Genomic DNA, 139117 nt, shown 5'->3' with positions numbered 1-139117 from the left:
AGCACATAGATCAGAGGGGAATGTTTGCTATTGCTGTGGGAAAAGAGAAAGCTCACCTATTCCTCCAAAATAGAGTTCCTTCAGCTGAACTCTGAAGCCCTCATAAACTATCAGCCCATGGGCATCTGCTGGCCCTCAGTACTGTAGCAAGCTTCAACAACCTATGACAGAAAACCCAGGATGAATATAGCATCTAGAAACGGCTTTAGTAGTGCGGAAAGACAGTGTTTGTGTGACTGCTGATATGAGCTGTGTGCTGGAGGCAAAGCAGATGGCTTCAGCTGGACTCAGGAGAGCTCGAGGTGATGCTGTGCAGAAAATGGTCCCCACCTTCCCTGGAGGGATGGAGCCAACGCAACCCATGGGATCTGCCCAACCCGCAAGTGATGCAACCCTTCTGGCAGCCCTGAGCGTACCTGGAACACAATCATCTCAACGACTTGGTGAAATACCTTCCTGTTGGAGAAAAACCCATAAAAAAAGGGGCAAATGAAGCCTGGAGTGAGCTACAGTTTAAAAAAAAAAAAGTGTAAAGTTCCTACACCAAGCAGAGCTTTTACTGACAGAAAGTTTTGGAAACTCCATTAAATCACGTCAGGACTCGGCTATTTATCTTTCACAGTAACCTGCTCAGAGAATGCGGCAGTGGATGGCAGCACAAAAGCCTCACAAGGCGAGTTTCTGCCAGGCTGGTTTCAGTGTGTTAAAGTGCACCGAGCTATTGCTGACTTCCAAAGAGAGAAACTGCTCAGCACAGGTATAAATGAAAAGGAGGTAAAGGCCTGCTAGAAATACTACTCTTGTCTTTTTGAAGTATTAAATGCCTCCTTTTCCAGGCCCGGTTGTGAGGAACACAAAATGACAGTGTGGGAAAAAAATTAAAAAGTGGTGGCCTGTGTCCAGCACAGCCAACAGGCAAATAAATCGTGTTCACGCCATTAATCTCTTAATAATATGGTTGATCTTTGTGCTGTTCAAAATAGTTGTTTAAAAAAGGCTTCAAACTTAATATATTAGTTACAATATATTCTTAATGCTTTATTTTTGGGGGGAGAAATAGCATTAGAGGCTGGCTCAGAGGCTTAAACCCTGTCCTTGCTGTCCTGTTGGTGCTGGCGCTGCCAGCAGGCTGACCACTCATCCTCGGCCGTGCTTTCCCCTTTAAAGCAGTAAAATGATACAGTCCTGTACGGGCTGAGAAGGGGCTGGTTTGTTTTTTGTTTTCTTTAAAAAGAAAAATAGTTGGCAGGGACATGAGCAAAACTGAAAGTGTTTTCATCTGTTTTGTTTTGTAATGTTTAATTTTTTTTTTCTTTTTTTCTACTTTACAAATTATCCAAAACACTCAAAGCAAAGGTATCCCGTTCTGGAAAGGGAAAAAAATCTACAGGCAGACTGATATGGCTAATCAGAATTGGTCAAATACGAATAATGAAAATATACTGAAAAATACTATATCTATTTTTTCTTAGGAAGAAAAAATTAGAAAATTCAACTTCTAATCAAGAGTGGTTTGCAAAATAGTTCTGGGCTGGGAAAAATAACCAGCTCTTGCACAAAAATATTTTTGTGATTTATTTTTATTCTGTTAATGGTAATTTGGATTTTAGAACTTAATTGTGGTATCCAAATGAATCTTGTTTTCTAAGTGCAAAGTACCCATCCTAACTTTTAAACTTTTGTGCACCCTTATTTTAAGAAAGGCTACAGAAAAGAACTGACCAAAAAGACAATTTAGAAGCAGATTTTTAAAAATGTGTTGGTAGTTGGGGGAGAGAACAGATGGGAAATGAGTCTCTTCTTGCTTCCTCTTTTTAACAAGTATTTTTAAGAGATAATACCTTATAATTACTTATTTTTAGAAGCGGTGAGAAGCCTCAGCCGGGACCCAGGGGCCAGAGTGGCTCAGTGCTGTACAAGCAAAGACAGTTTATCACCAGCCAAAATAATTTACAATCCCAGTTTCAAGGACGAGACAGCAGGAAGCTACAAAACTCAGGCAGGACTTGCCACCATCTGAACCAGCATGAAAGGCAAAAACGCCCCGGTTAGTGATGGTGAGGGTTTATTCAGCTGAGCTGAATGAAACCACTCTGAATATCACAATTTCATTCCAGGCAGGGGCTGGCATATTCAGTGAGAGGAGCCCTCGTGTTTGTGGGTCTCTAAGCCACCACCAGGCTGCTTTTCACTCGAGCTGCCTTTCTGCTTGGGTATCCTGCAAAGCACGGGCAGGAGGCAGAGGTCTTGCTTCAGGTGAGGGACAGTGGTGCTGAGAAAGCTGCCTGGGAAAGTCCTTAATCAGAGGTTCCCCCCCCCTCCCCCTCCTTTTTTTTTTTTTTTTTTCTTTTTTTTTTCTTTTTTTTTTTCTTTTTCTCCCAACTGGAAAGTTTTGCTTTGTCATGAAGGTTGGTTAAACTTTTAATAGGTATACAGGACGTAGCCTCAGCAAGTTGGGAGGAGGCAGCAGGACTGACAGCCCTGGGCTGCAGAACAGCCAAAAACTGCTACAAGGGCAGCCGGGACATGGCAGACTCAATGCGTGTGGCCATCTTGTGTGAGAATCAAACCAGGGACGTGCAGATGAATTTCTGTCAGCCCAGGTGAGCAGCCCTAAGCCCAGCGATACGGCCGTTCTGGAGTCGGTATTTCCCATTTAATGAAAAATGTGACAAAGCAGCCCTGAATCCCAGATCTTCGCTTCAGTGGGGAGATGAGTGCCAAAAATGTATAATGAAATCTCTCAAAAGCTGTTAAGAAAAATAATATTTACCAATGCTCAAAACAAGGGAGGTTTTCCCAGACAGATGCCTGCCTCCTTCCCCACCAGAATTTCTCTCCGCCCCGGTGCCGCCTGCCCGGCCGACCTCGGCGTGGTGCTGACAGCGCTCGGATCCTGCCCGCTTTGATGGCTGCGTCCTAAAATTTGTCAGGACTTGCTCTATTTTTTCTATGGCATCCAAACAAGCTCAGTTAGGTGCTTTGAATGGAATCCTCGGTGTTTCCCCTGTAGTTGTGGGAGCTTTGTTTCTCAGTTATGTAAATCCTAGATATTGAGGAAATGTTTGATGAAGTTTTCCCTTGTTTTAGTGGCCCAGAAGGGCTTTCAGTTGCTGACTGTTTGTCACCACAGAGGCGATCTGTGCAGACCCAAATGCATCCCTCCTGCACACCTAGTGATTACTGCATTAAATCCTGCTTTCTGATAAAACTACGTAATTATAGCAATACATTTTCTGGCTAAATATTTAAATTGGTAATTAGCAGACATCTTCAGGATAGGAAAATAGTTGTTTTCCATAGTTTCATTGGCTTTATGTGAGAAAAGAACTCCTGTTGTTTGGAAAGCAGAGTCTTAAGTATGTGTATTTTTATCTAAATATTTTGTAATTCTGCTTATGAGGTAGTAGCTCGGCTCTCTATATGCCTGCTGTCATAAATAAACAAGCAGGGATTTACGGACATTCCTCTGGAGTCCTATGGGATGCACTGGCACCAGGGACCCTCCTCGGGGCTTTAACCACGCCGTGCAACCCGTCCCAGGAGCGTAATCCTCGGGGGGCTGCGGGCAGCACAAGAAGCCTGCAGGCAGGCTGTGATCTTTTACATTTCCAACCCCAAACCCGCATGTTACCTGACCCTATTTTCCAGCGGTTTGCTTGGGCTGTTTCTCCTGCTTTTGCCAACTGCGGAGAGCCGGATTTCCAGGGCAGGAGGCTGAGGCCAGACCGTGTCAGCCCGTCCCGAGCCGGGGCAGCCCGAGGTGGGCGAGGAGGGGGCTGCCACCAACACCCGCTGCCCCCCAAGGACGGCGCCCGGCTGGAGCCCGGCACGACCCGGCACCGTGCGACCCCAGCCCCCCATCCATTCACAGCCTCGTGTCCCCATGTGAAACGGGAAACCCTGAAAAAGTAGAAGTGTGGCTGTAATTAGGATTAATCTATTTTTAGCAAGTCTGTCTGCTGCCCTGTCCATGCTCCAGCTGCGATGTTTAATTCTGCCCAGCTTGACTTTCTGCAGTTGCACCCGGGACTGATACGAAAGAAATCTTTTAAATTTGAGTTTGTGGGGTTTTGTTGTTTTTTGTTGTTGTTGTTTTGTCCTGGTTTGGGTTGGGTATGGTGTTTTTTACAAAACAGATTTTTTTTTTCTTTTTTAATTCCATATACAAAGGCTGGGAAAACCCAGCACTAAAGCAACACAAAGATTGCCGCATAAAAACAGTTGTACAACTTTTACTATCGTTATTATTCATTTTACTATGCAGTTTGGAATCCTAGTCATAGATCAGGAATGTGTTGTACCCAGAGCTGCACAAACAGCACGAAAGGAAAATCGCCTCTTACAAACTATATTGAGGAAAAACACGAAGTGGTATCGCCACGGTTTGTCCTGAGCAGCACCGGGACACGACGGTAAAGGTGTGTGTGAGCCGCCAGCCCAGCACCTGGTCATTTACCAGTCCTGTATTTAAATACCTGCCGTTCGTGTGTTTAACCATTTATCAGGTATTTGTAAAGGGAACTTTAAGTGAGATTAGCAATTGGGAAAACACAATGAAACACAGCTGGACCGAGATCACTCGATTCCCCCGCCCCGCCACCCCTTCCCCGGTAATGTTTGGCTTTTGCAAATATTCGAGAACCACCGAGAGACGGAGCCCGGGCACGGGGCTGAGACCTGGGGGGGACACACAGGGCTAGGGCCAGGCTGCCCCTTGGGTGGGCTCGTGCTGGACATCTGCTGGGGCAGGAGGATGCCCTCCTTGGTCAGAAATGCTGCTCTCCCCCCAAAAAAAACAGCGTTCAGCCCAGGGGCATGTTCTGCTCCGCATGTACGGGCCGGGGGTAATTTCCTCTCCCCCCTGCCTGTCCCCCCACCATGTATTTTGGTGACTCACGCAGCTTCAGAGTGCTGAGCGTGGAGAGCGGCTATTTCTGGGCTTCCACCGCCATCCCTGCTACCTCCAACTGTGCTGTCAGTGCACCTCAGCCATGCACAGCACCCCCGCGGGCTCTATTCTTAGCAGCTAATAGCTGAAATAATTACTTTTGTCTCAGCTCCTTCGCTTTGGAACCGAGCACAACCTGCAGCTCAGGAGCCTGCCCGCTCGCCCCTGCCCGGACCTCAGCAGCCTCCCTTCCCCGGGAGGGCTACAAGGCAGAGCTGGCGTCAGGATGCCAAATTCCTTGAACCCAGCTTCAGCGTGGGGCACACGCTCTGCTTGGAAGCAGCTTGCACGCTGACACGGTGCCACCCCTCTGAAAAGGAGCTCGGTTCTTCCAGCTGGGATTTTCTTAGACTTCGCAGGGAAAATGCCAGGACTGCAGCTCTCCGGAGGGGCAGCCAGGTTTTTCACCTGCAGGTTTCCATTTCGGTGCCTGCTTTTTGTGTGGGCTGGATTGCTACAGAGCATGCAAGTATTTTATGCAAATCCGACTACTCAACACCGGTACATCCCTGACGGTTGTTGGGAACTAATCCACGCCTCTCGTTTTTGATCTCAGTGCCAGCTCCTTCCCCTGGGCCACCCCTGGGGACTGGGCACCCACCCCAGCAGCTGAACGGCCCCGCAGCAGGGGGAGAGCAGAGGGAACTTGTGAGCAGTCAGCTGGGCGCACCTGAGCAGGTCAGAACCAAGTTTAAAACTGCTCCAGAAAGGGGTTTTATTGCCATTTTTATGCCTGCCCGTTCTTCCTCCTGCTGGCAGGGACCACAGCGAGAGGATCAGCACGTGCATGTGCTGGGCTGGCAGAGGTGTGTGAGGGTGTTCGAGCCTCTCAAAGCGAGGAGTTACTGAAACTACCGCAGAAGCCATTTTTCTGGCATTACTAATGAAACTTGTCTGGGTAACAATAAACCTTTCAGGAAAAAAAAAATACACACACTGAACTTAAATGTTTGTTGTGACTCAGTAGCTTTTCTATTATTGTCACAGCATAAAACAATGCACTGTGCATGTGGAGAATATTCCCTCGCAAACTTTGGTGGCTGTGTTAGCAGAAATCACCCCTGTTAGGGAGCTGCACGCTGCCAGCTTCCCAAAATCCTGCAAGTTTTGGGGCTCACTGGGACGGCGCTGCAGGACTGCAGCTTGTCTGTCGGCGTCAAAGATGTATTTCTGCTTTTCTTCCAGAAACTAAGGAAGTACCTCCTCTAAATAATTGTTTCCTACCAATTTCCTCCCAAAGCCACGCTGCTCCGGCAGCTCCTCTTTCAGATGGCGATTAAGTCTCGCTAATTGACTGGGGGCCTTCTGGGCAATAAGGAGTGTAATTAAGCAAGAGGCACAGCTTGAGTAAAATCTGGGAGCAAGGAACTCCCGAATTTCTGTACCAGCTTTATTCCACGTACAATCTGGGTCAAATTATTAAGCCTGTACTTAATTCAGCCTTCCCATATGCAAAATTGTATTGATTTTAAATAAGCAAACATTAAAAACTTGCCAGTTTCCCTAGGCTAACAACTACCATTACTTCACTTGCAGTTAACTTAGAGAATTGTTTTACTACAGCAAAGAATTAAGTAGTTTTGTCGTTGCTGATGATTTTAAGGCTGATTTACAACAAGCAGATTAAAAGAATTTTAATGAATCACCCTCTGGTTGGTGAAGGTTAGGGGAAGCAGTCCCAGCAGATCAGCTATCATGGTATTGTTTAAGGGGGTATTTCTTGAATCAAGCTGGCTGGGAATTCTGTGCTGAAATAGACTTTTGTTGGAAAACATCTTGCTGAGGGTTTAGCATTTTGAGAAGAAGCAGCAGCTTTGACAAATTTCACATTTGGAAAAAAAGCTTTTGAAGTAGCCAGGATCCCGTGTAGGTATATGAAAAACGTTACCGGTTTGCTTTCAGTACAATGGTTGGTAAACTGAAGACCTTTGTGCTAAGTGATACTAGTCAGTAAATTTGGCATTTACCTGTCCACATTTGCCTGAGTCTTTGCGTCATCAGCTTATAACCAGCTGCTCCCCAGGGTGACACGCCGAGATGTCACTTACACGATCGAGGTCGGGGCGTTACACAGATCCACAGCTGTGCAGACTTGCAAAGTCCTGGGCAGGAATTCGTTTGGCATTGCCGAGGCCTTTGGCTTATTTGATCTCAGCCTTTTAGTTAAACAGGAACATGCCCTGATTTTAACAATCGCAGTTTCCTGCAGTCGGGAGGAAGGTGTGGCTGATGGCATTTAAACCGGAGCCGGAGCCAAGACTTCACCAGCAGGAAGCCGAGAAGGCCGTGTAGTACCACCGGGGCTTCATTCGTCACTAAAAACACCAAGGAGATTCCTCTGTGGCCAGCCAGAGTTATTTTATCACCCACAATACCACAAGGCATTAGATGACGTTCGTGAGTGTTAGATTTTCATAACTCCAGACTCGGTATGTTATCCCTATTAAGGTCATTGTAGCATGACAGCAGAGAATAACACGGTAGGTGCCAGGGAACCGGGGATGCACATTTATGTACTGCTTGCATACAAGCAACAGCAAGCCTGCGCTCCTCCGTTCACTGACGAGTTGCTTCCTGACCCTTTCATGCTGCTGGGGTCCCCACACACCCACCCCGCTTTAGAGTGGACACTGACACAACCGTGTGCGTGCAGAGACTCCTCTCCCCTACCTCCCATCACCCCTGCGGACTATTTCCATCTCCCAGGCTTGCTTGCTACCCTGGGACTTTGCTTATTTCTTTTTCTTCCAAAACCAAAGTTCTGCCTCCTGCTTGGGGAGGGGGAAAAAGAAAGGAAATAGTGAAGAAAAAAACAAACAAACAAAAAACCACAAACAAACAAACAAACAACAAAAAACAAACAAACAAAACAAAACAAAACAAACAAAAAAAAAAAACAGTAACAAAATACGTACACAGGCTCCACTTAAACCAGGAGCATTGATTTCTACCACGGAATCATAGTTTGTATTTCAGCCCTTTGCTTGCTTCAGCTCAGAGACCATGCCAAATTCTAACCAAAGGTTAACAAATTCAACTACGTGAGCAGATGACTTTATTTTTTCTGGGCCCCACTGTTCGGTTCCGACTGATGAAGCTTTCCCTTATGTTCTGTTTTTTTCCGTTACGTCCCTGAGTGCTTCCCAGGGCAGCGTGGCTTTGATTCTTCTTGGGAGCTTAAGTGCTGCCATAAAGTAAATACTTATGATCAGGTAAAGACAGCTGGTAAATTTGGCTGGTAATTTCCAAACAAAAGTAAACCATAAAACAAACGCTGCCTTTCCCCTGAAAACACCCCAAAGTACAGTGTTTTAAACAAATCAAAGCTCTGTTTTACTTTCTTCATATACCCTGGGACTGACACAGCCGCTGGGCGCTGACAGCACCAGCCGCGTGTCCCACTTCCGAGGCTCCTCGTCTTTCAGCCCGCTGCCAGCGCAGCTCACGGCCGCCCTCGGTGCTCTGCTGGGTCCAGCCGTGTGGCCGCTGCCCTGCCTCTGTCCTGCCTCTGTCCCCTGGTGAAAGCAGCAGCACGCGAGGGGCACACGGGGAACGGGGAAAATCCGCTCCGATGCCGCGTGGTGGTGGAGCCTCTGAGATAACCGAGGGGTAACTGAAACCAGCAGGCTGCGTAACAGCACCCAAACCCTGGCCTACTTTAGAGCATCGCTGCCGAGTGACTCATTTAAGTAGCCGTGGCACTCTCACAGTTTTACCTTCGTTAACTGAAAGAGTTAATGCTTGCGGCTTTGGCTGCAGAACATGTATGTGAGGCTCGAAGTCCCATGTGCTTGGTTGCATAAGGAACCCTGTCTTGTGGCACCGAGTCGATCGAGCACTGCTTCTCTTGGTCACACAGAGGTCTGATTTCCTCTTGCATCAGACAGAACAAACCGTTTACATTTCTTCTATCCGTGTCTGACTGCTCAATGCACAAGGGTCAGCCTCTTCACCCCCGCTGAGAGCCTGCGCTGCTCTCCCACATCCCTGGCTCATACGATTTATTTTTTTTCTTTTCGGTAGAATCCGATCTGAGAAACCGGGAGCCTGCAATTCTCCTCATTTGTGCCTGCGTGTAACAGGTGTCATTTTCAGTGTAGTACAGACAAATCCCAAAATAGCTCAGGCTCTTCAGACGCTGTGAAGAGAAAAAAAATAGTGGTTACTTCAGCTTTGGTTGTAGTGAAACACCCGAAGCTCCCAGCCAGCTCCGGAGTCCAGAATTAAAATGGCAGATGCGTCCGTGGAGCAGCGATCCCTCTCCTGATGCTGTCCCTCGGATGGCCTGCTGGCTCTCTCGCTGTGCTGTATGTGCAGGCTGACGCATGAACTCCCTCGTACAGCGCCGGCTTTCCATTAGCTGCGCTTTGAGTCCCAGCTGCTCCATCTACCACCGATCCTCCTCCACATTTTCCGGTTTCGAGGCTCCGGGAGCTTCCCCTGCCTCGTGCTGCAGGTGCCTGCCCCGGATCGATGCGAGGGATTGTCCTGCGGGGCAAGGGCAGGCGGAGGGGGCTCAGTGGCATCGTCTGTGTGCCTGGCTCTGCTGCACTGAAATACGGAGCTGCTGGGGAACTTTCTGTGGCAGAGATGACTGGATTCTGGTGACTCCCAGAACGCAGCTATTAGTTCCCCTGCCTACACTGAGCGTTTTGAATCTGTGTGTGTGATAACACTTATTAATACCGTCCAGATTAAGAGGAGCCTATACCTTTCCAGCACTTTCAGTGCCTTATCTGACACAATGCATCTGCCCAGCGGCTGAACCACATTCTGATCAATGTCTTGTGGCCAGCAGAGCAGGGGCGTGTGGATCCCACAGCAGTTTCGTGCTTTTAGGTCCAGAAAAGCGTGTCCTGGTGCGAGCAGCTCCTTTTAAGTCGCGTGGTGCTACCAGGCAACTGCCGGCCGAGTACCTGCAGGACGTGGGCCTAGATCACTTTATTTTAGGAGGTGAGGCAGTGGTTCCTGTCACCGAAACAGTTAATTGCGAAGCACTAACTCTCTACTGGAACGTGTGTGTGTGTGTGTGTGTGTTTTTGTTTTTTAGAGCCAAGATGATTTGCTTTGGGTTTTTTAAAGCAGAAACCACCACAAAGTTGGCTGTGGTTTCAGCTGCGCTTGTTCGAGATTTGTCCTGCTGACTACCAATCCTAAAAGAGTTAACCTAGCGAGCGTGACTCAGAAACAGAGAAGGAGATGCGAGGCTGAGCGGCTCGGAAGGCAGCACAGAAGCAGAGGTGAGGAACATAATAATTACCAAAAAAAAAGGTGCAGAGTCCAGGAGCGACGCTCCCCTCGGTGTGCCTGGCCCTGGCACTGCTGGCACGGGCTCCCTGGAAGGCTGCAGTTCCGCTGTTATAACACAGGGAGCAGGCTGGAGAATTTAGAGCTGCGTCACAGAGCTCAGCGAGAGAGCGAGAGAGCAAGCTCCGTCGATAGGTCTACCAGCAACAGCCCTGCTGCAGCAAGAGGGGAGAGAGGCAGCCAGAGAGGGAGAAAGGGCTCAAGAAAGAGAAGTAACACCAACACCAGGGACTGGGCTCCTGTCACCATCCGGAGTCATTTAGAAAGCATATTTGGGCTCGGTTGGCGTAGGAGGCTTCGCCCGTTGACGATGCTGGAGACCCGGCGCGCTTAATCCCACGGGGAGGGAGAGTGGGCAGACACCGAAAGGGTTAACGGAAAGGAAATTTCTGGAACCTTCTATTCTGCGGCGCTACACAGCAAGCGGAGGGCTGAAGACTGCGCAGATGGTGCACGGGCAGAGCTCTTCGGTCCGGTTCGTCTTTCCCACGTACGTACCCTTTGATCAGGATGGGGCTCGAGCTGCATCTGCGTTTTGTGATTGTTTGCTGGGTGTCCCCTTCCCCCCTCGTCCCTCACTTCGGCTCCCCGAGTGCCTTTATTATTATTTTGGCTGGGTACGACTGCTCTGCTCTGCGTCAGAGCTGTTTTCTCAATGGAGCGACGGCGCAGGTTGTACTAACGCCACTCTCGCCGGCATTGCCGTAATGCAGAGGAGGGAAGTAGTCGTGGGGGAAGAGATGACAACTTTGCAAAGACTGCTAGCTTCCCTGCGCTGCTCGGGCTTTTTATTCCCTCCCGTCTCCCCGAGGGCTGGCGTGCCGGCGAGGATTTGGCGCGGGGGTTAACAGCCGCCCTGCGCTCCCCAGCTCGCAGCTCTGTCACTGCGCAGCTCGCCGAGCGGGGAGCGCTGACGCAGTGAGCATTGCAGGGCACGCCGGGCGGCTTCCCCCAGCCCCCGGGGGGGGGGCACACAGGTAGGCGCTGCCTTCCAGACGCTTCCACGCCGGCCGAAAGGGGTTAAGGGGCCGAGTCGAGCCGGGAAGGCAGCGCTCGGGGATTGAATGTCATCATTTTGGCGTTGGGGAGTTGTTTACCTTGCTCGCGCCGTGTCTCCGTGCTGGCAGCCGCCCAGCTCGCATGTGATCGTCCTGCCCCGGACTGCTGCATCATGAACCGGGGGCCGGGGCCGGCTCCCCATTGGCCGGGGGAGGGCTCTGGGCGCCGAGGAGCCCCGCGATTGGCGGAGGGAAGGGCTGGCAGGTGAAAAGCCCTCGCGGATTGGACGGCGCCGGGGTGTCAAATCTGAATGTTGGCTGCGAGGCTGCGAGCGGGGCTGCCGGCTGCGGGGAGGGGGGGGGCAGGGGGAGGGCATAGGGGAGGGTATAGGGGCAGGTATAGGGGCAGGTAGGGGTGCGAGTATGGGTGTGGGTATAGGTGCGGGTATAGGTGCGGGTATAGGTCTGGGTATAGGTCCAAGTATAGGTGCGGGTATGGGGGAGAATCTAAGTGCAACTATGGGTGTGGGTACGGGTGAGAGTATGGGTGAGGGTATAGGTGCAGGTATAGGTGTGAGTATAGGTGCGGGTATGGGGGAGGTTATGGGTGCAGGTATAGGTCCAAGTATAGGTGTGGGTATGGGTGCAAGTACGGCTGCAGGAATGGGTGCGGGTATAGGTGCGGAATGGGTGTGGGTCTGGGTACGGGTACAGGGTACAGGTATAGATCCGGGTACGGGTGCAGGTATAGGTGGAGGGATAGGTGCGGGTATAGGTGCAGGGATAGGTGCTGGTATGGGTGCAGGTATGGGGCCAGGCACAGGGCCCTGCCCGCCCACGCGCCCCGCGTCACCCCGTGCCGGTGCCGGTGTGGTTTCGCTTTGCTGCGCGGCTGTGGCGATGACGTGTCAGAGCTGCCAACCTCGGCCAGGGGAACTTGCTCGGGTTTGGGGCTTTTGTTTTTCTCCTTTCTCTCCTGTTTTCTCTCTTCTGTCGGTGGGAGTTGAGTGCTGGTCGCGCTGTGAGCCGCTCGGGGCAGGGACCGAATGTGGCAATCGCGTGGCGGGATTAACGAAGCGGAGAAGGCTCCTGCCCAAACGCCGTCATGCTGCCCGGGCAGGAGTTGGTTGATGTGGGCGAGGCGAGGGAGCGCTGCCGGCAGCCCCGAGCCGGGGCTCTGCAAGGTCTGCAAAAGGAACCAGAGCGTTAGGAAGAAGGCAGGCAGAAAGGACGATTGGGACAGGCTGGGGAAGGAGGGATGGGAGACCGTAGACAGACAGCGGCTCCGGCAAGGATGAGGAAATGAAGATGAGGAGGAGGATGTTTTTCTCTCTTAACCATTTACTATACTATTTTTTCCACCTCTCTTCTTAAGTGACCAACAATGAAGATGGGCAACTGTGCCTGGAAGTTCTGAGGACACAACCAGCTTTGAGCTTGGTCCCTCTGGCTGAGGAAGTCGCCCGGTTATGCAGTGGAGTGGTAACTTTGCTTTCTCATATAGCAGGGAACATTATTCCACAGCCTTTCATCATACCAAGGCTTAAACAAGTTTAAGGCCGTGCTAGCATAAGCATTTAATCTATATTACTCACTCACTGACATCGCAGGCGTCAGGTCTGGTTGTTTAGCAACAACCACTGGGTTTAGAACCAGCTCAAACGAACTGCGGGTGTCTCGGTTACTCCGGCAGGAGCCTGTCCTCTGAACGGCAGGCGGAGAGGGGAGAGAGGCCGTGTTGACACACGGACACCCGCCCCGACCGAATTTTGGCTGCTATAAAGGCCGTACGCGTTGCAGTTTTATCCCCGACCGTTTCTTTGCGCAGTAACCCAGAGGGGAGGATACCGTTTCCAACGGCAGTGCGGTGGCAGGAACAGGGAGGGAAGAAGCAAACAGACAGTAGGTGCCACTCCCCAGATCTTTCCTCTTTCCCATCTCTACCTTCCTTGCTTCCCCTCCTTTCCTGCCGGATTCCGCGGGGAGTTTCAGGCTCTTGCTGCAGTCGTCACAACCCCTACTGACTCAGAGCCCTCGCTGGCTGTAGCTGGCTCCCTCGGAGCATCCTCGCCTCCTGCAGCGCCAGTTCCGCAGAGCAGGGGAACAACGGGAACAGCAGCAACAGCGGTGGTCCCTGCAGCAAGACGGACAGGCAGAAAGACACAGTTACACAGGAGCAGTGCAAGGCAGCCGCGGAGGTCAGTGTGCACGGCCAGGAGCTGGCCTAAGAAACGATGCTTGCTTTTCCCGGGAGAGCGGAGGGTTAAGTGGGTCCGAGCGGACAGCCCTTTGCATTCCTCCCCACCACAGCTGCGTGGTGGAGGCCCCGTTAGTTTGCAAAGGTAGCGCTGCGTAATGGCAGTTCTCAGCCCTTTGGATGTAGGTGCAACTGGCAGCCAGGCACACGCATAATTTGAGTATCAGCGTTCGGTGTAGGGATGTGTTTATTTTTGCTCCTTTCGCTACCATCTTTTGGCCACGGTGATAGTTTAATTGTGACTAAGCACAGGCAGGAAAAGGAGACCGAGAGACGAGAGGTATTTCAATGTTAAACTTTAGCTGTAAATGTCATTATTCAGGAATTGAGGTTACTGTCAGCAGGTAAATCTGGGGGACTTGCAAGAAACAAGGCTAAGAAGGGGACACGGCATATTTCTGTAGGACAGAAGCGATTTTGTGCATGTGATACTGTATGTGAGGTCTACGTGGCAAACTGTTCCGTAATGTTTTTCTGTGTATTGCCTCGAAAGGACTTGGAAAAGCTATGATTTCTTACTCCCTCTGACACTCGTGTGTGTGATATTGTGTAAGCTGATTCATTTCTCAGTATTTTGGTTCCCTTCCTTTGTACAGTAGGGTTTATTCTATCTCCCAGCCTTGGTGCGGCATTGTGACGCAGTGATCGTTAGTGCTTTGGGTCTGCTGGCAAAATACGTGCAATTTTCCTGGGAGTTTAGACTGTTCGAGGATGCAAAATTTGGTAAAGTTAAGAATTGCAAATGCTCGGGACATAAATTTAAAAGCAGGAAAGCATTACCAGCTTATTCTTCTGCGATACTGAGAGAAAGCTGTCGGAGCGATGAGACAGCCATGATATCTTTCTGCACTTGTTTTGCCGATGGTCATGTTACAGCTGTGACGCAGTCCGTTTTTGCTGCTCGTTCCTGTCTCTGCTCTGTGGAGTTGAGCTGATCAGGGCACAGGCAAGAAGACGGTTAGAAACATTAATTTAATACCGATGTTAAAGTTTGCAGCCCTACCTGACGTGGCAGGGATTTCGGCATCCACCTATTTTACCACCCACGATCGGTGAAGGAATTCAGATGAACGCGACAGCACCCCTAGCCATTTTGTTGCACGCAGAGTAGACTCTAAGCCTGCAGTGCTGCTGCTGCTGTTAATTTCCATGTCATACAAATACAGCGCTGGGCTCTGTGTCAGGAGCTTTACTGATGCTGTGAAAAGCTTGCAGTCTATGAGGAAACGTTTCTCTTTTCTTATTTGGGAAAATTCGCTAGAACGTCCAGATGCCAAGTATTGCATCCTCACTCCTCTTACAAATCACTTCCAGACCTACTCAGAAAATTCACGGCTGCCTTGCATGTTTTCTAAAACTTGTTCATGGCATTTTCTTACAGTTTAATAAGGGTGTGGCTGGGGGGGAGGCTGAGCTTTAAGCTGCATCAGTTCAGTATCAGTATTACCGATGCTAATGGAGAGTTGTATACAAGAGCTAGCCGAACTGCCCATATCCTCCATAGACCTGCACATAGATCCAGAGAGTCCCAAGCCCAGGTGACAAAGCTGCCCTTGTTATAGCACAGGAAGGAATACCCTACCCTGTTCTCACGCACTCAAAAGTTTTGGTGCAAAGCCGGCATAGAAATGGCCAACCTGGGAATCTCACAAAATGGTTTCAGCAGCGCTGGGAGGCACGCGCCGTTTATACTGGCACGGCTCCGGGAGAGGGACAGGCTCGCTGCAAGGTCACTCCCCTGCCTCCTCGTCACTGACCACTTGGTCCTGGAACTCCAGCTCCCTGGTTCTTAAAACAGTGGCAGTACCGGAGCCCTGAACCTGGAAGTGAGGCTTGAAAATTAATGCTGCTGCGGGAGGGGGTACACCGGGTCTGAAAGTATAGATCCAGAACAATCCTGGATCTCAGAAGCATTTAAAGTTCAGATCTGTAATTTGCTTCTTGAGCAAACTACAGAAACTTGCTTGAAAAGGCTTCCTCTGGCCTGCTGGGAGTTGGGAGTAGCATATTTTTAAGGACTACGCATCAACTCACACCATGTTCCAGACGAGAAAAAAAAAAAAAAAGTCTCCGCATATATCCGAATTTCTGTTCCCGCAGTCTTTATCAGGTGGACTCCGCAGGCTGCTCGGAGCTCCCCAGTGTCTGTCTCTCCTGGGCTTTTAGTTTCAGGCACCACAGCTCCACGGCTGCCTTTTTCCCTGCCAGATTTCCCCATTTTCTCAGGGGTTTCTATCTGTCCACATCGCTAGCATTTTCAGTGGGCGCAGGGCAGCACCAGCCCTGGGTGTGCTGCGGGCAGCACCGCGCGGCCAACGCCTGGAGGATCTAGGGCAGAATAACTTTGTGCCACCTTTGCAGTAACAAAGTTCAGCTCAGGGGCACGTTCTCAGGTCCTGTTACAAGGAGAGGAACACGGGGCTCCAGTAGAGGCCCAGCAGGGCTGCAGGGGGACCCTTCCCCCTGGCAATTTTGCCGGCCCCCTCCCCAGAAATCCTGCCCCAACCGTGCTTACAGCCTGCTCCAGCCTCCGGTGGCATTATTCTCTAGTTTCTCTCTAGTTTCCAAAGGAAAAGAACCTGGCTGCTAATCCTGATGCCAGTGACGACTCTTCGCCTACAGGGAGGCATATGTGATAGCTTGTCTGCTAAAAACTGAGCCAACACAGTGTGATTCAGACCTTCAGCTTTCCAAGGAAGAGAGCTATTTCTGAGTTAAGCACATCTCTTCAGCTCCCCACACAAACAATCTCTACCCAGTGCAAATGGTGCACAGTGCGTGTCCACCAGCAGCCGAGGGGTTTGCGTTTGGCCGTACAGCCCAAACGCTTCCTGAACACCGAGGAGGGCTCCCAAACACAGCGAAGCTGCTGTGAGAGGAAGGATGATGGAAATTGTGGGAGCAGACACAAACCAAACAGCTCAGGTGCTGGGGGAGCCGGGTCCGTGCTTTTCTCCAGCTTTTTTTTGCCAGGGCCTTCTGCTGTGGGTACCGAGCACGCTTTCAAATGTCAGGTTTAAGGGCAGGTTACACTTCTGTAAACATCTGGCAGTATCCGTGTCCTTATGCTCCTCACTGGCACAGGACATTGTTTTCTCTTTTCAATGACAACGAGAAGCGTGACTTCCCTTGACATTACCTAGAACTGCAGTGGTGGGGAAACACCATGTTCCTGCACTGCCTATACAAATCACAACAATAACCTCCCCGTGACTTCGTTCGAGACCTGCAATCAATACTTTATATTCCGAGGTGATGCTTATGTACAGAAGTTAGGAACAGAAAATTACTTGCCTGGTTTCAGCTGCCTCGGTGGGGAATATTTTAAGGTAGTTAGTGCTGTAACGTGCTGCTCAAACAAGCTGTGTGTAGCTAAAGCTGATGAGCTCTCAGCGCTGCACTTTCCTACCGCTCTCCCATGACCCAGGTCACGGAGGTGCCAGCCTTCCCTTCCCTTGGGTGAGTTTGCCCAATTTCACCTCATCGTTCCTTGTGAGATCTGAAATCCTCAATAGCGCTCAGTGGTTCAGTACTTCCCGTGCCCTCCGAACAGGCTGTGGCTTTGCCTAGGAACTCTCATGAAAGCAAAGGTGGAAAAAAACTGCCTGGCTCCAGGCAAGTCGAAGCAATTTCAGATTTGCAGACAGGAAGCAGATTAGAAACTGTAGCCCTAATGGCTTGTGCTCCCAGAATGGTCACTGAGCTAGAGCAGTTCCTTTCAGTTAGCTTATGGCAAAGTAATTCCAAAGAATAGCAAGTACTACCTTTCACTTAACAGTCTGAAACAAAGTTCTGGGATTTTTAAAAAAAAAAAGTCTTGCAAGTAAATCCTAACTCTCTTAGTGGCATTGCACTGTTAAGAATCCACAAGATGTTCCAAGAGATCTGCAAATTAAAGGTTTCTTGCATTTTTTTAAGCTTACTTCATTAGACCGAAGCACAGAACAGCAGATCAGTAAGGCAGAAGCATGAAACGAAGGCTGGTACAGCCCACCCTGACAGCCGGAGTGCCTGGCTCAGCCCTCAAACTGAGATCAGCAGCAGCAAAGCACCAGGGCGATGCCCCACTGACCGCTCAGCACCATTTAGGAGAACCCAGGCTCTCCCCAAACCCTGCTGGGAGCCAGCTCCAAAGCTCACCCCAGCCACACACCAGCACATCCCAGCGAGGGCCCCTGCGAAGAGGAAGGGCAGTGGTGCACCCCTCGGGCCTGATCACAAACCACGCTTTGGCCATCACTGCTGCTGCTGTCAGCTGGCCTGCCCTAAATAACCTGGAAAAGAGCTACGTATGTCAAACAGGCAAGCATAAAAATGGTCTTTCCCTATCCCAAAGTCTCCAACACTCAGGCTGTTAAAAAAAAAAAAAAAAGGATCAGGACGATGGGCAGCTCGTTGTCCCTTCCGCAGTTAGACAAACGCAGCGAGCGCTCTGCCATCGCCGTTATGGGATTGGAAATCAGTGCCCCAAAGGCAGGCAGGGCTCACACAGCCTGTGCCCAAAGGCCCCACAGGCTCCTACCCCCAACACGCTGTAGTCCAGGGTCCAAACTGCTCTTTTCTGTTGGTGGTGGGGCACAGACAGCAGAAGGCTCATAGACCCAGAGGGCCTGGGTTTTCACTGTACCGTTTATACTGCAATTCTCCGGCTGCAGTAGCATTAATAGATTAAAGGAACAGACTACGTTCGCTCAGGAACGTCATCTGGAGGTTTTATTCTGTTTCTAATGACAGAGAAAAAGTCTCTGTTGTGCTCTAAGCTCCCAGGGGACGCGCGTGTTGGCGCTGGCCCGAACAGCAGTAGCATCTCCAGAGCCACCCTGCAGTCCCGAGCACCAAACCCAGGCAGCAGCAGCAGCAGCAGCGACCCTGCCTCTCCTCGGCCTCGGTCAGCGCTGCTGCAGCTCCAGAAAGCGCTGCTCAGCGATGAGCTCAGGCTGCAAGTCAGGGCACATTTGTCCATACCTGACCTACGCAATACCGCGCAGTAACAGAGCAGCACAACAAACAGATGCAGTTACACGCTCCCCCGAGCTGAGGAAGCTTTTTTTTTTTTTGAAACCTTAGAAGTTCACTCACTTCAATTCCCCTTACAGGTCACCACTTGCACTGTCACACCCCTCTGTCCTGCACCTGGCCCTGGTCTGACTCATTCCTCGACTGGGGGATGATGCATCGAGCCTCTCTGCCTCAGATCCGAATGCAAAATGGGAGCATTTCCTCCGGGGAGACCGGAGGCCGATGAACCACGAGTTTCATTCCGGCTTTTCAAAATGGAAGAAAAAATTTACGATGCACACAGGGTCATGCAGAGGGCTTAGCTCACTGTAGAAGCCCCAGAAAATGCCTTAATGTACAAGCTGTGGGCTCTGAAAACCAGGTCTGCAGCACCTGGGCTTGTCTGGTTCGTGCAGACTGGATTAAAGGTCGGCAGCCAGGGAGGAGGCTCCCTTTCATGGGGGAGGCAGGGATTTCTTCCCTTTTTTGACTTGTCTAGAGGGCATAAAGCAGTGTGAAGTCCATGAAAGGCTTTGAGATGCTCCTCAGAAAGAAGCTATAGAACTGTACTGCTGCTAAAATGTGTCTGAAAAGGAGAAAAAAACAGAGTGATAGGGCTGCACTTGCTCTGCTATTACTTACCAAAAACCCCAGGACACTTTGGCAAGGCCAGCTGTAGCTGACAGGATCTGCCTGTCTCTGCACACATGTGTGTCCCCACAGGTACATGTTCAACACACGCAGCAAATGCTTGAGACAAGCAGGTTTTTTTTTCCCCCCCTGCATGCACATTACCAGTCGAGCACTGCCTATCACGTGGTCCTGAACTGCTCTCTTTTTCTCCTTCCTTCTGCACGCTGCCTGCCCCGGCATGCCACTAGGTTTGGAAAGAAGAGCATATGCTGTCAGGGATGTGTCCCTCGTGAGAGGTGGATCTGCAGTTCAGCAGCAAGGGCTGACACCTTCTGGCTGCTGGGAGGGCAGGGGAGCTTGCTAAGGCAGAGCAGGATCTGCAGGTAGCCTGCAGGAGGGGCAGCATCATCATCTTAATCACGCTGAAAGGAAATCTGTTTTTAATCAAACTATAAATAATGAATGAGCCGCTGGTCTTCAACTGCTGCACGATATTTCTGGAAAGATTGCTGTGCTCTGGAGGGTGGAGGGGAAGGTGCTCAGACCCAGCTCCTCAGAGGCACTCGGGCGCTCTCCAGGCCTTGCACCTCCAGGGCAGCTTGCATTTTCCGCAGCACAAACACACCTGACATTCCCAGCAACTTCCTTGAAAACCTTATATAAAGATTCCTGTTTACTGTTCAGGCATGTGCTTAATACTGAGAAGAAGAAGAAAAAATACAAAGCAACCCTCACTTGGAGCCTGTTTCCAAAGGATGCTGCTGGGGTACTTCATCTGTGCCACAACGAACCTCTAGCCAGCAGTAACTCTCAGTCCGGCTTTTCAGTAGTAAATCTTTATGCTGATAATATAGGATGCCTCATAAATAACCGTGCCAGCAAGATGAACACTGGGGAGGGAACCTGCTTTCCACTTCTCTTTCACCCTGCTGCCCTAGTTAATGGATTTAGAAACTCCAGTAAATACCCAGACAGCAATCTAGTGCAGTTCTCCCCCCGCCCCTTCTTGGAAGGACGCGCTGTGTTCCCTGAGCTTTCCTCTGCTGTCCGTGGGTGTGCATTAGATGTAGGCACTGAAGCAGATTCTTGGATCCGGTTACAAAACCGATGCAAGGAGTTGCCAAAAACCCAGGGCATCGATAAGTAAAAGCTCACAACTCCGCTCCTGCCCAACTTCATTCCGTGTCGCAGCAGCTTCTGCATCAGCACAGGTCACACACGGCGGCCAGGCTCTGATAGCCCCCAAATGACCCGTGTGTAGTTGTTCACAGGCCTGAAGACACCCCGTATGCTCCCACGCACTCGCTGCAGGTTAACCACCACGGCTGCGCCGTGCTACGGTGCTGCTCACACCTATTCCCTTCCCAATAACCGTCAGCCGCTCATTTTCACACTCTCCTACCTCCCTGGCAACTTTTGTTGAACCAGTTGCGGTTATATTTGCAACTGCTCCCTTTTTAGGCTTCGTTCTGGCCCACAGCTCAAAGTTGTTTCCATGTCATTTATTTTCATTAAATGTTATTTTGTGCTCGCAGGATTTAGAACTCCTCACAAAAATCTGCATCTCCTTGCTAATTAAAAGCATGCTTCTTAAGAGCCACGGGATAAAGCTGACAAAGTGCCACAGTGACAGTCAATTTCCTTTCCCTATCACAAAAGCACCCAACTTCTCTTCATCTAACCGTCCTCTCTGATGGCACGGAGGTTATAGCCTGGCTGTGACTGCAATAACATCAAACATTGCTCCTGTACAACACAAACTTTTTATTCCTCCTCCCAAACCAGTAGCATTCTCTACGCTACAAAGTCAGCCCTTTTTTTGCCCCTAGCTGCTAAGAGCTTTGCTTTACCTGGCTACCAGAGGAAATTGCACTCACTGCTACAGCAGTAGGCTCCTTCATCACGTCTCATTGCTCCTATATCAGCCTCAACTAATGCCAAAAAATGTGTCAATAAAATACCTATCCTGAAGTTCACTGTCTCACTTTCTAATAAAATGAAATCAATTAATTTTTCTCTAGGTACGCTGGAGATGGAGGATTTGCTCTTTCAACCTGCAGCCATGCACAAGATCTGTCTTCCTCTGGAAGCTGGTTTCACATGGTGGCTTAGATTTTCCCACTTTGTATCTAGCACCATTTGAAATCAGTGTTCTAGGAGCAAGAATTACAGCGTGGGAGGAGATCAAGCAGCTGCTAACTTCACTGACAGCCTTTACTCCTTAAAACAGCACTTTTCCAATCATTAATTGTTCGACACCCATCCATTTTGTAACATCACCTGACTTCTAGACACTATGCAATCACTGTACGCACCCTCTCAAGCTAGGGCCACAGCAGCAAAGTCTTCCTTCAAATGTATTTTACTTAATAAACAATGGCTGTGAGTTAAAGTTGTCCAGAGTAAAGTCATCCGAAGGTTGCATGGAAACCAACGCAGCGCTTCTTGCCTGTGGAGAGGCAAGGAGCACATCCCCTTCCTGTACAGTCGCTAGGACCCCACCATGTAAGTTACTCTGACAGTTTGATCTCAGCAGTTAACAAACCAAACGTGACTTCAGTAATTGTGCTGGTCACACCAATGCACACACAATCCACTCCTTTCCCTAAATTTTTTTTGAAGTTTACTGTTGTTGCCTTCCAGTAACGTTTTGTTAGACTTCTATACCTTTGCATCCTAACCACTAAACTGAAGCTGAACTATTTTTGCCTGACCTCACCCGCACAAACATGCTCACATACACAAAAGGATGCTCGCTGTGTGGATGAAGCACTTGATCAGACCACTGAATAGTCTTCTTTAAAGAATGCGTAGATGTCATCTGCAAGAGGATTCTTCTCTGAGCCAGGAAAATGTCTCTTACACAGGCTGACCGATTTCTCTTGGTGTTCAGAGTCTCAGTTTTTGTCTAGCACCATTTGAAATCGGTTATGATGTAGGGGGAAAAGCAACAATAACGGAAAACTTCATTCCCCCCGCCCCCAGAGTCCTTATAAATAAACGCCATCCGAAGGCTGCTCGTGCTTCACAAACACGACTGTTATGCTCTTCTGTTCTCTGACCTGAAGTTACACCTCCAGGCCGAACCACCCGCACAACAGGAGGACAGTCAGCATCCCGTTCAACTGGGACGGGTGCTTAAAGAGAAAGCCAAGCATCTGTTCAAACACCTAACAAAGATTCTTCAACTCAAGCAAGCCAGGGCCCTTGCGACCAGCGATATTCCTTGTGCTATGTTTGCCTTAACCTGTTATTTACTCAGACTTCTTTTCTTTTAAATAAACTTGTGTGCTACTTGGTATTGGGCTCTGTCTCAGGTAGACAGATTACGTGCTTCCCTGCTGGACGAGATCCAGTTGCTTCACGTATTTCAGTCCCCAGGTTCACACCCAGCACACTGCACGAACCACGCTCAGAGGCGAGCATTGACACCGATTCTGTAGCCCCGAGAAGCCTCCCAACCACCACGCAGAGCTGCATTTACCAGCAGATGGCAACACGAGGGCTTGTTACACCCGGCCTGTTTGTTAGCACAAAGTTCACGTGCTCACAGTGCAACGTGCCTTGCTATTGCCAGTTCAATTCTAAAACAAATCACATTTTAGAAAGTGATAGAGAATTCATGATAATCAGGACAAAATCACTTCTAGTATTGATGTCAAATTGCCCAGTAGCTGCCTATCCTCCTACCCCTGCTCACAGGAATCCCCAAACTTTATATAGAGCTTCTAAAGCTGTATAGTCTACACACTGTCATTGCTTGCAGTCCGTACCAACTGGAGAAGCACAAATTAAAAGATAGAGCAAATCATTTTTCTAGCCCATCCTCTGCAAGTTTGTGCCTTTACAAGGCAGCTGACTACACATTTCTTTGCAAAGAAAATAAAGTTCATTTCAAGCGTGAACCTCACAAAGCTAAAAATAATCACATTCTACTTAATATTTTACTTAAAAACACCCAAGCAATATTTCCCTAAAGATTACAGCTATCACCCCCTGGACAGAAGTGCCAGGGCCCTCCACAGGCTTTGCTCCTGACGCAGGGTTACATCAGAACAGCCACACAATAAGCTGCCTCTTCTCCATCAAGTTTGGTAAAAATTGAGGTTCACGAGTGAACACTTCGGTTTTGGAGGTTCTAGGAAACCCTCTGCTCTTCCAAAAGAGGATAAAAAGATCACAAACTGCTCAGGAAATTAACGCACATTCTCTATACTATGCATCCAGGTGTTTTAAGTAGTTTTCCATACAAAGTGCAAACTTCCATCTCAACAGTTACCACCTACTGCAAATTTGGTACATGAAAAATTATCTTCCAGAAAAATGGAAAGCAGCTGTGTACCACACGATGAATGAAAGACAAACACGGCTAAAAATACATTTTTTTTTTATTTGCAATATTACAAACCATCACTAGTCTTTACATTGGGGAAAATATAAAAATAAAGCCACCTTTTACAGTTATTTCACTTTAGCGATAAGTGCATTTCAGCGTATTTTAATATTGGAGATGCCACACAGAAGCTGGCTAACAACCGGCACGCTCAATTCCCAATATATTATAATATCAGAGTAATTACAAACAATTATCAAGCTAGGTATCAGCTATTCAAACGACTACAAACAAGTGCAGCCAAAAGCCCTCTTTAAATAACCCGACACTGTTACAAACTCTAGCAATACAACTGCTGGGATCGACCCAAAGAGCCTAAGAAGCCCTAAATAGTTTGATGATGTTCAGACAATCCGTTCACCACCGGGGACAGCAGCGTCAATCTACCACAGCCGAGAACAGTTTAATGCTGCCTCGGCCATCTGCAGTGAGGCAATTTTTTTTTTATTTTTTTTTTCCCTGGGAAAACTGGTTCTTTTTCCCACAGATTCACAAAGCCAAAACCTGCCCTAATTTAGCTTTTGATTTTCATAATGATCTGAAATAGCCAGTAGGCATTTAAAGTAACAGCCAGCAGTGCGTGTCTGAGCCTCGGTTCAAGGCAAATTCTGTGATGGGAGCTCCTGGAGTCACCATCTCGACCAAACCCTTTCATAGCATGGCTGGCTACCTAAAGACAGAGCACGTCTTCCCACATCACCAACATACCCGTTCCTTCGCTCCTGCAACTAAGGTGGCTTGGTCTTCCCTTACCGTGAAAAGGGAAGGGAGCCAGACAGGGACAGGCTCGTGTCTCAACAGATATCCACACCACCTGCATTACAGAGCTCGACTCAGCATAGTAGTCTGTCTACAGGGATTTGAAATGCTGTTATATGGAATATATGATTATAAATAGTAATTAAAAAAAAACAAAAAACAAAAAACAACAAGGAAGCTAAACCCACACGGCACCCTTTCTATCCTAAGAAACAACATAATTATCTCAGAAACAGATCAAAAAAATAAAAATTAAAAAAAAAAATCAAGCATCGCAATGATCTTAGAGGATGGCTACCACAGATTTCAAAGCAGTTTATGGTTAGGCACCTTCTGTCAACAGGCCAACGAATTCAAAATCAGGGGATGCTCCGCTATGGAATTCAAGTTTCCTTCAGTTTCCCATTGCAACAAGTCCATTATGGTGTTTCTGGGACTAAGCCAAGGAGCCAGGAATACAAATGGCTTTTTTCCTTCTTAAAAGGCAATAGAAAAGCTATAAAACCGATTCAAAGGCACATTTTAATCCATTAGATATACAGAAACGACCTTGGGCAAACAAAAAAAAAATAGCATATACAAGATCTAAACTGATCATTTCAAGCGGACAGAGCCTTAAATGGTACTTATCTCTTCAGGAAATAATTAAAACATTTCAGAATACAATAATCATCATTTATACCCCCCTTGACCGTGAAAATGAATGAGAAGCACATGAGAATTTTAGCGAGCAGAACTAACATTGCATAGTCTTCCGTACGGAAAGAGGAGCACTGCAGGCGGCGGGCAGCAGCAGCCGGTACTGTGACAGTCCTGCTCGCAGCACTCCCGCCGACACAGACACTGGTGCATGCTACATGAGGTGCCTTTAAGTCCATTTCACATGCACAGAAAAGATGATAGGAGTGACCCACAAAGGACAGCAAGAATGGATATTCTGATTTTTTTTTTTTTTTTTTTTAAATCCTATTAATGATCTCCTACTACAGTTAATCAGTAGTATATAACAGTACAAGAGAGATTTATCTGCAGGAAGTTAACGCACTCATTTTCCATTTCTGATAGGCACATTCAACTGCAAGTTCCCCTCCCACCCTCAGAAAGGGTCATTCATGCTTTACAGCTCGTATATTTGGCAGTACATGCAGTGCTGTCACTCTTCCTACAAACAAAAAAACAAGGCAAATCAGAGAGTTTACATGTAAATAGTTCTTACATTTATTCTGAAAGCACAGCCTTAGTTTTATTAAATCAGCACGTAAAATCATGAAACTAAATCATTTGTCCTCTTTTTACTCAGCAACCGACAAACTATGAGATTTTTGCTTCATTTTCAGCCACTAGGCTACTAAGAATGACCTGAATGAAAAGCATTTGATCCAATTGGATCATTTGAAGCGATGAAGAGACCATGCCCGAGTATTATCAGGAGCTTAGAACAGGTACAGGATTCCTAACTCATTTGGAAGCTGCGCCACGTGCAACCCTTATACTATTTTATGCACAGTATGATGGTTAGTACTTATTTTATAACCAGAAGCCAAGTATTAGTGAGAATTTTGATTCTGTAGCCTGCTAACAGCAAATATACAATCTTTAAACATGAGGATTAAAATTTATAGTCACATCCACAACTAGTTATACCCATATGCGTGTATTTTCACATTCTTGAGTAACTCATCTCTTCTTTTACAGAAAAAAAAAGAACAACAAAACTCAACCAAAAGCAACAAACCTCTGCACTATCGCTTGAGGTCTCCAAGGAGTTGTAGATACAGGAAGAAAAACTTGGGAGCTAACAGCGTGTACACATACCAGCTGGTATGGCAGAACATTAATTTCTCCTATTGCCATGAACAAAAGGGAAGACCAGAAATAAGAACTTGATTCCTTTTTTCTCTCTACAAAAAGAAGGCCGACTAACCCAGAAAACTAATCTCATCTCTATTACGTACATCTTATTTCATAGGTAAATATAGTATTTATTCGTGTGCACCATCTCAAACTTATGACAAATACTCAAAAGTCACTTGGTCTTTAAAAAAATAATTTAAAAAGGCCATTCATTTGAGAAGACCTTCACATTAAAACAGACATTTTTTCAATCATTACCTTCTCAGAATTTGTGCAATGGAAAAAAATCAACACAAATACACAAGTTTATAAAACCATTTGTAGAGCAAATTCTAGCCATTAATATAGTAATGACAACATGCCAATAAATACCAGTCAAATTAATCTCTCCTGTCTTAAATCTGTCCTACTGCAACAAGGTTTAAAGAGTCAGATTTTTAAAAGAGCTCGTTTGGACTCCAGACAAGTGCAATTCCAGCCATCGTCAAATGCACCTGACTACAAGACTAAGTGCTAGTTTAAAACATGAGAGAAAACTCAACTCCAAACAAGCGACTGTATTTTGGCACTTTTCAGGCCCACAGAACTCTAAATTTGAAAAGAGAAACTGCCTTTTTATAAAAGGTCTAAAAAGATCGTTTGCACTTTTTGTAATGCACTGTTGTAGCCCATTTCATGTTACTGAAAGAGGCACAATGTTCCACTGAGTCCGTACGTGGCTTCAATCACAGAGAAAAACATTACTAATTCTTTGAAGCCAACCCAAAATTAAGATTTGTGATATGCGATCAGCGGAAGCTACCATTTATGGCACTGAATGACAGTTCTTCCGGTAACACGTCCTGTTCTCACAAAATGAACAAAGTATAACCTTTCCTATAGGAAACTGAGGTGTACTGGATTCCATGCTTCCCCTGAAATTGAGTAAACTGTAAAAAAGACACTTAAGCTTAAAGCAAATGTCCAAATGAAACGGAAAGCATGTACCTTTTAAGATTCAATTAAGTCATTTGTGCAGTTTCTTCCATCTCAGCTGGCACATTAGTTTTTAAAATACATGTTTCCTTGCAATTCTCATCAACTGTATAGGAGCTGAACAGCAGAAGGGGAAAAAGGTCTAATTGAATATATCCTATAAAACTGACAGACTGGACATACAAGCGACAGAGGGTGAGAAAAGATTTGTGCTGCAGTTTGAAGACAAACCCAGTCAGTGTGAGGTACTAGAAGCACAATGGGTCAGAAAGGCTCGACCACGTCAGGAATCCAGGAAACTAAACAGTGAGATCTAGGCCTTAGTAAAAGGAGGTCAGGTTGGGCTTTCAGACAAGAATGCGATTTAATAGATGCTCACAGCGATGAAGCTTAAGGAAAGCACTAGGTGTAGTAGGATGTTTCACGGCGTGGGATTTTCAAGAATACAGCATTATTTCATTTTTGATCATCCCTTCTTCGTTCTCCACACTGAGAAGTCTCTCCACACATGAAGAACACAAAGTGCTGCCCTAACACTCTTAACTCCCCCTCGGACTATCCGGGTTGCAAATTATCCAAGCAATGGGTGGTGAAAAGCAATTACTCAAAAGCACCGCAGTGCTCAGCAGTGTGCAGGTACGCAGCCTCTGCCACTCTGCTTACAGGGCCACTGCGGCCCTTGTAAAGATGCCACATTGCCTACGTGGAAGACACTAAGGCTAAAACCTTGCTGGATGTCACCTGGCTTCAGGGGTCTCCCAGGTAGGACTGTGTGTACTGTACTATGAACACAAACTGCAGGAATATTTCCTCTGGTGGGCTTTATTATAAGAATCCCTTCCTTCATCTCACATACCCCAAAAATCTTTTAACAAGATCTGCTGGAATTTAAGTCAGTTCAGATGAGATGCATATAGTATGCGTACCACCCAACTTGCTCCGTATTTTCAGTATTTTGCCTGTTACAAACTATTCCTCCACTTTTTTTTGAAGAAGGTAAGATAAGAAATCACTACAAGAAGCAATGCACAGTGAGGCATTCAAATCTCCTGCCAACCCCCTATGAAAAAGCATACATTAACAACTACCCGCTTTGAAGATGAAATTTAAAATGCCCTGCGTTCCACTAAAAACAAAATACTACTATTTATGCATTTGATATTTTACAAGTCTGTAATGTAGGGATACCAATCACTGCTGCTGCAGAAGGAAAAACTGAAGTGGATCTACACATTATACATTCCAGTTGCAAAGCCAGCTATTTGCTTTTTCAAACAGTACAGGAGGACCATTTTAGGTCAATTTCATGTGCTTTTTTTTTTCATTGTAATTAAGCCTGTGTTATTTTAAGGTGTTTCTGATCCAAAACACAGTGGTTGTCCAGGTCCCCTCACTACCATTGATACATCTGTAGAAGCAAGGAAGCCCCTTAGCTCACCTCCAAGGCTTCCAAGCTCATTTCAACCCCTCTAGCTCTTAAAGCCTATGGAGACCTCTAGTGATGCCAGATGCTTACTCAGGCAAGAAAATAAAGCAGGTGAAGCCCACCCAAGCCAATACTACCACTGTTTTTAAGAGAAAGTGGCATGTTTTAAAGCAGATGCAAAATTACTTTCTTGGTAAGTGTACCTATGTTAAATATAAACCCAAGCACAGTTTTTCCTTCCCTAAAAATAGCACAAGCGTTAATTAGCAGCTTATTTGAATAAAAGATACAAAAACAAAGTCAAATATGTTGTTAGGCACTTTAGCTTCCCATCAGCTGCTAAGCTTACGTATAAACATTAGGCATTTGAAACAGAAAAGGCAGATAAAGCTCAAGAAACTTAAATATATGTTAGCATTGCTTTTGCTCAGTCACAGAAATTGGCAATAAAAAAAAAAAAAAAAAAAAAAGCAGGCTTACTCACCCTTCTTGTGAAAAGCATTTCTTATAGACCCAGAAGGCTGCCAGGAACACCAGAACTACTGTAATCACTTCAGGAAAAAAAAAAAAAAAAAAAAAAAAAAGCTTTAGAGTGACAGTCACTAACTCACAAAAAAAATACAGCCTCAAAAATTAGCACTGTCTTCACCCAGAGTCCTGTACAACTCCCTCTTCTTACAACACTTAAATTTTCATGGCTTATTTCACATGTGTTTGATGCTTTACTCAGGACTCTTCAAGGTAGATCTGCTCAAGAACAGTGATCATCAAGATGGCAAAATACCACCAGTTCAGGAACATTAAAACAGATGTCACAACAGCCTAACTCTACTTTTTAGAAATAGTTTACAAGGAATCAGTGGTAGAAAACCACATTTGTAAAAATGTGTTTGTTATCCACTTTTCTAAGCACAAGGACAGAAAGATGGAGTAAGCACTTCAGTTCACTGGCAGTTATTTATCTGTTCATGCTTTCAGTACACCCAAATGTTGAAGAGTTTATGAAAGTGACAAAGTCGTGGAACACTGCCTTTGAAATCTAATTACATATATGAAAAAACATTTTACAAAAAAAATGACTTATAATTGCTAAGTAACCTTAACTTTTTTTGAATTCTGCAACTTCAGTAGACATTTCTAAAATTTTAAACACTAAAATAATTTTAAAACAATCTAACCTGTAAAATCATTTAACATTACTCTAGTCAGAGATGAAGATGACAATATCAATTCCACAAAAAAAAATAAAATTCACATTGTGTATTGTTCAGGTTCTAAATGATACTTACCACAGATGATGGCGATAACATAGGCACCTAAAACAAAACAAAGGAGTGTTATGAGGAACACATCTTGTTGAAGATGTTACACAAATGTATCTTATACAAATACTCATTAGGGTATTTCAAACAGGTCAAGCATTTTTGCCAAGACAAGCCTTGCAGCAGGTCTGTTTACATGGCAACTTCTATTTATTTTAAAATATTCCTATTCTTGAATGGACTTTTACCGAAACCTTGTTTTCTTACGTCAAAATAAAGATGGAAGTTTGCATTAAATGACTTCTCCTGAATATAAAGGTATGTTCCCAAGAAGTAAGTTTTCTGTTACATATACTTTTATCCTGTGAGAAATTCTTGCAGTTCATACTTACTTAAGTGGCAAGTTGGGACTTCAGGACTCCATTTGCCTTCTCCCATATACACAATACGATCTGCACCGTGTAACGTGTAGCCTGCGTAACATTCAATTGTAATAGTATCCCCTACAGCATACTCAGGTTTTTGTCCATAAATTACTCTGCCATGACTAATGACTGGAGAGGAATCATGATGTACAGGCTTACCTGAAAAAAAAAAAAAATAATAAAAACAAAATTAAGAATAGAGCTGGTACATGGAACAGATCAATGATGTTGCCAACAAAAAGCCCGTGAAGCCCCTAGAGTTGTGTAAATATAAGAAGCTCAGTCACCCTCAAGACATTTTACATGGAAAGGCTGCCTGCTTCCTATAAGCCGTAGGTACTTTTGCTAATGGACATGTTTCAGACACATTAACAGAAATACACATCCCAACTCCATCAGGACAAGCTGCTGCATCCAAGTAAGAACCTCTCCGTTTATAGTATGAGTGATCACATGATGCAGAGTGAAATGAGCATAAAGTTTGTCATCAAAGGAAGAATCTTCAGAAAACACTCCCACTCCAGACCTTTCAAGCAGACTTTTGAATTTTGTCAATTTCTATACACAAAGCTAAGACTAAACTAGGACTCCAACCAGGCACAGAACTCTCCTCACCTGCTCAGATCACAGCCCAGGACACTCACCACCTATTAACAGAACCCAGCTGTGCCCAGCTGGGCACACTGACAGGTACCTGACTTTCAGGGGCTGCACACTGTTACGTCAGACATTTGGAACTTGTCCATCCTTGATTTTACTAATTATGAATTCTACTCACATGCACAGTTTTGTACAGAGCTCCATCTATTTTGTCCTTCACACGTTACTGTGATCTCTTCAGCACCATCAGGAAAAGCACAGTGAAGATCGCACCTTAACTGAACAGACTCTCCTTGTTTGTATTCGGATTGCAGTGGAATCACTTGTCCATGTGAGATCTTTGGGGCACCACAGCTATCTTCAGTAACTAATACAAGTATTAATTAGTAACTCATACTGAAATACACGCAGTAGCTAGCACTGAAATTTAAAAGCGTAGTGATAACACACTTTAAATGTTTTATAATTCATTAACTCACTCAGTATATATAAATTGCCATTGTATGAGAAAAAGAAATTAGTATACCTGAATTGCTAAAACTTCTAGCATACCTTCACAATTTTAAATGCAAATTTTTCCTTTAGAAGACTTAATGAAACATCACTGTAGGTATTTGTTAGGGTAGTATGATCATGATATAGCAGCTGAGAAATCTGTATCTGTTGGTTAATTATTTTCCTAAGAATCATCCCCAGATGCCTTGTCAGACCCATTCATTAAACAACACTCAAGCACACCTTTGCCAAAGTGGTTCTCGTTCTTGAGAGCTCATTACTAGAGTATACATGTAGGAAATCCTCTCACTGTACTCTGTGGCAACATTCCCCCTCTCTCTAGCACAGAGAAAGGAACAAAGTTGTAGAAAATCCTCTGCCATGTCCCATGCAAATGAGTCCTAAAAATAATTGCCTGTCAAAAATCTAACAACATACTGCACGCTATACAAGGTGCCTGGAAAGCAAGAGTTGAAGAGCTGGGTGAGAACACATTCAGACGTGATGATTTTGATTACTCTAGGATATTACGAACTCCCTCATTGTGCATAACCCTCATATTTTCCATCACGATTCAGAAACACACCTCTTCCTGTATTTCTGTATGAAATCACTTGAACAAATAGCGTGATGCTATAATGATGTGGTAGCATCACGGGTAAGTCCATGCTGCAACTTCTATAGGCAAATCTGCAATTCAACTCATTCTCACCCAAAAATTGTTAAGAACCACGTGAACACCTAAAACAGCGTCCATAGAGGAGGCTCAATGTCAACTTCCTCAGTTTATGATTTCCAACTACAGTATACTGACTTCAAATTTTAGCTAAGACTTACAGCACTCTCAACTTACAACAAAAGTTGGATTGCTATGTCTATGTAACAACTTACTTTTTTCACAAGTCGGTTTTGGCGGATGCCAGGTGTTATCTTCTTGACAGGTAATTACATCCCGTCCGATCATGAAATAGCCTGGATCACATTCAAACCTAACCGAGTACCCATAGCTGTACAGAGGTCCAAATCCAGTTACTTTTTTTCCATTTTGAACTTTTGGGTTTTCACATTTGACCACTGAAATAGGAAAGAGGAAAGCCAGTTCTGAAACATTTGTTAACAGTATCTTTACAAGTCACAGCTAGTCCTAACCTAGCTTCCCCATTCTTGCTCTTTACACATTCTTTTATCAGATACTCAGGCTTTATGGTCTGAGTTTCTTCACTTTATCCTTGTCACTTCTACAAATTGCATACAAACTGATGGGTTTGCCCTTTTTTAAAAAAAACAAAAACAAACAAAAAAATATCTTAAGTTCTAAGCCAATCTGTGTCATAATCAATCAATACCCACAATGTAGTTTATCTGACCTCCATCGGAACTACATCAATTTATAGCAGAAGATAGAAGTTCCTCCTTTTCTATAAGAAAAAACATTCACCTCCTCACTCAATTCCAAAAAAGGTCAGATACTGAAGCTTTGGAGTCAGACAGGCTACAATAAAGAAATATATTTTAGAGCTAACAACCTTTACATTGCGGAGGTGGTCCACTCCAAACTCCATTTAAGTCTCCATCAAGCGTGCAGAAAATAGAAGGTGTACCAACCAGCGAGTAGGGATCTTCACCTCTCTGTGCATCATTGCACCTATAGGTTACTGTTGTTTGATAAACATACTCAGGTGCTTCGGTGTAGTACCCGTTGGCTATACTTGGTGGTGGTTCACAAGGAACTCCTAGAAATAAATCACACATTTTAGCTGACAGAATTTTGTTACCTTGATCATCTATGTTACCATTATTTCCTATACATGAAAGTGTACTGCACAGGTGCTTTAAAATAAGCTATCACCATCTGAATACAAACTTAAATGTGGTCCTAATTTACTTACGTTCACAGAAAGGAACAACTCCATCCCAGTCAACAGCTTTATTTTTAACTACACAGGTAATTTCACTACTTCCACGTATTCTGAACCTAGACAGGTAAAAACATTTAAAAGAGGTAAAACATAAGAAACCTCATTTCTCAAGGAAGGAGCTAGAAACTTTGCTTGTGTAATTCCATAATTCTGACTGTGGGGATGTGACATACCACACTTCTGTTGTAACGAAAATGGTATCTTAAAAGAGTCTATTTTGCTAACAGTCTCCACTTTGAAAGTGAGAGAGAAGCAAATGAGATGTCACTACAGGAACGGATGGAAACCTTTCCATGTACCCTCTAATACTAATACCTTCAAGTTACTAACACTAAATAAATTGTAAAAGGAAAGGAAGAAGAAATCCTTGTAGGAGGTTAGCACTTTTGAGTTCATTTGCTATATGCAGACAGGTGGGTTGTTACTCAATAAAGCGCAATGAGTGGATGTTTGCTCCCTGTGCCACAGGAACATTAAAAAAGGTTGTTAGTGATTAACACTGTAGTATTTGCTAAAAACCTTAAGCCTCGGTTGATGCAAACAGCAAGTAAAGCCAGGGAATTAAGTTTAGATGTGATTTTATTTGCCCAAGGTATAAATCTGGAGATATTTCAAGTCAGAACTGGAATGAAACCTACATAAGAAAGTTCGGTTTTGGTTCAATCCTGGTCTAAACAGGGAATAAAAAAAAGAAATGAAAACTTCACCAAAACACTCACCCTGTGTGACAAGAAAAGGTAGCTTGTGAACCAAACGTAAGATCTGTCACATGAACAATACCGTTTTCCAGTTCTCCTGGATGAGTACATTTTCTCGCTGGGGAGAAAGGGGAAAAAAAAATAAGTCTACATCTTTGTAGTTATATACAACGACTAAGTCTTTGTCGTATGCTGTCCTTAAAATCACTAGTATTTTTCAAGCTTCCTTTTAAATTGTAAAAAACATTAATTCTCATTTGAAAACAACTGAAATCATCAAATCACAAAGAAGAAAAGCAAGAGTTTAAGCACATGTCACCTGTACAGAATTCCTCTGTTTGCGACCACCTTAAGTCTTCACCACACGTTCGATCTGGCGACTTCCCAGGGATTTTCATATACCCGGGGCGACACACGTATGTCACTGTGGTTCCAACGGGAAAGCTCTGCTTTGCGCTGGAACTCTCCGTCAGCTCCGCGTACTGCAGTCTTTCTGGAGGCATACACTCCTCTGCCAGAGCACAAGGGAAGAAAAAGCAACACTTAGATTTATCAACAAGGAAGGAGACAAGCTGAGGGCAGGCTAGTGTGGTAGGTTTAAGGATGCATCAAAAAATGAAAGCAACAACGTTCTTAAAAGCCAGAACTACTTATTTATTGAGATTTCAGGTTTTCAGTTCGTATTTAGAGCACACCCAATGCCCAACTCCACGCTAGCACCGGTTAATCCACCATTTGTTTGCTCGCCTTGCTCTTTAGCGTTCTGCCTAGGCAACGCGTTGCTTCCTAGCGGCTATTTTTTGTGTTTGCCTCATTCTTGCGGTTAGATACAGAAAACTTAACCCCCTGCGTGCTCACGGGGAGCACAACACCCGCGTGGCAGGCTGTGGGGAAACCGCAGGGGCGGAAAGCAGCAGGGTGGCAGCTGCCCTTCCCCTGGACAAAAGGCCGCTGCCGCAGCGCCTCGGACAAAACCCTTTGTGCTCCTTTGTACTCACCCACCGCGCTATAAAACAGCGTTAAACAATAAAACCACCGCCCCCCCACCCCGTGAGGTAACCCCCAGCCCTGGGGCTGAGCCAGCACCCACCGGCACCAAGGGGGCCCCACGCTGCGCTTGGCAGCGAGGTCTCGCCCCCCGCCCTCCCTCCCCTCAGCTCCCCTCGCCCTGTGAGGCGACGAACGACCCCCGGGACCCCCCCGAGACCTCCCCGGTTCCCCTCAGCGCCCCCCCGGCTCCCCTCAGCTCCCCCCTCCCGGTTCCCCTCAGCGCGGCCGCTCCCCCTCCATGGCGCCTCACGGAGAGGGCTGAGGGACAAAGCGCCCGTTCCTCACCCTCCGCCCGCGCCTCGCCGAGCAGCACCACGACCACCGTGACCAGCAGCAGCAGCAGCCCGAGGCCAGGCGGGCAGATCCCCGTCCCCGACCCCGTTCTCGTCCCCGTCCCCATGGCCGCAGCCCCGGCAGCGCCCGCTCCGCGCCTCTGCCTCAGGAGACGCAGCGCGGGGCTGGCGGCGCATGCGCCCTGCGCGGTCCCCGCAGCGCGGCGGGAGGGGGGCGGCCGCCATGGCGGGGCCCGGCCCGGCCCTCCCCGGGAAGGGCGGTGCCGCGGCCCGGCCTGAGGGGGCTCCGCTTCCCCCTCAGGAAAGGCTTCAAAGCGTGCTCAGTAACAAAGTGAAAATAAACGCTTCCGTGTGCGGATTTTTTTTTTTTTCCGTTAAAAATAAGCCGCGGGTGGGGCTTGTCTAAGAGAAGGGAACACTAATAAGCCGAGATCTGTTGAAATGGGGGGCGAAAGGAGGGACAAAACCTAAAGCATTTGTCTTTTGTTCACGTTTTTTTTTATTAGGTTAAGCGTTTGTAGAGGAACGCCACGCGTGAGCGTTCCTGGTGTAAATTATAGAGCAAACCATGCTGCAGGCATGGGCACGGCTACCGCTAACAAAGGAGATCTGCGGGCCAACACATCCTGACCGCATGCTGCAGGAACGCCTCTGTGGAGCCTGCTTAGCTCAGGGTTTGCGAATAGAGAAGGAAATAATCTTTGTGAGGTGCCATGTGGGAGAGAAGTCCCTCTAATGAGCTTCTGTACTGTGCGCAGCTTGAGCTTCGTTAGGCCCTTGGGGTGGTTAATGGGAGCAGGAGCAGCGTGAGCGTTGGTTCTGCAGTAAAGTGCCTTTTTCCACACAATTTCAGTCTCGACACGAGCAGTGCTTCCGTGCAACCCGCTGCTGCTTGAGGAAGAATGTCTCCCGTGCCTTACTAGAGGCAGCACAGGTCGCCAGTCTAGGAAGAAGACAACATAATGGTGTTAAAATTAGATTTTCCCTGCCTTTATACTAATGTCTAGAGATTATGTCATCACTCAGGAAAGGAGGAGGGCATACCCTTCTGGGTAATGCTTTGTTTGAAAGAGGAAATCATCGCAAACCAGCCTTCACAAAAGGAGAAGAAAAAAAAAAAAAAGGCACCTAAATTTACAGATGCCATTTTGTAGTCAAAATGATTGCATTCGGATTGCTACTAAGAGTGAATATTAATTATTATCTGCAATAGATTCAGCATGGAAAATAGACTCACCTGTAAATAAAACTGGCATCGCAGTAAATGCAAAAACAAGCCAAAATAAATAAACAAAAAAGAAAAAAGGCCCAGTTCAGAGTCCTTTCCTTACTCTAGTGCTGTTATAGCAGTTGTTTGGAGAGCAAACTTTCCTATAATTCTTACAAAGAAAAGCAAGTTTCTGCAAGACATAAGGCATAGCTTGAAAGCCTGACCAATGAACACCATTTATTTGGATTACAGACAGGAAATGCACACATCAAGGACAGTGTCTGGAACATTATCTGGATTTAGTTCTCCAGATTTCAAGGGAAATATGTGAAATTTAAGTTAAGTTTTACATGGTGTTAGCAAGAATAGCATGTTTAAAGAAACAGCATGTTTAAAACACTGTCTCTTTTATATATTCGGCAAAGGAAAGCATCTTACCAGAAGTCTGAGGGAAGAGAATTTTCTACTTGAATGATTATTCTGGGACAACCTAAATTTGCAACTGTAACTGATATTTTATATAATTAATAAAAATCCATACCTGCTATGCGAGACATGAGCATTTCTTTTCAGTTATCTGGTCCAGAGCGGTTTTGTAGTTGTAGTTTTCATATGTATGATAAAAGCTACATGAAAAAGAACAGGACACAGTAAACTCAGTCAGTTTGTAAAGACCACTCAGGTTTCCCCTAAGGAAGAGTTTTGGAAGTGAAACAACCACATGATTCCAGGTTGGTGTGCATTGAACAGTTTGCAACTCTGAGCTCAAGACACAAAATTAAAAGATTCAGTCACACTCTGGCACAAATTTTAAGCATTTTTACTGCATAGGAGTCACACCTGGGCAAGAAAGATCCAGCAGACTGCCTTACCCTTGCTTCTGCTTAGAAATAATTTTCCAGATAATGCCTGCACCCAGGAGAAGCAGGACTGCCGCAGCTGCGACTCCTGAGAGGGAAGAGCACGTATTATTTTCACTGTATGTTTTAAAACATATCAGCCCAACAGACATAACAAGGCATATCTTCAAGTACATAGAGGAAAATAGTGCCCCTGAGGCTAAAGATCTGGCCACAAAAATGTTTCCGAGCTGCTTACCTAGGCCTACTGAACCAGACTTGCGTGAAGCTGAAGGGAAGAGAGAAACATAAGTCAGTAAACTATTCTAAAATAAAAATAAAAGGCAATGTTTCTCAACTGTAGCTAACCACTTCATTAATACATGTATGGCTTTTGCTGCCAAGGCCTACAATACAGAATTTCTTAAAAAAAAAAAACACATACATTTATATACTTTTTTCATACAGAAGGACATTTGCATTTTTAAAAGGGAGATTGATGGTAATAACAATCTTACCCAGAAAAGAGGAGTGCAGAAAGACGGAGGAACAGAGTTTTGAAACTGCCCTGCTACAAATGGCTACTTACGGTTTTCTATTTCCCTGGTCAAATCGGCTTTAAACAGACCTAAGAGGCCCTGGGAGCAGGTCGCACAGACAGTTAGGGTAGAAGAATGACACCGCTGTTAGAAATCATCTTTCTGTTGTTAGGGGGGATCTAAAGCTCATGGAATTTCCTTCTATTCTCACCTGAAGGGTTCATGAACACACTGCAAAAAATGAATTGATCTAGACCTTGTCCAGTCTGCCTGACTAGTAGCCAAGTATTGCAAGCTTTTAAGAACAGAACAGAGGCTGCATAAATGCACTTGCATTTTTCTTTTTATTCTCTGCTTCATTTACGTATCACTTACTTAGTTTACAGGCTGGCACAGGAGGGTCCCAGCTGAAGTCCTCTTGGCACTGAATCTGACTGATGCCTTCCAACATGTAACCATCATCACATTCAAGAGTAATGTTAGTCCCAAGTCGGTAAGTGTTGCCACTTGTGGCTTTCTTAACACCTTGAACTTCTGGGAATACACATCTGATCTCTGAAATTAGAAATAACAAAAAAGGGCATTAAATGAGAAGGAACAGGAAATATTATAAGTACAGTGGAGTTATTTAAGGCATTGTTCTTGAATTCTTTCTAAATAACTCTTACTCCTAAGGAAGAGCCAAGACTAGAGGGGTCAACATGTAAATTTTGACCTCTGTTTTATGCCTTTCTTATTTTTACCATTCGTAAAATTTTTCACCATGCGTAATACTTACTAAGGACAATTCAAAACCATGAGAATGTCAAATGACAGGGAGAATTTTTTCCGTGAGTCTGCTTTCTCTAAATAGCTACTGACTTATTTACATAAGCATTTGGTTTGTTTCCTCCTTTTGTTACCCAAGTGCGTTTCAATTGAGTCACTGTTGTGGTGCAACTCCACTGAGGAAGTGCCCTGTGAATTTATTCCAGTGAATGCCCATTTTTCCGTGCAGGGACACCCACACTAGGAATCTTGTTACATTCATGAAATAGCTGATAGTCAAGGTCTGCCTGATGGCCGACCTTCACTGTATGCCGCACAGAAGTGCCAAGTCACAGGAACAGGGGCATGTTCCAGAAAAGGAACAGAAAGGCTCACATGTAATTTACAGGTAGTCCATCAGGGAAAATTCATCTGACATAATCACTTCCTTCTGTTCCTTCTAGTGATAACGGGGAGTGAGAGACACAGAAAGGGAAGGGGAGGAAGGAAATTTCTGCTTGTCAAAGAGAAAAAAGCTCTTAAAGGGGGAAAGTTAATAAATAGCTCACTCACAGCAACAAGGGCAGAGATGCAGAACATGCGAGAATTAACACTGCCTCCCAGAATTGCCCCTACTGCACTCGTATCCTTCTGGCTATTAACACAAGCTGGTTCCCATCCTACTTCTCTATAACAATATCATATTCTTCCCAGTGATCCCAAAAGCGAGCAAATCGATAATTAACATCACTAGCTCTGATGTGGAAGTGGTTCCCAAGTGAAATAAGGGGGTGGAATTCGGTGTTAGCAGCTGCAGAACGTTTTACCACTTTGATTTTGGCCCGTGTATCTCTGAAGCTTTCATCTCCCAAAGTAAAACGTGTGTGTCAGCATGGCTACATGGCTCCTCAGCCCAGTTCTGGGGGATGTCTCCCACCAGAACATCCAAGCAACACGAGCAGACGAAGCTCACACACACCTTCACACCGAGGGGGAGGCTGGCTCCAGGTCCCTAGTGCCGTGCAGTTGATGAAAGCGTTCCCAGCGAGCGAATAGCCGGCATTACAGCTGTAGGATACAGATGCTCCGTAGGGGAAAGTGTCGGAAATGTTGCTTTCAAGCTTCCCGTTGGTGATATTTGGAGGAAGAGGACACTTCACAGCTGGAAAGTCAGGGAGAGACAAATGATAGTGTTGAAATGGGAATCCTTGTGGACTTCCAGAGAACAGCTAAGGCCTTGTACCTTTGCAGCCTTGTTTGTTTCCTTTTAATTTTTTACCTAGCCTCAGCAACTGATTTTTTAATCATATAACTCCACCAGGTTTTGGAAATGCGTGTAAACTATCTTGTTCCTATCACCCATTCAGTAGTTAAGGACTCAGATTTAGTCTTTATTTAGTCTTTTTTTTTATAACTATCTTTTTTTTTTTTAATCTTTAGACCTTTCCCTAAGGCACACCAAGTGTTAAATGTCCTTTCTTCTTAGCTCTCTGCAACAAACACACACCTTGACAGACTGGAGAAGGATGGCTCCAGGCTCCAGACTCGGTACAATGAATGGATGCCATCCCAGTGAGGGCGAAGCCGGGCTCACAGCTGTAGCTCACAGATGTTCCAGGGGCAAAAACCGCTTTTGCCAGGCCACTGTGCCACCCGTGGGGGATAGCTGGAGGCTTGGAACAGCGTTTCACTAAAGAGAGGGAAGCCCAGATTAAAACACAACTCGTACAGGCAGGAGGAGAGGCTCCAAGCACCCGTGCATGGCTGCACGCCCATCACCACACCACTGACACCAACACACGGAGCCAGCCCTGCCCAGCCCCGTGTGCTCACTTCACCCCGAAACATCTACAAAGTGTGGTGTCACACGAGTTTCTTCTTATGCAGGGGAACACTGCCCAGCAGCATCTTCCCTGAGGCATCAGATAGGTTTGTGTGTATAATAGGAGCTGCCCGCTTGTAAGAGCACCTTACTGCAACATCCGCACGGGTCCCTTACGTCTGGCACAGCTGGCCTGAGCTCGCTTTTAAGGAGTTTGTCCTGAGAAACTGAGACACCAGCGATAAGAATGGGAAAAATTAGGATCTTCAGAGCTAAACACTAGATGCCAGGACTCCTCTCAGCCCCTAAATATCCTGCTACATGCTACAAAGAGTGGCAGGGTCAGCAAGGAGAGGTGTCTGAGCACAGGCGCTTACCTCTGCTACAGGCAGGCAGTGGAGGATCCCACATGCCCCCAGGCTGGCACTGGGACTTGTGGAGGCCTCTGGGGACATTGACAGCATTGCACTCAATCGTGATGATGTCTCCAGGCCTGTAGAGAGACTCCAATCCGATCGCCTCTCCGTTCCCGACTCCCGGTCTCACGCAGCCAGCTGCGGACAGGGAGGGCAGAAAGAAGCCTTTAGGCTGTGAAGCTCGCGTGGGATAGGGATGGGCATTTGGCCACAGGGACCTCATTCTTTCTTTAGAATTTGCTGAATCACATCAAGTCCTTACCCAAATGTCACTACATGCTTAGCATATTTAGCAAGGCGAGGAGAACCAGTGACAAGCGCACGAACACACCTTCGCAGCGAGGAAGGGGACGGCTCCAGGCTCTGTTGGGCGTGCAGCGGACAGACTCGTTGCCAATAAGGACAAAACCAGGTTTGCAGCGGTAGTGCACGAGTGCTCCCACACCAAACATGTCCGAGGAAGGGCTGCTGTGCTCCCCGTTAGCAATGCCTGGAGGAGGCAGACACATCACCGCTGACAGAGGAGAGAGGAGGAAGGTGAGAAGGTGAAGTTAAACCATGAAAAAAGTGATAATGAAAGACTAAAACAGTGCAATTACTCCTCTTCCCCTCAAAAAGCAGGACGGGGGGAAGAACAGTTAGCATTTAGTAAATTTTGCCTTGCATCATAGACCTACCTGGGCTCACCGTGGTATCAGGATGATGATAGCGTTCTGCCACCCCATCTAGATGCAGCATTAGGAGTTGAAAACACACATTTGGTTGAACACATGCAATGCACAAATGCACCTTCATTTTCTATCATCTTTCCTTTATACTTCCAGCAAAAATCACTCCTCTCTGATAGGCAATGTCCTGCCATGTAGCTACCAAGTTCCTGACTTTCAGATAATGAAGAATAACAACATGGATTATGGGCTGCAACAAGCAGGGGGAGCAAAGCGGAAAAAAACACAGAGCACAGCCTTCAACCTGGCACATCTCCTGTGTCAGAAGAGAGTCACAAGTGAAAGGAACAATAGCTGCTTTTTCCTTAGAGCACTCAGAGCAAACAGGAAATGTAAAAGCAAAATTGGCTTCAGCAGCAATCAGGGAGGACGCGCGATGTCAGCGGGTCAGCGTGATGCTCACCCTGCTCACAGACGGGCACGGGGGGGTGCCACCTCCTGTTGGCTGAGCACTGGGCCGTGCTGTGGCCTCGCAGGGTGAAACCTTCATGGCAGGTAAAGTTAACGGTGTCCTTGTACCTGTAGCGATGTTTAATACCAGATATCTTCCCGTTCTGGATCTGTGGGGCTGGACACACCACCTCTGAAAGAGAAATTCCTCATCTCAGAGAGGGAGCCGTGTGCAGGTGTTAGCTAATGACCACCTTATTGCATATTTAAACACAGTTTTGTGCCTGCAAGCAGAATAATGCAAACACATTCAGTAAATACACTGAATGGTGTAGGAATCCATAAGCAGTGTCGGGCGTTCTCATGGCTGTTTTACTACACCAAGCTCCTGCTTTCCAAAGCAACTCCACCCAAAGGGAGGACCACATCCACACTGCACCGACCACCCCCTGCGAGACAGTCGTGTGGCTTGGACAGCAGTGCAGGATACAGAAGGTCCCAGTTTAGTTTTACTACTCTTCTCCTGCAAGACACGTTTCCTCCTCCTTTTATTGTGTTTGTGAAACAAAGGGGACACGTCCCTAGAGGCATCTGACAACTCTTCATTCTGCATAACTCTGCAAGATCACAAGCTAGCATCTGGAAGATTTTCAGAAGAAACCAAACAAATATGCAAGCAAAACAATCCTAGAGGAATATTACACTTAAGAAGGCTTATTCCTCAAGGCTCTACTTATGTTAAGGAAATGGCACTTTTTGATTCTAAGGACCAGATCTGGTCGTGACCCACTTACTCTGACAAATGGGAAGATCTCCGCTCCATGCAACGTCTGCTCCAAAAAGCTCACATCGCCTCAGAGACAGCCCGACCAGTCGGTGCCTGGAGTCACACAGAAGGAAACACCAGCTGGCACCGGGGCACACAGCCTGGATTTTGCACTCCCTCCGTCACGCTGCCCCCAGCGCTTCCTTCTGCAGCCTCCTGTGGTCACCGAGGTGTCCCTCTTGGTTTGGCACACTGGAATGAAGGATGCCAAGCTCCTTCTTCCTGGACCCAAGAGGAACAGCGGTGATCCCAAGGGACTCTGGATTAGTTTGTTCAGGTGCCGAACCAGGGCTCGGACCCAAGGGATTCCGAAGCCTCCTTGCACCATGTGTTTGCCTGCACCCTCGGCTCCTGCTGGGTGGCTGTCTGAGAAGACAGCCTGAAAATGAAGTCTGCAAAGCAGCGGGTTGAGCACAGACAGGGAAAAATAGGAGATGCTTCTCCCTTTTCTGAGCAGGCACCAGTGGCATAACTGGACCCAAAATGCAGATCCTGGCTTGCTGTGGAGAATGGCAGGAGCCGAGGAGTGTGCTGTGCCCCTTTGCTGTAAGTCACCCAACACCGAGCTCAGTAAATGGAGTCAGCAAAGGCAGCGCGGGACTCACCCTTCCTCACACGTGTGGTTCACAATGGACCCAAAGAGGAGATCTGTCAGAACAACAACTCTGCCATTCTTTGGTGCTTCTGGATAATGGCATTGTTTCCCTGGGAAAGAACAAGGCCAAGTTTAAACTCCTCTCTTGCGGTCTGGTAATGCGCTACGAGAAAATATCTTAAGGATCTGTCCACATTCAGACACCAGTAAAGAAGGCATTCATATAAAAACCAAACCAAAACAACAGCTGCCCAAACTATGTGACTAGTGAAGCCATGTATGATTTTTTTTTTTTTTTGTAAAGATTGCTTTTAGAGACCCAGAAATTTGTCGCAATTGCAACAGTTTTCAGAGACCACCACCAAACGGATTGAGCTATTCACTTTTGCAGAACGCCCGCGCTTCAGACCACGTGTGGTTGCTGAGGCACGTCAGAGCTGGGGGCACTGTGGGGTGCCGCGAGTATCCCGGCCGGCAGGCGTATCGCACCGTCCTCCCCACGGGAAATGCCGTCTGGTTTCTGTGCTCCTCAGTGAGCTCAGCAAAGCTGAGTCTTGGAGGTGCGCCGCAGCCACCTGTGGGGGGAGAGAGCACAGGGAAACTTGGACATGTCCTTCAGCTCCGTCAGGTTGTGTTAGAATTTGCATCGAGTATGCACAGATAAAAGTTTGCAAGCAAAACTGACAGCAGAAGGGAAGGACTAGGCGATTCAGCGTTTTGGGAGGAGTGAGGGAAAGGGTCAGTCCCACGGGCTGGTGGCAGAAGTTGCCAACCCTTACCCCAGCCCTTAGCTGCCCACCCCACGTACCTGCACACTGAGGAGGAGGCAGGCTCCAGTTTCCAGACTCGGTGCAGTAAATCGATGCCTCCCCCAGGAGGCTGAAGCCAGGGTCACAGCTGTAGTTTACGACCATCCCGGGAATGAAAACTTCCACCTCCTGGCTGTTGTGACTGCCTCCTTCAATGCTTGGAGGTGAAGGGCATTGCAGGACTGAAGAGACTGGAAAAGAGCACGAATGGGGTGATGTGAAGCAAGGATTACACGCACAATGCCACCAAAGTGAGCAGAGCACGTGCTGGAAGCAAGCTTGGATGCATGGGGACGCTGGATTTGCAGTCCCCCGACTCTGCAGGTGGCAATTTGCTGACTCCAGAAGCAGACATGCAGGCAGTGCCTGGATTTGGAGCCTTTAAATCCCTGCCCATTTGCTCCCCCATGCCCAAGAAATGTTGCTGCAGCTGCTGCCGGGAGCCCCTCTGCACGGGGTGCTTCTTGTCGAGCCCCCGCGATGGTCTCTGCCCTCTCACTGCGCACCGCAGCTGGCAGCTCACCTTCACACCGGGGGTGCGGGGTGCTCCAGCTCGCGTTGTCTGTACAGTGCAGGCTGGATTTCCCAACAAGAGAATAGCCGGGGTCACAGCTGTAATTGACGGACTTCCCAGGGCTGAACACGTCCATGGCCTTGCCGTCGTGCTGGCCATGGTCGATCACTGGTGGGGGAGGACACAGCTGCCCTGCTGGGAAAGAATTTTGATTTTTCTGTTTAGTTTTCCCGTTTATTACTGGAGAGTAGAGTCCGTCAGTTCGATTAAGTTCTCCCCCAATCCCTTTGTATCACTGCCAGGTCCAGAGGTGAAAAAAGCACCTTGACACCACGGGGCAGGGGCACTCCAAGCTCCGGCAGAGGTACAGTTCAGGTGCGCCTCTCCAACCAGAACAAAGCCGGGATCACAGGTGTAGCTCACGGACATGTCGCTGCTGAAAACTGCCAGGCCTTGGCCACTGTGCCTTCCGTTGGCAATGGCTGGAGGGGGAGAGCACTGCGACTCTGTGGGAGAGGGCAAAGCCATAGATCAGTGCCGAGAAAGAGAAGGAAAAGGGAAAAATGAAAGGACTCGGTGCGGAGAAACATCAGAGCCGAGCCATCAGCCTGTGCCGGGTGTCCCTTGGCTGCCCTCATTGCCGCAGCCCATCCGGGGGGCTCAGCTCATCTGGGAGCACAGAGGAGGGGACGCTTGTCCCCTGCGAGTGCCGTCCCCGTGCCCCACACGCCCTACCTCCGCAGCGCGGCGGCGGCCCGCTCCACTCGCCGTGCTCCCCGTCCACCGTGGTGCAGAAGATGGAGGCGGCTCCGGCCAGCGCGTGGCCCGGCTCGCACGTGTAGGTGACCACGGCCGCATAGGGGAAGGTGTCCAGGGAGTGCCCGCTGTGTGTCCCGCGGGGGATGTCCGGGGGCGGCTCGCAGACGATACCTGCGGCACGCACAAGGCGGGTGTGAGCAGGATGCACGCTGCCGGGATGGAGCGGGCGAGGGTGAACCCATCCCAGCATCACGCTCTCTGTTGTTGCCTTGGGAGATCCTTCCCAAGGAGAGCACCCGTGCGAATCTCTTTGTGCTGTGTTTGGCTCCTCACCAGCCTCTGCTCTGCTCAGTGCACTTACTCTGGCAGACGGGAACGTCTCCGGTCCAGCCCACGCGTGTCCCTGAGTCCAAAATGACGCAGTGCCGCTGGGAGGCTCCGACCAGCCGGTGCCTGGGGTTACACCAAGGTGCTGCTGTTACTACGGGACTGTCTCTGGAGGTGGCAGCTCACAGCCACCAAGCACAGCCTCATCTGCCATCGCATACTGCCACTTTATGGCTAGAAATGCCCGCTTTGATGGAGTCTGTTGTCAGCCAAAGCCTTCAAAACGAAGGTCCCTTTTCCCCTCGCGCATTCAGGTGGTTGTGCCCTCTAATTGACACTTAAATTTATTAATAAATCCCCTTTTCCACATTTCTGCTGCCAATTGGACTAGCAGTTAGACTAGAAACAGACCATGGTGAAGACCAGAATTGCTTCGGCCCAGAACTGCTTTACAGCACCTGAAGGGCTGCGAGGTGCACCCTGGCCACGGGGACCATTTCAGGTTTTGCTCAGCACCTGCAGCGGGGGATTTGGGTTCCTCCCCAGCACCAGTGCAGGTGCCGCTGGTGCTCTGCTCTCCAGGGAACACTCACTCTGCCTGCGAGCTGCAAAGAGCAGAAGCACAGCTGATTCAGCCGCAGATGGGCAGAGGACTCACCCTTTATCACACGTGTAATTCACTGTTGACCCGAAGAAGAGGTCTGTTGTAACGATAACTCTGCCGTTTTCTGGTTCTCCTGGATGACTGCACCTCCTCCCTGAACAGAACAAGATCTGGTTTTAGGCTTCTCTAACTCAGTGCAGTAGGAGAAGTGGCACAAATCCTAGGAGCCTGACCAAGTTCCTAGGGGAGGGAACTGAAAGGGAGAAACCTCCACCGAGCTACAAGGCTTCAGCTGCCACAGCACAATTTAAACAGAACAGAAGCATCCACCCAACATACGTTTGCAAAACTTCTTGACCTCTGACCATGTCTGATTCTCAAGGCACGTAACAGCGGGGGTTATCTGCGGGTGTTTAGCGTATCCTGGCCGGCAGCTGTACTTCACTGTCGACCCAACGGGAAACTCGGTCCAGTTCTTATACTCCTTGTTTAGCTCAGCAAACAATAACGGTGGTGGTGCCCCACATCCAGCTGTCAAGAAACAAAAGGGACATGAGAGAAATCAGTGCTGGCTGTGAAATGTGGCTAAAGAGAAACAAGAGCATCGGTAGGCACTGCTGCTGTATTCATCTTGCTTGTATTCTGACATTTACCTACATTAATAACCACATGCAAGGACACATGCCCCCAATTTATAAAAACCCTCAGTTTAGCCAGTTTGGTGTTTTCAAGCTCCACACATCCCCAAAATGCTGAGGGATCGTTTGTGGGCCTTGGAGCACAGGAATCTGCTGTCTCGGATGTGAGAGCACCGAGACCATCTCCCGGTGGGAACGCAAGAGCTCTGGCAATGCCACCAGCTTACTCCCAACGCCAGCACAGCACCTGATGTGTGCCAGCAGCAAGCTTAGACCCGTGGGGGTCTCTGGGTGTGCAGTCCCCCCAAAACTCTCCGTGGGGCAGCTCGCTGGCCCCAGCAGCATCCACGGTGGCCCCTCACCTGTGCAGCGGGGGTACGGGCGGCTCCAGTTCCCCGTGGCCGTGCACCAGATGGAGGAGGCCCCGAGCAGGGAGAAGCCGGGCTGGCAGCTGTAGTTCACGGCCATGCCGCTGGTGAAGTTGGCCCCGAGCTCCGCGCTGTGCGTGGCGTGGGCAATGACGGGCGGCGGCGGGCAAGGCAGCGCTGGCGGAGAGAACGGGGTTGGAGAGGTTTTGCCCAGCGGAGCAGCAAGTGGAAGACAGCAAAACACCTCCACATCTGGGGCGATGTGAGCGAGGGAGAAAGCACCAGCCCTGCAGCACGGCCCCAAGGCTGCCCCTTCTGATCCCTGGGTGCCCCTCTGCCCCCCGGGGCAGTGCCCTGACCCCTCGGATGCTCACAGCTGGGGGGTGCCCAGCCCCTGGGTCCCCACGGTGCCAGGAGCAGCCGTGCCCGTGCTCACCTGGCTTGCAGCTGGGGACAGCGGGGACCCAGCGGCCGTCGGGATGGCACCTGGCCTCCTGGCTGCCCTGCATCGTGTAGCCCGGGTGGCAGCGGAAGGTGACAGTAGCCCCAGGGAGGTACTTGGCTTGCTGCCCTTCAGCCACTTCTCCATCCTGGATGCTGGGGCTCATGCAGGTGACAACTGGAAGCGGAGAGCAGCAAAGTGTGGGCTGGGGGAGCAGCTGCCAGAGCCAGGGCTTCCCCCGTTGTTTTTATGAGGTTGAAATTCAGGGAGAAGCCATGCAAGGAGGAGCGCGTGGGCTCGGAGCCTTCAAATCCCTGCCTGTTTCCTCCCCGGTGAGTGCAGCCCCTGCCTGCAGCCTCTCTGCTGCCTTTTTGGGACACCCTGATGGCATTCATAGCTCACCTTCGCAGCGGGGGTAAGGGATGCTCCATGTTCCAGATGGCAAACAGGAAACGGTGGTTTTCCCCGTGAGGACATAGCCGGGGTCACACTCGTACTTCACCGACATCCCGGGGATGAACACTGCCACGTCCTTGCTGCTGTGCTGGCCATTTTTGATGGTCGGAGGGGAAGGACACTGCAGCACTACAATGAGGGGAAAAAAATCATCAAACCTAGTGAAAAGCAGGTTCCACAGCCACCCCCTGTGGGATAAGACAGCATCTTAACCTGTTTCCCATTACCTTTTCCCGAGTAGCTAGGGATGTCAGTGCTGGAATGTGTTTCAGCCCACACCTATCTTCCTGCATTCATTTTTTTTTTCTAGCTTATTGACATGAAGAGTGGCCATTTCTCATATTTAGGCATTTGCAGCAGTTACGTGGCACTAACATTTGGCACTAGCAGCTGGCTCTGGCCCTCCCATGGTTGTGAACAAGCTGATGCAGCAGCCTGGCTCTCCCTTTCTGGATTCGTTTAAGGAGGCAAAAGCCCTACCTAACGACGATCTGCATGGGATTATGAAGGTGGGAGGATGGATATTTGCATGCATTTCCTTTCCAGTCCTGGAGAGGGGCTTTTAGGATCCCTTTACCTCCAATGTGAGGCGGTTGCACCCTGCCAGGGTGGCTTCAGAAGAAATCACCCCCACCCTGCTTACACTTACTCTTTTCACAGGTGGGGACAGGCGGGTGCCACGTGCCCCCAAACTGGCACTGAGACTCCTGAGAGCCCTTCAGGGCATAACCAAAATCGCATTTGAAGACAGCGATGGCCTCAAGCTTGTACACGGCCTCCAGCCCGGTTGTTCTCCCGTGCTCAATTTCTGGTCTTTTGCAGCCGATTGCTGGAAGACAGGAGCACAACGTGCTGTTTGGGACATGAAACCCACCCGGGGCAGTACCTGCTGCCAAACCTTGGCATCACTGGGCATGCCAAAATTATTGATTCTTATTCTTGCATGAAAAAAAAAGCCAGAAACATCATCATCCAGCTGTGCTGGTGGGTCTCTCCTTACTGGCGGGGGGGAGAAAGGGAAATCTGGGAGGCACGTGGAGCTTGTTCTGCCTGCGTGACTTTCGCTGGGGATTTGGTCTGCAGTGACCGAACCAAGGCAAGAAGGGAGTGAGGACCCAGGAAAAGGCAGCTGACACAACCCAAACCCAAACCCAAACCCAACCCCACCTTCACAGCGTGGCACGGGCCGGCTCCAGGTTCCCTCAGCAGTGCAGTTGAGGGCTGCGTTCTCGACGAGGGAGTATCCGTCCTTGCATCTGTACTGAACCACCGAGCCTGCCGGGAAGGTGTCTGAGGGCTGGCCGCTGTGCTGCCCGTTGGCGATGCGTGGAGGGTGAGGACACCTCACCTCTGCGGAGGGGAGAGAGGTAAGAAATAAGGAAACCAGAACAAGCCAACCTTCAGAAACCAAAGGAGGGAGACGACGGACTCCTGTTGGCCCTGTTAATAAACCCCTGCCATGTCAGCTCCCTTCCTATCTCCACTCCCCGTGCTCCCCGTCTGCCATGGTGCAGAAGATGGAGGCAGCTCCGGCCAGCGCGTGGCCCAGCTCACATGATAAAGTGACCCGAATTGGCCTGAGACATAAGGTCCTCCGGGAAAGGAACCTGTGCCCTCCTGTGAGTCACTTCCTCGCTGCCCACGGCTGGAGGTGGTGGGACTGATCTTACCTCCCTTTCCATAAGCACTGCTGACACATGCAGACAGAGCCTGACCACACGTTCCTACATGTGACCAGTGAGAAACGCAGGCTACAGGAACCGGGAGTTTAAAATATCAACATTTTTCCCAGGTTGGGCCAAGATAAAAGACCTTTGGAAACATTTTCAATAAATATCCAAAACACAAAGAAAAGAAAAATGAAATATTTTGCAATAAAATCTTTGCCTTGAATGATTTCACCCCATTCTGTTGCCAGCACCAGGGCAAGCCGCCCCCCAGGACCTTCTCTGGTGGCCTACTTACGCTGGCAGACGGGAGCAGCTCCACTCCAGGAGACACGGGTGCCAGAGATCTCACACGTCCTCTGAGAATGCCCCAACAGCTTGTACCTGTGGTCACACAGAAATATTATTTATTTATAGGAAGAACCTTCAGATTCCTTTACAGCCCTTGTAAGTGGCAGCCAAGACATCTGACTTTGGAACCAGGTTCCTTCACGTAAAGCCATTTTGCCACTTAAAACCTGCTTTCCTCTTGCTTGGCCAGTCGCAAGGCTCACCCTTTTTCACATGTGTAATTCACTTTGGACCCAAGGAGGAGGTCGGTCAGGACAACGGCTCTGCCATTCTCCGGATCCTCGGGGTTCTCACACTGCATCCCTGGAAGGGAACACCACCACCCTCAGAGCTCTGCTGCTCACCGGCGTGGTGCGCACAAATCCCCCGGGGATGCTCACACAGACAGCAGGCTGCCCCAAACAACGAAACCCATAAAGCCAGAGGGCTTCACACCCAAGAAGGGTGAATTTCCAGCCAAGCCTGACACTGCAGGACGCACTTTTACAGAACTCCAGCGCCGCAGACCAGGTCTGGTTCTCAAGGCACACAACGGTCGCCGACATCCCCGGGTGCGCGCTGTAGCCGGGCCGGCACACGTACTCCACCGCCCTGCCCACGGGGAAGATGCTCTGGTTCCTGAACGCCTCCTTCAGCTCGGCAAACACCAGGCTGGGGGGAGCACTGCAGCCAGCTGGGGGAGACACAAAACAGCCCCTTGGTTAAGGACATCAGGGGGAAAAGCGGGGCTGGGGGTGCGGGGTTGGGCTGGCACGCAGAGCGCTGCCCGGACACTTGCCCTGCTCGCAGGATGGCACGGGCGGCTCCCAGGTGCTGTTCAGCTGGCACTGCACCACGCTGTGCCCGCGCATGGTGTAGCCTGGCTCACACTCGAAGGTGACGGTGTCCTTGTACGTGTAGGTGACGCTGGGAGCTGACACTACTCGCCCATTCCGGATCTGCGGGACGGGACATCTCGCCTCTGGGAAGGAAGCGCAGGGCCTCAGAACAGCTCTGCAGCTGCGAGCCGCTTCCAGCTGTGATCACTTTTAAGACTCTAGCCTGAAGATAACTTTCCTATAGACGCTGTATTGCCCACCCTACAAGAGCTGTGGGGGAGATCCACCTGGACGGGGAGGCTGGAGATGCCCAGAGCAGCAGCTCCTGCCCCAGCGGGCACCCAGGCACAAGCACAGTCATCCTGAGGTCCCCTCATTGATCCCAAAAATGAAGCAGCGAGGCCAGGGGCTCACACCCGAGCTCTCCCAGCCGCCCACCCACCCTTACCTCCGCACAGCGGGGGGGGCCCGCTCCACTCCCCGTTCATCCCGTCCCTGGTGGTGCAGAAGATGGAAGCCTCTCCCCGCAGCGGGTAGCCGGGCTCGCAGCTGTAGGTGACCGACGTGCCGTAGTGGAATTCGTCCAGCAGCCGCCCCGTGTGCTTCCCGTGGGGAATGTTGGGCGGGGGCGCGCAGGGGATACCTGCAGCGGTGCAGAACGAGCCTGCTGAACGCAACTGCAGCACCGAGGTACCCGAAGCCCCTCAGTCTGTGGGGCACAAACTCTTGTCCTGCTGACGGAGTAACCACAATGATGTGGCCTCCCCAGCAAGACCTTGTAGGCTGCCAGATCCCATGTCCCTGAGTATTTCTGTGACAGAAAGCACACCAGTTGGACAAGCCTCTCTTTAGAGGAAGCATCTACATGCTTTGTGCTTTCTACCATTTAAGAAATAAAAAGAGAAAATTTCTTCTGTATCACCCACGTAAAATGCTGTTTTTTCAGCTGCACACAATGCAAAGGCTCGTGCAGGCAGTGATTTTCGTGTCACCTGTTCGGTTAATGTGCACCAGGAGAGTCTGTAAAATGCTTTAAAATGAAGGTGCCTGTAAATGTTTCCTTTCTGTCCTCAGGAAACAGTCACCAACCTCTACGTAACCAGCAGAGACACGCTAAGCTCTAATTGCTGAGGTGTGCTACAGCAGCGCTGGGCACAAACGAGCTGTCTGTGCATGCAGGGAAAGGGAGAGCCCGAGGGGTGTTGGGATCCCATTTCTGGCTGATCCGCAGCCCTCTGCGTCTCCTTACAGCAGTGACTTGGTCTCTTTGTGTCTAACGTTAATCCCCCTGAGCTGAACATAATATTTTCCTTTCCTCTTACATCAGGGTTGTGTTGTTAGTCAGAGCCAGGGCACAAAAACACTACTGAGAAAGCACCGGCTGAGACCTTGCTTTCTGTAATCCATTAAGCTCTGAGGTCTTGTACCTTTTCCCAGAATATTTTCTTATGACATCAAAACCTCCTGATATTTTGCATGCCCTCAGCGCAGAGAAATTCCCCGTTAAAACTTTGATTGGGAAGATTTGGCAGCCTGGGCTGGGAACTATTCACCAGAGCCACGTGAAGCCCCCGGGGCTGTAAGCTACTTACGCTGGCAGGTGGGGATCTCGCCGGACCACGCGACACGTCCACCAGAGATCTCACAGCGCCTGCTGGACTGTCCGATTAACCTGTGCCTGGGGTTAGGAGGAGTTCACATTAATCCCGAGTCGCCTCGGTTTGAGCTGTTACCTCCTCCTCACCAGCAGACAGCGCAGGCAGCCCTGCTGGCCACAGAGCCCTGACCCTCTGGGAGAAGTTCCCTCCCAGCTCAGCACCCGGTACCAATTCCCCAGCATAAATGTGTACACAGAAGGAAGGGAACACCCCGCGTGCTCCCAGAGGTACAGAACCACGCGATGGCTTCTGCACAGAACCCACGTTTTGGGAATGAATGACCAGGAGGGGAAAAGGGAGCCTTACCTCGTGCATCTTTCCGTGGCTTTTTAAGGAGCAGCAGAACCAGGACCTAGCACCACTTACCCCTCTTCACAGCTGTAGACCACGGTCGACCCAAAGAAGAGATCTGCCAGGAAGGTGATCCTGCCGTTCTCGGGTTCCCCGGGGTGGTTGCACTGCTTCCCTGCGGGAGACAGAAACTCGCTGTAGGATCTGTCTGCAGCACGGCCCGGCAGATACAGCTACAACCCCAGCAATCTGCCCACATCTCCAATTAGCCCCAAAACGGGTTTTGAACAGCATAAAGGTACATGGCTTTACTAGTCACATATTGTTGGAACACCAGGATAACGGTAAGGTTTGTGCAGCACGGACAGAACCTAGCACCTAATCCTCCTCGAACAACAGACACCAAATCAAGGAGCTATTCACTTTTACAGAACTCTAGTGCTTCTGACCACACTCCGCTCTCAAGGCATGTAATAGTAGGTGACAGTCCTGGGTGTTTAGCAAATCCAGGCCGACAAGTGTATTTCACAGTCTTCCCAACAGAAAAATCAATCTCATTCCTATGCTCCTCCTTTAGCTCAGCAAAGGGCAACCTTGTAGGAGCACCACAACCACCTATTGGGAAAGAAAAGAGATACGAGAGTCAAACAGGGCCGGCGTGCCAGGTGCAAGCACACAAACAACACTGTTGTGAAGAAAGAGGTTTGGTTTGCCTTGAAAAATTGTTTATTTTGATTAACGCAGCCATTATTAAACAAAAACAACGTATTTCCCCAAAGGATTCCAGAGGATCAGGTTCCTGTTCCCAAAACAACCTTAAATCTCCTACTCTCTTACAGGATTTAGGCACCTTTTGGAGGGGGGTTAAGGGATATGAAGGAGCAGCAAGCCCTTGGTGGCCCCGTCAGCGTTTACCTGAACGCTCGGGTCTGATGGGCAGCATCTGGTGATGGAGCAGGTCGCAGAGGGGTGCGGGAGGCTCCCAGCTGCCGTCCTCCTGGCAGAGGATTGTGGCTGTACCTTGCAGGCTGTAACCGTCCTGGCACTGAATCGTCACCGTCTGCCCAGGGCCGTAGATGAGCCCTTCACCATCGACTACCCGGCCATTCAGCACATCTGGCTTGATGCAGATTGTTGCTGGAAAGGGAGATGCGCAGAAATGATGTGCAAAAGGAGTAAAAACAAGGAAAAAAAAAAAAAACAAAAAACAAAAAAACAACAGACAGCTCATATTGCAACAGCAAAATCTACGTGAAATCTATATAAACTTCCCCATCCCCGCCTTCATGACAGGAGGCCTTGATGTTAATTTCTACCATGTGACATTTTACATGGGATTATTTTTCTTTCAGGATTTGGTGATGAGGTGACCACACGGACACACCTTCACAGCGTGGCATGGGCTGGCTCCAGTTCCCCAAGGCTTTGCAGACCACCTGAGCATTTCCGACGAGGTAGTAGCCGGGATCGCAGCTGTACATCACAGACATCCCCGTGGTAAAAAAGGTTTTGCCATGCCCGTCGTGTTGTCCATTGCTGATCTTCGGGGGCATGGGGCACGGTCGGACTGCAAGAGGGAGACAGCAAGTCCAGGTGAGCAGGAGAGCAGTGCACAGGGCAACGAGTGGCTGCAGGGCAAGGGGATGGGTGAAAACCCCTGTGGGACCAGCTCAGCACCCCTGCCCGCACTCACCTCTCTCGCAGGCCAGCACTGGTGGGTCCCAGGTGCCTCCTGGCTGGCACTGAGCCCGCTGGGGGCCCTCTGTGGCATGGCCAGCATCGCAGTCGAAGCGCAGGATCTCCCCAGCTTCGTAGGTGCTCTCGTGCCCGTGCACCTTCCCGTTCCGCACCTCGGGTCTCTCACAGCCGATTGCTGCAGGAACATGGACGTGGCCCTTACACATCAGTGCCTGGGCCACATCCTGCACGCTCAGCCCCCTTCCTTCCCTTCCCAGCAGTGCTGTGAGCCCTGCAGTGCCGTGGGGATGCCCCGACCCACCTTGGCAGCGTGGCAGGGGCCGGCTCCACAGCCCGGCCTCTGAGCAGTTGATGGAGATGTTCCCGACCAGCGCGAAGCCGTCCTTGCAGCCGTAGTACACGGTCGTGCCCTGGGGAAACCTGTCCATGGACTGGCCGCTGTGCAGCCCATTGGCGATGTTCGGTGGCCGGGGACACGTCACCTCTGCAGGGGGGTCAGAAAGGCTCATGAGGGGTCTGGAGGAGGTGATGCTGGGGAGCTGGCACAACTGAAACCAGCACAACACCCAACGTGGGGAAGGTGGAGGTGGGGGGCAGAGGGCTGGTACCCCAGGTACTGCCCATTTCCTGGCAGCCCTCTGTGGCTGCTCTGCCTTTCCTCTGGCTTTTCTGGCCAAAATGGGTGCTGACTGATTCAAGGAAACCCATCCAGCCTCGCCTGAGGCTGTGCAGGAGCTGCTGCCCTGCAGTCCCTCTGTGTGCATCGCACGCTGACCATGGGCCAGCTGTGGGCATTGAGCCCGGCTGTGGGCTTCATAAATACCCAGCTCCGGGTTCATGGTTATAAGATCGCTCTTTGCACGTTATAAAACTGTATATATACATAATCAGGGGAGAGCTTAGTCCCTTACTGAAGGTCTCAGGGCAATGGGCAGGGCCTGCCCCGTGCCAGTACCACACAAGGACACCGCGCACGGACGAACCTTCGCAGCGCGGGCTGGGCTGGCTCCAGTTCCCCGAGGCTTTGCAGAATACGTGTGAGACGTCCTCAGTGAGGTAGTAGCCGGGATCGCAGCTGTAGGTCACGAACATCCCCATGGTAAATTCTGCTTTGCCGTGCCCGTCGTGATCTCCATTGCTGATTTTTGGAGGCGTGGGGCACAGTTGGACTGCAAGGGGGCGACAGCAAGTCCAGGTTAGCGGGAGAGCAGTGCACAAGGGAATGAGTGGCTGCAGAGCAAGGGGATGGGTGAAAACCCCCATGGGACCATCTCAGCACCCCTGCCCGCACTCACCTCTGTCACAGGCCAGCACTGGTGGGTCCCAAGTGCCCCCCGGCTGGCACCGAGCCTCCTGAGCACCATCTGTGGCATGGCCAGCATCGCAGTCGAAGCGCAGGATCTCCCCGGCTTCGTAGGTGCTCGGGTGCTTGCGCACCCTCCCGTTCTTCACCTCGGGTCTCTCACAGCCGATTGCTGCAGGAACATGGACGTGGCCTTTATACATCAGTGCCTGGACCACATCCTGCACACTCAGCCCCCTTCCTTCCCTTCCCAGCAGTGCTGTGAGCCCTGCAGTGCCGTGGGGATGCCCCGACCCACCTTGGCAGCGTGGCAGGGGCCGGCTCCACAGCCCGGCCTCCGAGCAGTTGATGGAGATGTTCCCAACCAACTTGAAGCCGTCCTTGCAGCCGTAGTACACGATGGCTCCCTGAGTAAATCTGTCCATGGACTGGCCGCTGTGCAGCCCGTTGGCGATGTTCGGCGGCTGAGGACACGTCACCTCTGCAAGGAGGAGAAATTACCCCATAAATCCACTGCTCCCCATTCTGCACACTAGGACAGCTGCCCAGGGTAACATCCCGAATCCTGCTCAGTCTCTGCTCTGTTTGCTGGGCCAAAGTATGAGTTAACCAAAATTAGAGCAGCACCAAGACTACAATCACATTGTGGCCAGAGGGAATTACTAACAATAGGGACACCCCTGAAAGGGGAACTCGTGGGCACACCTCAGATTTGGTAGAAGACGAACGTGAACAAGGAAGCAGCAGAAGAGTGGGAAGCTGTGATTGCTTCCCGTTCCAGGAGGAAGAAGGAAACATCCCCGATCTGACTGTGAGCAGAAGCAGGGAAATCCCCAGGGGAGGCTGCTGGTGCCATTCCCCACGGCTCGTTGGCGTGCCTGGGGGTTACAGTCACTGGCCACAGAGCATCGCAGCCCCATCCTCAGCTTCTTCCCATCCCCCTGTGAGCCCAGGGCAGGCTGCAGCAGCCTCATTTCCCACCCTAGATCCTCCTGAGCTGCTTCTCTCTCTCTGGAAGCACCTTGCTTTGGGAAAGGCAGCAAGGACAGATGCCTCCTGACTGACTCCCATGGCCGCCCCACTCGCACACCCACAGGGACACTTGCCCTTTTTGCACTCTGGCACAGGTGGGCTCCATCTGGAGTCAGCTTGGCAGATGCTGGTGGGGGAGCCCTGCAAGGTGTAGCCTGGGTTGCAGATGAAGCTCACGCTGGCCCCAGCCCTGTAGACGTAGCGAGCAGCAGACTTGCTCTTCCCATTCCGGATGTATGGGGGCGGGCATCGGATAACTGGAAAAAGGAGACAGGGAGCAGGGTGTTCAGACAAGGAGCACGGCGCTCAGCTGCAGCCCTTCAGCCTTTCCTCCCTGCAACGGGTGCAGCGTCGCTGCTCTCCACGCAGCTTCTTGAACCAAAACAGCAGGGAAGCCGCCTGGATCACGGAGCAAATATTTGCACTAGATAGGGGCACGTGGAAAGAAGGTGAAATGCCTCTCACTGGTAATTCCCCCTGGATCGCCGAGCAGAGGACCACAGCCCCTTGCCCCATCTGCTCCCCTGCACCCCACGCACTGCCAGGTGTTAACTTAGCAATAAGTTCCCTTTTTTCCTTAAACCCTTTGCAGTTGCTGATGCTCGGCTCCAAGCCTGGCACTGAGCCACCTTGGCCAGCAAAGACAGGCAGGGTTCAGCCTTTGCTATCTGAGGATGCCCGAGAATAACAAACACGATCAAGGGCATCAGCAGGAACCCCCACACAGCACCAAAGCCCTTCCCAGGCCTTGTCGGGGCAGCCAGGTCACAACATCTACACTTACAAGACGGGAAGGGGCAAACAAAGCCCCACTGCAGAGACGGAGCCGAGTTTCTGTGGGTTTTGGCTGTGCTGTCCCCGCCGAGGGGACGTGGGGCTGCCTGCCAGGCTGCGCATACCCCATGGGCACCCAGCACACCGAGCAGCTCAGCCTGTGTTTGCCATTGCACTCCTCGCCTGCCCCATCCCAAGTCATTCCTATTTGACGTGGCAAGTTTCAACTTGACAAATCCCAAACACGAGCTATTATTACAACAGGCTCCTCGCCCAATTTCCATAAGACAGTCATAGCCTGCTTTACCGTGGCACTTCAAACACACAGATCAAGCCCCTTGTTCCAAGAAGCTGGGCGGGTTGTCGAGGACTTCCCACAGCCTCTGGCAGCCCCATCACCCCCATCTCCCCCCTCTCCTTTTTCCCATGCCGCTGAAGGGCATGGGGCAGCCTCGATGCTGCCCCACAGAACATCCAGGACACGCGAGGAGGCAGAGGAGGGTGGCAGGAGGAAGGGCACAGAGGCACAGCCCCGTGAGTCTGCCTTACCTTGAGCCCCAGCCGTGGCAGCCAGGAGCAGAGCGGAGCTGCCCAGGAGGCGGAGGGCGAAGGCGAGCACCATGCTCCGGTCCCGACTGCAGCTCCTGGGGGCCCACGGGCTGATATGGGCACCCCAGTTCCCCCAGGCTTGCGGAAGGAGCCGCAGCTGCGGGGCTTCCCGGGGCCATGGGACAGGAACCCGTGGGCTCCCCGCACAGCACGGGCACCAGCCCCAATGTGATGCAGGTCCCCACGCGCTTCTGCTGCTGCTATTTTCGCTCCCACCTCCTCCTCCTCCCCCATGCAGGGGAGGGTGGCCCCCTGGGACCCACTGCGGTGCCCAGAGCAGCTGTGACAGAGCACCCAGGGGAGCCATGAGCTGGATGAGGCCCTTGCAGAGCATCCTTGGTTATGGGAAGTGGTCTTGGCTCTTCCCCAAACCCCCAGCAGCCCTTCCTAGGAACCAGCTGAGCCCTCACATACGGGAAGGGAAGGGCAGAGGGGGCATTTCCCCCTCCTCCCACACATGGGACCAGGACCAGCATAGCTGAAGATGCTCTCCGAGCCTAGAAGAGGCAGCAAGATGTCCACTGCTCAAGTCTTTCTTATCCTTTTTATTGACAGAGACCTTCCACAACATGCAATTTTGACACGTAAATACTGGGTATGCATTAGATTCTTTACATTGAAATCATAAAGTTAAATTATACACAACTTAATTCTATTCACATATAAACACAGCACACAAGTGCTCTTCAACCGTAAAATTTGGTGACCCCATCTGTAAGCTATATGACAGCATTTACTGTTCCTTCCATCGGGCTGAAGGTAGGTCACTTCAAGCTGATCCTTAAAATCAGAAGCTAAACCATTTGCACGACACATTCTGGACTAGGAAGTAGAAACAATTGTGCTGAGATTAAAATAAAACCAAACACATGACTAAGGTACTAGGCTTTCAATTTGTTTTGATCACCTGGGCAATTCATGTGGCTTACAGTAGTGTTTCTCATATATATACACACCTGTATAGTGAAATATATATTCACACATATATTTCACATATGTATATATATATATGTAAAATGCATGAATATGAATGAAAACACAATCTGCAACTGCTTATTTTGTAAGATATACTTCCGAAAATTGGATTCTGCTGTGCCACAGTGACAGCTGAGCAGGATGATGCTCTTCTGGTAAGGGGAACTTTTCTATTTGAGGCTAACACGCTGATGGAAATTGTTCTTTGTGTTTTTCCCTCTAATTAGATGCACGTTCCTGTTAGTAGAGAAGCACGGGTAAAAATGCAGAAACAAAAAAGCATGTACTAGACATTTTGAAGACTTCCCTTTTCCACCTGCTCATGGTGTAAAGCTCACAGACTGGTCATTTAACCCTCTGCATCAGAGCCCTCAACCTTAAGCCTGTATCCTCAGTTTATACAGCAGGTGAGGTTCCACCACCAGCGCTGTCCTTGTGGCACTGCCAAAGCCAAAAGCAGGGGTCACAGCACGCCCAGCTGCAGCACGCTGCCTCATTCAGCTGCAACCTCATCAGTCCTCCTCAGCACAGGGACCAGGCAGGACAGGTTCGACAGGATGACAGAAAAGCACACAAAATATGCACCGTTTGTTCCCCACGGATGAGTAAATTAAGGCTTTGGCTTGGTGTGCATCTGTGCCAACTTTCAGGTGCAGCAGCTGCTCTGCGCACCAGCCCCACTGCCAGCAGAGCAAGAAGCCCTAACCTGCTTTTCCTCCCTCACCATCGCAGCAGCCCCAGGGCCTCCTATTCGGGCAGCACTCGAGCAGAAAGTGAAAAGGTTCACACCCAGCAACTTTCTGACGTTCGGTGGCATCTGCAGGGACAGCTGCAAGTTCCACATTCGGCCCTGAGGCCACCTGCCCTGCTGAGCACCCACCCTGCTGCGGTTCCTCACGGGGCTTTCAGGCACCCGACTGCTTCACCACTTCCACAGCAGCACCGGGTCACTGCACCGACAGGAAGAGTATTTCTGCAAGGCACTCTGAGAAAAACCTTGATGTGTCACAGAGATAGTTTTTGAATCTGCCGTGGCACTAACTTTAGTGCATACAGGAAGAGTCAGAGGAGTTGTTCTTTGTAAGAAGCCTTTCACAGTTTTATTCTCTCTGGTAAAATTGCCCATCTGTGAGGCTGGCTGTTTGCACAGTGGTTCACACTTGCCTTGAAGTAAATGCTACAACATGTGCTTCTATATGAATGTTTTCAGTGCTTTCAGTACTGACAGGGAGCACCTGTCTTACACAACCTATACATATCAAATCTAATTTCTTCAAGCACACACTCACACAAAGGCACACACACCTTTTCCCATCAGCTCACTTACGACACCCAAAAACCCTGATCAGAGCCAGGCACAACGTTACCTCAGCGGGGCAGTGGCAGAACACACAGAGGTACCCAAAGTGCCCAATTTCCTTGAGTCCAGAGCAGCACAGCACACAAGTTTTTGGCACTATTGCAACTTCACGTGGGGATAACTGCACTCGGTTTCCGAGACACAGAACTGGCAGGGTGGCAGCCAGCTGCCAGCACAACGCACGGCTCTGGCAGACAGAAGCGTGAGCAGTCCAGAGCAGTGAGAGGGAGCATTTGGGAGTAAAGTTCATCTTTTTTTCCATTGAAGATTCGTTGATTGCTATTGTGAGGCCAATCTCAGCAGAGGGCAATGCAGAGCACGGGGATCAGTGCGATCACGTCCCACCATCTGTAGGAGTTCAGAGCTCCCCGAGGAGCTGATCCGGGCATTCCTGCTGCGGCTGCACCCTGAGCTAGAAGCTCATAACCAGCAACGCCAGGAGGAGGGGCAGGATACCTGCAGGAGACACAACAGACTTCAGTCTGTGCTCCAAACACATTCACTTGCCCTTTCCCTCCCCAGCCACAGGCAGAGCACCTTTACCTTCCTCCCCTCTTTTTCACATAATCTTAGATCAACAAAAATATAAACGTGACAGACTGTAGTGAAAGGCTCTTAATCCTTTTTCAGGTTTAAGCAGAATAATTAAGAGACAGTAATGTAAAGATGGGCAAGAAAGGGGGGCACAGAGATCCAGGGTACATGTTACCTACCAACAATGATGGTGGTCGCTCCATCTGGAAAGGAAGCAAGCCAAAATGTGAACCTGAATGTCCAGGCAGCACAGTTCAGACTATACAACAATGAGCATCTCAAATGAAAGCCAGTGCACATGTGAGACAACTCAAACACTTGGAAATCCCTGCATAGCCCTACACCATGGATGTATCCCTGAAAATACATCTGGGTTTAAACAGAGGAGCAGTTGCAGCAGCCTGTAAGCTCAACCCACAACCCAACCATACACTGCTGGCGTGAGATTTTAACAGAAGCTGTACCAGGCAACATAAAAAGATTATGGCACACAAGAGCAGCCCACGCCCACCACCAGAGCAGATCAGGAGTTGTCTGAATGGCTTTGTGCAGAGCTTTTCCTCTTACCTTTACAGGTTGGGGGAGACACATTCCAATGAACTCCATTTCCTGATGCCACACATTGGGCAGAAGATGACCCCTGTAATTTATACCTAAAGAAAGAGAGGAACTTGAGTGCTTTCACAAAGACACCCCAGAAAGGGTTCTCCCCACTCCTCCCGGCCATCGCACGGATACAAGTTGTAAACCAGAAGCTGCCACTGCCATGAAATGGGGTCTGAACACACCAAAGGCTGCTTTGATAAGGGCACGTAGGTGGCACAAGGCCAAACTGAAGAGGTTGCTGCATTACCAGTCAGCGTGTGTTGCCATGTGCTCATCTCACCACACAGCTCATACACAGCTGTACTGGGAAACCAGGGCAGGAGGACGTCTTCTGACCCCCAGCTTCGGCAATTCTAACCAGGGATCCACTCACCCATCACGACAGGAGAACTCCACAGTTGCCCCAAACAGGAAATCTTCCCCTTTTACAAACCCGTTCTTTATCACGGGGGGCGTACATTGCTGTCCTAGAGAGAAAAAGAGGTTATTTCACCTGCTTTGACGTGCTGATGCTGTCAAACAGTAACGTCTCAGCTTGGTCTGATGTTACCAATGCCTCAGAGTTTTGCAACCCTGCCAGAACCCATCTGTGAGGAGAGAAGCCTGGGAAGGACTTGACCACCTCGCCTCTGTGGCAGCAGGAGGCTCAGCCCTGTGCTTTAGCACCACGAGTGACTTCCACATCACGAGCCAGTGCAGACGAAGGGCACCGACCTGTGCCAGGTACAGCACGGCCTACGCCCATCCACACGCCTGGCTCCTGAGGGACGGGGACTGCAATGCAAGCGCCTCTCACTGGGGCATACAGCAAGCGAGAAAGGCTATGAGCAAGCAGCAGGAAGGAGTAAACCTCGTGGCACAGGCTGATCAACTCCTCTGACTGTCCTCAAAACGAGTTTGATCACAAAGTATGAGGAAAAGCTGATCCACCAGAAGAGTTGATTCCAGCTGCCTCGCTGGGAACAGCCGCCTGACCTGTGGGGGCCTGAAGGCACAGCGCAGCTGTTCAGTTTGTTCAGAAAACAAAGCACTCAGCCCATGTACGTAATAAACGTACTTTGAGGCATGCAGAGCCTGTTCTCAGTTCCTCAGAGTAGACCAAAATGCTAGATTTGCACACATACACTTCAAACAAGTTCAGCAAGAAAACTCTAGGTGTGTTTGCAAACCCAGAGCTGGATATGAACCAAACTTCAGAGCAAAGAACATTTTGAGCACACCAAGATCACTTGTACAGTCAGCCCAGCCAGGAGAGGAACAGAGATACGCACGTGTACATGACTTGGAGCTTACAGACCAAGTGGTATTCTCCAGACAAGTGACTTCCAAAGACGTTCCATCTCCTGTAGCATACCCCAGGTTACATCTGTACTCCAATGTGGTTCCAGCAGGAGAGCTGCTACTCACAGTCCCCACTAACTCAGCAAAAGGGATGCTGGGAGGACGACCACAGTAGCCTAACAATGGGAGACAAAAGCAAAGTCAGCTACAGAAGAGTGCCCAGAGGCCCAGCAGTAACGCTAGCCAACTGCGCTTTGGAGCACAAACTGTCTTCACCTGTTTGAGTTGTGGTGCTTGGGATACAGCTTCCATTCTACCCACTTATATACCACAGTTCGCTCCAGACTCCACGGTACTTATCTCTTACTGTACAGTGAATAGAGGACCCTCCAGCCAGCATGAAACCATGATTGCATTTATAAACTACAATAGTTTATAAACTCCCTGGGCAAACTCCCCCTTTGTGCCATTGTGCCTCCCATTGGCAACTGCAGGTGGCTCTCCACACAGAACAGTCAGCTGTCCTGCAGCTGGAACATCAACAAGAGTGCCTCAGTACTTCTGCTAACAGAAAATTTACACAAGGTACATGGAGAGGAGGAGCTCTAGCCAACCAACACACATCTAGAAGCAACTTCGAGCTTTCTCACTTGGTACCGGGCCTCAGCTACTGCTGGTAGCCCAGCTCCAGGCACATCACCCCATGAACTAAGCCACTGAAGTGCCTAATCAGGCTAGAAGCAGCGTTTCCACCATCTCCAACTTCCCATAACACTATGCACTTTAGTATTAGAGCTTTGCCTACTTAATTTGGTGTAATGTTCAATCATTTGGTAACTACAGAGAATGAAAGTTTTACTCCACTTACAGATCACATCAACATTTTTCCCATAATTTCATAGATTTTCTGCTCTTCCCTTGCACCCACAAGTTTTTCAGCATAGTTTCTGAACTGGATGAGAATATTGCACCTCAGGCCTCACAGCAAGAGTTAGCAATGAAGTCCTGAATTTTACGGTCACTTGAGTTACGGCACACAAGAGCAGCCCACGCCCACCACCAGAGCAGATCAGGAGTTGTCTGAATGGCTTTGTGCAGAGCTTTTCCTCTTACTTTTACAGGTTGGGAGAGACACATTCCAATGAACTCCATTTCCTGATGCCACACATTGGGCAGAAGATGACCCCTGTAATTTATACCTAAAGAAAGAGAGGAACTTGAGTGCTTTCACAAAGACACCCCAGAAAGGGTTCTCCCCACTCCTCCCGGCCATCGCACGGATACAAGTTGTAAACCAGAAGCTGCCACTGCCATGAAATGGGGTCTGAACACACCAAAGGCTGCTTTGATAAGGGCACGTAGGTGGCACAAGGCCAAACTGAAGAGGTTGCTGCATTACCAGTCAGCGTGTGTTGCCATGTGCTCATCTCACCACACAGCTCATACACAGCTGTACTGGGAAACCAGGGCAGGAGGACGTCTTCTGACCCCCAGCTTCGGCAATTCTAACCAGGGATCCACTCACCCATCACGACAGGAGAACTCCACAGTTGCCCCAAACAGGAAATCTTCCCCTTTTACAAACCCGTTCTTTATCACGGGGGGCGTACATTGCTGTCCTAGAGAGAAAAAGAGGTTATTTCACCTGCTTTGACGTGCTGATGCTGTCAAACAGTAACGTCTCAGCTTGGTCTGATGTTACCAATGCCTCAGAGTTTTGCAACCCTGCCAGAACCCATCTGTGAGGAGAGAAGCCTGGGAAGGACTTGACCACCTCGCCTCTGTGGCAGCAGGAGGCTCAGCCCTGTGCTTTAGCACCACGAGTGACTTCCACATCACGAGCCAGTGCAGACGAAGGGCACCGACCTGTGCCAGGTACAGCACGGCCTACGCCCAGCCGCATGCCTGGCTCCTGAGAGATGGGGACTGCAACGCAAGCGCCTCTCACTGGGGCATACAGCAAGCGAGAAAGGCTATGAGCAAGCAGCAGGAAGGAGTAAACCTCGTGGCACAGGCTGATCAACTCCTCTGACTGTCCTCAAAACGAGTTTGATCACAAAGTATGAGGAAAAGCTGATCCACCAGAAGAGTCAATTCCAGCTGCCTCGCTGGGAACAGCCGCCTGACCTGTGGGGGCCTAAAGGCACAGCGCAGCTGTTCAGTTTGTTCAGAAAACAAAGCACTCAGCCCATGTACGTAATAAACGCACTTTGAGGCATGCAGAGCCTGTTCTCAGTTCCTCAGAGTAGACCAAAATGCTAGATTTGCACACATACACTTCAAACGAGTTCAGCAAGAAAACTCTAGGTGTGTTTGGTTCATATCCAACTTTGGGTTTGCAAACTTCAGAGCAAAGAACATTTTGAGCACATCAAGATCACTTGTACAGTCAGCTCAGCCAGGAGAGGAACAGAGATACGCACGTGTACATGACTTGGAGCTTACAGACCAAGTGGTATTCTCCAGACAAGTGACTTCCAAAGACGTTCCATCTCCTGTAGCATACCCCGGGTTACATCTGTACTCCAATGTGGTTCCAGCAGGAGAGCTGCTACTCACAGTCCCCACTAACTCAGCAAAAGGGATGCTGGTAGGACGACCACAGTAGCCTAACAATGGGAGACAAAAGCAAAGTCAGCTACAGAAGAGTGCCCAGAGGCCCAGCAGTAACGCTAGCCAACTGCGCTTTGGAGCACAAACTGTCTTCACCTGTTTGAGTTGTGGTGCTTGGGATACAGCTTCCATTCTACCCACTTATATACCACAGTTCGCTCCAGACTCCACGGTACTTATCTCTTACTGTACAGTGAATAGAGGACCCTCCAGCCAGCATGAAACCATGATTGCATTTATAAACTACAATAGTTTATAAACTCCCTGGGCAAACTCCCCCTTTGTGCCATTGTGCCTCCCATTGGCAACTGCAGGTGGCTCTCCACACAGAACAGTCAGCTGTCCTGCAGCTGGAACATCAACAAGAGTGCCTCAGTACTTCTGCTAACAGAAAATTTACACAAGGTACATGGAGAGGAGGAGCTCTAGCCAACCAACACACATCTAGAAGCAACTTCGAGCTTTCTCACTTGGTACCGGGCCTCAGCTACTGCTGGTAGCCCAGCTCCAGGCACATCACCCCATGAACTAAGCCACTGAAGTGCCTAATCAGGCTAGAAGCAGCGTTTCCACCATCTCCAACTTCCCATAACACTATGCACTTTAGCATTACACCAAATTAAGTAGGCAAAGCTCTAATGTTCAATCATTTGGTAACTACAGAGAATGAAAGTTTTACTCCACTTACAGATCACATCAACATTTTTCCCATAATTTCATAGATTTTCTGCTCTTCCCTTGCACCCACAAGTTTGTCAGCATAGTTTCTGAACTGGATGAGAATATTGCACCTCAGGCCTCACAGCAAGAGTTAGCAATGAAGTCCTGAATTTTACGGTCACTTGAGTTATGGCACACAAGAGCAGCCCACGCCCACCACCAGAGCAGATCAGGAGTTGTCTGAATGGCTTTGTGCAGAGCTTTTCCTCTTACTTTTACAGGTTGGGAGAGACACATTCCAATGAACTCCATTTCCTGATGCCACACATTGGGCAGAAGATGACCCCTGTAATTTATACCTAAAGAAAGAGAGGAACTTGAGTGCTTTCGCAAAAACACCCCAGAAAGGGTTCTCCCCACTCCTCCCGGCCATCGCACGGATACAAGTTGTAAACCAGAAGCTGCCACTGCCATGAAATGGGGTCTGAACACACCAAAGGCTGCTTTGATAAGGGCACGTAGGTGGCACAAGGCCAAACTGAAGACGTTGCTGCATTACCAGTCAGCGTGCGTTGCCATGTGCTCATCTCACCACACAGCTCATACACAGCTGTACTGGGAAACCAGGGCAGGAGGACGTCTTCTGACCCCCAGCTTCGGCAATTCTAACCAGGGATCCACTCACCCATCACGACAGGAGAACTCCACAGTTGCCCCAAACAGGAAATCTTCCCCTTTTACAAACCCGTTCTTTATCACGGGGGGCGTACATTGCTGTCCTAGAGAGAAAAAGAGGTTATTTCACCTGCTTTGACGTGCTGATGCTGTCAAACAGTAACGTCTCAGCTTGGTCTGATGTTACCAATGCCTCAGAGTTTTGCAACCCTGCCAGAACCCATCTGTGAGGAGAGAAGCCTGGGAAGGACTTGACCACCTCGCCTCTGTGGCAGCAGGAGGCTCAGCCCTGTGCTTTAGCACCACGAGTGACTTCCACATCACGAGCCAGTGCAGACGAAGGGCACCGACCTGTGCCAGGTACAGCACGGCCTACGCCCATCCACACGCCTGGCTCCTGAGGGACGGGGACTGCAATGCAAGCGCCTCTCACTGGGGCATACAGCAAGCGAGAAAGGCTATGAGCAAGCAGCAGGAAGGAGTAAACCTCGTGGCACAGGCTGATCAACTCCTCTGACTGTCCTCAAAACGAGTTTGATTACAAAGTATGAGGAAAAGCTGATCCACCAGAAGAGTCGATTCCAGCTGCCTCGCTGGGAACAGCCGCCTGACCTGTGGGGGCCTGGAGGCAGAGCACAGCTGTTCAGTTTGTTCAGAAAACAAAGCACTCAGCCCATGTACGTAATAAACGCACTTTGAGGCATGCAGAGCCTGTTCTCAGTTCCTCAGAGTAGACCAAAATGCTAGATTTGCACACAAACACTTCAAACGAGTTCAGCAAGAAAACTCTAGGTGTGTTTGCAAACCCAGAGCTGGATATGAACCAAACTTCAGAGCAAAGAACATTTTGAGCACACCAAGATCACTTGTACAGTCAGCTCAGCCAGGAGAGGAACAGAGATACGCACGTGTACATGACTTGGAGCTTACAGACCAAGTGGTATTCTCCAGACAAGTGACTTCCAAAGACGTTCCATCTCCTGTAGCATACCCCGGGTTACATCTGTACTCCAATGTGGTTCCAGCAGGAGAGCTGCTACTCACAGTCCCCACTAACTCAGCAAAAGGGATGCTGGGAGGACGACCACAGTAGCCTAACAATGGGAGACAAAAGCAAAGTCAGCTACAGAAGAGTGCCCAGAGGCCCAGCAGTAACGCTAGCCAACTGCGCTTTGGAGCACAAACTGTCTTCACCTGTTTGAGTTGTGGTGCTTGGGATACAGTTTCCATTCAAACCTCTTATATATCAGTTTGCTTAGCCAGAGATAAGGTGAAGATGCGACAGCATCTATGCCTCTCTGATGCTACTTCCGTGGCCACCCACCCAACTTGCAGCATCAGCCACAGCTGAGCTCAGAAACCAAACATCCCCACCAGGAAGCAAGCCCATCAAGCACAGAAGGCAGCTTCATCTCTCTTTTCAATACACTTCTGGATCATTTGTAGTTCACAAATGCATCATTCACTGCAATTGCTTCAAAAATCTAAGTTTGTACTCACGTTTTTCACACTTGGGCAGAGGTGGATTCCAGTTACCGTCTGCATCACATTTAGCTGTATGAGAACCATTCATAAAATAACCAGGAAGACATTCAAAGGCCACTGTATCTCCATACGTGTATTGTTCAACAAAACCAGTTAACTTCTTCCCATTTTCCACTACTGGATTTTCACATCTCACCACTGGAAGTGAAGGCAAATCAGTAAGAATACTTGTTATAAGAAAAAAAAAAAAAAAAAAGCCCTACAGTGTCTACAGAAGTTTCTCGTGTAATGCCTCTGGTAACAACTGCCACCCTTCTGCTTTACAAGAGGCAGGTCCCCTGCATGCCACAGGTACTCTGTGAGCAGAGACACCATTAAAAACTGCACACAGAGCTTCATTTGCAGAAAGCCCTGGGCACAGGCAGAGAGAGGACTGCTTCTCAAGGACTTCTGAGAGTCCCAAACAAATGATTCATGTTCGTTTACACTTTGTGGAAGACCAAAAGGAAAATAAGTCTGGTTACTGCTGCCAGGAAAAATGCAGACACAGCCTCTTGGCCCTTTCACACAAGCTGTAGTTTCCCACTTTATCTTTTTAGCCTTATCTGGTGGAATGAGGCAGTGTTGCTTATTCTCGTTCAATCTAGGTTATTAGAGTGGCTTTCTATGTGCTGAAGAATCCATTAAACCAAGCCCTGCTTCTGACTGTGACTTCAGAACCACTGCATTAAGTCTGGGAATCATTTTATACTCAAATCAACCTTCTCATACTTGGCAGCTTACCAGAAATAATTCACATGGGAGAGGAGTAAGAAACAAAGTGAAAAGAGTAAGGAGAGAAAGAAAACATCTACCTTTGCATTCAGGGGCTGGACCACTCCATATTCCATTGGACTCAGCATCCGCCGTACAGTAAATCGTGGAGCTTCCAATGAGAGAAAAGCCTTCATCGCAGGTGTAAGTTACAGCTAAGCCAAAGACGTACTCTGTTTGTGTATTGCTGAACTGCCCATTTGCAATTACAGGAGGTGGTTCACAGGGAATAACTGCATGGGAAAGCAATAGCAAAACATACAAGAACATTTCCATCATATGTGGAACTGACATCTATCTATTAAACAGGAAAAAAAAACTACTAAGAAAAGACAAAGAATGGGTAAGTGGCCCTATATCAATCATCTTAACCTATAGTATTGAATGCTAATGCCCCTTCAGACTCTCAGCTTTTTTTTAATGGGTATTAAAACGGCAGAGCAGCAGCTATTGTCCAAGAGGAGACATTAAAGACAAGTCCTTCTGGATGCACCACACATTGTCTTGCTAAGTAGCCTGGCAACTTCACCAACTGGTGATACCAGTCCCTGCTTTTGCTGGGAGGAGGCCAGAATACTTCTGACAGACACAAACCACCCAAGCTATCCGCAGCTGACGGCCAGTTGCCTACTCGGTAGGAACAATGCCCAAATGAAGAAAACTCTTGAAATTCATCTTCCCCTCTGAAAACACGTATTTTGGATGTTGTCACATCGAAAGCCATCCCCTGCTGATCAAAAGCTGTGCTTGCAGTTCAGCAGTGCCCGGCTGATGAGAAGTGCAACACAAGCAATGTGGGGCCCACACCAGCCTGGCCAAAAGCCAGGAAAAACAGCCCCAGAAGCTGCTCGCCCTGCAGATCTGACTCACAAGCTTCTGCCAACATCCACAGATCCTCCTTAGTATTTAATTTTTATTCCCACTTTCGCTGTGAGCTCTTGTCTGGGGGAGAGGTAAGGGATAATGTCTCTAGAGACTGATGTAATTTGCATCAGGTGCCAGGAAGACAGAACCCACCTGCTGCTCCCAGGACTATGAGGGATATGCAGTAACTTCAAGAAAGATGGACACAGAACATTTAAGATGTACTTACTCTCACAGAATGGAATATTATCCCAAGTAACGTCATTGTTAATAAGTACACATCGTGCAGATGGCATCCCAACTAATCGGTACCTAAGAAAAGAGAAGATTGAATCTCTTAAAAACTGAAAAAAAATGAAATCCAGGAAACAGTTTCTTGTAGCATTCTCTGGAGGTGAAACCTAGGGGAAAAAGAGCCATCCATCCTTTGATATACAACTTTCTCAGTACCTAAAGAAATGCATTATTTGATGCAGTTTATGGAGACTTTATACTTGTAGCAGGTGGGTACAAGCTCGCAGGAGCATCCTCATCCTGAGGCTGCGCAGCAGACCCGAACAGGGCAGGGTGTCACTGGCATACCCAGGCTGCTTAGACCCAGGCCACTAGACCTATATATTTTTTTTTAAACCTTTTTTTTTTTTTTTTTTTTTTTTTTTTAATTCTCCCTCCCCCCCCCCCCCTTCTCCTGCACAACAGCAAACACCCCTGCAGGGCACCCACTGGGCCTCAGATAGAAAGTGCACCAAGCATTAACCAATGTACAGGAAACACCTGAAACATTGACAATTACTAATAAGGAGCGACAAGGAATGAACAAATTCCTTTTCAAAGCAAAGTTGCAAGCAGCTTGCAAAGAACATGATCTCACACCCAGAAAATAACCTGTTCTGATAATAAGAACAGGAGGGAGCCCGATCCCCAGGGCTGCCTGCTCTCAACACCTCCCACCTGGCCCGTGCTTGCCAAGGAAACGGCCCCCAGGCATTAAAAGAGTCCCCAGGGTCTCCCAGCCTCAGCTCCTTTGACTCACCAGCAGCCCACGCAAACTCTTACCCGAAGTTACAGGTGAAATTTATCGTCGCCCCAAACCGCAGGTCGGTTGAGTAGTGAAATTTGCCATTTTCTATCTCTGGTTCACGGCACAACTTTCCTGGGGGGGGGGGGGGGGGGGGGGGAGGCAAGCACTCAGCATTAGCTGTATTTTATTGCATTATAACGAAACACAGGTGACAGTGCTGCTCGGAACCGTCACGGACGAGGTAACCCTTTCACTAGCACCTGCGCTTCCTTGAGAGCAAGTAGCGGCACTTTCAGAAAAGACACAAATTACCCATTAACTTCGGAGGAACTAATGGTTAAACAGCTCAGGACAAATGAAAGAACTCTTAACGAGGCAGGAAACCAATACAGACATGAGGCTTTGGGGAGAAAAACAACAGAAAGGAGAAGGGGCGGGGAGCACGAGCGTGTTAGCCCTGTGACAAGGGATGAGTGATCCCGCTGCCCCCTCTGTACCTTGGTTTTGTGGAAACCTGCCTCAGCAGACGTGCTGTATGACCAGGTGGCAAAGCAATTAAGTGGGACAGAGATCATTTCCAAGAGATTATAGTGCCTCAGCTCAAAGGGCAACCTCACGCAGACACCCTGGGAAGATGCTTGCTGTCAGCACCCCCAAACAGAGCACCCCAGGCAGCACCCCCAAACCCACACTGAGCCCCGAGCGGCGCCTGGGGTCCGCACCCCCTCACCATGACCCCCTTATAGCCCACGGCAGCCGGCCGGGGGGGGGGCACTCACCAATGCAGAAGTCGGGGTCCCATGTCCAGGTGGAGTTGGGGAGGCAGGTGACCAGGAAGGACTTGTCACTGACCCCCACGTACCCGGGGCGGCACCTGTAGGGCACCTGGGACCCGACGGGGTACGACGCGTTGGGGGGGCTGCGGGGCTCGGCGAAGGAGAACCTCGGCACACCCTGGCAGTCACCTGGGGAGGGACAGGGAGATAGCGGGGGGCAAACCGAGGAGAGCCCTCACCTGCAGCCCCCCACCTGCAGCCCCCCACCTCCAGCCCCAGCCCCCCGGCAACCCCAGCCCCGCTCACCCCAGGCTCCGGGCAGCGCCAGCAGCACGGCGCAGAGCCACAGCAGCCCCATGCCGGTGCCGGTGCCCGTTCCCATCCCGGTGCCCGTTCCCCTGCTGGTGCCGGTGCCGGTGCCCGTGCCCGTGCCGATCCCGGTGCCGTCGGAGCGATGCGCAACGAACCCCGCCGGCACGGCCCTTTCCGGGGTGGGCGGACACCGGGCCGGCCTCAGGGGAATTTTCCGGCTTCGTAGGAAAATCAAGGGCTCGGCTGAACCCAGCCCCGTCACCTGGGAAGCCTCTCGCCCTCCTTCCGTGGATGAACAAGAAGGGGGCGTGCGGGGCCGGCTGCGGGAGCCCCCGCCCCGCGCCCGCCTCCCCCGAGCGGCTCCGCCCGGCCCGGGGGCGCCTCCCGCGGTACCCCCGGTAAATGTGTCCCCGCGTCAATGGGAAAGCAAAACAAGTACATGAAGGCACTGGGCACGGCCTCCCTTCCCGCACAGCCTCCTCCCCGCCTCCCTCCTCCCTGCCTCCCCGACGCAGTTCCTTGGAAGCGCCGCGCCCCTGCCCCGGGCACAGCCCGGACATCGCCTCCGCAATCAACCCCCGCAATCATCCCCCGCAATCACCCCGCAATCCATCGCCCCAGCCCAGCCCCGGGCAGATAAGGAAATCGCAGCGCCATTTGCAGCGCCCTGCGAGAAGGTTTGAGCAGGAACAACGACCGAGGAAGCATCCCAGCACGCCAGTCTCGCTTATCCCGTGAGCCTTTTATTTACAAAACGGTTTTGCTATAAATACTGTCGTTGTCAAAGTCTTGTCTGCATGCTAGGAAATGAACCTTAGCAAAAAATTAGCAAAAAAAATGAAAAAATAAAAAAAGTGGTTTAAAAAAATACAAGTGGGTCTTCGGAGGATGTGCAAACAGGGCCTTTTCTATAGAATCATTTTCCTAGTGGAAAGAAACGTTTATTGAATGTTAAAAGCCTCACTTTAAGAACTGCAAAAATGTTTTCGGTACTAAAAAAAAAATATAAGAAACATGTAGGCACTAAAATGACAGGGAGCTGAATTCGAAGTAGATTTGCTTCTCCTGGTGCTTCACAAAGAAATTCTTGATTATGAAGTAAGAAACTTGATTTCGTATTGCCTTACTGCACTCAAAACTTCATCACTGACGGTGTCAGGAGCTAGCAGTAGCTGTCCCTTCTCACGGACCAGTTTTACGCTCCTGGCAGGATGGTCCCTGTTCTTCATCTCCTGCATTTGTAGGATTTGGCTTATATGTCCTGAAGACATGGAAAAGAAAGGAGAAAATCTATGGAATAAGCAACAATTTAACATCACGGAAAGACAGTACTAAGCCACACAAATACGTACCAAAGGTTATTACCATCACTCAGAGCTTAAAAGGAAACACCCAGTTAAGAAAAAGCTGACGATGGCTGAGGAATGCTGAGCAGCAGCGCGGCTCACTTACCCTTTTTGCTTTATACCACACTTCTTGATGGTCCAGATTGCAATTACAACAATTCCTTGGGAAGCAAGCAAACAAACAGGGAAAAACAAAAATGAACAGCATATTTGGTTGGCAGTGTAAGTGAAATACAGCAGTTTGGTAAGAGACTGACAGCAAAATTCACTGCTCTGTGGCAGCCTGTCCCCACCTAGAGGCTCCTTCTCAGCCAGAACAATGCAAAATCCCTCATGTAGCTCTGAAAAATGAGCCCAGAAACCACCAAGTGTAGTGCCATGCTGACCTTTCTCTAAAGTATGATCCTCATGTATTTGGTACTTTTATAGACAGCATGCTGTTTATTTTGTATTTTAGACACTCCGTTTTTAGTACTCAATCTCTTTTGCAGCACGGATGTTAAAAGTTTCATTAATCTCTTATATTTCAAAGTCTGCCAAAGCCTTTTAAACCAATTTCATCAATTAAGGAGTGCCAGGATGTACAATTTTTGGTTGGCTTCTTACATCGGCCTCTTTGGCTTTCATTTCATCCACAATTAACATAATGTTTTCTACCAAAACAAAGACAATTCGTCCATAATGCTTGTGGTGCTGCTGCATTATCCAGCAGCAGAGAAACCCAGGAATCCTGTGCGGAGACACTCAGCACAAGGAGCTGTAAAATGAAGAGGCCAACAACACCGCCTCCAGATGTTTAGCAGTAAATAACAGCTTTGCATTAGGGAAGTATATTTTCAATTGTAAATTACTCACCAATGATGCAAGGGATGATGATAAGTGCTAGAGAAGAAAATAATGAAACTGGTATTAAAAAAAATGAAACCCATGATGCTGATAAATAAAGAGGAAAACTCCTTAATCTATGCTTGCACAACGGTGTTATTCAAATCCAGATAACCATAGCACTGCTGAGAAGCAATCTAAAGCAATCATCGTCGATTAGTAAACATGTTGTGATGCTCTTCGTGAGCCCCTCACCCCATCTTTCCCCACTGCCAGAGCTGAGGTCCGTTGCTCCAAGCTGTTCCCCCCCCAGCAACGTCCAAACACAGGCAAGGTAACACCAGCAGATTCTGCTGAGATGCTCAGAGGGATGCCAGTGAGCTAAGCTGTGCAAACCCCTCAGAAACTGGAAGATGGGCCCACCAAAAGGGTTGAGAAAGACACAATGAAAGCAGAAAACCAACAGTGCGTGGAGTCAGGGCTGCCCAACATGGGTGTAATTCTAGCAACTACAGGGGTTGCAATGCAGGAAGCCTTTCCTGAGCCCTTACGTAGGATGTAGCGATACTCTGATGTCTTCTCTTCCAACGGTTTGGGTGCGTCTGTCACTGCTGTAGCGCCAACGGTAGAGGTCGAAGGTAAAGGAGAAACACCTAAAAGAGGGGGAGTGAGAGAGCGGTCGTGGGGTCTAGCTGCCCAGCACGGTAAAACCACCACACAGTCACAATTGTATTTTACGTAATATTCCATTTATACAAAACATATGTAAGACTGCAGCGAGCATCCTCCAGCAGCGCTCAGCCCTGCACTCGGGAAGTGCCCTGCAGGAGGCACCACCAATGCTGCTAGGTATGCCCTATGTTTTTACTCCTGGTGTCTACTTTTCACCTGATTTAATTCGCTACAACCAACACAGAGTTCAGTGGTTTTTAATAGGCCTATTCGGTGTTTCCAGTCAAGCCCTGGATAAGCTCACTTACCCTGGATACGGTGACAAGTTGGAAGCGGAGTCCAGGCAACTCTATCGTCGTGTATGTAACACCGGATGGAGGGTGGCCCTGGCGTTAGCTCATACCTAAGATGCAAAAGGCACATTCCCAGCTCAGTCTGCTGTTACCAGCCAAGAACTTGTCACCCCAGAGGGGTGCCACGGACTCGACAGGCAGAGCCCCATGTCCTGTGCCGCACGCCGGGGTGTGGGCCAGCCAGCACAGCAGCCTGCTTCCACTCACCCATCGTCACAAATAACATCTGCCTTTGAGCCAAACAGGTAATCTGTTGTAACAAGTGTACCATGCTCTGGAACTTTTGGAGGACCACAAGTTTCCCCTAAAAAAGAAGACTGTCCTTAGGATGCTGCAAGGGCAGGAAAGCAAACAAGCCAACCACTGACATGCTTTTCACAACAGTGCGGCAATGTCAAACTGGGCATCTGATGGTAAACATAGTTTAAAAAAAGCCATTCTAGAGTATAAATCTGAGGTGGAACTCCAAACGCAGAGCTAAGGGTGTACAATGCTGGAGAAAAAGCAGCTGATGCAGGGACACTCACTTTCACATAACTCGGGAACCTCTGACCACGTTAAATTTTCAAGACAAGTGCTGGTAGGAAGCTCGTCAGTGCTGTTCTTGTAGCCTGGGTTACAAACGTAGCTCACCGTGACACCAACAGCATAAAAATTCTTGGTTTCATCTTCCGCTGATACTTTTGCGAAACTCACACGAGGTGGGCTTAAACAGCTGCCTAGTGATCACAAGGACAATTGAAATGGACAGTTCCAAAGCAAAAATGACAGTATTCTGCACTCAGATACGTATAACCATAAATACAAGTCGTAATAAGCAAGCCTCCCTCACAATACTAATATTACAAATATTTTTAATAAGATGATTGATCATTTCTATAGCTGTAATAGAAAAGATTTCTAATGGTAAACGTTGCCCTCCTAGAACTGCGCCCGAGGTGAGCGCTGTCAGCCTGGCCACTTCCACAGCCCAGGGAAGTCAGGAAGAAGGGACAGGGAAAGGTTCTGACAAACAACTTGCTCACGCCTCACCCCTGATGAGGAAACCCCCTGAACAGCAATTGCTAAAGCAGCAAATGCTTTCGCAAGCAGCCCACATCTCCGAGCAACTTCAGAGAAAGTGCACTACTCACGATCACAAAACTCCGGGAGGACGGACCAGAGGGCGTTCTCCAGGCACTGTATTGTGTCAGACTTCAAGGGGACCTTAGCAAAGCCTAGCACGCATCGGTATGTTATTTTGGTTCCGATGGGGAAGCTTTGCTGATCTTTGGAGTCCTCTGGAGGCTCTGCCCCGGGTAGCTCGGGCAGCGGCCCGCAGTCCCCTGCAACAAAACGAAGGGATTCAGGAGGGTCCTGCTGCCTTCGGGAGCAGCCTGGCAGGGCACAGGGCAGAGGACAGACAAACAGCCACAGGCACAGACACACAGACGGGTACAGGCACAGGGACACGGACACACACACATACACGGGTACAGGCAGACAGATATGGGTACAGACACACAGACACAGCTACAGACAGACAGACAGACAGCCACAACCCCCCAGGTACAGACAGACACTCAGACCCCCCCGGCGTACCCCCCTACCCCCCTCCCGCGTCTTCCCCAAGCCGGAGCTCACCGCGGGCCGCAGGCACCAGCACCACCAGTACCACCAGTACACCCAGCACCACCAGCAGCCAGCGGCACCGCCCGGAGCCCATCGCTGCCGAGGGGCGCCCGGCTCCGGCCCCTCCCGGCCCCGGGATGCTGCCGGGGGCTCCTCGCCTCCTCCGGGGGGGGGCCGGGACCGCCCCGGGGCGGGCAGCGCTCGCCCACGGCCACGCGTGGGCAGGCGGGGGGGTGGGTTGGGGGACACGCCCGAGTGCGGTTTGCTGGCCGGGAAGCCAAAAATGGGTTTTACCCCCCCCCTCCCTGAGGTTCCCTCGGCACCAGGAGCCCCCGCCTCGGCCCCTGGGCACCTTCCAGTAAGGGCACACCTCTTCCCGCAGCTATCGCCTCCCCAACGGGGACAAAAAATAACACACACACACAAAAACAAACAACAACAACCAAACAACAACCAAACAAACAAAACCAAAGCAAACAAAACAAAAGAAAAAGAAAAAGAAAAAGAAAAAGAAAAAGAAAAAGAAAAAGAAAAAGAAAAAGAAAAAGAAAAAGAAAAAGAAAAAAGAAAAAAACAACCAAAAGTGCAGCCTGCAGGCTTTGTTGGCTGGGAGCCTGCAGCGTGCCCTGCAGCCAGGAGGGACAGGGCAGGATCTGATGTCCCCACCCTCAGCGGGTGCCCCCAGCCCTCACCAACAGCCCCCAGCCCCAGGCTGCTGCCGGGAGCACGGAGCAGTGCGGTGGTGGCACCTGGCCCTGCCAGCATCCCCACACCCCCATCAGAAGGGCACCAGCCTGTCCATGGGGACAGACCTCCATGCAAGGAGAGGGGGCTTTCCTCCAGCCCGAGGGGTGCAGGGGGGACCAGAGGGCTGTAAATCTGGAAGTCACTAATTGGGCCACTTCGATTAATGCCTATGCAAAAAACTCAACGCGGTGGGGATGCCAGAGTTCCCACTGTAACTCTCCAGTTGAACACAATCCCTTCACGTGAGGCACTGCCAGGGATGGGAGCTGTTTGCCCTGGCTCGGGGTGGGGGTGTGAAAGTGGAGCTGCTTTGGGATTCTTGCCCAGGCCCTGCCCGCAGGGCTCAGGGGAAAAGTGGATGGCAATGTGCACGGAGTCTGTGCTGCCTGTCCCCAGCTGCTGGCAGCAGTGCCAGCGAGGGGCTGGTGTCAGCCAGCCCAGGGCAGGGCAGCCAGCACCTTCCTGCCTCCCGCTGCCCCTCTCATCCACAAAGCAGTGGTGTTTCCACTGAGCATCTCGGTTTTCTTCCATTATCTTTACTTTCTTTTTCACATTATTACTCTTATCAATGCAATTTAAGCTCCATCAAAGGCATTCCGCGACGAGGCCAAGAGGTGTTTTCTTAAGCGAGGAGCCAAGCAGCCGGATGGCGGGTGGCTTTGCAGTACGTGCTGGTGAGTGTTGACGCTACACGGAGATGACTTGGCCACTGGTCGCCTGCGGTGTGAATGGGAACGGTGGGTGTAGAAGGTAAAAGGGTGTTGCCAACAGGAAAAAAATGCTTTCAATGCTGGGAATTCTCTCCTAACAGATTACAGCCGTGACCTCAGTGCAAGATAAAGTGTTAAGAAGTATTTGGCAAGGAGTTGCTATCTCAGACAGACTCCCCGGGGAGCAGCCTGGCTCACGTACCCATCAGAAGCACAAACCACTGCAGTTTTAACTCAGAAAAATGCCCCTTGCTCACAGAGCTCAGATCAACCCCTTGAACCGGCTGTGCTCCTACCTGAGGCTGTGCCCGCATCCAGCAGAAGCAGGAGGAGCCTGTCCCTGCTGAGACCAGGCTCACACCACCCCTGTCCCTCTGCAGCTCTGCCTCGTGCAGCCGCAGCACCCGGCCGAGCATCGGGATGTCCCAGGCAGGAGCTGCCCCAGGTGCCCACACAGATGGCAGCTGAGCCCTGCGATAGCAGAACGGCCTCTGCTCAGCTGCAGCCAGCTCGCTTTATCTCGCTCTGACATCCCCTCCCTGTAGGACAGAAATCGGGCCAAGCAGATGGCAAAGGCTGAAGTGAAAGCACGCAGTGGTGAGCGCGGCTGCTGCCGTGCCATGCACCGATGCTGCCAGAGGCTGAAGCACGACCAGGCTCTGGCTGGAACCAGACAGAAAAAGCATGCGTGGGACTGCAAGCACCTCTCGTGGCCTCCCACATCAGCATCCCCTCTGCCCCCACTCCTCCAGGGCCAGGGCAGCCAGGCTCCTTGCCACGGCTCCCCCAGGGCCCTGCAGGGCTCAGGTCTGGGGCTGGCAGGTGGGGATCAGACAGGTTCACATCCCTCCAGACTGCTCCCCTTTCTTTTTCAGACCACCTGCTGGAAGTGCTCATATTCCCAAGTGCTACTGCACGGAGTGTTTTTCTTTCTTTCTTTCTTTCTTAAACTAAACTTGCATAAGAGGTCATTTAGAAAATAAATATGGAAGAGTGCTTATAAGGAACCGATTTCACAGCAGACCAGAATAAAGTCACATTGTTGATACCCCTAAAAGCCAACACCTTCCTAAACAGAGCATAGGATGAAGAAAAGGAGCAGGAGGCAGTTGAATTCACAGGCGATCCTTTGGAAACTATTGCCGTTTATTATTAAATGTAAATAAAGACCCAGGAAGCCACCTAAACATAAGGCAATTAATGTACTGCATAGGCAGACCTAAGATAATAGTCAACTAACAACATAAAACGGACAATTGTGGTGTCTCTGTTGCAGTATGACAACACTTGAGAGCACATTTAACAGCCGTATGCGTCCCTGCACAGCCAACCTGCTGAGCCTGCAGCAGGGCTGAGCTGCAGACCCTTTGTGGCTGTTGCCTTACATGCAGTCCCAAGAGGAATACCAGTGGCAAAGAACCAGTATTTATGTTTGAGACAAAAAAGGCTTTTGCTAAAGACAGTGCTAACAGTACTGAAGATCTAAAGATCGACGTTCAGTTTAATGTGTCAAGATTTCCTAACAGAAATGAGCACACAGCTTTGCAGGACAAGGAGGTCAGGATTTCGGTTTCGGCAGAACCCTGCTGACAGCTAGCAGGGGCGTATCTGCAGCTGAACCACTGCTACAGCCACAAAATCCTGGGAGTTAAGGCAGCAGCTCAGCCCAGCAGAGATGTTTGGGTCTCCTTTACAACCTAACTGGGTGTTTCTGTGTTTATGGTGATTGCTCTGGCAGCAGGGCTGTGCTGCAAGTGAGAAAGGAAATATGCGGTTGTGGAAACTCCTACTGTAACCGATTGTGACACTGCGGAACCGTGAGCAAAATTCTGCAGAAAGGTTGAAGGGGGTTGGAAAATGACACAGCCTCGCCCTGAGCCTGAGCAAAGGCTGGTCAGATCAGGATCTAGGGACTCCTAACTGGATTTGTGATATTAGAAGGAAACTAGCGAAAGAGAAAAACTCAGATGGGAAAAGCAGCTATGGGAATTGACCAACTCTTGTACAAGCAATTTTCATGGAGTTTCTTGGAATGTTAAAATGTATCACAATTTAGAAAAACACATTTTGTACGCGTACCTAAGACATGTCTGAAATAGCTTATTCTTTGTTTTAAACCAAAGTGAAGGAGTCCTAATGAGTACAACCACTGCAGCAGGCACTCTGAGAACACGGTGATGGATTTGCGTGGCTTGCACTTAGCAGGGTTATTTTCTTTCAAAACGAAAACAATATATTTAGACAGTGGCATCCCATTGAACTGCCTGTGGTTTATGTCTGCAGTGAGGCATCAGGAAGAGCAGCATGAGAAAGTTGTCTGTGCAACCATGCAAACAAGGTGCAAATGCCTGCTGGCAGGGGATTTCTGCCTTGGGTGTCCCTTTGTCACCGTGTCACCGGAGGAGAGAAGCCACATCCCACAAAGTGCTCCAAAGCTGCAGGAAAATCTTTCTGTGCTCTTGCCATCGTGCTTCCCATGGGCCATGTGCGCAGCCTGAGGGAAGGAAACGCTCACATGAAGGCTGGCCTGGCTGGAGGTGCAAGGAGAGTTGAGCTTTAAGCTTTCTGCCTGATGACTCTTGCCCAGAACATTAAAGAACACCGAAGCCACCTTTAGAAAAGCCAAAGCAAACCCCTCCCTTGAACATCAGAGGCTGTTCGCAGGCTTTGTGCCACTTTCCCTGTCTCACCACTTGCTCCTGCCTGCTGGCCCCGACAGGCTGACTGCAGAGGGCTCCTATTTTGGGGCAGGAGGGCCGAGCTCCTGAAGCACAAAGCAAAGCAGCTTTTCCCACATTGCAGCCAGGTTTAGAGCGTATGTCAAGCTGCTGCTTTTACACAATCTCCTGGAGAAGTGCCAAGAGTGACAAAACAGTAGAAAAAAGGAAAACCAACAGGAAGAGGTTTTTAGACCTCTCTTCCCTCTGAAGGCATATGATAGAACAACGTAGACATTTTTAGGAAATAAACAGGACAAAGCTTGCCCCTTTCCTTCCTCGTTGCATTATTTAGGAGGCTTTCAGCCTTTTTTTTTTTTGGTTACAAGGCCCCAGTGCCCCCAAACTTCCTCTCTGTTAAGGGCTCCAGAGCCCTTCTTTGGATCTCTGTCCTCTGCGAGTACCCAGCCATGCAGCCTAGTTCCCCATGTTAGCCCAATAGGTCAGGTCCCTGTTTAGCAGTCTAGGCAAATACACCGAGGTTTTGGTCAAAGCTAGCCACCAGCCTGGCGATGCTAACAGGATGGAGCAGCACTGCATGGAAGAAAAAACAAAAAAAAAAAACAAAAACAAAAACAACAAAAAAAAAAAAACACCTTTGGGAAATGACACAGCAAGGTGCAGATCCCTCCTGGCCATGCTGTGCCGGCACAGGGGAAATTTCCACACCCAGGCTTCACCAACTGCCTCACCACGTTCCTGTAGCAGCCCCAGCATGTGTGGGGCCATGCACAAAATCCCCGCAATGGGGACAGATTTTCCTTTTTTTTGACCCCAGGGACACAGCTCCAGGACGGCCCAAGTTCACACCCAACAAAGGCTTCTCATCGCACCGCTGGCTGTGCAGGAAGCCCTCCTGTATGGCTGCGTCATTCCCAATTCTGTGCTCACGGCTCCCACCCTGGCACTGCTTCCAACACAGCCGACACTCACCCTTTTTACAGGTAAACTCCTTTGCAACGAATGGGAAATCTGTGGTAGCAGCACTTCTGCCATGTCCGGGTTCTCCTGGCTGCCCACGACCGTGCTGGCGTGGAACAAGGTAAGCGTTAGCTGGCTGCTAACGGGGACAGAAAACCCAGCGCTCCTCAGGCTACACCGTATAGCACGGCTGGTTTTCAATACGACAAAAAAACGGGTCAAGCAAAATCTCAAAATCTCTAACAGCAGGGCAAGGAAACGACTGACGCATGAGAATACATCGCAAACAAAACAAAGCTTATTTAAGAGAAGGTCAGTGCAGTCAGACCTGAACTTTGAACCTGGTGCCCAACCAGTAAAAATACAAATTACCCCAAGAAAACTTAGAGAAGATGCCAAGAAGACAAATAAAACACTCACTTCCACAAAGTGCTGCAACTTTAGACCACTTTACGCTTTCAAAGCAGCCAGCTTGGGGGAGAATGCCAGAGATCCCCATGTACTTTGGAGGACACAGTGGTCCTCGGCTGGTTCCAGGAGAGTAGTAGCTTTGGGTTTTGTAAAAAGGCACAACAAATCTGAATGCTGAGGTAGCACAGCTCCCTACCACGGAAGAGAAACATGGGAAAGAGTGAAAGCTCCAGATATGGGACTGAAAATAAACTCTGAGCCCTATGAATGAGCTCCCCCGAACTCCTGACGAGTCTCAGGAGACGTGCTGGACTCACCTCGTGGCCAGGAGAAGGAAGCAGAATGGGAGAAGGAGTTGCTGCTTTGGAGTGACTCCTTATAAAGGCTGATTTTCATTTCCTTTGTGAAAACCTTTTTATCTGTTTGGATGCCATTTCCCTGGAAATCTGAAAAGAATGAAGATCACAGCATGAAACTCCTTGAATGGCTTTTTCATAGAAATGTCATAAAGGGGCAAGTTAAGTCTGGAAATGTGGGGCTTAATTCAACGCAGAGTCATCTCAACTCACTTTGGGGCGGAGTGCTCTTTTCCACTTCTTTTGCTCCAAGTTTGACAAATGTGCTTTTCTCTGTAGTAAAAAGAATAAGTATTGGTAAAAGCTCTCCATTCCAGGCCGTCCACTCCCTACTCACTTAGCAGCACTGCATTTTTTCTTTTTCAAGTTGCAATACGACTCCCACTTGACACATCTTACACTAAGCAATCAGGGTATGTTTAACTGGTGTATACTGAATACTGAACTCATATTACAAGTCCTAAACTCCAGGGAAAGTCACCTTTACATTTAGGCGCTGCTCCACTCCAGACCCCATTTGTTTTGTCTGTACTTGTACAGTGGATGCTCGCTTTTCCGATGAGTTGGAAGCCAGAGTCACAGCCATAAGTCACTGTTGAGTTGTAAGCAAATTTTTCTACACCTTCACCATCATGCTTCCCGTTGCTAATTGGAGGAGGCGAAGAGCAGGTAATTACTGCATGAAAGAAGGTCAACATGAGTGTTGCTAAAAGCAATGGAAATGCAAAGCGTTTCTTAAGAGTTCACCTAAGATTTTTGGAGAAAATAAACCTTTTGGATGAGTGAAGATGGGTCACTAGCACTACCTTCTGTTCTGATCATCTCTTGTTTCTGAAGTGTTTCTCCTGCCAGTTCCTTCTCCCTCTCTCTTCCCTTGTCACAGAAATAAACAGGCAGCTTGTCATGGGCTAGAGCCCTAGAAATCTCATCCCATCACCCTCACTGCTAATCGTAGCTCATGAGAAAATATTTTGATTTTGTGGAAAGAAAACTGCTGAAATGCAGTGTCAGCAGCAAAATGGATATTTCTCAGCTGCAGTGTGGGTGACAGATCTGCCACATAATACAAAGACAAACACCCGTGAAGGCAGGCTTGTACTAGAATCAGTCTTACATTCACAGGTTGGAAGTTTACTCCACTCAACGTCATCTCCTTTCAGCCAACATTGGATGAAATTCCTCCCATTTAGTTTGTACCTGAGTGAAAACACAAGAGGGAAACGTGTGTAACTACCCAGAAACTGAGAGCATTTCCCCCTCAGTGCCAGTGTGACCAGGAGCAGAAAAAAGGCAGCTTTAAAGCAAGCAGACGTGCAAATATGAGCTGGGTAACAGCAGAGCTCCTTCACCTTGCTCTCTGCTAGGATCCTCGCTAATCTGCTTGTAGGTGACTCAATGCAGAGCGCTCCTCCCAGTGCAAAGAAAGGAGAAACCATGGCCAGCGTCCCGAGGTGAGCACAGGGAAGGTCGGGCAGGGCTGTGGGCAGGCGTGGATCCCCACTCGGATGCACTGGGCTGGGATTTGTTAGACCAGGGAAGCCTGAAGCCTGCTCAGCCCCTGCCTGCTCATGGCAGAGCTGTTGCCGAGGGTAGCTGGATCTGCTGAAATCCTTGCCACTGGCAGTGCCACCTCCTCATCTGCACATTGCTTTGGGGTTATAAGGCTGTAGCTGTTTTGCTAGTGTTGCCAGAAAAGCAGAACCTGCTCAGCTCATCTCTGCAAATATTCAAACGCATCCTCTGCGCACAGCAGGGACAGGTGGGGAGCAACGTGAACCCACAATTCACTACAGCGGCTTCTGGATTTGCTTGCTGGAAGGTGAGACATCTTTTCCTGACAGCACTGACACCTTCCCAGATCTCTGAATTTTCAGAATGCAAGGGTTCAATTCATCATTTGGATACAAGTGGTGACATCTGATAGTGCTTCAATGAATAACACTATCCCTCCACCCTGATGGGTATTTCCAAAGATGAACTGAACCACAGAAGGGTGGAACGTGCTGTCATTTCTCCGAAGTTCACTCTAAGGGAGTATTTGGAGAAAAATCTCTACTGTAATTGAAACAGCTGCACAGAGAGATGGAACAAGCCAGACGGTGACAGCAAGCTCTTGCTAGGGAGGAAAGCCCTAGCTTTTCCAGCCCTAGCTGAGTACTAGTCAAGGGTTTGGGAGCTTAATTTTGCAAGTCTGCAAACAGTGCGTGTGTGCCCTGATTGGGAGCAGGCAGAAAGCATGACTCAGAGCACTGACTAATGGAAACTGTGCTTCACTGCAGTGTTCTAGCTGAAAATCCAATAAGTTTTAAAATTCATACATAACCCCTTCTTGTTCAATATATCATGAATATGTTAAGTTGAAGTATTTCATGTAGCCTGTTTTGAAATCTGTAGGTACAAACTGATGCCACAAGTAGTCCTGTTGGGACAGACAGCCTGGGGCAGTTGAATTTCCCCTGGATGACACCTGAAGGAAAAGGCTGCCATAAACTCAGCTCCCCACCCCTGTGCTCTCATTCCTTCCCAGCACAAAGCTCAAACTGAAGGGAAAAGCACTCAGCTCTCCGCTTGGAGCAGCGCTGCACCAGGGTTAGATTGCAAAAGAGCACCCAGCAGGTTCATTGCCCGAGCCCTGAGCATGTTACAAGATGTTACACATCTTATGTGTAAGAGCAGAGCCTGCAACCCAGCATCAGCACCCCGGGACTCACCCTTCATCGCAGACCACACTCGCTCTGGCACCGAACAGAAAGTCCGTCAGGGCGAGGGTCCTGCCCCTGGGCAGCGCTGGTGGCTGCCCACAGGACTTCCCTGCAGGGGAGCAAGGCCAAAGTGAGCGGCCACGGCTGCTGCCATGACGAGGAATGCTAACGGGGATAGACTGAGAAGGTTGCACCCGGAGGGAGCCGAGCTGTGCAGCCCCAGAAGGGCTCCACGCTCACAGCCGACACCTGTAAACACTTCCCTGGACGGCAGAAAGGAATATTTGCAGGGAGATTTCCATCTCGATGCTTTGGTAGCAAGTGAAAAGTGTGTTGCTGCCACATCGTCTGTCTTAATGAGATACAGATTTCATCAGGAAATATGCTTTGTCTACATTCTGAGGTTCAAGGCTAGAAATACTCCCTGCAAACCGATGTTTGTCCTGTGCATGGGCTGTGTCCAGATGTGAACGTTATGTGAAAATGGAAACATATCTTTTCATGCCAACAGAAAATAAGTAACACTCTTGATACTCTCACTGCAAAGTCTTAAAATTATTGGAAAAGCCCTCCAAGATCACCTGGTCCAGCCACCCCCCTACCACCGATGTCACCGCTAAACCACATCCCTAAGCACCACGTCCAACCTTTCCCAAACACCCCCAGGGTGTTACAGGTAAATGTCTAGGAATATCCACTTGCTTTTGGGTTAAGCACGTGGCTGTTGGGGTTTATTGCAGCACACAGGCAAGGAGCAGGTGCCTGGCTGCAGGCTCCAGCCCTGGGGGCTGCTCACCGACAGGCAGGGGCGGAGGTACTCACTGCGGCACAACTCAGCAACCTCCGACCACGTCAGGTTTTCAAGACAAGTGCTGGTGGGAGAGCTTTCCGAGATGTTCTCGTAGCCGGGGTGGCAGACGTAGCTCACAGTGGACCCAATAGGAAAGAAATTTATCCTCTCATCCACCTCGGACAGGGCAGCAAAGCGTAACCTTGTCGGGGTAGAGCAGCTCACTGGCAATCAAGGAGAGCAGGTCTGAGAGAGATGGCCAGCAAGGGGGCGTGAAAAACAGAGCTTGTAATTGCAGAAATGCTCCTGCTACGGCGCTTTTGGAGAGCTCTGCGTGTTCATCGCAGATTGCCTCTTCTCTCTTACTAGCTGCAACCCAACTGAATGCATCCTTAGCAAAGTGCAGCTCAGGATGCTCACACTGCACAGGCAGAGCCGTCAGCAGGTCAGAAGCCGTGTGCTGCAGCCCCCCGTGAAGCCAGCCCCTGCCAGCCCAGGCTCAGCACAAACAGCGGCCCCAGGGGCTGCGGCCCCCCTTACCCCATCACCAGCAGGCACAGACCCCGCACCCATCAGCAGCAGCTAACGGAGGTGGCTTTGCACCTAAGGGTGCCATTGCAGAGCAGCTGCACGAAAGCTTTAATTAAGCAAAAGAAAGCTGAAGCTGCTTCGGAGGAAGGGATATTTACGGCCACAGGGCTCGGGCAGCTGGGACCAGCGGGACCCGGGCAGGCACTGCACCATGTCTGCCCGCCCGGGGATTTTGATGGCGCCTTCGAGGCACGTGTAGGTGACCCTGGATCCCACCGGGAAGCTGCTGGGCTGCTCGGCCACGGACGGCTTGGAGTGGGTCATATGGGGTGGGGGCCCACAGTCACCTGTGCAGGAGAAAAACCTCTTTGGGTGAGGATCCCATTCCCCATTCCCCAGCCCCAGCGAGCATCCCAGGAGGGCAGCTCTGGATTTCCCTCTGAGCAAAGGCACCGTGCTGGGCTGCATCCCTGGGAGCACCACGGTTTGAGGGTGGTGCCATCGCCCTCCCCAGCCCCCAAACAGTGAGGGGGGAGCCGGGCAGGTCTCGCTGCTCCCCACAGTGCATCCTATGTGCCCGTACTCACCGTGAGCTGCAGGTGTGCCCAGGAGCCCCAGCAAGGCCAGGAGCAGCGTGGGGCAGCCAGATCCCTGCCACATGGTGGGAGCCCAGCAGCCCGAGGTGCTCGGGTGCTTCCCCTGCCCTGGTTCTCCAGGCTTCATCGCAGCGATTCCTGCGCTGCTCCACCAAGCACTATTGGCTCCCAGCAGCTCAGAAAAAAAAGCTGGGAGGAGATGCAACAGCAGCCAAGCCTGTGGAGCAGTGGAAACGTGTCCAGAACACACAGGGAGCTCAACCCTCCCACAGGGACGAGGGGTGCAGCCAGGGGTGGCAAACAGCAGTCACCCGGGGGGCCCAGGCAAAGCCTCCAGGTCCTCCTGCCCCACACAGGGGCTGGGGGGGGGGGGTAATTCAGCCCTTTTCTTTGTCCCAAGACTTGCATTAAGCCCTGACTAGCATGGATATACCAAAACCAAACACTACCAGGACAGAAAAGCCCTCCACGCCTGCTGTAACTAAGGCAGAAAAATGCCTGCTTAGTCATTTGCTGGCAGGTAACACAGCACAGCTCCTCCATGTCGGCGAACTGCAAAATAAAAGTGTTACCTTTTTTTCCTGTTATCTTATTATCTGATATTTTTTCCTAGCTGCCTGAGTCAGGCGCTGTGCAATTAGGACGGGCTGTGAGCGGATACATCTGTGCACTGACTAACGCTCCGAAACATCCCCTGACGTCTGTTAGGAGCACTCCGGCACGTTGCTAGAAACTCCCAGCTCCCTCCTGCTGACGCGTTTCGAGCACCGCCCGTGGCGATGCTCTACCTTTGTTTGCAGCCAGAGGTGTGCAGAGCGTGGGAGGAGCAGGGTGCAGCACCGGGGCGCAGCATGGCTTTCCGGCTGACACCGGGCTCTGCCGCCCGTTATCGTGTTCCCTCGCCCCACCTCGGGGAAGCACAGGATGTATGATCGAGGCACCCTTCTGTGCATGCTGTGGGAGACGCCATCTCCTCCCAGGGCATTGCGCATTGGGCTCTAGTAACCTTGAAAGCAGAGCTGGTAACTCCTAAAAGCGTGCGACTCACCGGGACGTACCGCTGCAAATCTCTTGGGCAGGAGCTGAGCACTTCCCGGCTCCCGCTGAGCCCTGCTGCCTGCCCCGTGCCCTCCCCAGACACCAAGGCTCGGCTCTCAGCCAGCAGGACTGCTTGGCCACAGCAAAACCCTGCCGGCCCTATGGCCGCTGTGAGGGATTACAAATCGCACACACATCTCCATTTTTATCGTACACCTGAACAGAAAGCCTGATTCCTTCACCACGCGGGCACAGCGAGAGGATGATCGTTTATTGAATAAGAAAAATCATTGCTGTCTGATTCGTTCCACTTAAACTTACAACATCTATTCTTAGCATTTGCTTGCAAACACAGGGATGTGGAAGATGACACCAACCCAGCTATCTGTCAAGAGCAGCACCTGCCAGAACCTGTTGCCTCTTTTAAATCCCAGGGATAAGCAAATAGGCTTTGCAAGCCTCCTCTAACACACTTAAATATAACTGCCCTTAGCTAGATGAATACATGTAGAAGCCGTGACCTGGGTCACCAGGAAATGACGCAGTTAAATATTCACTCCCGGGCTATTTCTGGGCAGGTGAGGTGTGCTAACGCCGGGCAGTGGGCAGGGGCTGCCGGGCAGCAGCTTGCTGCAGAGCCGCCTCCAGGGGCCGGCAGCTCGGCTCTGCCAGGAATTTGCTTCCCTGGGCTCCGGTTCCACTGCCCTTGGCCTAGCACGGTTTATTCCGTGACTCAAGGAAGGTCAACATAACACCTTATTACGCTTGCTAAAATGAAAAGTGAAAATGGTTTGTTATAGAGCAAATCAAGCCTGTGGATTTAAGGAACAGAGCAAAACCCTCCCTAAGCTCTAGCACCTAGCATGACAAAAGCAACCTCCCAACCACTGTTTATTATTTCTCTGGTTCTGTGCATACAAGCATGAACTATGGAGTCACTAAGAGTCTTCTTATAGATGCTCTGACTGCGTGAACTGTGTCCAAAGGAAAGGTGATTCATTACAGTGCGTGTTACAGGATGATCTTATTTGAGAGCCCGAGTTCGACCTTTAGTTTTTGAATCTCCAGGAATAGTTTTTGTACTTCCAGCAGAGTTCTCACTTCCTCCATAGGCACACCGCACTCAAAGGCCGCTTTAATATGCCCAGCCTCTTCACAAATATCAGCCTCTCCTTGCTTCTTCTGTAAAAAAGTGGAACAAAAAGCAGAGACAGGCGTGTATGATTGCACGGCGGTGGACAGAGAGCCAAACACTGCAGCTCTGAGGCCGCCTGTCTGCCCAATTTGCCTTGCATTGCCCTAATGCAGCCTGCATCCCACATCACGGCAATAAAGCCAAAGCCTTTAAGAGGTTCAGACCATAATTTTTTTATATCAGGAATCAGGCAGCACTCACCCAGAAACTCAGACCATGCCACTTACACACTTGGGCAGCGGTGTCCAGTTGCCATCAGCCAGGCACGTGGCTGTCTCGGTGTCTCCGAAAGCAGCAGGTCCTCCATCAGAGAATCGGTACCCATGGAGGCACTCAAAAGTAACAGTCGTGTTTGCTGGGTACCATGTTTTACTGTCACGGGCGTTTTTCAGCCTTCCATTGACAACTTGCGGTTCCGGACACTGAACTGAAAATAAAGCACACAGCAGAGGGCAGCACAGCCAGGGGATCGTCGTTATGTTGGTGGAAAAAAATATGAAATTAGTGAAGAATGAATCAGTGCAGGTGAACTTAAGTCTACGGAGTCACAAAACCAAACATTAAGGCAAAGTTACACCCCCAGGGTGTGCAGGAGGGGTTGACGAAGCCGTGCTGCACCCCGATGCCAAACCCACCTGGGATGCAGGAGGGCAGCGGCGGCTGCCAGGTGCTGTCGGCCGCACACCAGGTCTCAGCATCGCCGTGCAGCACGAAGCCTTTATCACAGGAGAAGCGCACGGACACCCCGTAGGGGAACGTGTGTCTCGGCGGAGCCATCCTTCCATGCTTGACATCAGGCCTGGGGCAGCGAACCACTGCGGGCAGAGCGCGCACGGCTGCGTCAGGCCGGGTGCCGCCCTGCCCCGGGACACAAAGCGGGGCTCGCCCTGAGCACTTTGGGGCACCCAACACGGGAGAAACGGCGTCTCCTCTCCCCATGCCAACCCCAAGGTGCTGAGCTCACGCCACAGCCTGCAGGGGAAGCAGGAGGAGCCAGCAGCCCTGCTCCAGGTCCCTCTGTGCACCCAGGTCCCAGCGTGACCCCATGGGGAAGCGACTCACCCCTGCACTCCGGGGCAGGGCCGCTCCACACCAGGTTCTCCCCGTCGGTGGAGGTGCAGTAGATGGACTCGTCCCCGATGAGGGACAGACCCGTGGCACAGCTGTATTTCACTTCATAGCCGTAGGGGAAGAGGTCCGATCTTGAGCCCGTGTGCTGCCCGCTGGTGATTTGAGGAGGGGGGTCACAGACTGCAAGAGGGAGGAGAAAAGAAAAGTTAAGCTGTTTTTCAGCCCGTCACCAGGTGGAGAAGTGATGGCAGTACCAGGAGGAGCCAGGTCTCTGTATTATGCTTGGCCAGGCTCTGCTCAAAGTCTCCCAGCTCCTCGCCAGGTTCAGCCCCAGCTCTGCCGGTGCTCCCACATGGAGCAGCCACACACACTCACCCACCAACCCCACACCACAGCGTGGGTCTCCATCCCCTCCACTCCCTCGTGATAAAAGAGCCTGCTCATAAACTGGGTCAGGGATTTTCCAGCATTATAAACCCCTGAACAGTCCTCTAAGAAAGTGGCTGCAGGCTCGTTACACAGCACCTTGATTAGAAAGCAAATACATTAAAACCATTTAATGCTGTGACTTGGACCCCTTCTAACATGGCCTTTTCTGATCAGAGATTTCAGATTTGTATCATTTTTCTAACTGCTCTTCCCCAGGCTATGGAGATGCAGTCCCCAGCTCCACCCCAAGCAGACACCGCCCGGACTCACCCTTATCACAGAACGGAATGGGGGGGCTCCACGTCCCGTCAGACCCGCACTGAGCCCTCCGGCTGCCCCACAGCACGTAGCCAGGGTCGCACTGAAACGCTGCCTGGCGCCCGAAGGTATACTTGGCGTCCTTCACGTTGATCTCCTGCCCGTGGCTGATGGTGGGGTTCGGGCACTGCACCACTGAGGAACACCGGCATCAGAAAGGTTCCAGGGATGGGGTCACACAGTGCTTACAGGACACATCCACACCAGGGTGTTCCCCATGGGGGTGGCTCGTTAACCCAGGGACCCTGCCAGACGTCCCCAGCCAGCCCTGGCGTGCTCAGGGACTGCAATTACGGGATAACAGCCATTTCTCTTGGAAGGCAGAGCTGTATGAACCCCGCAATTAGCTAGAGATGGCACTGGAGGAACGACGTTACTGTCATTGTTTGAAAGACTAAATGATTAGAATGAGATTCAGATATTTCTTTTCATCCATGCCACCCATTGAACAGCAAAATTATTATCACTGAGAGCCAAAACACTGCTATATCGCGCTGTGCCTTGTGGCACTGCACTGCTGGTGGATGTTTAGAAAATGATGGTATTCCCCATCATTAAATAGCTGCTTTGCTGGTGAGGCAAAGAAAACGGGGCACTTACTCTGGCAAAGCGTTGGGATTGAGGACCAGGTGAAATTTTTGAGACAAGTAATTGTCGGAGATACTTCAGGGATCATAGTGTACCCGTTTCTGCAGAAGTAGGTGACGGTCGAACCGACCAGGAACTCGCGCTGAGGGCTTCGGTCGGCGTAGCTGAGGGCAGGAGGCGAAGGGCAGCGACCTGGTGCCGGGGCAGGGAGGACGCTCAGAGCCACCGGGGCTCCCCGGGACCCACCGGGGATAGGGCTGAGCCCTGCTTCTGGCAGGACCCATCCCTCCCCAACACACTTTTAGCGAAATAAGCTCACAAAATGACACATAGGAGATGAATTAGGGAGAAGAGGAACCTGTACGTACCTGGGACACAGGCGGGCACCCGTGGCTGCCACCTGCCGCTGGACAGGCACCGCACGGTGCCGGTGCCTGCGGGGACGTAGCCAGCGTCGCACTCGACCATGGCCGCGCTGCCCGAGGTGAAGTTCTGCACGGGTCTCAGCCGTCCGTGTGCAATAAGTGGGACCTGACACTGCAGCTCTGCAGAGCAGAGGACAGACAAGGACTTTGTGGGGGTGTTTTTACTGATCGCAGCTGCGGTGACCTGCGGTCACTGCACTCCCACCTGGTAAACTGATCAGGGTAACAACTGCAGCAACCGAGGCAGAGAGATTAAGGGTTAACGAGCATGCCTGAGAAGCTGTCATCACCAGGACTGCAGAGGTGTAGCCCTTCCATCGCTCACAGACAACCGATCTCTATTTCTGCCTGTTCCAAACACCACTTGCTCCGGCAGCTTGGGGTATGACCACGCTGCATGCCCTGGGTGGGCGACCCTGCTGTGCTGGAGCCCTGCCTCCAGCTTTAAGGTAAATGAGAGGCTCACAAACAACACTTAACCTCCAGCCCATGTGTCCATCACTGGTGCCCAAACAAAAACCTTCTTTGGCTACTGTACCTGCCACGAGAAACATCCTGGGGCTGGTTACAAACTGTACTAGCAGGGGAAAATTAAAGGTGGATAAACCTGGGGTTCCTTATGCACCAGCATACCTGCCCTCGATACCCTACCCAGGCTTGCACTCAGTGGAAAGTCCCCATACCTGCTTGTTTCTTCCCCAGATCTCAGCTTAGGTATCTGCACCCCAGTGGTAAGGTTTGGCTGGGGCAGGGGGCGTCTGAGAATGACCACGAGTTAAAGAAAACAGGAGCAAAGCAGTGCTCAGCTGGGGGCAGCAGCTGCACAAGGCAGAGGAGGCAGTGGGGAGCACTTGGCACAGCAGAGCAGTTTCCTATAAAGCCTGTTTTCAAAGCAAATGTCAACTTCCAGGCAGAAACTGCGAGTTATTCCTCTTCTGAGGGTCATTAGCGAGCAAACCTCCACTTCTCACGCCTGCAGCCAGCCTGTGGGATGCACGACAACAAGGGGCCAGCTGCCTTCAGGATGTCTGCAGGCTACCTCCGTGCTTACGCATCAGCCTCGCTCCTGACACTGCTCAAACTGCAAACTATGACCCTTGTAATTAAATGATACAGACTATTACTTCTTTTTGAGTCTCCCCAACTTACCTTCATCTTGAGCCTCAGAACATCAGGACATCCTCTGACCCTGGCAACAACTTCTCGGCTACCACACAGATAAGTGAGCCCCAGGCTGATGTGCTCACTGCAATAAAGTCCTGAGCTTCAGCCTGTGAAAAGCTCAGCAGACAAAGGACCTGGCCCTGGGCTACCCCGGAGACAAGCTTATAGCCCCTGAGCTGCCTTACTTCGCAAGGGTGCGGGCTGGGGGGAGCCAGACTACAGGAAAGCATTTGGGAATTTTGGGTGGCTCTTTGCGAGCATCCAGAGGCGCATCTGAGCGGGAGAAATGCGCAGTTAGCAGGAGCACTGGGCTCAGTGCAGCTTTGCCAGAACGTCAGAAAGAAATCAGCAGCGCCTCCAGCCAGAGGCAGGTCTCCCGCTGAACTTTCCCGGCCTGATGATTCCCCATTTGACTGAAAAGCAAAGCTGAGCCATGGAAGCGTTGGAATTGGGCAGGGGAGCGACACTCACCGAGACTCCCAGCGGGCTGCAGCACGAGCACTGCCACTGCCAGCAGTGGCCCCATCAAGCCGCGAAGCACCCGCATGGTGCAGGAGCTGCTGGGCGAGCACCGACTGTGCCGGGGAAGGCGAGGAGCCCCGGGGAAGGGGAAGCAGCTGTAGGAAGTCGGGGCCAGGCCAGGCAGCCACGCCAACAGCACAGTGGTGCTTCTGTCCTGCTTGGGGTGAGGGCTGCCCACCCTGCATCCTCCAGCGAGGCTGTAGTAAGGGAAGGAACGCTGCTCTGCCTTCTTCCGCGGTGGGGACAATGGGGAATAAAGCTAATTTGTGGCTAGAGCTGCTCTGCACCGTGCTGGCCTCGTTTCTGGAGCAGAAGGAGCTGCTGGTGGGCATGCAGGGAAGAGCTGTGTGTTCCCTTTGTCTTTTCACCTGGACCCAGGAGGGGCAGTGGGACAGGCAGCAGATGGCCTCGCACACCCTGTTCCAGGCAGCCCTGTGCTTGGGAAACAGCAGAACTGTGTCTGAGCAAGCAGAGAGTACAGAACGTGCCCTTGCTTTAGTGCAGAGAGGACAGAGTTATTGAAAACAAGACGCAGTTGTCATCAGAACTGCAGCTTTATTTTAATCTGTCAGAGAAGGAATACTGCTCCGATCACAAGATCCATGTCAGTGGAGCACTTCCCCTTTGCTGGACAGTGCAGAAATTAAACTGTAAAGAAAGAAGCAGCTGAAATTATTTCCAACAACTGCTCTTGGTGCAAGGGGGGACACACAAAGAAGCAGCAAGTGGCACTTCTGCTCCATCAGAACTGTCCTGCTTGGGCTTCTTGTTTTGCTAGAAAACAGGCTATGAAAATTTCCTCATTGTACCAGTTCTGAAGGCTGTAGATAACTGGGCAGTTAAACACTTGTTCACAGCAATGCACATAATGTATGTGAACAGAGGCTAACAAACATACCTAAAAGTAAAGCTTTAAAGTGTATGAAGTGATGTACAAACCTAACCCAGTGAGCTGTAGCAGAACGAGCCAAAAGACCTTCTGACTCCTTTTCTGGAAAAAAAATAAAATCTATTCCTTCACCAACTTTTTTTTTTTTTTTTTTTTTTTTTTTTTTCTGGCTACTTAAGTATTAGGGTGAATTACAAGGTCATACAAAATCCTCAGTCATCACGTTATTCGTCACGCAAAGGAGGAGGTTCTCATGAAATCAAGCAGCTGTAGTAGTCAGCTGCTGCTTCTGCTTCCCAGCTCCTTCTCCAGCTTCTGGATCTCCAGGTACAGCTTCTGCACCTCCAGCAAAGTTTTCAGTTCATTCAGAGGAACGCCGCACAGGAAAGTTTCTTTGATTTGCAGAATCTTCTGGCACGTGAGAAGCGTTTTCTTTAAAAGAACCAAGACAGAGGGCGTGAGGCTACACGGCAGGGACCTATGCAGGACGCATCCCCCTCCTAATGCAGCCCCGCCACCGTGCCAGCCCTATGGTAACGAGGCACATTAATGAAGTCGGACCGGTGCTGTTCCAGGCTACGAATGGGGCAAAATGCAAAGCCTGGGCAGAAAGTGGTACTCACACACTTGGGTGGTGGTATCCATGTGCCATCAGCTGAGCAGGTGCTTGGAAAATTTTTTGGAGGATACCTATCATTCCCGCAGGGGCTGTACAGGATGTCATTCACCTTGTACGTTTGCTTATAGGAGGGCAAATTCATATGCCATTCAGTCTGTGGCACAGAACATTGAACTGGAAGGAAAACAGGTGGCAAAAATGATGTAACAGGAGGAGAAAATGCCCTGCCAGCTCCAGGGTGGTGGATGCGTGGTGCCGGACCCACCTGCAACACAGGAGGGCAGCGGCGGCTGCCAGGTGCTGTCGGCTGTACACTGGGTCTCAGCTTCACCACGCAGCACAAAGCCTTCATCACAGGAGAAGTGCACGGACACCCCGTAGGGGAACGTGTGTCTCAGTGGAGCCATCCTTCCATGCTTGACATCAGGCCTGGGGCAGCGAACCACTGCGGGCAGAGCGCGCACGGCTGCGTCAGGCCGGGTGCCGCCCTGCCCTGGGACACAAAGCGGGGCTCGCCCTGAGCACTTTGGGGCACCCAACACGGGAGAAACGGCGTCTCCTCTCCCCATGCCAACCTCAAGGTGCCGAGCTCACACCACAGCCTGCAGGGGAAGCAGGAGGAGCCGGCAGCCCTGCTCCAGGTCCCTCTGTGCACCCAGGTCCCAGTGTGACCCCATAGGGAAGCGACTCACCCCTGCACTCCGGGGCAGGGCCGCTCCACACCAGGTTCTCCCCGTCGGTGGAGGTGCAGTAGATGGACTTGTCCCCGATGAGGGACAGACCCGCGGCACAGCTGTACGTCACCTCCGATCCGTAGGGGAAGGCCCCTGATCTTGAGCCCATGTACTGCCCGCTGGTGATTTGTGGAGGGGGGTCACAGCCTATGAAACAACAGGAATTGATACAAAATAAACAAAACTTAAAAAAAAATGTGTGATTGTCGCATTCAGGTGAGAACCAAATCAGAAATCAGTGCAGGGGTCAACTTCATGCTTGTAAGAACAAAAACACATGTGGGGTCGCTGCCCAGCTTCTTGCTGGGTCAGGCCTCAGCGCAGCCCCTTCCACCACCCACGATTTCTCCTTGGCGATGCTGCTGCTGTGCTTGTACCTTTGTCACAAAACGGCACCGAGGGAGTCCAGTTCTGGTCAGCCGTGCACTCGATCTGCTCGTCGCCTCTGAGGACGTAGCCTTCATCACACGCCATCCTCACGCGGGTCCCGACGCTGTAGTCGTTTTTGCTCTTATAAACCTCTCGCCCATGGTCAGTAACGGGCTGTGGGCAATGAGGTTCTAGAAACAGAAGAAAATAAAGGATTTCATATATTTTCAGAAAGAACTCCAGCGAAGAAGCTTTCTATGGAAAAGACAGCTATCAGCATCTAAGGCTTGTAGATTTCTGCACACATTTTTCCAGTGCTGGTAGCAGACAGGGACACTGTACAGGGTGACCCAAATCTTTGCAGAAGGCAGAAATCAGCAGTCAGCCAGCCAACACGCCCCACCAGCGCTGCCTACCTGAGGTGCACTCTGTTACTGCCGGATCCCACGTGCCTTTGTTTGTGCACTGAAGCACAACGTTGCTGCCATAATTCTGGATAGCATAGCCTTCGTTACACCTGATATTGACGGTGTCTCCATACATGTATTTGACGGGTTTATACCACACATTTACATGCCTTGCGTTCGCGACTACTGGATCCGGGCAACTAATTTCTGAGAAATGCTGAATATTAGCAAGAGAGAAATCATAGCAAAGGCTCTGTAAGACAAACAAATGTCCATTTTCTGACACTCCTAGAGGAAGTTTTATTTTCTGGGCATACACAACAAGTCATCACATCCTCCCACAATAGCTGACGGGCAAGGCAGGCCCATCAGGAGCTCTCCTGGACACTCATTCCTCCTCCTCCTCTCCTGGGGGCCCTGGCAGCTGCTGGTGGGGCAGCACCAAGCCAGCCCATGCCTTAGACGTGGTGGTAAATGAAGCAGGTTGCAGACTATTTATTTGGGGACGGCTTTGCCCAACCACATGGGAAATGAAGCTGAAGGGACGTGCACTCACTGTTGCAAGAAGAGGGAGCCTCACTCCAGGTCAGGTCTGGCAGGCACTTAATGTGCCGCGTGTTTTCTCCAGGGCTGAACTCGTAGCCCGTCTCACACTCGTAGGTAACCACAGTATCAGCAGGGAACAAATTGCCCGCGAGTCTCGCTTTAACAGCCCTAAACACGTCAGGAGGGTCATCGCAGCTGCCTAGGAGTGAAATCAGCCATTTGAGGACGTTGCCAGCGATAAACCAGTGAGGCCCGTAACAGCATGCAGAAAAGAGAATTTGGGGAAAAACAGGGGCTCACGTTGTTCTTTCTGAGATCCACTTAAGGCAATTGCCTGAGTTCAGTGATGCTGGAGAGTGAATGCAGCAGAAATAAATGAAAATGTACAAATAGTTTCAGACCATGCAGTAATTTACACTACTATGTTATAATGAGGTGAGATTTCTAACGAAGTTTATACTGTGTGAGGCTCTGCCCTCACCTGCCAATGACCTTTAAAAATATTAAATATAGAAAGGTCAGCTTAGTCGCTTTGAATTCTACTGAGAAATGCTCACCAGCTTGAGCAGGACAAGACTCTAGCTTTTATGGCCCGAAGTTGTAAATTCCTACACCTACATTCCTATATCCCATTCCTGTATCATCTCCAGCATGCTGCCAGGAAAGAGGAAATCAAAAGCCACCGTGGCACAACAGATTTGCTAAGGAATAAAATAAAAAATAAAGTGAAGTAAAGGGAATTAAAGTGAAGTGAAGTAAAATAAAACATGAATACATGAATACAATAAAACAATAAAACTATGAAAAATGAAGTCCTGCCAGCTGACGCTTGGAGGCTCTGCTGTCAGCCCTGCACACTGCTGTGCGGGTCGGGCACTCACTGCGCTGGCAGAGCGGCAGCGGCGGCTCCCAGCTCCCGGCCTCGCTGCAGGTGGAGGTGTCGCTGCCCAGCAGGGTGTAGCGGAAATCGCAGTCGAACATGACGGTGTCGCGGTACGTGTACTCGGCCCTGTACCCGCTCAGCAGCTTCCCGTTCTCGATCCGGGGGTGCTCGCAGCCCACCACTGCAGAGAAACGCCAGCGCTCAGCCCGCGGGCAGCCACGCTTACAGGGGAGGTTATTAAAAGCATTTCTCGTAGCGCACATTTGTGGAAAGGGCTGAAAATGGACAGGACAAGGTAGCAGGCTGACATGATATTTTTGAACTCTTAATTCTATATTACAGCATTTTATATTTATTTATTTATTTTTTCCACACATCTATTAAGGCAAAGCACAAGAGCAAAGGAAAGGCAGCAGGCACCACAGCAGATTTCTGAATTCTTTGCTGACACCCTGTTTCTTCCCAAAGCTCAGATAAGACCCAGAATCACAGAATTGTAGGGGTTGGAAGGGACCTCAAGAGATCATCGGGTCCAGCCCCAAAGTCCCCAGCCCCAGCTGGTGCTACTGCGGTGCCTGGGCACTTTGCTGCTCACCTTTGCACTCCGGGGCTGGCTTGTTCCAGACGCCGTTCATGTTATCCACAGTCGTGCAGAAAATCGAGGGATCCCCCACCATCGAGAAGGCTCTCTCCCCCCTGCGAGCAGAGTTGCACTGATAGGTGACGGAGGATCCGTAGCTGAAGACGGCAACGTCGCCTCCGTTGTGCTCTCCATTCTCTATTTTTGGAGGGGGTGAACATGGGATTGCTAAAAAAAAAAAAAAAAAAAAAGGTGAAAGACTCCTTTTAATCAAAGGTCTGGTAAAAGAGAAGTTGAAATACAATGAGTGAGGGGTCAGAAATTCAAGGCAGGTCCCCTACATGCCAGGCCCTACTCAGCAGAGCTCTGCCTCGCAACTGGGTGGCTTTGGGGTAATCCCTCTTACATGCAGCTGCCTTGCTTCGACTTTTTCACAGGGTGACACAGGAATAAAAACACCAAGAAAAAATGTTTTTCCAGGCTTCACCAGGCCATGAATTACAAAAGTCCTCCGCGGGGTAAAGTGACTGCTTCTCTTTGCATCCCCAGTACCATCTAAAGAGCAGCTCAGCTGGGGGACTCGACTTACGCTCACAGAAGGGAACGTCTCCATCCCACGTAACTTGCCCATTTTTAAGCACACAATGAAGTTGGGAATTTCCGATCAGTCTGTACCTGTGTGAAATAGAGGGGAGGGAATTTCTTGTCAAGCTCAGTGATGATTTTTTTGATTTTGCCTAAAACATCAACTGCTGGCTTACCCCATGTCGCAGCTGTAGTTGGCTATTGAGCCAAAGGTGAACTGCTCCATTTCCACAAGTCTGCCGTTGGCCAGGTCTCCGGGGTAGCTGCATGGCTTGGCTGAGGGACAACAGGACCGGGGTGAGGGCTTTGGCTCCTGAAGGAGCAGGAAAATCCAGCAGGAGAGCAGAAGACCCCTCCAATATTTAACAAGGGGATGGACGACCCTCATGCCCTAAATCCTACCCTGTATCACGACCTGCAGTCAGCCCCTGCAGCCTAAGGGAGGTTGCAGGACCTCTGCCAAGCATTTCTTTACAGCTAAAGGGTTCTCTTACGGACAGTTTAAAAAGCCTGTTTTGAACTAAGAGTTACTAAGTGCCTGAGCAGAAGAACCTGCCTTTGAATATAGTCAGAGTCAGTGGTCAAAGGCAGCAGATCTCAGCTCTTGCCGCCGTTGCTGGTGCTCAGCAGAGCACTGCCGGTGCTGTGCCACCCTCGCTCAGCTCCTGCCACCCCACACAGCCCCTGGGATGCTGACAGCACCTGCACAGAATCAAAATCAACTGAAAATGTACTCACGTGAACAGAAGTCGGTCGGTCCTCTCCACCTACCATCCTCTCCACAAACAAGGCTGGCCCGGAGCTTACTTTTAGTGTAACCTGGTCGGCAGGTGTATTCCACCCTGTCCGAGTAGGAAAATCTGGTGATGTGCTGGTAGCTCTCCTTCAGTTCTGCGGATGGGATACGTGGCGGAGCACTGCAGGAACCTGCCAGCAGAAATACCCTCAGAAAGATGTGGGGAAAAAAAATGGGAGTTCGGGTCTGCCTTGCTCTGAAGGTCCAGGCAAGGAGGCTTTGGTGGCCTTAACACCCCTTAAAGCTAGAGGCAAAGAGGAGGAAGGGAGTCTGTGACTCAGGACAGCCACAAGGGAAAGGGAAGGAGCATCACCCCAGGTGTTCTTCGCTCCTCACACTTCATCCAGCACTTTGAAAGGCTGTAGCCAAAGTCCAGACTAACTGCTCCCTATCTCCAAACCAGTGCCCCTTTTTAAGCTAGAGTAACCTGACAGCCATTCTGCACAGGAAAGGAAAAAAGGCTGAGGAGGATGATTTCTGACCAAATCCCTGAAATGCAAAACAACGAGGAAATGAGGAGCATCAACGGTCTGTGAACCTTGGGAAACAATTTCCCTCTGAGGGAGCTCAGTTTATCTGATGGGCTCTCTCCCCTCTTACATTCACTTACCCTGCACGGCCACAACGAGGGCAGCAGCGAGGAGCAGCCTGAGGACAGTGGCACGGCCCCTCGGCCTCCCTGCCCCTGGAGCTGGCATCATCCTCATCCCAGCCTGCAGACGTTACCACATTCTTTTTCTAGGCCAACCACCTGTGAAAAATAGCAGGGGGGGAACGAAGTTCTGTCTCCATGCAGTGCCCATAGGGCAGGAGGGAACGAGGAGCTGCAGATGCCCCAGCAGGGGACAAGAAGCTTGGCAACAGCCCCTCACTGGCCCATGACCAAGAGGCAGCACGGGAACAGGGAAACCAATTGTGGATGCTAAGCATCCCGTAGGCTTTCCTCCGCTAGTCCTTCATTCACATTGTGTGAGAAGCTTTGAATTAAAATTTTTTAAAGATAGGGGAAAAAAAAAAAAAGCAAAAAAAAAAGCTCCACTTTGATTGTAACAAATACTTCATAGCTTGTTGGGTTTACGTAAGAACATTTAAACCAGTAAGAAATTCTTTCCAGCCAAACAGCCAAATTAATACCTGCAGGGTCATTTGAATTCATTTATCCTTCCAGAAAAATCACCTTGAAACTTAACTTAAGGACAAAACATTTTGCTTTAGCAATAAATCTCCGGGAAGCAAATCCACACACAGGAGAAATCCTCCTGCTGTAGTCAATTCAATCCGCTAGTAACAAATTACATGCAGAGAAAGGAAAAAAATATCTAAACAGAAAACTACAAGTATATGCACAAAAGGGTTGCGCAGATTGTCACATTTTACCAGTTGAAGGAAGGCTCCGAAGCATGCAAGTCATTCAGGAGACTGCTTTACGGAACAGAATTTAAGTGCAATTTGACTAACCTGGCTGTGCTGGAGATCAGGCAGAACCCTCTCTAACTTTCTCTAATCTCTAACTACCCAGCATCATCCTTTATGAACCTAAATCTTCCCAGCACTGTGCAGTGAGTGCCTGCCTTCCTTCTGCAAACGAGGCAGTCTTTCTTGATGCTTTCTACATTGCACAGGCTTAGACCAAAGGTGACCCTTACAACCAATTAGTAACTAAAAGAAAGGAAAGCACCTCTTTCTAATCAGCTTGCACCCCTATTTTTTCCACCCCTTCGCCCTAAACCTGACACTTCTGGCTTTCCCTCAGTCCTTACCACAGCTTTTGACTGGATTCCTTCATCCTTGTGCCCGCTGGAGCTGCAACAAAACTCCACCACAGCTCTGAGAGCAACAGCACCCGAAGCTGGGTGGCTCAACTCATCTTACCTGGGGGTCCGTCAGTGGGGGGGCCGACCAGCCTGGGCTCCTTGGAGGCAGAGGAGTGAGTTCCTCACCGCTGCCCCTGACACCAGGCAGTGCCGAGCCGCGGGAGGCGTCGCGCTACGCCTACACGCGCAGAGACGGCCGCACGCAGCCGGGGCCGAGCTCTGCAGACACCGGGCTTGTGCCAGCTCGCCTATAAATTATTAACTCTTCCAAGCACGAAGGAAGTCGTTTGTTCAGCCTACAAAATGAAAGGCACTGTAGGCAGCTGAATGCAGCCCACTCGGATGGTGAAATCGTTTGCTTTCTGCGCCCAGCTGCCAGCGCTGCGCTGAAATGATCTGGAGGTGAAGGCACCCAGAGCCTGGCACCGCTCCACGGCCTCCTCGAGAGGCTCACCCCAGCTCCACCACGGCTCGTGCCTCCTGACCCAAAAGCCTCACGGCCAGCCTCAGAATTAAGGTTTCCTCAGCCCTCTCTCATCCCACTGAAGTCACAGTGGCCAAAGAGCCAGCACCGGACTCGGCAGCGCTCGGGGCCCCAGGGAGTGCCCAGGTCAGCGATGGGAAGCAGCTGAGCCCCGCTGCCAGCCCGTTTTCCAGTAACAGTCCTGGCAGAGGCCACAACCATTTGCTCCTTTTGCACTTTGGCTGCACAGTTTCATTTAGGATTGCATTGCCACCACGAACTCCACAGTGGCCGTTACCCTGCATTGCGTTTCTTGCACTTAGCTGTTTGTTCTGTCAGATCTGGGCTTTTTTTTTCTCCCCGAAAATTTACTGCATTCCCACTTTCAGTGATATACATCTATGTTACCTTCCTAACTTTCTCCTGAGCCCAGGCCATAACACAAGGCAGATTTGACTCTAAAACCCACCCAAACGCTGCCATCCCATGCACCACAAGCTGAGGCTTGCTCATGATGCGTACCCTGAGCACGCAGTGACTTCCACTAACCATTTACAAGAACCCAGTTAATCTCAAACCCAAACACTGGCTTGCCTGATTTATTTCTCCTGGACGGCTCAGAACAAGCCCCCCCCGTGCATGCTGAAAGCTCAGCGGCTCCGTGCCCGTCACCTCCCCGGGGGCTCTCAGCCACCGTGAGCACCAGGCAGGACGCAGCAGCACCCGAGGCACCCCCTGCTCCGAGGCACAGTCAGGGTAAGCAGGATAAAAGGTTTTTTTCCTTGACCACATCCATGACACACCACCTTGCTGCTGCTGCTCTTCAGGCTTTGGCTAAAATTAAAGGTGGAGGGACTGGATGGCTGGACAGGCTGGCTTCCAGCTGCAGAGGCTGGAAACCAGAGATTCATAACACCAGTTAACTTTCTGATGGAAGACAGATGTGTTTTAAGGAATTAAAAAAAAGGAAAAATATGTTCTTACCATAACAGCTCCATAAGAAACCTGAAAATGTGAATTTCAATTGATCCAATAGAAAATAAATAAAATAAAAATAATTTAAAAAAAAACAATTTAAATTGGTTATTTAGTAAAGTGGGCTGGCAGCAGCAGCAGTTCCAGGGTAGAGCATCCACTGCCCCCAGCCCACCTCTCCTGCTCCCAAGGGCTGGGGGCACCTTGCTCCCTACGCAGCCTCTTCCTTCAAACGCTTCCCACAGAATTCCTGAACTCGGTGCTATCTCCCCAAAACCATCACACCACAGGTAGTTACAGCAAATACCAGTGGAACACAGGAGGAAGCAGTTTGGTTTTTAATCTCTTTATTGTAAATAAACGCTCATGGGATATTTCTGCATAAACGCAAAGAATACACAACACACAGCACAGGTTTGCATACACTGCTTTTTTTTCCTAAAAAGCTTAAAAAAAATAATCATTAGAAAGCAGTAATGTAGCAAAATGGCAAGGAAACACGGAACATCCACCTCGCCATGCACGCCACACAGAGATGCAGCTTGCGAGCGGCGCTCAGCGATGCAGCAGCAGCGAGGCGCAGCGCTGCCAGCACCCCGAGACCAGCACGGGGCAGGGCCCCAGCCCAGCTGGCAGCAGAAATTGAACAGATTTTGCATGAGTGATGACATTTTTCTCAAAACCAGGACGTAACGCTGCTGTGACAGCAACTGCCCAGAGCGCAGGGACGGCATTCACTGAGGCAGTGCTCACTGCCACCTCTGACACTGACCATGGATGAAAAAAGACAGGGAAATACAGAAAAATCACAGAATCACAGATCTAGTCTTGGTGCAACGCTCATGAAGCAGACAAGTCCACTTCCACACACCTACACTCAGCCCTTCGGGAGCTACTGGAGTGCTTTGAACAGGGCTTGGATCTGCTCAGCCAAACACAACAGCTCTGCTATGACCAACAGCACAAGCCCCTGCTAATCTTAAATTCATGTAAATTGTGCAATCTTTGTGTATTCTGGGGTATTTGCGTGAATAGTGCCAAGGAAATCAGGTGGTTTCAAGGAAATACCTGGCACCCACCCGGCCGTTTGGGCATGGGGAGAGGCATGCGCTTGCTGGCATCACCTGTACGTGGTCTCCACAAAATTTTCCAATGCCTTGCTTTACAGACACACATATTTACACCTTTTACAAGTGCAAAAGCAGGAGAAGAAGCTATAATTAGGCTTTAAAGCACTGAGGCTCGCATCCTGACTCCTGCGGGTGGGTCTGGGAGGCTCCATCCTGATTTTTAGCAGTGATTTAAAAGTTGTGACTGCCAATGTATTAGCAGCTACATTCGTGAGTTCTGGCAGGTAAAGAGAGACATCTGTCTCGGTACACTCATTAGCCACTCACTGATACAAACAGAATTAACTCCTTATCACCGTGTGTTATGACAGCGTGTTGTGCGTAACGTCTCACAGTGTTTCCACGGGCTCCTCCCGTGCAGCAGGTTTGCAGGGGCAGGCAGCCCGTCCCGGCACCACTTTGTGCGTTTATTACTGCAGAAAGGGGCAGAAAGCATCAGCGAGCACTGCTATGCTATGCAGGCTATAAACCTCTTCCTTCATTTTTTTTTCTCCCCCTTTCCGTCCATCCCTTTTTTTCTGGTGTATTTCTAAGCACCGTAACCGTGGCCCTCTCTGTCTCAGCTTTAGAGAATTAAAGCTCAGGGAATGTTTAAAACAACTGGCTCTGAGCTCTCCAAATCCCCAGGTAAACCTCAGGCTTCGGGCTGCTGAGCTCTGTGGCAGCAAGGGCAGAGAAAGCCTGCATTTCTGGGGCTCAGGTGGGGTGTGCCTGGCATTTATTTACGCCTTTACAATAAGTGGCCTGGGTCCCAGAGGTTGCTCACACAGATCCTGGAGTTACTGGAAGCAGCAGGTTCGTAACAGCCTCCTGCTTATACCTAAACATTCATTTCTCCACCTAACCTCGGGACTGCAAGCCTGACAGTTCTGTCTTTGTTATAAAAGACAGCAGGAGTCAGAGAGCAGCAGGAGTGAGAGAAATGGAGTTTGGCAAAACACCAGCCAAGGCTCGTGGGACAAAACTGAACATCTGGGGGGTCGCGTGCCCCCCAGCTCAGCAGGGTGCTCCAGCAACTGGCAGCCAGCGCCGCAGGAGTTGCACCATGTCCTAGGTACTAAAAGAGCTTCAACCCTCTGAAAGGCAGCGTTAACCAGCAGTAACTTTCACAGCTTAATCGTGTGCAAGTTTAGAAATGTGCAGCGGGCCTAAAGCTTGGTACAAGAGACAACAAATAAAAAACAACGTGCTGCTTACAACCCTGCACGCATGGCCTCCTCCTCACCTCACCCACAGCCTCTGAAAACAGTAACTTGAGAAATAGGAAATGTTCTGCAGAATTAATCTTACTCAACCTTGGTCTACAAAGCAAGCCCCGTGGATGCACTGCTCGTGTGCGAGCACGCAGGGACAAACATCCGAGCTTATTTTGAGAGGTTTTGGCTAAGGTAAAAGAAACGGGACATTAAATGTGGAATGCAGGAGCAAGATAGTGCAGGGCAGAGAGAGGATTTTCTGTTGCAAGAGAGAAAAGCATCCACAGAGCCCAGCAGAAAGCAGGACGGGGCGAGGCTTGCAGCAGGGGCAGCAGCACTGGCAGCTCAGCAGTTTGCAGAGGGCAGCGGGCACTTCTGTCACCCCATAGGGGGCTTCTCCTAGGATCAGCCGACCCCATGCACACCTTCTGCATTGCCACGTGCAAAAAAAAAAAATGTTCCCAAACCAAAGGAAGAGGCTCAGGTCTGGGGATTCAAATCAGCAGCCACAAAAGCAAAGTTAAAAGGGATCAGGCGTGCTGAGAACATCTTCCAATAAAAGCTACTTCAGCAAGTACAGAAATGTCCAGAAAACAGCTTTGTCCTCGCACACGCTGCAGATACTCACGGCATCCGACGGGAGGAGAGGTGCAGGGGATGACCCCGACCCCCGCGGGGCCGAGCAGCACGCACCTCTCCCAGCAGGCTCGGGGATGCGCTCGCTCCCGCGCACACATGCACATTAAAAGCGGTTTAAAAATCTTCGTGATAAAATCTCCCCAGTGTCACTGGTAGACGTTTCAGCATTTGGAAGGACAGGACACAGAGGCTGCGAAGCACACGAGCAAGGACACCGCTGGCCGGAGCGCCCAGGGCTCACTGTGCTCCCCGCGGTGCCGCCGGCTCCAGGCTCCCCGTGCTCCTCCTGGCTGCCTTCGAGGTGAAGCCACTGGCCTCTACATGGCTAAATCAGCCATCCTCTGTGAATAAGAGAGAAGTGGTACGGGTTATCACACGGCTAAAGAGCCCAGGATGGACACAGACACTTTGCAGCAGTCTGACAGCACCACACAGCCCTGCTACCTGGTAGATCTACCCGAGGCAATAACGAAGCCACTTGGTACTGGAGGTTACTCGGTTTTATTCACCTTCCCCACAGGAAATTACACTTCCAGGACAGATGTAGGAAACATTACAGTAATAACTTTGCATATTAGCCACGATAAACACTTCTAGTTCTGATAAAATGCCTTCCACTGCCTCCCTGAGGGTCGGAGAGAAGACGAGAGCACACTCGTGTCAGTACAAGTGAGGTGGATATGTACAAACGCACAAGCACGTAGATTAAAACCTGGCAGCCAGGATGGCCTAAAGCAGCTGCTGCTCACTCCATGGCTTGGAGCAAAGCAAATGATCTCAAGGGAGCTGAGCCCCAACGCTCAGTGCCTGCTCTGCTCGGCTGCAGCGTTTTTGGAGGCTGCAGTGGATGTGCCAGCCAGGACGGGCAGTTTGTCTTGTAACCCAACCAGCGCTGTTTTGCAATAAGGAAACAGCACAGCTGTCACGTTGACAATTAACAATAAGCATCAGCAGTTTGATCCAGCATTCAGGAAACTCAGACCCCACATTCTTTCCATTTGCAATTGGAAAAAAATAAATAAAAATCTGAACAGCTTTCCTGACAGCAACACCCAAAACCATCCTCAGAGTTAATTCACAAGAACTGCTCACATGCTGTTTTCTCAAGCAAAACACCAAGATAAAGACGGAATTTGTACAGGAATCAAGGAAGTTGGACCAAGCTCCCTTCCAAGGAATCTTTTTTTTCTTCTTTTTAACAAAGGGAAAACAAACACTTGAAGCACAGAGTTAGAAAAGTAATTTTTCAAAGCTGGCATGTACATTCATTTTCTAAACACAGCTCCTTTTGGTTCAGAGTATAAAGGCAAAGCTGAGCGGGTCAGTAAGACTCGACTTTTGGCCTGTAGGCATTTTTCTCTTATTCGATTCTAAATTAATGCTACTCAGCATAGGAACAATCTGATGACTTATCAGATTTATTGCCGGCTCCCCCCACCCAGGTTCTTCCTGCTTTTCCCCCAGTCTTCACCATTAACTCTGAAGCCCGTGGAGACAGGCAGGGTCAGGAGGAAGGTCCCAGAGCTCGCATCATGACCCGCTGGGCAATTCCAGGGAAAGCCCCAGCACTGTGCGAGGCGCTACCCCAACACCCGAGCTGACGTTTTGTGCGCTTCTGCAGCTTTGGCAGGACAGTCCTGCTGCTTCATCATAAAGACAGCTCCTCTGCAGCATGATTAAGGATGTCATAAAGCCAGGGAACAGGAAAGATACATTTAAGATCAATCGTCAGATCAAAATTGGCCCTTTTTATCCCAAGAAATGCATACAGTTACTGGCTGTGCAGAAAGGCCGGGGGGTATCATTGAAGAACAGTTGGAAGAGCTTCACTTTGAGGATAAAGTGCAAAATCTGACTTTTGGCAAAACCAAAATCTGTTCATCCAAATCTCCAATTACATTCCAGCAGGAGTACTGAGACGTGGAGGAACACCACCCAGGCAGAAACCTTTCTCCCTCCGTTTCAGCAGAAGCTGTGCCTGAGTTCCCCCAGCCTCCAGGCAAAACCCAGGCACAATCTCCCAGCCGAACCTTAATCTTCTTTTCTTGATTCGCCAGGAAACGGGACTGGCTACCACTTTACTTTCTTTACACTAACCTCAGTTCTTCTCTGAATTTGAAGGCAACGCACCAGCAGCCAAGAGGATTTGCTGGCAGCCCCAGAGCAGCAACGCCCAACACCCGCCTTTGTGGCAGCATGGGTGCAAAGCCCAAAGCCTACCAGGGCCACAATGTTTCCAAGGACAAGTAAAAGCAGGCTGGAGCTTGGGGGGCATCCTGAGCACACGGGGAGCAGCGTGGCACTGTGCAGGGAAGCCAGGCATGGCGCCTGCCCAGAGCCATCCCACGGGGAAACAGCACGCTGTACAGTCAGGTCCACAAAAATAATCGGCGACAAACTTCTACAAGACAGAAACATCAACGCTGCACGTCCTGCATGGGGAGAAGCATCTGCTAAGCCCAGAGAGGGGTTGTGCCGAGGGACAGCCTTGAGGCCAGCGGGCGTGCAGCGGGGCACGGGCACCCCCGGCAGCAAAGGTCTCCTCCGCCCGCCTCACTCGGAGGCCGAGAGCGAGCCCGGGGTCTCCTGGGTGATGCTGGCTGCTGGCTCCCTGGAGAGGGGCGACAGACAAGAGAACATCCTCCCGTTGTGGTGGGAGAGAAGCCAGCCCTGCCCTGCTCACCCCAAAGGTGCCCCCGCGGGGCCGTGACAGCGAGGAGGCGGTGGCGATGCCACCGGCACAGCGAGGCTCGTTCACGAAGCTGCTTTCCAAGCGTGCTCCCCACGGCACAAACCAGAGCCCCCTTGCCATGCAGCTCACTTTGAGACGCAGGCATGCAGCACCAGATGCCTCCTGCGAGGCCCCGTTACGGCAGCACCCCAAGGCTGACAGCGGGGACGGGACACAGACAGGACTCAGGGTGCTCAGGGCAAATTCCAGCATCCTGCTCTGGGGCCATGCACGTGCACCAGTGGGAGCCCTGCAGAGCAGTGGTTCCCCCTCCACGAGGAATTTTTACACAGCCAGACCTCCTGCCCCGAGCAGGCACCTTTCCCCAAAGCTCTTTCCATGCACCTCGAGTCCAGAGGCCTACCCGCTAACCACAACACGCAAGCTGCTGTCAGCGGTACTCACAGGCAACCATTTCCCACTGGAGGCTGCAAAGGAAAAAGAAACAGCACAGGAGAGCTCGTAGTGCATTTTCAAGATGGTTTGGGAGCAATAGGAACAGCACCGAAGCCGGTGAGGAATGAAGTGAAGCAACCTGAGGGGCTCAGGGCAGAGAGGGCGCCGCGGCCTGGTGGGACAGCCGCTGCCACAAGCCATGCTCGCCGCCTGCTGCGGCACCCGCTGCCTCCACTCAGGTGAGAGGCTCAGAACAGCACTCCCCATCCCCACCCACACCGACTCCAGAAGGCTTTGAAACGTTTTTTGTGTTTTGTTTTTTTTTTCCTCAACGCTGCGCTACGATTGCAAGACTGCCAAGAGCGGACAGCCAGAGCAGGGGCAGCTGCAGGGACCTCCAAGGAACCTGGCCCTTTTCCCTCTGACCACTTACTCTACTAATAGGAAGAACAAGAAGCAGGGCTGGCTGAATAGCATGGAAAACATCGAGCTGAAAAGTATCCAAGATAAGAATTGTTCTCCGTTATCTTAAAAATTAAATAAGCCCCCTTACAAAAGAGCTACCACAGGCTGTCCTGCTGCAAGGAGCTCTCATGCTGCATCAAGGGGAACCCAGCCAGGAGCCCCGCGCATCCTCTGCCTCATGTGAGGGGAGGCAGCGTGCAGCCTGTTCTGCCTCCCAGGCACACAAAGACTCCTAACTTAGCAAAGAGAGACAACTTTTAATGAGCAAAGAAGCAAACAGGGCTTCACGTACAATCCCAATGAGGTCTTACGTGCTGGGCCCAGGAATTGGACTCAATGATCCTCGTTGTGGCTCCCTTCCAGCTCGGGATATTCTGTGACTCCATCGTTCTTTCAAGCCAAAAGAAATGCCAGCTGCCAAAAACCAAGCAGCCCCCAAACACCAGAAGCCCAAACATTGCTTAACCACCTACTGATGGGATCTGTAGGAAAACGGGCTCCATCACTATGAACACAAAGCCTTCCCAACCTGCAGTGCTACAGCTAGAGCAACACTCGGCTGTCACTGTTAAACCCTACCAAACCTGGACAGAGAACTCCTCATCTGTAACTCTTCCCAGACAAGTTCTTGCTGGAAAGCAAGATGCTACCCAGAACCAACCACCCTACAAAAACCCTGTGGTGCTGACAGGAACTCGCCTGCATGGAGCCTGATTTTGTAACCCTCTGACAGCACAATTCTAGTTTCGTGGGGTGATTTATTATCATTATTATTTTAAACAGGGCACCTAATCCAGCATGATTTTTGAGGGGAATCAGTGGTAGCATCCCAGACCCCAGCAGGGGATTCCAACCAGGGCCAGCGCCATGGCGGGGTGACAGCGGTGGCACTGGGGGTGGCCGGGGAGGGGTAGCAGAGGCAAGGTACCACCTGGACAGAGGCTGGCAGCCGTGGCCGACCAGATCCACCTCGAGCTTCCAAGAAGGGGAAGGGCCCCAGCGGGTCAGGGGGCTTGCTCCCAACGCTGTGATGCCGCGGGCGCTGCTCTGTGTCCGCGCTGGCCCGCGGGGTGAGGCTGCTCCTTCTCATCCTCGCCGGGCTTTGGCTGGCGGGGAGGTTGTTCTGAGCAGAGACAGAGGATGTTGCGAGGCATGGAAAAGTGGAAGCAGAGTTTACAACCACGTCACGCACCTGCAGGCACCTGAGAGCCTCCAGCCACTGCCACGAGCAGACGGTGGCCAAACAGCGCCGGGCACGCGGTAGGAAACGACCTCTTTGTCGGCTGGTCAAGCCCAAAGTCTGCTAGCAGTCTGCTATTTCAGCAGTTTTACTTCTCTCTGGGATTCTTTATTTTTTGCTTACTTATTTTTACCATCAACTTCAGTTAAAAAAAATCAAGTAGAAAACTTCCCTTATTTGTACTTCTGGCCTCGAAGCAGCTGCGCTCCCAAGTAAGCACAAACCACCAGGAACAGCCTGCGGCTCCTCAGAGCAAGCATCAATGACTGCAACGCAGGAATCACACAGAAGTAGCTAAGCAATAAATGCCTGACGAGGCACCACCAGAATGGGACCACAAAAATCTCACTGAACATCCTCATTTTGCATTTGGCATCTTAGCTCTGCAAGCCCTCCAACTAGAGACGCATTTTCCAGGTTTTCCACCTATTGTTTAGGATTCCTTTAGCATACAGGAGCTCCTGACTCTGCCCTTTTTATGCCAGGACACAAAAATAACCGTATTTGAGTCAACTGGCAAGTAACTTTTCACCTTTAGAGATCTTTATAAAACCTCCTACAACAAGAGGCAGCAAAAAGCCTAAATGCACCAAAAGAAAGCAAAACGTGACAAATTAAATCAGATCTACTCATAGCAGTGAGCTGGTTTCTGGTGTTTAACCGGGGAGCCCAATTGTAAGCAATTCTTAAATTTCATTCCCTGACACCTGCGCGTGCTCCGAGCTCAGTCCCTCTGCAAAACAAAACCATGCCTGCAAAAGCGAGCACCGAAAACAGCAACTCCACAGATTTGGCACATATTTGGGGGCTCTGCTGAGCCAGGCAGATGGCTGAACAGTTGCCCGAGTCACTGCAAAGGCAGGACTTCCTCAACAAAACCAGCTACTGACTGGGCTGGAAGCACTGCACGTTCCCGCTGCTGCTGCAAGAAGATCCACAGAGCATGGGAGGCAGCACGGACCTCAGCTCGGCTCCCTACGCTTTGGACACACGTACAAGTTTAGCAGCAGCACAGCTGTAACCTGCACGGGAACCCTGTGCAATGCAGTGAGAGCTGCAGAGACGAGGCAAAGAAAGATCCCCACATCTCTCAGCAAACCACAAACATCATCGCAAACCGAGGGATGAATCCTGTGCTTCCCACCGGCATGCACAGCAGCAACCCTGTCCTGAGGGTGGCCAACCCCACCAAAAGCCACCCCAAGGCACCAGCCCAGCCTCTGTGCCCAGCCTGACGCTGCCTGTGACTCTCTGAAGGAGACAAAGCTGACGAAGACAGCAAGAGGAATTCATTTTAAATACTCTGACATGTCTTTTGGGAATTACCGCAATCAACACAAACAGACGTCAACAAACACTTCATTAAAAACCGAGAACAAGACCTGGAAATTAAAAAGTACATCCTGACCACACTGACTTCAGCTTCTCTGTTCTGCTCCCTAGAACAATTCTTACAAATATCTCCCTCTCATTTGGGAAGCACGTGCGATTCTACCAACCATTAGTCCTACTTCTGGGGGCTATTTCTGAAGAAAGTCTTTCTGGTAACTGAGAGCAGCCAGCCTCTTCTAGCAGGTATTTAAGAACCTTAAGAGTTTAAGAAGTTATTGTCTCACTTTAGTTGTATTCAGAGAAGGCACGTGTTTGGTGACTGCCTGAACCAAAAGCCAAAATTCTGCACCAGGACTTACTGAGTTCAGAGAAGGTTTGTCGCGGTGGGTGTTCACTGCTTCCACGTTCAGGTTAATTGTCTCCACTTTACAACCTTTGCCAAAAAGACAGAGAAGTTTACATAAGGAACTGTAATTTATTTTGTACTCTACTTTTTAAAACGTATTAAAAAGAGCATGTCAAGTGAGCAGAAGTAAGCTTGTTACTTGTTTAAAAGAAACAAAACAAAACACCAGCCAAAAACTCGTAAGCATTTCATTCCAAATTAACTGAGAATTTACACTTAAATCACTCTCTGGCTTTGACCTTCACTGTCAAAGCACAGCGACACCTTGCAGGCAGCCACATGTCAAGTGAACTCCAGGCTTATCCAGCAAAGCTGCTGTTAACTCACTGCACCCAGAGGCAAATCCCAGTGTGAGGGACAAACAGGCCTCTTCATCGACAAATAAAGCCCAGAGACAGTTGTAATTCATTTAAGAGAGAAGCTGTGGGAGACCACTTGTGTCCCCACATGGATAAACAAAACCCCCAAACCATCCACCCCCCTTCCCTTGGCCCCCCCAGACCTCCCACTCTTCAGTGCCTTTTTGTGTTCAGAACATCACCAGAAGCACTGAGAGCCTGTCCTGCTGAGCGTGCGTACAGACAGTGCCATCAGGTTCATATAAACCAGGGAAAAATAATAATAATAAATAAAACCAAAGGAAAAAAGAAAAAAAATATCAGGAGGCACGTACCATACGCAACCGGGGTGAGCTTGAGGATGGTGTGCAGGGGGCATCGCAGGTAGGGCAGCTCATCTGTGAGAGAGGCAGGCGTCAGCCCCGCACCTTATCCCCTTTTCTTTCCAGTAACAACTATTTCAGCGCAGCCACCCGGCCGCCGAGCAGTGGACACTGCCATCCAGAGGAGCCTGCCCCAACAGCAGCGCAGAGAAATGCCTCGGCAGAGCACAGCTCTGGCCTGCATCACAGAGCGGGGGCACGCACCCTCCGCTCCCCCAGCCAGCAGCAGCCTCGAGCGATGCCTTGATTTCTTAAGGGCTGGGGTTTCGGCTGCCTGATCGTTTTCTTGCTTTGAATAATGTTAAATAGTACTTTCCCCCCCCCACTATTTATATCTCCAAGCCAATCGGTACGTTTCACCGTTAGCAAAGCAAGGATGAGCAGTGCTGAGAGTTTTGCACTGAATTTTACAGGTTCACTGAGTTTTAACAGAACACCTCGTCTCCGGCACACCATGCGCTGGATCAGCACCACTCAGAGGTGCAGGACCAGAGGCAAGCCCTCACAGACTACTGATGTACCAGCAAACTGTGTCCTTATATGAAAAATTAATCCCATTGAGATTTTGGGAAGGCTACTGGTTGAAAAAGCTGCAGAACCAAGGGCTGAGCAGAAAAGCAGGCATCAAAAGGACAGCTTTCTGCCGCTGCACCCATCGCAACCAGAGGTTCCTGCAAAGCCCTGCTGCAATGCAACAGTTAAAGCATTTCACAAGTGTTTTTATTTCCTTTTTAAGCAACTCCTCTGCCGTAAAAATCAAAACAGCAATTACAAGCCACCCTCCCAAAAACTCTGAGAAGGAAGCAGAAATAGAAGCCAGCCCCTTACAGCACGCGCTTATTTTTGTACCTGCGCTCTTGTCAAGAAAATAAGCCAAGAGGCACCTCATAACTGCCTGGTGGCAGATAACGAGGACGTTGCCTTGACGTTCCAGCTCCATAATTACCGGCTCCAGGCGCTGAACCAAGTCCTGGTAGGACTGAAAAAACAAAACAGGAGTTTTGCAAGGGGTTTTATAAACAGACGCTGAAAGCAGAAGTAGCAATTAGCACGGCTTCGCATTTAGGAAAATATCAGTTAAAACAAACTGCAGAAGTGATCCAGTAAATACAGGGAGGAAAAAAAAGGAAACAGCACGAGGTGAAATGGATGTCAGCAACCCTCAGGTTACTGGGAGATTCAGATTACCGGTAACTCCATTAAAATAAAATAGAAAAAAAAAGTAAATGATACATTTAACGAAGGTTGTGAACTAAAACCGAGCACCGAGGTACTCGAGCGGCCCCATTAGTACAGCATCATCAGCACAGCGCTGTAACACACCAAAATACCTCTCCTCTACAAGAGATCTGGGGATCCGTGGTTTCAATTCCTAACACAAACAGCGGGGACAGAAAGCTGAAACTAAGCAAAGCCCTTCACACATCAGGTATCTGTCGGGCACACACTGTAGCTCATTGTTTTTCCTAAGTGCTTTCACCTCTCCTCCAGGATAGCGATAAAGGTATTTTTCTTGATCCCTCAAGGCAAACTCGTCGGGATACTTGGCTTCAATTTCTGCGTAGGTCATTTCTTCACACACCCCCTGGAGGAAGCAGAACTTGTTACAACACAGCTCGTTTCAACAGAAGTACAGCAAAACAAAGCATGCAAACATGCACAAATAGCATGGGACCGGTATCAGAAATCCTGTTTTGGGATGAGAATTTCAGAATCAACACCATGTTTGTGCATCACGGGTCCACGGTGGCTTAGAAATGACAAACCACATACACCTGATGTGCTTGCAGTATTGGCAAACATTGAAATCTCCAAACTCTGCTGAGTCCCAGAGCTGAGCAAGGCGGTTTCTGTCCCCCTGACCTCAGCACGAGGTGCAGAAAGAACCAAGCAGCCCGAGAGCACAGCACCAGCAAATTCAGGGAGCTGGAAACGCCAAAGAAATCACGCAGCACAACTGGTAGATGTGCTGTAAATTATTACCACTTGTTTCCTCATTTTTAATTTGAGATAACATACTGATATTTCAGGGCCGTGGGCTTTGTTTTTATTGCAAATTGTTTGCAAAGGATGAAAATGAGTGTTCATTTCCACAGCAACAATCTTGCAATTTCTTTTGCCTGAAAGAACTGGAGTGGGAGTGTTAACCTTTGTCCACCCAGGACAGCTTTACAGCCAGGGCCACAGAGGCGTGGGATGTTCGGTGCTGTTCTGTTTCTCAACACCAGCTGCTCTGCAGCGAGGTCTAACGCTTCCAGACATTTTCAGCCCTGCACCAGTGATCCTGAGCCTCCCGATAATGGCTTGAGTACGTTACACAGCGCTGTAGCTGTATAATAGTGCATAAACCCACTCTGTGGGTTTGTTTTTAACATCACTTTCCATCTGGGAAAGCTGAAGGCTGCTGGCAGCGTTGAGCTCCCCCCGTGCCCTCACTCACGGCATCGATCTCGTTGAGGATCTTCCACTGCTCGTACGTCACCCCCAGCGACTCGGCCGTCTGGATCGTCCTCTTCAGCTGGCTCGTCCAAACCTTCAGGTCGACGATTTCCTGCTCCTCGATGAACTTCTTCAGAGCCTGGGCAAACTGGAAAAGGCCAGGGGAGGTTAGCAGAGCGCAGGAAGCATCGTTTTGGGGCCCGCCGACCCCTCCGCTGCCGCGACAAGATCCAGCGCCGCGGGGCCGTACCTGCGCAGAGCCAGGTGCCAGCCTCGGACCGTGCTCGCACGACACTTTAAACAAACAGCAATCCGGCTGGTGCCAAAAAACGTACCTGCTTCCCTCGTGGTGACAGACCAGAATCCCCACCAATCTTGCCAACAAGATTATATTCACTCTCACCGTGTCGGCAAAGGTAGATGGTACGCGGCTGGACATGAATGTTCATTAGGTAATAGACGATTTTACTCTGGATGTAATCCTGGACTCTGTTTACTAGGAACCGCTGTCCCACATTGATCACTTTAATGAAGGAAAGATCTCTGGAGTCAACATAAAATAAGAACACCCACACGACTGGTTTTAAAAATGACACACGTGCATCTGCGGGTGTAATCTAGCTATCTACCCTGTGTTAAAGGCATCAGCACTACCGCTGGGCTGCCTCAGCAGGCAGGAGACACTGAGCTGCCGTGCTAAACAAGGAGCAGCGCTTTCAAATCATCCCTCGGGGCCCGAGGATATCACCTTCACATGAGCAACCTCGCTTTGGGAGAGCAGAGGCTTCAGCACAAGCACTGCAGCACCTCGAGCCGGAGGACAAAAGCGACAAAGCAAAGCAGCTCACGCCTTCGTGCACCGGAGCGCGAGGACAAAACGCAGCCTGGGGCCTTGCTCCTTACTTGTCGTACTCGTCGGGATCCAGGGGCTGGTAGGTGACCTTGTAGCACTCGATCCTCTTCAGGAAATCATCCATCACGTTCTCCCTGTTTCTCTCCGGGTAGTCGGGGCTGGAAACTTTCACCTCCTGGCCAACAGACAGTGCCACTCCGTGAAAAGTCAAGCAAACTTGACACGGAGCAAAAGCGCTGCTGAATAACGTTATTCTTCTCTTCTGAAACAAGTAAACATTGTCTCAGGCCGCCCTGTGGAAAAACCTGCTCCTGGCAAGGCAACAAAAGGCGATTCTGGAGGCACGCTGCAGCGCCTGGCCCCGGTACAAACACAGCTGGCTCGCCATCCACCCGGCCCCCCGAGCCGCTCGCTGCCTGCCCTCCCCTGACAATACAGCCACGCTCAAGGTCAAACATTTCTCAGCTCCCTTGGATTTCCGGGCTAAAAAACTGCACCTTTAGTTTCCGCCAGCCCACAAACCTTAACTGCTCATTTGCGAGGTGGGCGGCAGGAACCCAGACCGCCAGCGTTTTTAGGCACCAGCCCTCCCCGCGCTTCCCACGGGCTGCAGCGGCGAGGTGACAACCGCAGGGCTTTGGCCTGTGGCTGCCCTCCAAGGGAGGCACCGGCTGCCCAGCCCCGAGCAGAGGCGGAGGGGATGTTCGCAAGCTGCCAGCCCGAGCGGGACACAGAGCTCCCTGGTGCTGGGCACACCCCTCATGCCGACAGCCTGCCGGCGTTCCCGTAAGGCACCGCTGGCCTTGCACCGATCTCCTGCGGGCACAGGGAGCAGGGCCGGGAAGAGCTGCACGCACCAGGATGTTGGCAGCGATCACCTCCGGGTCGTCACAGACGGACTCCACGAAGAACACCTGCGAGGGAGGCGATGAGATGTGGCTCCGAGAACCCGGAGCTCTGTCCCGAACCGGGATCGCCCGAGGGAGCGGGAGCGGCTCCGCTACAGCGGTTCCAGTTACCTTGAAAGCGTTTTCTTTAGCAAAATTTAAGATCAGGTCCCGTCTTTCTCGAGTTGTGTTGGTCGCATCAAACACCTGGGGAAAATAAATGGCAATGAGCAAGTTTATCTACAGCTTTGAAACCAGCCCCAAACGAGCCAGGATTACAGGCGGGTTCCCAAATGCCCTGGGCAGCTCCGAACAGCACAGACATAACCCCCCCAGGAGCGTTTAGCTGAGAAGAGCCTTACTGCGATCTGCCCGCACTCCTCCAGGAGGTAAGCCTTCACATCTTGCAGAGCCACCAAGGCACAGCGCCTGCAGGAGAGAAACATGTGCTGCCACAGCAGATGTACAGCACTCAGATTTTGGCTCCTCTGAATCACTGCTCTGGCACCGATACGGGGAGAGATCCAAACACCTCTCTCCCTGCGTGGGGCTCGCAGCCCTGCTGCCTCCCGAGTCCCTGGGGCTCTGCAGAGCTGAATCCTGTTTAAATCCCCGTCCTCCTATGCCCACATCCCTGCTCTAGGAACGCTCCCGTCGCTCCCTCTGCCAGCTGAGGCTCCCCTCAGCTGCAGCGCCCAAGCCGTGGCTGCCCTCACGAGGCCAGCTCCCACCAGAGACCCTGAGGGCACAAATCTACACCTGGTGAGACCACAGGGGAGTTGTACCCAGAATTTCATGCACCTCTGGGCACGCAGAGCATTACATTTCATGCATCTCTGGGTGCCCAGAACCTCACTTTTCATGCACCTCTGGGTGTTCAGACCCCGTTCTTCGCATCTGCCTATTTTTCCTGAAGTCGGTGACAAAATTCCCCCAAGGAGACCCTTTGGCAGGAGCCCTGCACAGGCTGCACTGCCTCCCAGCACGATTTCGTGGGCACTAACCGCTCCTTCGTGCACACATACGGGCTGCTGACACCCGATAATAACCAGACCTGCGCAGCGCCCCAACTTACTTGCGGATCTCCATGGCCTCCTTGTTATCGTGCCTGAAGAAGTCATAGGACTTGTAGGACTTCACCGCTTCCCGGCGGTACACCCCTAAATTAAACACTTCACACACACACAGGGCACACCGGTGAGGGCGGCAGCGCTCGGCCACCAGCCCCCGGCCCCCCCCCCGGCCCCCCGAGCCCCTGACCTCGCGTGGGCACCCCGATCCAGTTGAGGTAGCGCGTCAGCTTCTTGGAGACGTAGGTCTTGCCGCGGGCGGGCAGCCCGATCATCACGATGAGGGTGGGCGAGTTGGTCATGTAGGACGCCCAGGCTGCGGGGACGGCAGGGGGGCAGCGCATCAGCGGGGGGCTCGGGGCACCGACAGACAGATGGACGGACGGATGGATGGACGGACGGATGGACGGACGGACCCTTGCAGGACACCCAGCGGCCGTGCCCCCGCTGCTAACGCTGCCGCCGGCAGCCCAGGAGGCGATGAGCGGGGCTGCACCTGCCCACAGCACCGAGGGGACCCCGGCACCGGGGGGCTGCAGCTGGCAGTGGGGGGCTGCAGCCAGGGACACGCGGCAGAGGGAAAGGGCTTTTTTCCCTTTTCCTTTTTTCCCCCATTTCCCCTTTTTTTTCCCCTTCTCTTCCTTTTTTTTTCCCCTTTTATCTTTTTTTTTTCTTTTTTCTCCCCTTTTTCTCCCCTTTTCCTTTTTTTTTTTTTTTGCATTTTCTCCGTTTCCCCCCCATTTTCCCCTTTTTTTTAAAATTTTTTCCACTATTTTTTTATTTTTTCCCCTTTTTCCATTTTTTTTCCCTCTCCCTTTTTTTCCCTTTTCCCCTCTTTTTCCCCTTTTCCCCCCATTTCCCCCCGCACTCACAGCACTGTTTCTCCCCGCCGCGCAGGGCCCCGCTGCTGCCCCGCACGGTGCCGCCCGCCCGCGCTGCCGCCATGGCCCCTCCGCGCGCCGCATGCAAATGAGATGCAAATGGCCTGAGAAACGCGCGCCGCCGAGCGGGCGGCGCGAAGGCGCCCCGCGTGACGTCACAAAGGGGGGCGTGCCCGCCGCGCGGACCAAACCGAGGCTCGGCCGCCGCGCGCGCGCCCTACTCCCCCCCCCCTCCCCGCCGGCCCCTCGATGGCGGCGCCCTGATTGGCCGCAGCCCCGCGCGGGGCCGGGTGCCGGCATCGCCCCGCGGCCAATGACGGGGCGCGGAGGGAGATCTCGCGAGAGCGGGCGGGGGGAACGGGCCGGAAGCGGAAGCGGCGGCCAGTCGGGGCGGCGGAGGCGGTGGCGGCGGCAGCGCGGGGCGGCCCCGCGCACGATGCTGCGGCTGCGCTGCAAGGCCCGGGGCGGCAGCCAGCCGCTGCCCGGCCTCACCGCCCACTCCCGCCTCCGCGACATGCAGGCCACTCTCGCCGCCCTCACCGGCGTCCCCGCCCCGGCCCAGCGCCTCCTCCTCGGCTTCCCCCCGCGGAGCCTCGACCTCAGCGACGGCGAGCGGCGGCTGGGAGACCTCGGCATCCACTCGGGTGAGAGCGGGCGGCGGCGCCTCGGCTCCGCGGGCCTGGCCGAGCTGCTGCCGGGCCGGGCCGGGCTCTCCTCTTCCTTCGGGGCGGCTCCGCGGGGCCAGGGAAGGCGGGCGGGCTGTGGCCGAGGTGCCTTCGGAGGGGACGAGGCAAGAGAGCACTGTGACGGGCTGCTTGGGTCTCCCCCCGGTCCCTTGGGGTCCCCCCAGCAGCATCGTTAGCTCCCACCCGTGTGTCCCTCTCAACTCCCCTCTCTCCCTGACAGGGGACACTCTCATCGTCGAGGAGGATCCATCCAAGCCCGGCGCTGACCCACCTGCAGTTGCAAAAAGACCCATGGCCAACTCAGTCAGGGAAGCGGTGCCGGTGCTGGCGCGGAGGGTGGTGCCGGCAGATAACTCCTGTCTGTTCACCAGCGTGTACTACGTGGTGGAGGGGGGTGTGTACGACCCCGGTTGCGCTCCAGAGATGCGCAGCCTGATAGCGCAGATAGTAGCGAGCGATCCCGAGTCTTACTGTGAGGCCGTGCTAGGGAAAACCAACAGGGAGTACTGCGACTGGATCCGGAGAGAAGAAACCTGGGGAGGAGCCATCGAAGTGTCCATTTTATCCAAGTTCTACCAGTGTGAAATCTGCGTGGTGGACACGCAGACCGTCCGAATCGACCGCTTTGGGGAGGATGCAGGTTACACCAAGCGGGTCCTGTTGATTTACGATGGGATTCACTACGATCCCCTTGAGCGTAGGATCCCCGACTCGGACGTTCCTCCCCAGACCATTTTCTCTACCACTGACGATGTTGTTCTTGCACAAGCCTTGGAGTTAGCAGATGAAGCCCGACGGAAGAGGCAGTTTACCGACGTGAACCGCTTTACGCTGCGCTGCATGGTGTGCCAGAAGGGACTGACAGGACAAGTGGAAGCCAGAGAACACGCCAAGGAGACGGGACACACCAACTTCGGGGAAGTGTGACAGCTGCATGAGGATGGGTACAGCTACTACCTCACTGATCCGGAATAAAATTCTGGATTTCCAGATAAGCTGTATGTAATCATAAAATTCCGTTCACAGAGCTTGAAAAGCATTAACTTAACGATGGCCGAGGTGCACAGGTTTGCTGTGGTTAGTGACTTTGCCAGCTGGTTTGAAATAGGTATCTTCTCGCATGCTAATTTATAGTACTCTGGCAGGTGGTATACACTGGCAGCTAAAACCTGATTCCTGAAATAATCTTTCCTTTGTGTGTCTGCTCTGAGCAGACATACAAAACCAGGCTTCAACACTAACATAACAACGTAGCCTCTCAGTAACAGAATTAATCTCTCTGCATTATGTTTTCAGGGTAATTAAATTGATCTAAGGGTTTGGGAAACATCTATTGGCATTGTTTATGCCAAAAAACAGACTCTGCACGTACAAGCAGACCTCGCAGGGGAAACTGCTCACCTTGTGCACAGTTTTTAGCGGAAAGAACATCTCCAAAGCTGCCCTATGCTAAGGTACCATCAGAAGTAGAATGTATTGTTTGTGTGAAGTCATGGCTTTAGAGAGAGAAATGGCCTTTAAGCTTTAAGGTAGCCTTCTTAAAATTAACGAGTAGTTGGTTAAGTGTTGAATAAACTTATTAATCTTCCATAGGTAGTTTTTAGTTGCTTGAAAAATAACTATCAACCCCTTGGTGTTTACACTGCATCGGAACATAGGCATGTTTCTTGAAATTCTTGGATTCTTCTTTAGAATATCTCAACTTCTGGCAAGAGGGCAATAGAGTAGCTAGGGAAGTAACTTAATTTGCATCTGTTACATACATTCAAACAGATTTGGCTTGGGTGTAGCTGATCTCACGGCCACAGTGTTACTGAGCTGTAGCAGATTCCAAATACTGTAAATTAGCACTTTAAGGTATGGTTCTCATTCTTTCCAGGTAAGACGTTTTGCCCTTTTTACAAGGGCAGAGTGCTAATCCAGAAGGGAGGCTCAAGGTTTCTTCATCTGCATTCTGCCTTAATGCGTTTGATTTGTCACTGATGACTGTTCAGCAGCAAGACTTTAATTCTGATAATGAAGGGTGCAGTTTAATTGCCAGAACAAAACAAGCTGGGTAAACTGCCCTACTTCTCGTACTACTCAGAATCAGGGAGGTTGGAATTGGTTTAAATAAATCTTACCTCACAGAAAGGTTGTGAGGCTTAACAGTAAGTGCTTTGAGGTCTTTTAAAAGGTGCTGTAAAGGTGCATATTACTGAAAGGGATTTTCTTTTTAATGCCTGTAATACGTGCTTGTTTTTAATGAATTTTAAAGTACTCTAGCCTTCTATTCTTTGCCACTCTGTTTTGAGTTCTCTCTCTTGCACTTCTCCAAATGGGGAGCAAAGAGGTTCGTTTTCATTTTGAGGCAGAAATAAGCCCACTTTCCTGATGGGATCAGCCTAGCTAGCTTTAAGGGCCTCTGTTGGGTAAGGCATCTAGCTAAACTCCTGGTGCAGCAAAAACTTACTTTCTGCAGGAAGCATGTTCCACTGAAGTTCTCAGCTGAGCTTGAAATACCTTAAAATACCGAAGGGGTCTTACTGAAAATGGAACATAATTATGTAAGTGCTTTGCTAAAGCGAATCATGAATAATTAAGGATTAATTGCCAAAAGCACTGAGGACCAAGTTTCTTTTCAATTCAGTATTAAAGTAGATATTCACAATGTTGGGAGTTCCCGACAGAAAATCACTTAGCTTCCAGTGTTAAACCCCACTTTGCTTTAGCCTATCATGAGGAAAAAAAAAAAAAAAAACAACCTGTAGAAGCTGATGCTTTTATGAACCTAAAGAAATAACCTGACAGTTCAAAGGAACTTGAAGATTACACTGTGTTAAAACTACTTGAGATGCAATGCTGTCTAGGAATGAGACCAAGAGACTATCAATCCTAAATCATGTTCTCAGCTTTCACACTGAAGAGGTGAGGCGCCTTGGACAAGGAGCTGTTCCTCACCACTTGCCACCTGTAAAACGGACAGAATACCTACCTCAGAGAGGTGCACAAGGTGACTATCTTTGGGTGTCTTTGAAACAAAAGTGCTGTAGAAGTGGAAGTATTTATTGTCTGCCATGTTTGCAAATGTGTTGACGTTTGGGAGCAACATTTAGATTTTTTTTAGCTTTGTATCTTGGATGGATTTCTGAAAGTGTGTAAAAACATTTTTTGGGATATTTCTCAGTTGCAGTATTTTTAAATTTAAACTTAGTTTTATTTAATCCAGAGTGTTTAGCTTTGCTTTATTGTATTTGCATAGCAAATCCACTAACAGAGTGCGAGTTCCATTTGAGGGCGATGTGTCAGTATCACTGCGTGGATGTTTTCCTTAGTTGCCTAGCCAATAAAATCTCTTTGGTTAAAAAAATACCAACTGAACTGCTGTAATTCATCTGTGTAAAAGCTGATGCTGTTACAGGCTGACACACTGTTCCGAAGGACAAGTAACAAGGGGATAGTGGTGGAGTTGGAAAACCTTGTGTAGTTCTGAACTCTCCTGAACAGAATGCATTTAAAGGACAACTCCCCTTTTTAAAAAAAGATTGTGAAAGTTAGGGATTTTTTTAATATCTCTTTACCAGCATTTACCTGTCCTTAATGGTACAATTATGGAAGTGTCACAAAAGCAGCATCCTGGTACTAATAGGATGGATTTCTAAACATCGCTAATACATTGGCACTGGACAGTTACGAATTGTGCAGCAAGGTCTCAGTTACAGGTGTTTAAGAGCAGACGCCTTGTGGGGCACAGGCTCAGTCCAGAAAGCCTGCAAGACATGGCTCTGTCCTTACTGTTACCACTTATTCCCAAAAAAATTTAAAGCAAGCACTAATTTCCTTGCTGAATACTTCAGCACATAGGTCAATAATTAAATGGGCCCTGGAAACAAATTTTTACTTTGGGGGTTGGTTTGCTGAAAGCTGGGTTATTAATGCTGCTTTACTGGGCAATACAGGTGTGGGTTTTTTTTGCCTAAATAAAGAATTTCAGTTTCCTGCTGCTAATCTGGCCCTTTCACCAGCACTAAATTCCTTCTTTAACTAAAGAGGAGCCTAACACACTCGAATCACGTGGCCTTTCACGAGCATTTTATATCATATGAAGAGATGCACATCTCATGGTCCTAACAGCACTTTAAAAGCCTGGCCGAGCTGACACGTTTAGCAGACGTTGAGCAAGGACTTTCACTGGTGTTGGTAGCGCGTGTTCCCATTGCAGCAGCGAGCGGTGTGAGCAAATGTTCCTACAAATCTTACCAATGTAACCCAGTGGTATAACCTGCTTTGTGTCATCAGCACGGATCGTTGGGAATAACAGATTTCCTTAAACACGTACCCCGAACTGCAGAAATTGTTGATGCACCAATAAACGACTGATGCATGCGTACTTGTTTAGTGTAGTCTCTGTCTCAGTTATTGAATTTCGTTGTTTTGCCCTACTCACTCCTGTTCACCAGTGTATTTAAGGCCTTCACCCCTATATAATGCAGTCTTGGAGTAATTTACGTCTGCTTTCCCCCGTCTTGTTCCTTTTATCCTTTGACACTGAGAGGCAGTCACATCGGGAGGGACTCAGCCTCGCAGCCTGCTCAGGCCTTCTCTTTCAACTTGCTCAACAGCAGCATTATTTTTAACAGTAAAACACTTCCTCTGTGTACCCTGTCAGGCATCAAGAAGAACAACAACTGAAGGTTTTACATACCTCCCCAGTCATTCACGCAGTTACGTGTATAAGTCATTAAACAGAGTTCAGGAATTTTCTGTTTGTGACATTCCCGTGCATTTCATGGAAGCGATCGCCCAAAAGGCCAGCCACAGGAGGAAGTGGGCACTGCTCTGAATTCCCCAGGCGCTGCTGCCAGCAGGTGAGTTGCTGGCTGCCTGTGCGCCTCTGTGACTTGGATTCTAGAAAGAGCTCCTTTGCCGTGCCCTTAACAAGTACCAGTTCTTTGTTTCTTTCAGGGAAAGGGAAAAAATGCTGCTAAAGCAAAATAGAGGAATTTGGGAATGGATTTTTGTTGTAGACTTCAAGGGATATAACAGCAGAGCATCAGGGAACAGAACAGCATGGGTGCTGCCCGTTACCCCAGGGAAACACAAGGGATGCTGCACATCCTCGGAGCTGATAGCTCCTGACTGCCTCCCATATTTTTTTCTTTGAGAGCAGAAATTACACATGGTTTGTGATAGTGACCGCAATGTTTTCGTATCAACTTGACAAGCACACACAGCAGCAGAGAGAAATTGGATTCCTGAGTCCTGAGTAAAGTTACATAAAAAGGACGACTGGGGAGAGGAGGAAAGGGCCAGCTCGTGACGTGGTACAGGAGCAGTTCCTCCATTCTCATCTCCTTGTGTGTGCTCGCAGCAGGGTTTGCTCGTGGTGTTTTTGGAAGCGTGTCCCGTGTGCCCACCCCAGCTTTCGTAGCGACCTGTTCAGGGCTATCACAGCGCAGCGATCGTGATCGGCTGTGGGGTGACAAAGCCCTCGTCAAACTGCGCTCCCAGCCCAGGAACACAGCAGGCATTGTTCTGACCGCCTTTGACCTGGGCAATGTCATTATTTGCTCTAGGATTGAGGAAGCAGGGAGCAGGGGCGAGGGCACGGGCACAAATGAAGGAAACTTCTGATTCTTTGCAGAATGTCTCTGCTGACCGCCTTTAGCGCAGAAACCCTGGTGTTGGTGGATTTTGGGGATTTCAGACCTGGGTGCAGAGCTGATGAAGGCATCTGTCTTGGCTGCGCGGCCCAGCAGCCCTCCCCCTGGCAGGGAAACTCGTTAATAAGAGGAGCACAGAGTTTTCAGCTTGGTTTTTTGAAAATTACAGCTCTGTATCCTACAAATTAAACGTCTGCCTGTGCCTTGAACGCAGCTATGCCTCCAGCCTCAGACCTGCCGTCGGGTTTTGCTCCGCTCTGGACAGGGCAGAATAAAATGACTTTAAATTTGCGGAAATCAAGGTTGCTTTTTTACTTTTCCAAGTCTGAGCACCAGAATGGTTTCTGTAATGACAGAATAGGGGAGTTCACAGTACTAGGTTGTCCAGGACCGCGGTGCCCCTGTCTATTATTTTTAATTAAAGCCTAGGGGAAGGTGCTGGGGAGCTGTGTTACACAGTAAGCCCTGGCTCCTGGTTTCTCAGGTAGAGTTAGTGCTAACCAAGCTGTGGAAACAGACCCAGACCACCTCGGCTCTCTGCCCCTCTCCTGTAAGATGGGGATCATAAATAGGGCTCCCTGCTTGGTTCACAGCCTCACCAAGACGCAGTTACTGCTCCGCACTGCTGCGTAATACGAGGTATTGGTCACCCAGGGTTTTTCGTAATTAATTTATCAGCATACACAGCACTGTACGTACAGCTCGGTGTGAGGGAAGTGTTCAGCAGCCCTACACAGACAAATGGACGTGGCTGTGCTAGCAGGGATTTTATCTGCGACGCCGCACGGATGCGCTTCCTTCAGCGCCAGGACTGAATCACGCCTGCCCTGGTGTTTATGCAGAGGGTGAGGCTCCAGGGGCCTGTCAGCATGCCAAAGTCCTTCCGTAGCCCTGCCAAGAGTTTTCTTTGCATCACTTGACTACTTGCATATGCCTCATACCACGTATGTGAACTCATGCTTTATTTTGGGTAGTCACTATTTTTGTTTGTTGGAGGAAGAACACAGAGAAAGACCAGGTTCTTTCCGGGCATCCAGTTCAGAGAAGCTGAGCTTTCTCAGCAGCTCCAGGCTTCTCTGAATGGATCAGGATGTTTTCCTTGATCTATATAAAGCCCACACAGCAGCTCCACATATCCTATTGCATAGGTTTAGGTCCCAGTGCTATCAGCATCATGCTCTCAGAACACACTTGCCCTGCCCTGGGGCGTTCCTTGCCCTCTGTATCTGTACATACAATACAGAAATATCTGGGTTTGATTTGCTCCCTTGTTACGAGTAGGCTCAGAACTAAACACAACTTCACAAAAACCATCAGAAACCCGACCGCTTAAACCACCACACCACCGAGCACCACACCAGGTACCACTTCCAGTGGCATTTGGACTAAGCCTGGCACCTGGCTCTATAACAACAACCGGTCAGTGCCCTGCTGCAGCTCTGGACACATCCACACACGTTCACACCTCTTAACTTTGCTGCAGGCCAGGGTGGAAGAGCAGAGCAGAGCAGAGCAGAGCTGGCACAAGGCTCCCAGGAGCCCCCCATTTGCTGTGATTTGCCTTTTATCCCACCCGGCCCTTTTGTAACCAGGCACAGCTGCAGCTTGACGGGGCTGGCGGCAATCTCGGGGCTTCCTGGCTCATCGCTTTCCATCCATCCTACCGCAGCTTTAAATAACTGATGTTTCCACTTCCCTGTTCTGTGTAGCAGGGCACATGTTGCGACACGATATTTAAAAAAAAAAATAAATCACCAAAGCATGAAAATGTGAATGAATCTGGTGACTCTGTCAGATATGGGAGTTTGCTGCAGGGATTCTGCTTGAATATTTGGTTATTTTTGGACTCTCTCTCACAACACCTTGCAAGGAAACATTTCCAGTATGAGAGCTGGGGGTCAGCCTGCAGAGGGGCTCCACATCGCTCTGCCCCTGCTGCAGGTCTGCAGCTGTCTGTGTGAGCTGAACATACCTGGGCTCCTCACCCCTCCTCTAACAGGCAAATACAGGGCACTGGTGAAGCTTTCCTCCCAAAATGGCTTTTTATCGTGGCAAGCAGCAGCAGCAGGCAAATGTTGGGTTTCTGGGATAGCTTTGGTGATAAGCAACTCTCCGTCGGTTTGGGCAACAAATCTGTGCTTTTGGAGCTGTGAAGGAACCCTGAGCTGAGGGACTCAAACGAGGGAAGGGAATCAACCTGCTGCGAGGGAACGCATTCGGCAGCACCCAGCGCGGGATTTAATTACCATGTGCAAAAAGCGCTTGGGTCAGGGCTGCGCGCGCGACTCCTCCAGATGTCAGCGAGCAACTATGCAGCCGAACAGGATGTCAGATTAAGGAGTCTCCGGTGAAACCCGTGCCGAGGCCGGCAGCCGGAGCCAAAAAGGGAGGGCTCTGGGTGGTGCCGAGCACCCGCAGCCGCTCGCCCGCCTCTGCCCTCCCGGGCACGGGGTGCTGGCGTGGCCGCTGCGCCCTGGCAGAGCTGCTCCCGCGGGGCTACGACGCACGCAGCCACCGCGCCCCTCCGGGGCTGAGCACGGTGCTGGGCTGGGCCGTGACCCCAAGCCGGCCCTGCTGCTCCTCCTGCTGCAGCAGCGCCCGGCAGTAAGGAGCTCGCCGTGCTGGGGATGAGTTCGGCTTGGCGTGGCTGCAGGTGAGGAGCTGGCCGCTGCCACGCGTGCCCGGCGAGCCCCGCGCAGCCTTATCTCTGCTGGGAGGGCGAGTTAATGTGTAACCCGGCCCTGTTTGGTTAGCACGGAAAAGTAAAGAGGTCCTGGGATAGGCACGGCCAGGACAAGGATTTGGGCACCGCGGAACGACAGCCATCCTGGTAAAAGAGCCCGACGATCTCTGTTCCTTCTCGCCCTCTGCTCTCTGTCCTTTTCCTGCTGAACGCGGCCGCGGTGAGGAGCTGGGCGCCTCTAACCCCGGGGGGACACGGGGGCTGCGGGAACCCTCACGGCTGCTTTGCTTTGGGAGGAGAAGGGTGGCAGAGCTGTCACACCGAGGTGGCACTGGGGAAGGGACGGGGTGGCCGCAGGAGGTGGGGGGGAGCTGGGGAGACCCAGCGGCTGCTGGTGGCCGTGCTGGTAAAACTCGTACTCGGGACAGCAAAGTCAGCTCGGGGAAGTGCGACGTGCACCCGATTGATTTGGTTAAATAGGAGGAACTGGGACCTGCTGCCATTGCCTCCTCGCTCTTCTTCGTGTTTGGAGCTGGCAGGATGAGACCCTCTGCCAGCAGGTGTAAGGCACGGGGTGGAGCCGCACTGCCTTGGGCAAAAAACCCACCGATGTTCCCAAACATTGCTGCAGAGCTGCGACTGAGCACTCGTAGTAACTCTGGGCTTAAAAGAAAGTGGCCTCTTCACTTAAAGCAATTAGCATTAATTGCTACCCAGCGCCTCTTTGATGTTTGAGGGCTCACCAAGCTCTGTGGAGGACAGTTAGGGCAGCTGTTGCAAAAGCTGCCCAAACTAGCTTTTATTTCAGATAAAAAGTGGCCTCGTACAAAAGCATTTTTGGTGGGGGAAGAATAAGTCACCAGAACCAGCTTTTCAGAGACCACGACTTTTAATTTAAAGGCTCGGTCATTTTCAGTTCGTGGTGGAGCTGTTGTTGTGTGAAAGGCAGGAGCTGTAAAACCCTCCTGAATCCTAAAAACAGATTTTTTTAGGGCTGGCTTCCCTTTCCCCTCTCCTGAGTCAGATGAATGTGTCAGAGCCGTAATCTGCTCAGAGAACCAGCACAGAGCAAAATGAACCTCTTGTTCCTGCACAGATCCCGACGTGCTCTGTGCTGAACTTTGCCTCCTCCTGGTGCCCGCGCTCAGGGCTGGTTTTGCAGCCCCTGCACATGGGTGGGCTCGGGGAGGGGGCTGCCAGCCTCTGCTCCTGCAACATCCTTCGAACGAGAGGTGTTTCTGCTGACACTCCAGCTGCGGGCGTCAAGTTCAAGCAGGACTTTCGCTTCCCTGTGCCCGCTTTGCTCCCTGGGGTTTGTGCGGTGAGGAGGGAAGCAGCGAGGAGCATTGCAGCAATCCTGCGGGTCCCAAGCGAGCAGCTGAGCACCAAGAGGTTGCTGCAAGCAGATTTCTATTTCACATCACAAATGTTTGGGTTCACAGCAAAACCACGCAGCCTGCAGAAGCCTGAAAACCCCCAGACCCACACCACGTCCCTGCTTCCTGACAGCTGAACGCTGTGACCTTATCCAAATTCAGAGAAATGAGGGTGCTGCTGCTCCAAAACATTGCTTCCTCAAATGCGTCCTGGGCAGTAAACACTGCAGAAGTGAGGCTGAAACACTCGGCTCTTCCTGGGTGGAAGCGTTGGATCTCTCGGGGCGTGGGCGGTGAAGTCTGATTTTCGCGGCATATCCCAATTACAAAGGAATTCTTTCAGGGTCCGGCTCTCTCAACAAGGAGCCAGTTCTGCTCGCTTATCGCCAGATCTAAATCCCTGATCCTGCTTCCATAAAAAAAAAAAAAAAAAAAAAAAAAAGCAGCAGTGTGCTGCTGTGCGCCACGGCCAGGTTACGGCACAAAGAGCTCCTCTGTCTGCTCCCGCGTGGGACGGGGAGCGCTGGGGGGGGCGTTTGTTTGCTGCTCTCAGCAGCCTCCGCAGCCCAGAGCCCTCCTGGAGGACGGGCGGTGCGAGTGAAGAAAGCCCCTAATTGGCGGCGGTGGCGGTAAATTTTGGAAGATTACAACTTCACGGCTGTAATTATGGCTTCTGTAGGCTGCTCGGCCTTTCTCCCAGGCAGCGAAGCTCTCTTTGCTGGGCGCCTGGTGAAGATAAGCGGCTGGCGTGGGACCCCCGGGGTGGTGTGGCAGGGAGAAACCCCACTCAGCTCGGCACTGCCGCCTCCAGATGACACTGCTGGTGGGCTGTGTGTGGTATTGGCACAGCAGGGGACATCAGGGGATGCCAGCACATCGCTGCTGCCCATCGCCTGCCCAAACGCACCCAGGCACCCTCCTGAGAGCTCCGTGGCTATGGAGGGAAGCACGCAGCAGCAGGGCAGCTCCCCTCTGGGAGCAGCCTAAGGACGAGCACCTTTGCACCCTGCAGCCCCCCTGTGCTCCCTGTGGCCCCACAAGCAGCCTCACAGCCTAACACATCTCCTTCCTTCTCCTCCAGCCGGGCTATCCCAGCCTGCGCCGGCCACCACAGCAGCCTGTGACATGCCTGGGAAGGAGCTGGGGCTGGGGATGGCTGGCTGCAACTCCGACAGCTGTGACAGCATGGTCAGCACGGCCTCCAACCACTCGCAGCGGGTAAGTCACCCCATTGCGCCCAGCCCAGGCACAGCTCACTCCTCTCAGCATGAAATTTGGGTCTCATTTCTACTCTCCTCAATTTCTGTTCTGCTCAAAACCTCTCCCTGCAGGTGCTGTGGCAGTGCCCGGGGAGCCCAGTGCCAAGGGCAGCACAAGGGCCCCAGGAGTCCCTGCCCCAAAGCGCTCGGAGTCCTGGGTGGCAGTGATGGAGCAGACCTCACTGCAGCTCGGATCCCTTGGGGAATAAAACTGAGCTGCAAGAGCTGCCGAAGGGGCAGGGGCGGGTTGTCCTGGCACTGGGCAGGAGGAGCCTGGTGGTTCCTTCATGCAGGGTTACACCAGCTGGAGAACTGGGTCAGAGCAGCTCCAGCAGGGTGACTTCACCTGGAAGAGACACCGAGACTCCTCCCCAGCTGACAGGAGATTGATTTAGGAGTTAAGGCAGGGACGAGCTGGGGTGATGGGTGTAGATGCGCAATTTTTCATTATCTGTTTCTTAAAACTTGTTTGTCTCCAAACACTGATTCCAAGATTGATGGCCTAATTACATCCTGTCTGACTTGGAGCATAATTGATATGTGCTAGCGCAAAGCTCAGTCCCGAACAGGTTTTCCATTTGATGTATGGCAAACCAGAACCAAACCCTCTAAAATTTATTAGGGATGGACAAACTGGTTGCGATATTGCATGGTAAAGGCTTTGGGTAGGTGCCTCTGCAAAACAACTCCACCTGGGACAGCTTACCCCCCAAGCTTGTTGATCTGATGCACTCTCCATCCTTTCCCCCACTCCAGCTGTTTGATGATATATCGTTGTGGTGCCTTCTGACTTGGCACTTCTACAGCGATCGTATCTCACGAGGCTTGAAGTGCAACAATAATTAAGCAGGATCTTGCTGTACGCCTTTCTAGGCTGGGGTACAAATAGGAGAACAAGAGACCACCCTCCCCAGGGAGCCTTCAGTATTTACTACGTTTAGACAAGCTTCTAGGATTCAGCACTGCTGGTCAGTACAGACGCCAGCATCTACAGACCACCCACGGTACCAGCCCTGTCCTATTTCAAAGGAAAACAAAGAACTGAGAGGTGGAGGCCAAGTTTCCAAAATGAGAATAACCTGTCTAATGATGCTCGCAGTAGGGCGATGTAAGAGTGTCCCTGCAGCACCATCCTCGTTAGAGGACATTCTCAGGTTGCCTGCAGCTGCTCAGCACCCACCTCTAAATAGTCACTGCCCAAGTCCCAGGGCCAGGAGTCGTGCCCCAGGTCTCCCCTGAGCTGCTGGGGCTGTGAATAGAACCCGTGTCTCCCATCCTCACCGCCTTGTTCCTTTTCAGAGCGATAACAGCTACGACTACTTGTCTGTGGAAGAGAAGGAGTGCTTGATGTTCCTGGAAGAAACCATCGGCTCGCTGGATGCCGAAGCAGACAGCGGGGTTTCCACCGATGACACCGACTACGCGGAGCCCCCCAGGCCACGGCCCAGGAGAGACGCCGCTGCCCGGGGTGAGCTGGGGATCACGCTCCTACCTGGGGTGCACCTCCTTGGCACGCAGGGAAGGAGCAGGGCCCCAGTTTTATTCACATAAGCAAAAGCCAGCTGGTTTCCATCACTCCATGGGTAAGAGGAGGCTGCAGGGAGCCATAGGTAGGGCACCAGCTGCCTCTTCCCAGTTGTTGCATGCAGGAGCTGCCAGCAGCTGTCTATGAAGGCAAAGAGCACTGCATCTTCTCCTGTGCTCTGAACACGCGTGCCAAGTCAAGGCTCCTCACCACGTGTGCTCTGTCTAACCCGAAGTATCTGACCTTTACAGCCAGAGCACTTTAGCTGGGGTCAGGGTAAACACTGGGTGCAAGTACTCCGTTGTACTGCACTGGTTTAATCGGGCATGGAGTGTTCTGTAGGCAGCAAGATATCCTGCGTCCACATACAGAACAGTGCATGACTTTTCCCCTTTCTGCCTAGATTTGGAGAACGGGGCTCCCCCTCCCAGTGCAGGCCAGCAGCGTGCAGCTGAGCAGAGGGGTGGCGAGAGCTCCTCCGGCTCAGCTCCAGCAGCAGTTCCAAGCCCAGGCTACTACAGCCTCCCAAGGAGCATCACTGCAGCGAGTGCACAAAGAGCAAACCAGGCTCCCGATGGCAAAGCAGCTGCACGTGTCGTGGAGGACCCAGCGCCACCGGGTAAAGCTTCCCACGAGACCGCTGAGGAGGACAGGCTTGGCCAAGGCAACCTGGGAACCCAGGCGAAACCCCTGCTTATCCCCCCTCCAGCTCCCTTCCAGGATGACGTGGTGAGCCATGAACAGCAGCCACAGAGGAGCAGGTTGGATGCAAAGTGGGAAAACACGGAGGAAAGCTGGACACGGGCTGTGCCACCCCGGCCAGCCCCAGAGCACGCGTCTGTCCCCGATCTCACGTTGCCACCACACCAGGAGATGGAGAGGGAGAGCGCAGCGCTACCTCGGGGTCCTCTGGAGCAGCCGGCACCCCAGGAGGCCCCTCAGGACCCTGAAGCCAAGCGCGGGCCTCCAACAGCCCCCAAGCCACGCAAACTGCCACCAAACATCATCCTGAAAACCAGCAAAAACAGCCCGGTGCTGCTCGCCACAGAGCCTGGCCAGAAGGTGAAAATCCCCCCTCTGGCACCCGCAGGCTCTCAGCCCGGCTCCGCCAGCGATTCCACTGCAGAAAAGGCAAATTCAGGGCAGCTCGACCCCAAGGAGCGGGAGAAAGCCAGGCGGGAGGCGCTGGAGAAGCTGGGGCTGCCCCAGGACCGCGGCGAGCCCCGTGCCCGCCTCGGCCCTGCCCCTGCTCCCCGAGGGACAACGACAGAGAGCACGGCCCCGGGCGCACGGGCGATGCACTTCAAGTCCAACACCCTGGAGCGCTCCGGCGTGGGGCTGGGCAGCTGCATGGCCAGCGCCAAGGAGCCGGGCACCAAGAGCAGCGGCTCCCTGGGCAAGATGTCCTTCATCGAGCGCCTCGCCCCCAGCTTCCTCCGCAGCAGCCGCCCCCGGCCGGTGTCCCTCGGCGCTGGGAAGGACTTCGCGGCTCTGAAGGAGCCCCCCGAGCCGGAGAAGAGCAGCAAGCGCAGATCGCACCCGCTGCAGAGCTTCCCCCGGCCGCCCCGCTCCTGCGTCAGCGTCAAGATTTCCCCCAAGGGAGCCACCGACGAGCACCGGCGCGAGGCGCTGAGGAAGCTCGGCCTGCTGAAGGAGTAAGCGAGACCCCCGGCACGAGGGGCTCGCCCCATGGGGATTTCCTTGGGGTGCGGCCAGCAGAACCTGCTGCCATGAGCCCAGCACCTCAGGAAGGGGGACATCGGGTCCTGCGGCCCCCAGGGGTGTGCTCTTGCCAAATAAAGCGGTGCCACCTGTACATAAGGTTTTGGACGTAGCAAGGAGCGAGTCATTTAAAGAAGCTGGCAGTCAGAACTTGGATGGGGTGGATTCTCCTGCAATGTCCTTAACGCCTCTGGGGTCTGTTACAGCAGGGAAACTGCTGATTTTGCTTGTTTTAACATGGGTTGCCTCTGGATAAAAGCTCTCTGGGGAGAAGTGCTGGACTCTGCTGCTCACTTTGGGATTTTATGCGGTTTTGGTTTTTGGTTGTTTTGTTTTTTTGTGTTGTTTTTTTTTTTTGTTAAATTAATCAAAAGCCTCCAAGGCCCGAGCGCTCACCTGCCCCATGCACACCCCTCCCCAAAGCCACGACTGCCACACGCAGAACTGCCAGGCTGACGGGAGCTGGAGGCACGCACCAGTGCTCCTCAGACAGTGACTGTGCTCACAGCCGGCCCTGATAACCCTGGGTACACCGCTTAGCAATAAGCCACACACATCAGCGTTCATCACGAAAAGAGAGTTAGGAAGTGACAGATGGTGTTTTGGTGGCAGAACCAGAAACACTGCCCCAAACCTGAGAGATGCAAATCAGGGAGCACCATCTCATTCCCTTCCAGCTCTCCCTGCATCCTTGAGACCCAAAATTTACGCTGTGCACCTTTTATGACAAAGGTGCTTTACTCCTGTAATAAAATTCATGTGATCGTAAAATAACCCTGTGGTACAGATTTACTCCTGTGTGGCAGTCAGAGCTCTGGTGAGCGATGAGTTTTGCCCATGAATGTGCCCCCACCCCACCTGCGTCACCTCCTGGCTCTGCAGGGACATGGCCCATGGTGGTTAACAGCAGCTTGGCTTGAAAAAGCCATTTTATTTTCTTCCCCCCCAAAAAAAACAAGTCTTTCATGAGACCCTGGTTTTCAGAGCTGGACTTTTAGAAAGAGCCTCTGCCTAATAGAGCAAGCGCCTTTGTTCCTAGCAGGAGATTTCATTTCCAAACTAATGCAGGCTTGTTTTGGAAAGAGGGGCTGACCCGTGGAGGCAACTGCACGAAATAATTTACTGATGTTAATTAACTGCTGGCATTATTAAGATAAAGTTGTAGTCTACCGTTTTCCTAGCTGACCTTGCAGTACAATTACTTTTTAAAGACAGTGTTGTGAATACTAAACAGGCTCATACCACAGAACCCAGAGCTGGGTTTCTAATTCCTCTCTGAACAGGCATAAGCAGAGCCTTGGTTTTGCATGGGAAGGGGGAAAGCATCCCTCTGCACGAGCTGCACCATTTCTGAACCCCATGTAACAGAGGTGTGCACGGGTGGTGGGAAGAGTACAAATTAAAAGCACTGACCCACATCAGGAATCCAAGGAATGCAAGAGAATATCTGATTAGCTGCACTTTACGAAACCAGGGAAATGCTTGTTTGTAGTTAAGCAAATAGCTTAATTAGTTTGGGGCTGGCCAGCAGTAATGCAAACCTAGAGAGGAAGCCAGGAGATGCATGGGCTAAGGTCCAACCGAAAACTCAGTGTTTTGCTCAGTAAACACCATGCTGCAGGGGCCGGGCAGGATTACAGCTCCTTGCAGTGAGAACTGAGCAGGGTGCAGGTCCCATGCACAACACCTTGGGCACACACAGCTCACAGTAACAGGGGTCAGAGTGAAGGTGTGCTCCATGCAAATTGGTACGCTTGGCCTTGGGAAAGGAACAAAGAGCCGGGGATGCTCTGCTTTCGTGATTTCAGTGCTTGCGTCCCAGCTGTCCCACCCCATCCTCCCCAGCCAGCTGCCTGCACACAGGGCTGAGGACACCCCAGCCGGAGAAAAAAGCCAGAAAGCACAACTTGGCTTGAGAAAACCCCTCCCAGATATTGCAAAAGGCTCCGCAGGCTGCAGCTGCACCCTCCCTGTAATAGCAGGATCCGTCCCCGTGTCCGCAGCAGGCCCAGCTCCGGGCAGCACCACGCACCCGGTGGCTGCTCTTGCGCAAGGAGTCACACAGCCCGCGGGGATAAACACCTTCCCTTCCCTTCTAAGGGCTGCAAACACACCTCTCCTGTCAATTGCTGTATTTTTGCTCGCAGGATTACATAGCAACGCCTGCTCTCAGCAGGGCTGGCCCAGGGTGAGCGATTACACCCAGAGGACCCAAGGCCAAGAGAAGCACTTCGCCCTGGGAAGAGGCACAGCTCTGGGAGTTCAGAGAAGGGACACCACTCATCCGTGCAGTTGCTTCAATTTATTCCCTTTTGTTTGCATTTCACACCAGCTGAGCCACGTGCACAGCTCCTGTAAGCGACCATCGCTCCTGTAACTGACCATCACCCCATGCCATCGGGGCTGAATATAGAATCTTTAAAGCGATTTTTCTGCCAAGATAGCCAACCAAAACTTCTCCTCTTTCATTTAGGCCATGAAAAGGCCACTCCTCTAAAATCAGTCATTTGCACTTGAAAGTCGAGGGCCTGGGGAGCACAGCACCGGGTGGAAACCTCTCCTGCTGCACCCCGGGAGGCAGCTGCAGCCCCTGGGAGTAGGGCTGGGGGCCAGCATCAGCCACATCAGCCCCGTGCTGGCAGCCTCCCAGGTGATTTCTCCCTCCACACCAGCCAGTAAAGACCACAGGAGCAGAGATCTCCTGCTCAGATGTAACCCGTAATCCACAGGCTCAAAGGGAAGCTTTACCTCTGCTCCAACCCAGCCCACGCCACTCAGCAGCAGTCTCCAGGATGAGCTGCAGCCAAGTGCCCACAGCATCCCTGCCATCACCTGGTGCACAAGCTGCCCAAACAGCCCCAGTTTGCAGACTGGAAGGAGCCCAAGCAGAGCACTTCGTGTCTCTTTTATAAGGCACTGAGGTCAGGTGCCTGGCTGCTGCCTTCATCAAGCCCAAAGCCTTGCCCAAGCACAGCTGGTGCACGGGGCTGTAGTGATTGCTGCTCTTTGCACAGTAACGTGGTTGTTTTTAACCTAAAAGTACTGACACAGTGTGCACAGAGACTCTATAACATGATAAAAAGCACTTGGCAGAGCCATGGTGGGTGCTTGGCTTTCTCAGGGTATCCAGGAGATGAGCAGGAGAAAAGAAAGAACAAAACCAAAATCCACATTCAACCAGACTCCAGATGAGTTCCTGGGCTCCTGTCTGGGTACCTCTGAAAGCAGACTTGGTACCATTTAATTCCGGGCATAATGTTCCTGAGTTGTGTCTGGAAGGTAAAATTACAGCAGACCCTAGACAAAAAAGTAGCCATGAAGAGAGAACGTAATATTAAAAATGTAACATAAAGAGTTGGCAAATGTACCCTCAATGCCTGGATTATGCAGGCTGTGTTTACACAGTGCAACAATCTCAGTAAGGATCCAAAGAAAACACTCAGCTTTGCATTTTGCATAGACTATTTATCCACTTTTTAACTATCAGTCCCGCACTGGCTCAGACGTGTCATTTCCATGTCTATGTGAGTCTGTCGAGACCTGCTAGCCCAATTAAAGCGTTCTTGCACACATCTTTCATTACAAAGATCACTTTCAGGAGAAGTGGTTTGTTAAATTCTGGTGGTATCGGGAAGCTGCCTT

General features: G+C 50.6%; 6 protein-coding genes and 1 long non-coding RNA gene across 10 annotated transcripts; 2 read left to right on the top strand and 5 right to left on the bottom strand.

Annotated features, from left to right (window-relative positions):
- Positions 1-23984: 23984 nt before the first annotated feature.
- On the bottom strand, positions 23985-35398 carry LOC116498730 (complement receptor type 1-like). Its single transcript, XM_032203109.1, has 11 exons — positions 35286-35398; positions 34270-34461; positions 33972-34068; positions 33223-33308; positions 32860-33066; positions 32225-32407; positions 31017-31205; positions 30206-30397; positions 29841-29867; positions 29036-29102; positions 23985-25458 (listed from the first exon to the last, which is right to left on the bottom strand). The coding sequence occupies exons 2-11, from the start codon at positions 34451-34453 to the stop codon at positions 25407-25409; spliced, it is 1284 nt and encodes a 427-aa protein (XP_032059000.1). The 5' UTR covers positions 34454-34461; positions 35286-35398; the 3' UTR covers positions 23985-25406.
- A 601-nt stretch (positions 35399-35999) lies between these two features.
- LOC116498657 lies at positions 36000-102841 on the bottom strand. The gene is made up of 86 exons (XM_032202993.1): positions 102817-102841; positions 101555-101695; positions 100887-101075; positions 100325-100424; positions 100153-100238; positions 99579-99791; positions 98982-99164; positions 98111-98299; positions 97564-97761; positions 97156-97338; positions 96737-96925; positions 96310-96489; positions 96049-96218; positions 95713-95857; positions 92794-92970; positions 92438-92617; positions 91790-91972; positions 91082-91270; positions 90247-90446; positions 89943-90006; positions 87349-87537; positions 86692-86883; positions 85879-85978; positions 84282-84364; positions 83649-83843; positions 83381-83440; positions 83129-83257; positions 82821-83003; positions 76828-77019; positions 76222-76413; positions 75221-75322; positions 73951-74005; positions 73685-73788; positions 72493-72780; positions 72190-72375; positions 71446-71542; positions 70619-70701; positions 69567-69758; positions 68728-68910; positions 68136-68321; positions 67238-67331; positions 66826-66911; positions 65703-65888; positions 64805-64898; positions 64393-64478; positions 63270-63455; positions 62372-62465; positions 61960-62045; positions 61572-61595; positions 57170-57397; positions 56407-56589; positions 56101-56280; positions 55789-55974; positions 55107-55289; positions 54801-54980; positions 54492-54674; positions 54128-54244; positions 53183-53282; positions 52751-52830; positions 51607-51801; positions 51119-51301; positions 50822-51013; positions 50544-50643; positions 50288-50373; positions 49490-49672; positions 48972-49151; positions 48269-48451; positions 47861-48043; positions 47419-47601; positions 46758-46949; positions 46473-46572; positions 45849-45940; positions 45464-45658; positions 45097-45234; positions 44738-44920; positions 44214-44405; positions 43789-43980; positions 41198-41380; positions 40828-41004; positions 40136-40318; positions 39608-39790; positions 38257-38436; positions 37602-37631; positions 37376-37451; positions 37045-37129; positions 36000-36236 (listed from the first exon to the last, which is right to left on the bottom strand). The coding sequence occupies exons 2-85, from the start codon at positions 101649-101651 to the stop codon at positions 37048-37050; spliced, it is 12708 nt and encodes a 4235-aa protein (XP_032058884.1). The 5' UTR covers positions 101652-101695; positions 102817-102841; the 3' UTR covers positions 36000-36236; positions 37045-37047.
- On the bottom strand, positions 59041-63347 carry LOC116498737. The gene is made up of 5 exons (XR_004254196.1): positions 63270-63347; positions 62372-62465; positions 61960-62045; positions 61572-61595; positions 59041-61314 (listed from the first exon to the last, which is right to left on the bottom strand). It is a non-coding gene; the product is annotated as an uncharacterized LOC116498737 (long non-coding RNA).
- CD55 (CD55 molecule (Cromer blood group)) lies at positions 73222-77453 on the bottom strand. The gene is made up of 9 exons (XM_032203124.1): positions 77318-77453; positions 76828-77019; positions 76222-76413; positions 75902-75998; positions 75650-75744; positions 75221-75322; positions 74700-74726; positions 73951-74005; positions 73222-73759 (listed from the first exon to the last, which is right to left on the bottom strand). The coding sequence occupies exons 1-9, from the start codon at positions 77397-77399 to the stop codon at positions 73681-73683; spliced, it is 921 nt and encodes a 306-aa protein (XP_032059015.1). The 5' UTR covers positions 77400-77453; the 3' UTR covers positions 73222-73680.
- Positions 102842-106853: 4012 nt separating the features above from the next.
- On the bottom strand, positions 106854-120623 carry PFKFB2 (6-phosphofructo-2-kinase/fructose-2,6-biphosphatase 2). 4 transcript variants are annotated; one of them, XM_032203340.1, is made up of 16 exons: positions 120574-120623; positions 119892-120017; positions 119707-119803; positions 118994-119060; positions 118764-118838; positions 118602-118658; positions 117795-117919; positions 117227-117434; positions 116893-117039; positions 115933-116037; positions 115302-115431; positions 114405-114467; positions 113685-113758; positions 111685-111876; positions 110298-110320; positions 107644-109772 (listed from the first exon to the last, which is right to left on the bottom strand). In XM_032203340.1, exons 2-16 carry the CDS (start codon positions 120001-120003, stop codon positions 109715-109717), a joined length of 1533 nt encoding a protein of 510 aa, XP_032059231.1. In that variant the 5' UTR covers positions 120004-120017; positions 120574-120623; the 3' UTR covers positions 107644-109714. The 4 variants fall into 4 exon arrangements, 3 of the variants coding, with proteins under 3 accessions (XP_032059232.1, XP_032059231.1, XP_032059230.1); XR_004254203.1 differs by having other exon boundaries at positions 109745-109772; positions 110298-111876; XM_032203341.1 differs by lacking the exons at positions 107644-109772; positions 110298-110320; positions 111685-111876 and adding an exon at positions 106854-107502.
- A 359-nt stretch (positions 120624-120982) lies between these two features.
- Positions 120983-125637, top strand: YOD1 (YOD1 deubiquitinase). Its single transcript, XM_032203158.1, has 2 exons — positions 120983-121226; positions 121489-125637. Exons 1-2 carry the CDS (start codon positions 121019-121021, stop codon positions 122193-122195), a joined length of 915 nt encoding a protein of 304 aa, XP_032059049.1. The 5' UTR covers positions 120983-121018; the 3' UTR covers positions 122196-125637.
- Positions 125638-132094: 6457 nt separating this feature from the next.
- Positions 132095-135741, top strand: C25H1orf116 (chromosome 25 C1orf116 homolog). The gene is made up of 3 exons (XM_032203322.1): positions 132095-132187; positions 133528-133696; positions 134157-135741. Exons 1-3 carry the CDS (start codon positions 132095-132097, stop codon positions 135410-135412), a joined length of 1518 nt encoding a protein of 505 aa, XP_032059213.1. The 3' UTR covers positions 135413-135741.
- The last annotated feature ends 3376 nt before the right edge of the window (positions 135742-139117 follow it).

This window comes from Aythya fuligula, chromosome 25 (assembly GCF_009819795.1).
Source record: "Aythya fuligula isolate bAytFul2 chromosome 25, bAytFul2.pri, whole genome shotgun sequence".
NCBI classification, from domain to species: Eukaryota; Metazoa; Chordata; class Aves; order Anseriformes; family Anatidae; genus Aythya; species Aythya fuligula.
This window is presented reverse-complemented; position numbering and strand designations above follow the sequence as displayed.

Coding starts and splice junctions, on each gene's coding strand:
- YOD1 (XM_032203158.1), top strand. CDS start 121,019: ATGCTGCGGCTGCGCTGCAAGGCCCGGGGCGGCAGCCAGCCGCTGCCC. Junction 121,227..121,488: donor AGACCTCGGCATCCACTCGG/GTGAGAGCGGGC, acceptor TCTCCCTGACAG/GGGACACTCTCATCGTCGAG.
- CD55 (XM_032203124.1), bottom strand. CDS start 77,399: ATGGGCTCCGGGCGGTGCCGCTGGCTGCTGGTGGTGCTGGGTGTACTG. Junction 75,323..75,649: donor AACTTGTCACCGTATCCAGG/GTAAGTGAGCTT, acceptor CCCCTCTTTTAG/GTGTTTCTCCTTTACCTTCG. Junction 73,760..73,950: donor TGTGGTATAAAGCAAAAAGG/GTAAGTGAGCCG, acceptor CCATGTCTTCAG/GACATATAAGCCAAATCCTA.
- PFKFB2 (XM_032203339.1), bottom strand. CDS start 120,003: ATGACCAACTCGCCCACCCTCATCGTGATGATCGGGCTGCCCGCCCGC. Junction 117,920..118,601: donor TGATCGCTGCCAACATCCTG/GTGCGTGCAGCT, acceptor TCTGTTGGCCAG/GAGGTGAAAGTTTCCAGCCC. Junction 117,435..117,794: donor GATCCCGACGAGTACGACAA/GTAAGGAGCAAG, acceptor TGTTGACTCCAG/AGATCTTTCCTTCATTAAAG.
- LOC116498657 (XM_032202993.1), bottom strand. CDS start 101,651: ATGAGGATGATGCCAGCTCCAGGGGCAGGGAGGCCGAGGGGCCGTGCC. Junction 90,007..90,246: donor GGACACCGCTGCCCAAGTGT/GTAAGTGGCATG, acceptor ACTTTTTTACAG/AAGAAGCAAGGAGAGGCTGA. Junction 54,981..55,106: donor GCCCCTGCCACGCTGCCAAG/GTGGGTCGGGGC, acceptor ATGTTCCTGCAG/CAATCGGCTGTGAGAGACCC.
- C25H1orf116 (XM_032203322.1), top strand. CDS start 132,095: ATGCCTGGGAAGGAGCTGGGGCTGGGGATGGCTGGCTGCAACTCCGAC. Junction 132,188..133,527: donor CCTCCAACCACTCGCAGCGG/GTAAGTCACCCC, acceptor GTTCCTTTTCAG/AGCGATAACAGCTACGACTA. Junction 133,697..134,156: donor GAGAGACGCCGCTGCCCGGG/GTGAGCTGGGGA, acceptor CTTTCTGCCTAG/ATTTGGAGAACGGGGCTCCC.
- LOC116498730 (XM_032203109.1), bottom strand. CDS start 34,453: ATGCCTCCAGAAAGACTGCAGTACGCGGAGCTGACGGAGAGTTCCAGC. Junction 31,206..32,224: donor AAAACCGACTTGTGAAAAAA/GTAAGTTGTTAC, acceptor TACTTGTATTAG/TTACTGAAGATAGCTGTGGT. Junction 29,868..30,205: donor AGTCCCAACTTGCCACTTAA/GTAAGTATGAAC, acceptor GTTTTGTTTTAG/GTGCCTATGTTATCGCCATC.